The following is a 125,337-nucleotide window of genomic DNA, read 5'->3' as shown; positions in this document are numbered from 1 at the left end:
CTTAAAAGTTATGATTATAAGAAAAAATTTTGTAACTGCATGATGACCAATGTTAACTAGACATTGTGATCATTTTGCAATGTGTACAAACATGGAATCATTATGTTGTACACCTGAGACTAACAAATTACATGTCAGTTATGCCTCAATTTAAAAGAGTGCCACATTTCTTCTTTTTAAAAAAAGCCATTTTAAACTATTATGTATGTAGTTTTTTCTGTAACAAAGTTTAAGTAGTGCTGTGTCTAAGTCCATGTTAAAAAAAAAAATCGAACAGCCTCTGTGTTCACAGGGTATCTTCATTGCTGCTACTGCTAAGTCGCTTCGGTCGTGTCCGATTCTGTGCGACCCCAGACGGCAGCCCACCAGGCTCCCCCATCGCCATTTCCTTCTCCAGTGCATGACAGTGAAGAGTGAAAGTGAAGCCGCTCAGTTGTGTCCGACTCTCAGCAACCCCATGGACTGCAGCCTACCAGGCTCCTCCGTCCATGGGATTTTCCAGGCAAGAGTACTGGAGTAGGGTGCCACTGCCTTCTCCGTGAGGTGACACCATGGTGCTTAATCCTGACACCTGCCCAGGGGGCTGTGATGTCAAGGAGGCCCTTTAAGGTTCCATGGCAATTTAATGGAGAAGGGGTAGCGCTGGAGCAATCGGACATCCAGATGCACAAAAATGGCTCCTGACATAAGCCTTCCACTTACTGAAAAGATGAACTCAAAGTCATATATCTAAATATAAAGTGTGAGACAAAAGAAAACCTTTGTGACTAGGGGTCATGAGTTCTTACGCCACAGCAAAAGCATGATTCAGAAAACAAAAGAAATGACAAGTTGCAATTTATCAAAATCAAAAACTGTCTCCTTAGTGGAAGATGCTGGTGAGTTATAATGAAATAACAAACTACAGACTGGGAGGAAATGTTCCCCAATCGTATGTTTGAAAGAACTTGCAGTCAGAATACCTAAAGTCCTCTCAAAACTCAGCAGTCGATGAAACAGTGAGACAACAGTCAATGAAAATTCAATAATCAATGTAAGAAGAACAAAAGAAATTTTATTTGAGCCAAACTGAGGATTGTAATCTGGGAAGCCGATTCTCAGAAGCCCTGAGAACTGTCCTACCTGTTAGATGTCGATTCAGTTCAGTTCAGTCACTCAGTCGTGTCCGACTCTGCGACCCCATGGACACCAGGCCTCCCTGTCCACCAACTCCCAGAGTTTACTCAAACTCATATCCATTCAGTCGGTGATGCCATCCAACCATCTCATTCTCTGTTGTCCTCTTCTCCCTGCTTCAATCTTTTCCCAGCATCAGGATCTTTTCAAATGAGTCAGCTCTTGGCATCAGGTGGCCAAAGTATTGGAGTTTCAACATCAGTCCTTCCAATGAATATTCAGGACTGATTTCCTTTAGGATGGACTGGTTGGAACTCTTTGCAGTCCAACGGACTCTCAAGAGTCTTCTCCAACACCACAGTTCAAAAGCATTGATTCTTCGGCACTCAGCTTTCCTTATAGTCCAACTCACACCCATACATGACTACTGGAAAAACCATAGCCTAGACTAGACGGACCTTTGTTGGCAAAGTAACATCTCTGCTTTTGAATATGCTGTCTAGGTTAGTCATAACTTTTCTTCCAAGTAGTAATTGTCTTAATTTCATGGCTGCAGTCAACTGCAGTGATTTTGTAGCCCAAGAAAATAAAGTCTGTCACTGTTTGCCTATCTATTTGCCATGAAGTGATGGAACCAGATGCCATGATCTTCGTTTTCTGAATGTTGAGCTTTAAGCCAAATTTTCACTCTCCTCTTTGACTTCCACCAAGGGCTCCTTAGTTCTTCACTTTCTGCCATAAGGGTGGTGTCATCTGCATATCTGAGGTTATTGATATTTCTCCCAGCAATCTTGATTCCAGCTTGTGCTTCTTCCAGACCAGGGTTTCTCATGATGTACTCTGCATATAAGTTAAATAAGCAGGGTGACAATATACGGCCTTGATGTACTCCTTTTCCTATTTGGAACCAGTCTGTTTTTCCATGTCCAGTTCTAACCGTTGCTTCCTGACCTGCATACAGATTTCTCAAGAGGCAGGTCAGGTAGTCTGGTATTCCCATCTCTTGAAGAATTATCCAGTTTGTTGTGATCTGCATAGTCAATAAAGCAGAAATAAATGTTTTTCTGGAACTCTTGTTTTTTCCATGATCCAGCAGATGTTGGCAATTTGACCTCTGGTTCCTCTGCCTTTTCTAAAACCAGCTTGAACATCTGGTAGTTCATGGTTCATGTACTGTTGAAGCCTGGCTCGGAGAATTTTGAGCATTACTTTACTAGCGTGTGAGATGAGTGCAATTGTACGGTAGTTTGAGCATTCTTTGGCATTGCCTTTCTTTGGGATTGGAATGAAAACTGACCTTTCCCAGTCCTGTGGCCACTGCTGAGTTTTCCAAACTTGCCGGCATATTGAGTGCAGCACTTTCACAGCATCATCTTTCAGGATTTGAAGTAGCTCTACTGGAATTCCATCACCTCCACTAGCTTTGTTCGTAGTGATGCTTTCTAAGGCCCACTTGGCTTCACATTCCAGGATGTCTGGCTCTAGGTGGGTGATCACCCCATTGTGATTATCTGGGTTGTGAAGATCTTTTTTGTACAGTTCTGTATACTCTTGCCACCGCTTCTTAATATCTTCTGCTTCTGTTAGGCCCATACCATTTCTGTCCTTTATTGAGCCCATCTCTGCATGAAATGTTCCCTTGGTATCTCTAATTTTCTTCAAGAGATCTCTAGTCTTTCCCATTCTATTGTTTTCCTCTATTTCTTTGCACTGATCACTGAGGAAGGCTTTGGAACTCTGCATTCAAATGGGTATATCTTTCCTTTTCTCCTTTGCTTTTTGGCTTCTCTTCTTTTCACAGGTATTTGTAAGGCCTCCTCAGACAGCCATTTTGCTTTTTTGCATTTCTTTTTCTTGGGGATGGTCTTGATCCCTGTCTCCTGTACAATGTCACGAACCTCCATCCATAGTTCACCAGGCACTCGGTCTATCAGATCTAGTCCCTTAAATCTATTTCTCACTTCCACTGTATAATCATAAGGGATTTGATTTAGGTCATACCTGAATGGTCTAGTGGTTTTTCCCTCTTTCTTCTATTTAAGTCTGAATTTGGCAATAAGGAGTTCATGATCTGAGCCACAGTCAGCTCCCAGTCTTGTTTTTGCTGACTGTATAGAGCTGCTCCCAATCTTGTTTCTGCTGACTGTTTAAAGCTTCTCCATCTTTGGCTGCAAAGTTTATAATCAGTCTGATTTCAGTGTTGACCATCTGTTGATGTCCATCTGTAATCTCTTGTGTTGCTGAAAAAGTGTGTTTGCTATGACTAGTGCATTCTCTTGGCAAAACTATTAGCCTTTGCCCTGCTTCATTTTGTACTCCAAGGTCAAATTTGCCTGTTACTCCAAGTATCTCGACTTTCTACTTTTGCGTTCCACATTTTCAAGACAAAGGATCATCAATCAAAATAACTTACTGACATTTTGCATAAAGTTAATAGAGGAAACTCAGCCCAGGTGAGCAGGTCACCGCAACCCCCTGCAGAGGTGGGAAGGAGCACTATTCTTTTAAGAAGTTATGTTGCTAGCGCACAAGAAAGTTAAAAGAAAACCCCTCTACTTTGGAGCAGGCACTCCCATCTTTGAGGGGGTCCAGTTAATGTGTAATGCAAACTGCTCATTAGGGAGGGAGAGAGAAAGCCAAGAGTGACACATAGAACTCTATGTTTAAAGTTTCTCATCCTGGCTTATGACTTTTTTATCAGCCAGTTTTACCTGATTAATCTTGAGTCCTCAACTTCTGAATTAATTGAACTGACAGGCACCTAGCATAGAGCAAAGGCATCCATTGCTGATCAAAATCAAGAGTTTCTTCATCTCAAGTCCCTCTGTGCTCTTCCTCTTTCACTTACTCCTTTTCAGTATATTCAACTAAAACAGATTAAGGTAGTAATTTTATGTGCTTGCCAAGGTATGCTTGGCAAGGTTGCTTTACTGTTCACACCCTCCGTTTCCTATCTGTCCACCTGAGCATAAGAACAAATAACAGTACTTTCATTAAGTTGTTGGGAGAATAAGTCAGTACATGTGATGTTGAGCTGCAGGCCACAGGCCTTGCCCAGGTTCAAGACTAAAAGCCCAGAGTAAGCAACAGGAAGAAGCACAAGCTGGAATCAAGATTGCCGGGAGAAATGTCAACCTCAGATATGCAGATGACACCACCCTTATGGCAGAGAGTGAAGAGGAACTAAAAAGCCTCTGATGAAAGTGAAAGAGAGTGAAAAAGTTGGCTTAAAGCTCAACATTCAGGAATCGAAGATCATGGCATCCAGTCCCATCACTTCATGGCAAATAGATGGGGAAACAGTGGAAACAGTGTCAGACTTTATTTTGGGGGGCTCCAAAATCACTGCAGACGGTGATTGCAGCCATGAAATTAAGACACTCCTTGGAAGGAAAGTTAAGACCAACCTGGATAGCATATTCAAAAGCAGAGACATTACTTCGCCAACAAAGGTCCATCTAGTCAAGGCTATGGTTTTTCCAGTGGTCACGTATGGATGTGAGAGTTGGACTGTGAAGAAAGTTGAGCACCGAAGAATTGATGCTTTTGAACTGTGGTGTTGGAGAAGACTCTTGAGAGTCCCTTGGACTGCAAGGAGATCAGCCCTGGGTGTTCTTTGGAAGGAATGATGCTAAAGCTGAAACTCCAGTACTTTGGCCACCTCATGCGAAGAGTTGACTCACTGGAAAAAAACTCTGATGCTGGGAGAGATTGGGGGCAGGAGGAAAAGGGGATGACAGAGGATGAGATGGCTGGATGGCATCACCGACTCGATGGACTTGAGTTTTAGTGAACTGCGGTAGATGGTGATGGACAGGGAGGCCTGGTGTGCTGCGATTCATGGGGTCGCAAAGAGTCGGATATGACTGAGTGACTGAACTGAACTGAAGCGACGGGAACTTACCCACCTGAAGTGAGGTCTTGGAGCAACATCCCCAGGTGTGTAGCAGGACATAGGGGCAGGCTCACTCCCTTGGGGAAAGGGATACTACCAATTAGAGAGGACTTGACCTCCTGTTAGAGAAGGCAATGGCACCCCACTCCAGTACTCTTGCCTGGAAAATCCCATGGACGGAGGAGCCTGGTGGGCCACAGTCCATGGGGTCGCTAAGAATCGGACATGACAGAGGGACTTCACTTTCACTTTTCACTTTCATGCATTTGAGAAGGAAATGGCAACCCACTCCAGTGTTCTTGCCTGGAGAATCCCAGGGACGGGGGAGCCTGGTGAGCTGCTGTCTACGGGGTCGCACAGAGTCGGAAAGGACTGAAGCGACTTAGCAGCTGCAGCAGACCTCCTGTTGACTCATTATTTACCAAGGAAACCAGCAGAGGGACTCGCTCCTCACCATACCTTAGATTAGTTAACATTAGCTGGGGTCTGGACCAAGTACCCTCCCAGACCAGCCACCCTTATTCACATCCAACAAACCTGAAACAAAACACACCATGATGGTTTCCCTCTTTATAAAGAAAATAATTGCTCACTGTAGAAAATTTGGAAAAATGGAAAAATCAAAAAGGATAGCCTGTAAGAGGCCAGATTAGCTCTAAGTGTTGAATAAAACTATTTTAAAAGGATAAAAAGTATTCATAACCATAAATCCTGAACTCCCTGTATACACAGGATGTGATCTTTTCACTACTGAAAACATTTTCTACAACTTGTCTTAAAACTACGTCCGAAAAATTCAAATTCCAAAAGAGCGCTTAGATATAGCCGACTGGCGCCGCGGCGTGACGTCAGCACCGGGAACAGCGCGTCCGGCTCGAGAGCCTGCGGGAGAGATATTTCCGGACGCAGCTGCTACCGGCCGGTGTCATCTTTAAGCACTTTCAACCGCCTCACACACCCCACGAGCTTCGCGTTCCTGCGCTGCGCAAGCGCGTTCACCTCTGCGCGCCGGCGTCCGCGGGTCTGCGCGGCGCACAGGATTGACGCAGCTCTCACGCATGCACGCACCCACGCAGGCGCGTCGCCCTCTCTCCGGCGACGGCGCTGCGTCACGGACCTTCGGGCGGCGCGCTCCCGAGACGACGGCGGCCGCTGCGGCCTCGGCGCTGGCGTTCGTTATCCAGAGCCCAGTCGGCGGCAAGATGAGGCGCAGCAAGGCCGACGTGGAGCGATACATCGCTTCGGTGCAGGGCTCTGCCCCGTCACCCCGGGAGGTGAGCGGGCCGGGGCCATGGCCTCCGGGCGGGCCCACGGCGGCGGCGCCATGTCCCCCGCTGAGGCGCGGCCGGGCGGCCGGCGGCGGGCGGGAGACGGGGAGGCGGCGGGCGGGCGTTGGCGCTCTCTGTTTCTCTTCTTCCTCTTTCGTTTCCTGCTCTTCGTTCCCGGCGCTCGGGCGTCCTGGGCTCCAGGCCGAGGCGCAGCCGCCCCGCCGCCTCTCACTCACCGCTTTGGAAGCTGCTTTCCGGGCATTTTGTTTTTTAACGGAGTTCCGGGGGTTCTGAGTTTCCGTCCGGGCCTTGTTTCTGGAGTAGACTCTGTGGCCTTCCGACGACGTCTCTCGGGGTACTCTGCCATCTCCGGCGTAGTTTGGGAGCTGGGTGCCCAGCGGATCCCGCGGACCTTGATGCCGGAGGGTGGGCGGAGGGGGCGCCGGACCCGGAGTCGCTGCCCAGGGCCGAGTCGCAGCTCCGCCAAGCACGCGCTGTGGGATTCGAGACAACTGCCGCTTATTTCGTTAATAGGTTGGGAGTTAGGGTATCGATAGGAGTTTTTAGGATGGGCTATGATAAACATTTAGGGCAGTGCTTGGCACGTGGTAAGCTCTCAGTAGATGTGGCTGTTACAGGGACAGTCATTCTAGGTGTTCTGGGCCGGAGTCTATGCGAATAAAGATGTATGAGGAAATTAAAACCAGCGAACAGTCAGGATTGTAACGGCACCGTAATAGTGTCTTGGTTACCACATACTAGGCATATATTATTTTACTTTGTGCTCCCGACAACCCTACGGCTGTTAGGACCTGGGGAATTCAAGATACTTTTCCGGGGGCACATGGTAACCCAGCAGGATTTTGGCAGTGGGTGTGATTTCTTTCTTTCAGGAGTGTGGAGTGGGTTACAGCCTATGGCTCTGGAGGAGGGGAATAGGTGCCAACCTTCAGATTGTAACTTCCAGCTGCTGGCATAGCTGTGAATACAAATGTACCTACCAGAGTCAAAAACAGGAGCTCATTAAACATTCTCTGTCCCTGAAACTGATGTGGCCGTTTTTTTTCTTCTAAAGCAAGTTAAGCGCTTTTAAGAAATTTTTAGTAGGCACCCTGGCTCTCCAAAGCCTTAAAAACCACTGTCTAGACAGGAATTAGAATGTTCTTTGAACTAGGGAACTTTTCCATCAATAAAGAAGAGTGGGCACAAAACTTTAAGGATTGGTTATTATTGTCACCTCTTTTACATTTATAAAGAGTATCATAATCAGATGTTTTTCTTCAGACAAGGAGAAATCATTGACTTTTGAACCTGGGGACTTCAGTGGGATATTGATTAGCAAGTGCAGTAGATAACTTTGGGTCCCAGATAAAGACCTAAAAGAGGTGCTTTAATCATAATAGAAATGTTTAAAATAATAATTCAAGGAGTTAACATCCTTTAACTAGCTATAGTTGGACTTTACCTGATATTTAGCAGCCTGATACCTGGATCTCAAGGACATAGACCAGGAAGAAAGGCTTCAGGTGGCAGGAGGAGAGGGTTAGGGGACAGCCACTGGGGGACCGATTCCACTTCCTGCAGGAGAAGCGCTTCTGCTATGATTGGAGTCACAGTTGTTGCACAAGCTGAAGGATTGCTAATGAACATCAGGAGAAAACTTTGATAGTCAGTGTCCTGGAGAGACACTGCAGGACAAGGTCCTAGGTGGACCTCTAGAGAAGCAGAGAGTAAAGAGAATCCCTAGATTCAGCTGTTTAAAATCTGGTGCTAAAATAGCAAAGTTTTTATTTGGTTTCAGTTGATTCATGGGGCTTCCCTTGTAACTTAGTAGAATCTGCCTGCAGTGCGGGAGACGGGTTTGATTCCTTTGTCGAGAGGATCCCCTGGAGAAGGAAATGGCAACCCCCTCGGGTATTCTTGCCTGGAGAATCCCATGGACAGAGGAGCCTGGCAGGCTACAGTCTCTGGGTTCACAAGTGTTGGACACGACTGAAAGATTAAGCACACAGACTAAAATAGGACACTGAGGGAGGCCTCAGGTGCAGAGTTGATAAAGGCTTGCTTCTCAGGAGGTCCTGGGGTGGATCTCCAGGAATCGGGGATGGGTGTTCAGAGTAGGAAGGTCCCTTGCCCTCAGGATCCTGATTAACCTCAAGAAATGAACTGTGAAACTTTTAAATTAGACTTTGGTAAGAGTATATTAGGTCTTCCTGGCTTCCCAGGTAGGTCAGTGGTAAAGAATCCACCTGCCAGTACAGGAGACTCCGGCTTGATCCCTGTGTTGGGAAGATCCCATGAAGAAGGAAATGACTACCCATTCCAGTATTTCCTGGGAAACCCCATGGACAGAGAAGCCTGGTGGGCTACAGCCCATGGGGTCCAAAGAGTCGGACATAACTTAGCAACTGAAACAAAATAAACAAAAACTTCGGAACACATGACAATAATGCTATAATCGTGGGTGTAAGTGAACATGGTGCTTTGGACAGGTTGGGAGGGAGATGGTAGAGGGAGCAGAGACAGTGGCTGTGAAGAGTATAAAAAGATTAGGGTGTCTGTACTTGGTACCCAGTTGGGCAGACACTGGCAATGTTGGACTAAGTGCTGTGATGGGTCCATAGTCATATATCTTCCCAGGCTTCCACTCATTTCTTTACTTCTTTTGTTTTGCCATTTTCTACTCCTTTACACCTGCTTTTGATTTTGTTAGGACTTTGCAGGTGGTGCAGTTGGTAAAGAATCTGCCTGCCAATGCAGGAGGTGCAGGTTCCGTCCCTGAGTCTGGAAGATCCTCTGGAAGAGGAAATGGCAGCCCACTCCAGTATTACTGCCTGGAAAGTTCCATGGACAGAGGAACCTGGCGGGCTACGGTCCATGGGGTCTCAAAGAGTTGAACGAGACTGAGCACACAAAACCAACACCTGCTTTTGCTTTTACTGAAAATATGATTTCCTTTTTCTTTCCCCTGATGGCTTCTATTTAGTTTTCTTAGTTTTATATCTAGTTTTATATCTTAGTTTCTTAGTTTTATATCTAGGTTTTTACTCCACGCCCCTGATTTCCTGCTTCTCAGAGGCAGCTTCACAGCTCTTAGTTATTTGTTCTACCTTAAACATCTGTATGTCATACTTCTGAGTAATGTACATATTACAGTTGCTCGTCGAACAGCACAGATCCACTTACATGAAGGGCTTTTTTGTGTTTTTTTCAGTGAATACATAGAGCAGTGCTATGGGATCCACAGTTGGCTGAATATGAAGATGTGGAAGCTTGGATATATATGGATTACCCAGGGTTCTGGAGGGAGAGTGTGTGTGTGTACAGGGGGACGACTGTTAAGTATCCATAGATTTTCAACTGTGCAGAGGGTCAATGCCCCTAATCCTTGCTTTGTTGATCTACTTTTCTCCATTTTAAACCCTTTCTACTGACAAAAAATGTCTTTACCTAATCTTTCGTTGGGTTGTCAAATCTTGGTTTGAAATAATTTTTTCTTAATTTTGAGAGCATTGCTGCATATTTGCAGTGTGCTGTTGGAGGTTATATGTGGTTCTTATTCTTGATAGCCTGTAGGTTTTCTGGAAGTTTTCTTTCAGTTGACAAACTTACTTCCTTCACTTCTGGAACATCTTGTATTTCATTGAGCATTTTTTTCTTTCCTCTCTCCCTCTTTTTTTCCTGTTATCTTTCTGGTGTTCTTATTGACTGAAAAGTTGGTTCGGGTTTGGCCATCCACATTTTCCTGTCTTCTTTGTTTCTTCTGTTGTATTTTTTGATAGATTTCCTTTAACCTAACCTTCCAAGAGAACAGGATTAGGAACTCACTGTTGGGTACCTCAACTTTACTTGTCCTCTCTATAACCCTTACCCCTCACCCTTGTCAGGAATCCACAGATTTGGAGCCCATCAGTTTATAACAAACCCATTCGTTTCACCTTTTGCAGAGAGTGTATATGAGAGGGGGAGTCTGTTGGCTGTGTAAGGTGAAGGGCAGTATGGTGTCTCTCAAGTCTGAATGTTCCTGTTTTCAGCCCCACATCAGTTGATGCTTAGCAGCTTAAGTGAATTCAGGCATTTGCTTCTAGTGGTGTGAAGTGTCATGGAAAGCAGCACTGAGGGAACCAGATTGTCGTGCTGTGTAGCCTTGGCTGTGCTCCTTCCTGGCTGTGTATACTTCCACAAGACACTTAACCTACTGGACTTCAATTTCCTGTAAAATGAGACTGGAGGCAGAAATGATCAGGTTTCCCCCAAATTTCATGATTCTGTGTGTTAGTCTTTAATAATTGTTGCTTAATTATCTAAAGATAATCCTCTTTTAGTGAGATGTGCTGTGCTTAGTCGCTCAGTCATGTCTGATTCTTTGCAACCCCATGGACTGCACCTCGTGAGGCTCCTCTGTCCATGGGGTTTCTCCAGGGAAGAATACTGGAGGAGGTTGCCATGCCTCCTCCAGGGAATTTTCCCAACCCAGGGATTGAACTCAGGTCTCCTGCACTGTAGGCAGATTCTTTACCGTCTGAGCCTCCACCACGTCATCCTATGTCACCCCTTCTCCTCCTGCCCTCAATCTTTCCCAGTATCAGGGTCTTTTCCAGTGAGTTGGCTCTTCACACCCAGTAGTCAAAGTATTGGAGCTTCAGCTTCAGCATCAGTACTTCCAATGAATATTCAGGGTTGATTTCCTTCAGGATTGACTTGTTTGAGCTCCTTGCTGTCCAAGGGACTCTCAAGAGTCTTCTCTAAAGTGACAGCTCAAAAGCATCAATTCTTTGGCCCTCAGCCTTCTTTATGGTCCAGTTTCCCTGATAGTTCAGTTGGTAAAGAATCCAGCTGCAATTCAGGAGACCCTGGTTCAATTCCTGCGTGGGGAAGATCCGCTGGCGAAGGGATGAGCTACCCACTCCCAGTATTCTTGGGCTTCCCTTGTGGCTTAGCTGGTAAAGAATCTGCCTGCAATGAGGGAGACCTGAGTTCGATCCCTGGGTTGGGAAGATCCCCTGGAGAAGGGAAAGGCTGCCTATTCCAGTATTCTGGCCTGGATAATTCCACGGACTGTATAGTTCATGGGGTTGCAAAGAGTCGGACATGACTGAGTGATTTTCACTTTCACTTTTCTCACATATGTACATGACTACTGTAAAAAAGCCATAGCTTTGACTATACTGACCTTTGTCAGCAAAGTGACGGCCCTGCTTTCTAATATGATGTCTAGATTTGTCATAATTTTTCTTCCAAGGAGTAAGTGTCTTAATTTCATGGCTACAGTCACCATCTGTAGTAATTTTGGAGCCCAAGAAGATAAAGTCTGTCACTGTTTCCATTTTTTTCCCCCATCTATTTGCCATGAAGTGATGGAACCAGATGCCATGATCTTAGTTTTCTGAATGTTGAGCTTTAAGCCAACTTTTTCACTCTCCTCTTTCACTGTCATCAAGAGGCTCTTTAGTTCCTCTTCACTTTCTGCCATAAGGGTGGTGTCATCTGCATATCTGAGGTTGTTGATATTTCTCCCAGCAGTCTTGATCCCAGCTTGTGATTCATCCAACTGAGCATTCCACTTGATGTCCTCTGCATATAAGTTAAATAAGCAGGGTGACAGTGTACAACCTTGAGGTACTTCTTTCTCAGTTTTGAACCAGTCAGCTGTTTGATGTCCGATTCTAAGTGTTGTTTCTTGATGTGCATACAGGTTTCTCAGGAGGCAGGTAAGGTGGTCTGGTATTCCCACTCTTTAAGAATTTTTCACAGTTTGTTGTGATCAACACAGTCAAAAATTTAAGCATAGTCAATGAAGCAGATGTTTTTCTGGAATTCTCTTACTTTTTCTGTGATCCATTGGACTTTGGCAATTTGACCTCTGGTTCCTCTGCCTTTTCTAAATCCAGCTTGTACATCTGGAAGTTCTCAGTTCACATACTGGTGGAACCTAGCTTGAAGGATTTTGAGCACCACCTTGCTAGCATGTGAGAAGAGCGCAATTGTGCGGTAGTTTGAGCATTATTTGGCATTGCCTTTCTTTGGGATTGGAATGCAAACTGATCTTTTCCAGTCCTGTGGCCACCGCTCTGAGTTTTCCAAATTTGCTGGCATATTGAGTGCAGCACTTTAACAGCATCATCTTTTAGGATTTGAAATAGCTCAGCTGTATTTCCGTCACCTGCAGTAGCTTTGTTCATTGTAATACTTCTTAAGGCCCACTTGACTTCACATTCCAGGATGTCTGACTCTAGGTTAGTGATCACACCATTGTGGTTATCTAGGTCATTAAGATCTTTTTTTTCTATCATTTCAGTTCAGTTGCTCAGTCATGTCCGACTCTTTGCGATCCCATAAACGGCAGCATGCCAAGTCTCCCTGTCCATCACCAACTGCTGGAGTCTGCCCAAACCCATGTCCGTTGAGTTGGTGATGCCATCCAGCCATCTCATACTCTGTTGTCCCATTCTCCTGCCCTCAATCTTTCCCAGCATCAGAGAAAGGTTTTTTTGTATAGTTCTGTGTATTCTTGCCAGCTCTTCTTAATATCTTCTGCTTCTGTTAGATCCATACCGTGTCTGTCCTTTATTGTGCTCTACTTTGCATGAAATGTTCCCTTGGTGTCTCTAATTTTCTTGAAGAGATCTGTAGTCTTTCCCATTCTGTTGTTTTCCTCTATTTCTTTGCATTGATCCCTGAGGGAGGCTTTCTTATCTCTCCTTGCTTTTCTTTGGAACTCTGCATTCAGATGGGTATATCTTTCCTTTTCTCCTTTGCTTTTCACTTCTCTTCTTTTCTCAGCTATTTGTAAGGCCTCCTCAAAACAGCGGTTTTGCCTTGTTGCATTCTTTTTCTTGGGGATGGTTTTGATCACTGTCTTGTTCAGTGGTACAAACCTCCATCCATAGTTCTTCAGACACACTATCAGAACTAATCTCTTGAATCTGTCACTTTTTTTTTTAACTCTGTCGCTTCTACTGTATAATCGTAAGGGATTTGATTTTGGTCCTACCTGAAAGGCCTAGTGGTTTTTCCTACACTCTTCAATTTAAGTCTGAATTTTACAAGTACAAGCGCATGATCTGAGCCACTTACATTAATCTACTGTCTGTATAGACCACATTTTGTTTATCCCTTTATCTGTTGAAGGACACTTGTTTCTGCCTTTTGGCTATTGTGGGTAATGCTGCTGTGAACATGAGTGTGCAGATATCTATTTGAGATTTTGTTTTTAACTCTTGAATTTGTATCCATGAGTAGAATTGCTGGGTTGTAATCTGCGTTTAGCTTTAGATAAATTGCAAACTGTTTTCCATAGTGGCTGCACCATTTTATATCTCCATCAGCAGTGTAAGAGGATTTCAGTTTCTCTACATTCTTTTTTCTTCTTCTTCTTCTTTTTAAAATTATAGCCATCCTGGTAGGGGTTTTTTATTGTGGCTTTGATGTGCATTTTCCTGATTACCAATAATGTTGAGCATCTTTTCATGGCTTATTGGTTATTTGCATATCTTCTTTAGTGCGGTAGCTACCTAAGCCCTTTGCTTTGGGCTACTTAATTGAATATTTGTCTGTTATTGAGTTGTAGAAATACTTTATATCTTTTGGATATAATTTCCAAATGTTTTTTCTCATTCTATAAGTTGTCCTTTCACTTTTTTTTGGATTGTCAGTTGATGCAAAACATTTTTAATTTCAGTGAATCTCATTTTATCTGTTGTGTCTTATGTTTTTTGGTGTTATATCTAAGAGTACATTGCCAAATTTGAGCTAACGGAGATTTAACCCTATGTTTTCTTCTGAGAGTTTCATGGATTTTAGTTCTTAATGTTGGCCCATTTTGAGTTAGTTTGTATACATGGTGTGAGGAAGAGGGTGCGATTTCATTCTTTTGCATGTGGAAAATCAATTGTATCATCACTGTCTATTGAGGAGACTGTTTTCTTTCCATTGAATAGACGTGGCATGCTTGTCAGACATTAGTTGTCCATAGCTTTATGGGTTTGTTTCTGAACTCTCAGTTCTGTTTAGTTGGTCTGTATGTCTCTCCTTAGATCAGTGGCATGTTGTTTTGATTGCTGTAGTCTTGTAGTAAGTTTTGCATTGGGGAAGTGGTATGTCTTTCAGCTTTGTTCTATTTCAAGAGTGTGTTTGGGGCCTCTTATAATACCATATGAATTTGAGAATTGACCTTTCTGTTTCTTCAGAAAAGGCTGTTGGAATTCTCAAGAGATTGCGTTGAATCTGTAGATTCCTTGGGGTGGTATTCACCCATTGGTAATATTAGGTCATCCTGTTCATGAACACACCTTTCCATTTATTTAGGTCTTTTAATTCCTTTCAGCAGTGTTTTAAATTTATCAGCATACAGGTTTTTTGCCTCTTTGGGTAACTTTACTCCCAGGTATTTGATTCTTTCATAAGCTTTTGTGACTGGAATTGCTTTATCAGTTCACTCTTCTGCTTGTTCAGCAAAGCTGACTGTTGTGTGCTAATCTTGTGTCCTGCAGTGTTGCTGGATTAGCTTTTTAGCTAATAGTTTTCTTGTGAATTTTTGGGGACTTTATATAGGATTGCATCATCTATGGATATTGATAGTTTTGCTACTTCCTTTCAATTCAGTTTTATTTTGGTTTTGTTTTTGTAATTTCTTTCCTGTCTGAAATTGTTCTGATGAAAACTTCCAACTCAGTGTTGAATAGAAGCACTGAAAGCCATTCCTGACCTTAAAGGGAAAGCCTTTAATCTTTCATCCTTGAGTGTGGTGTTGCTATTCGTGTTGTTTAGTCGCTAAGTCTTGTCTGCCTCTTTTGTGACCCTATGGACTGTAGCCTGCCAGAAATCTCCTACAGAAATCCCTCTGTCCATGGGATTTCCCAGGCAAGGATACTGTAGTGGGTTGCCATTTCTTTCTTCAGTGGATCTTCCCGACCCAGATATTGAACCTGCATCTCCTGCTTGGCAGGCAGATTCTTTACCACTGGCACCACCTGGAAAGCCCTGAGCATGATGTTAGCTGTGAGCTTTTCATTAATGACCTTTATCATGTTGAGGATATTCTTTGCTTTCTGAGAGAATCAGTTTTCTGAGAATTTTTATCATGAATGAATGTTGGATTTTGTCACATACTGTTTTTCCTTTGATGGCACTTGACATGGTCTTGCAGTTTATTTCCTTTGTTTTTTAATGTGATGTATTAGTTAACTCACTGTCTTGTATGAAATCAACCTTGCATTCCTGGGACAAAAATCCCTGTTGATTATGGTGTATAATAGTTTTGATGTGTTCTTGGTTCATTTTGCTGAGGAAAATTTGTGGAAAATTAGAGTTAAATTTTTTTTTAGTAGACTTAGAACAGTTTTAGGTTCAGAGCAAAATTGTAATGAAGGTAGTTTTCCCACATTCGTCCTGCTTACCCCAGTGTCAGCATTTCCCACAAAATAGAACACTTGTTACAGTTGATGAACTTAAAATATTTTCATCCGAAGTCCACGGTTTACCTTAGGGTTCACTCTTGGTGGTGTACAGTCCTGGGTTTTGACAAATGTATAAGGACATGTATTCATTGTTATTGTGTCATACATAGTAGCTTCGCTGCCCTAAAGATCCTCTGTGTTTTGCTGTTTATACCTTCTTCCCTGCAGGCCCAGGCTACCACTAATGTTTTTACTGTCTATGTAGTTTTGCCTTTTCCAAAACGTAATACAGTTGGAATCCTAAGAATGTAGCCTTTTCAGATTGGTTTAAGTTTCCTTGGTGGTTTAAGTTTCCTTCGTGTCTCTTTATAGCTTCATTGCCATCTGAAACATCACCTGTTGTGGCTCTGTTGTCCTGCCTAGGTGGGATTCTTAGAAGCATTCAGTCAGAACCCAACTGATGTTCTGTTTGACTAGGTTGCTCTTCAGGCAAACTCATGCCCCCGTTGTGTGAACCATGGTTCCTCTTGTTCTGAGGAGGCTTGTTAAGGAAACAACCATTATCATTAGAGTAAAACCAACCTGTCTCATGAACCCAGTTTTAGATTGAGTGCATATGTAAACGCAGTTGTGTTACTGAGTGAATGATTCAATGGTAGGTGAATTCTCTACAAGGATATCAAGACATGACATCAGCAAGACATGACCAAAGGTGAGTTCTTTCAATGTTTGACTGCCTAAAGGCAGTATGGTAACTTTTCTGATAACCTTAAAACTAAAAAGATCAAAAGGATTGGGAGAACCCTCTTTCAGAGTCTTTAATCCTAGTAAAAATCTAGATAAAATGAGTTTTTCCTGTTTGCTTCACTGGAATTTCACTCTCTACTCAGCTTGGTTTAATATATACTTGTGTGAAGCTCTGATAGGTGTACTGGACCTAGCTGCCCATGGTGAGAGGCACCAGGGGCCCTCCACTCGCTCTGCTTTTCATATCTGTTCCTGTACCAGACATGAGTCACACATGCCCTACTGGGTGCTCTTCCTCAGTTGATCTCAGACTCACTTCCCCTGGTTCTCCTTTGACTAGGTTAGTGAGAATCTTGGTCATGAATTCATACATGTCTCTGATTAGATGACAAAGCGTTGGCTACCTTAAGAGAGTCATAGTTACTGTGCCATTTATTTAACGTCATTGAATTTCTTCACTCTGACATTGAATGTACTGGGCAAAAACCATATCATATCAGTACCTACTGTTGCCTTTGTTTAAATTAAATAGACTCCTCAGGGCTGCCTCAGTTGGAGAGTTGCATTCTGGTTTTAGTCACTGGTTTTAGACCATAGCGTGCATGGGGCAGACAAAGTAAAGTTGGAGAGCTAGGCAGATGCTGTGTCATGCTAGTGAGAAATAGGTATATTTTCAAAGTGTAATGGAAGATGAAAAAGGAGTTACAGTTTTAAATACACAGTGTCGTTTGTGTTATGTTTTGACAAATTAACTTTGAGAGGGAGACAGGAATAGCCATGTCAGTCATCCCAGAGAGGTGACAGCAGGCTTGGACTTTGACAGTAGCAGTAGAGATGAGAAAAACGTGGATTGAGGTAACCCAGAAGGTAGAGCTGGCACATCCTGATCATTTGCACATAAGTTCAGAGCTCAGGAGAATCACAGACATATCTGAGAGTCAGGGTAGTCCTCGGTGAGATGGATCATATGTCCCAGATGAGACACTCGTGAGAGAGAAGAGGAGTTGGAGAGGGAATGACCACCATGGTAGAAGTGAAGTGAGGAGAACCTGTGTTCGTTGAAGACATGAGAAGAGTGTTTCAGGAAGATTGGTGCCATTCAGGAGTGTCTTGTGTAGAGTTCATAAAAAGAAAATGGAAATACTTCATAGTAAACAGTGGAGCAGTGGTAAGTTTTTGCAGTTCACCTGCCCCAGGTAACCACCTCTGCACATTAATCAGGTTTCTAGTCAAATATCCCCCTTCCCGAGACCTTCCCTGACAAGTTTGTCTCTTTCCCATTGTATAAATTATGTGATGCCTTGTCTGAGCGCCTCCACCCTCACCAGCTAAGGGAGGAGAAACTCCCAGCTAGATAGGCACTATTAGGGTGCCTGTGCTTTGTGGGATAAGTACTGATCGTGGATTTGTCAAAATGAGGTGTTCTGTAGAGAACTGATGAGGTGCTGTAAGAGCATTCTGTCCTGCCTCCATGGAGATTAACTGTCTGCTTGTCATCCTTCTTGAAGTGCAAGCTTCCTGCTTGAAGACAGACTTTGTTTACTGCCAATTCCCCAGCATTCAGAATGGTGCCTAGAGACTAGTAGGCACAGCAACATCTAATTTCCATGTTTTTTAGAAATAAAATCAGTAAATGAAAACTTTGCTTTTTTTACATAATACATTGATTTTTATTTTTCTGTGTCCTTCTATCATTTTCAAAATAAGGTGTTTGATGCTCTATACTTTTATCATGTATAAAATCATCTGGTGTGCTCCAGCATTATAGACTTTGGAGCCTGTAGACATAAAAGAACCAGGGTGTGGACTTGGATTATTATCAGGAAAATTAATACCAGGAAAGGCAGGTTTTATTTCTGCCTCTCCAGCTCCTTGAGTATAAGATAATGGTCTGTGGAGAGGTCAGTAACGGGACCCAGAAGCCCCAGTGCCTCAGTGGCTCTGCAGTACTTTGTTACTCTTCCTCCATAAAGGTGTGCGCATGGCAGGAGCAGTGAGGTCTCTCTGGTGTAACTTCTTCTCTGCCAGGAAAGCGGGCTCTGTCTGTTTACTTGTCTGTAAAGTGAGAGGAACACCACACAGTTCCTGAGGTTTCTTGCTGATATATAAATTCTTAATTTCTGATGTCATCTTGTCTTGTTTTTCTTAAATTTGTTTGTTGTTTCATGAGAATTAGACGTAGTTTCGTGATTTTAGAACATGTATGCATTTCTACAGGCAGTTTTTACCTTTTAAGTGCTAGGTTGCTTGTGTGCTCAATCTTGTCCAACTCTTTGTGACCCCATGAACTGTAGCCCACCAGGTTCTTCTTTTTCAGTCAAGAATACTGAGTGGGTGTTAACATTGTTAGAACAGATTTTAGTTCTTGTGAAAAACATGCAAAATTTGAAATATGAAGAATGAAATAATTCTTAATTTTTTTTTTAGAAGTCAATGAAAGGATTCTATTTTGCAAAGCTGTATTATGAAGCTAAAGAATATGATCTTGCTAAAAAGTAAGTACCAAACTGTCAACTTGGCTTAAGTCTAAAACCAAGGCATTTTCTTATGTTCTTCTTTGAAATGGATAAAAATGGGTGTTTTAGCAGTTCTTCCTAAGTATGTCCTGGAAATGAGGGATTCGTCTGTCAGATTGATGGTGAGGACAAGATTGGATTATGTGAAGATTGAGTCTAGAATGATGCTTTCTACATGCTTGCTGCTTGTCCCTACCTCGGGCGAGAAATCGTCTGGCATTAAACTTTCTCTAGAGATTATTCTGGGTTAGAATAAAAGAGAACCATGTTTATATCTTGATTTCTTTCTGGTTAGCTATCTGCTACTTTCATCAATTCCTGGGTGGGAGAATAGCTTGTGTCATAAATAACTTTAGTTGACTACTAGTGAGTGATCCTCCAAGGCCAAGAAGGTTGGTGATCTGATCTACTGATTTTCAGTAGCTTAAAGCTGGAAATTAAGAGGGAGGTAGGCTATTGAAGGCATTCCTGGGAAGATGAAAATTTTGTTAAAATGTTAGTACCTTTATTGACCTAGCAGCTGTAGTTCCTTACTTTATAAAATGACACTTTTTCCTTCAGTGTTGATCTTTGGTCTGATTCTTCCTGTGATAACATTCACTGGGCCTAGAAGACACGTATCAATCATCTGCATTTGGTGGTGTACTGAGTGACTCCTGTGCAGTCCCCTTAGATGTTACTGTTGAAAAGATAAACAGATTATCTTAGTGGTTGTTTGGGAATTAGTGCTCTTTAGCATTTTGCATTATGATAACTTAAAGATTTACTGTAGTCACTTTGTAATTTCTCTGCAAAACTTTTTAGTGCTTTACCAAAGTGTAATAGAAAAAAAGGTAACTTAGTGTTCATTTCTTATGAGTGGGTAGCACTGAGGAAAACTTTTGGTGAATGTAGCATTTAATGACAAAGTGAGTGTGTCCTTGATTTTGTATTTGTGTCTGTCTAGATGCTGTTTATGAGTGTGTATAGGTGCTCTTTACTGTGTGTGTGTGTGTGTGTGTGTCTAGGTGCTTTCAACTCTGTATGTGTGTGTCTAGGTGCTGTCAACTGTGTGTAGGGCTGGTGCTATTGACTTTGTGTGTGTGTCTAGATGCTGTCAACTTTGTGTATGTGTAGGTGCTATTGACTTTGTGTCTAGGTGCTATCGAGTGTGTGTGTGGGTGGGTGGGTGGGTGGGTGTGTGTAGGTGGGTGGGTGCTGTCTGTTTCTCCCTGTGGATGCTTCTGAATTGTCTGCATACTCTAAATAAATCGTGATGTTCAGCAGAAAACAGTAGAAATTAGTTCAGTGGTTGCTTAGTGTAAGATATTCTCTATGCATTTAAACACAGTTCTAAATGTGGTATTTTAAAGATTGTTTTTATATTATTATTTCTGAACAGATATATATCTACATATATTAATGTGCAAGAAAGGGATCCCAAAGCTCACAGATTTCTCGGTCTTCTTTACGAAGTAGAGGAAAACATAGAGAAAGCTGTTGAATGTTACAAGGTAAACTGTGTAAGGTTAGAACATAACCACACTCATAATGTCCAGGTTAATTTATGTAGTAAATAATTCAAGTATGTTTTATGGATGTCTTGAAAACAAGCACTCATATCATCATACTATTAAGCAAAACAGCTTGAAAAAGATTTTGAAATATTTGGCCCAAAGAGTGCTGTATTTTGTCGTGGAGAGGTTAGCACTTGGAAAAGAATATTAACACTTATAAATTTTAAGTTTACCATGGTGAGAAATGCATGGTTCCTTTCCTCCCCTCCTTCCTTTTCTTTTTTGCATTTACCAAATAAAAAAATTTTTATTCATTTTCAAAAAACTTGCAGACAGTTTAATTTTAACAACTTTGAAATAACGTGTTGTCATTTAGAAATAGAGTTTGTAATGGAGTACTTGTTAAGTTTTTTAATTTTGTGTATGAGTGTATAGACTTTCGGAATCCTACTAATTTCTTGTTTTTGGTATCAGCGTTCAGTGGAATTAAACCCAACACAGAAAGATCTTGTGTTGAAGATTGCAGAATTGCTCTGTAAAAATGATGTTACTGATGGAAGAGCTAAATACTGGGTTGAACGAGCAGCTAAACTTTTTCCAGGAAGTCCTGCAATTTATAAACTAAAGGTAAAAAACTAAAGAAAACAAAGCATATAATAAAAGCAGTCGGAGAAAACTTACAGACACAGCTATTGCTAGTACTAGGAATTTAAATGACTTAAGTAGTAATATGTAAACTGGTGTGTGGGGCGGGGCGGGGGGATCCTAGGGGTATAGACCTTTAGTTGTATATAAGTCTGGGGGTGTGACATAAGAGCTGTGACCATCGGCAGTAGTACTGCAGTGTACATGAGGCAGAGTAATTGTCGCTGTGGAGGTGATGGCCATTCCACAGTGTATGAGGTGTCACAGTGTGTTGTTTCACTAGGAACCAGTTTGCTTTCCAAGTGGCATCTCATCTACCTTTGCAGTGATTACTGTTTTAGGGATTTTACTGTTCCTTATCTATTAGTAGATGGTGGAGCTGAGAATTATTATAAATTGATCTCTGTCTGGTATAAAAGTTTCACTTCATTGGGTGAGAATTACCCAGAAGGTGACAGTTTCAAAGAACCATTATATAAATGTGGGAAGGACTGTGTTATAGGATAGTGAGGTTTTCAAGCAGAAGTGAAAAGTTTCTCTAGTGTGTTATAGATGACTACTAAAAGTGATAGAAATTTGTTGCTAATGTATTAACTGGCTCTGCATGTTATTCTTTACTGATTGAAATATAGTTTACTAGGAGACTTTTTGGAGAAAGACTTTCCAAAATGTGCTAGACAAACAGAATTTTAACTGTAATTTTAATTGTCTGTTGGTTCCCCCTGCTGTGCAACTTATTCGATCTTGGTTCCCCAACCAGAGATTGAAACCAGGGCCCCTGCAGGAAGAGCGCTGAGTCCTAACCACTGCACTTTCGGGGAATTCTCATATATATTGTTTTTAAAAGTACCCCCACCCCTCATTTATACGTATTTCCAATAGAATTTTTAAGTGTTTTTTATTGAAATAATTATAGATTTTTCTCAGAAAGTTGCAGAGGTTGTACAGAAAGGTCCTGAGCGTGTTCCATCCAGTCAGAAACACGAATGGCTCAATGGTGGTTCCATCTTGGTGTCATTGTTGAACAGTCACCACAGGGGTTGGCATGGGTGCAGTACACATGTAGTCCTTGTTCCACCCGTCACGTGTAGACAGACATGCATATCCAGCATCACCATGGGGGTGTCTTTCATGCCTCCGTTTCTGTGGTCACATCCACCTCTCCTTCCCATCATCCTTAGCTTCTGCCAACTGGTAATTTGTTCTCTGTCTTTATAATTTGTAACTAAAAAATGTCATATGAATAGAAGCAGGCATCATGTGACCTTTTGCAGTTGGCTCTTCATTCTGCGTGGTACCGTTGAGACCTTTCAAGTTGTGTGTGTCAGGATAGATTCCTTCCTTTTTGCTGAGTAGTATGTACTCATACGGTGTGTTCCACCATTGAACCATTTACTTTGGGGGGAAATTCTGTGTTTCCAATTTTTAGCTATTACACATCAGGTATAAACAATTGTATACACATTTTTAAATCAAAAGTGTCTTTAAAAGCCATGGAGAGGGACTTCCCTCGTGGTCCAGTAGTTAAGACTTCACCTTCCAAAGCAAGAGGTGCAGGTTCTAACCCTGGTTGAGAAGGTAAGATCCCACATGCCTCATGGCCAAAAAGTAAAGTGTAAAACAGAAGCAATATTGTAACAAATTTAATAAAGACTTTGAGAATGGTCCACATTTGAAAAAATAAAAAAATTAAAAAAAAAATAAAAGCCATGGAGATAAATACTAGTAACATTATCTTTTTTCTCTCCTTGTGGTAAGCGCCTGGGTTTTAAGTATTAATCAAAAATGTTTCATAGTGCAGATTTCTTTCCCTTATTAGTATCTTTGTTTTATGCCTCAAACATAATTTTTCATTGGTCATGACTGTCTTTATTGGCTACAAGAGTCCATTTCGTCTGGTGACAGTAATGTTATGGACTATGTGTCTAATGGGGAGGGTATTGTTTTCTTGCAGTGTGACGAAAGTTTAATTGTGAAGCATCCTGATTTTCTTTAATGACTTTAAAAATACTGTTGTCTAAAACTAGTAAATCTTATGTCAGATTTTTTTCCTGGAAATTTTGGACTAGAAATCCATGAAATTTGTAACTATTAAGCAGAGTAATTCTGTTTCTCCTAGAAGTTGAGGCTTACTTAAAATAGTTTTTTGGCACTTCTTTAATGAACAAAAATATCAATGATAGGAAGGCTTTCTTTGGGGTTTGAGAGTAGAGTTTTTGAAAAACATCTGTAATGGTGCTGATCTTTTACCTAATTTTAAACATGTAATTGATGTCTAGGGCTTCTTCGCAGTTATAGACCAGGTGTAAGTTTATGGAACTGGTCCAGGAGGAGACTGATGATGAGTGAGGTCCACTGGGCGGTGGGTGGGAGGTAAATGCAGGAAGGGGAAGTGGAGCTTACAGGCCATGGCTTCTATTTTCTCCGTGGAGGATGAGTGGAGATCCTAAAGAGAGGGTCAGAGAAAAGAGTACGAAGTGAACTCTTCAGGGAGTGGAGACAATGAGTTTTTAGAAGTAAACTAGGACTTTTTTCTAGGCGTTGCCAGTCTGATGGTTTGAGATTATGAAGGTGAATCAGTTGCCCTGGTTGTAATTCCCCATGCTCCCAGATGCCCTACACATGCTCATCTGTTAGTGCACAGGGGTGGAGACTGCAGGGATTGGGGCTTCCAGGAGGGGCAGAGAGAGCTAGCTGAGGGCTCTGTCTGTAAGTTCGGAGTGACTGGATGCGAGACTCTGGTGTTTTAGCTTGACAGGGAAGGAAAGTGTATGTGTGTGTGTTATGGAAAATTAAAAGGACCTTTTCATGCGGTGGAGGCAGGAGATGTGGCAGTGAGGCTGTGCTAGCCTCAGGGAGGTGAGAAAATGAGAGCGTGTTGTGGTCTGAGTGATTTGTTCAGAGTATGTATTTCGCCACGTGGGTGGCTGAGGCTGGTGTGGAGTGGTGAAGGTGAAGCTGTTAAACAGCAGGGTGGCCAGGCTGTCCTGTGTCTTGTGCTGCTGGTAGTGATATATCTTAGGGATGAACGAAGGTAGTTCTGTTCCAGGTGCTGATAAGGAGGAGTGGGAGGTGTGGCCAGATAGCACATCCTTTAGTAAAATGTTATAAACATGTTTGGGGGAGGAGGGGCATGATCAGGTGATGACACTGGGAGTGAGTCGGTCACCACCTCCTCCACCTGTACATAGACTAGCGGATAAGTGATGGCAGCCATCTTGGAAGGGGACTCTCGTTCAGTAAGGGGGAAGGTGAAGACCAAGAAGATGGTGGCACAGTAGGAGCTCCACAGTGGGAGAAGTGGGAGCGGGGACTAAGCAGCCTTAGGGAGATCCAGAGCACGTGGAGGGTGAGGACACGTGGGGGCAAGGGTCCATTCTCGTCGTTGACGGGTATGCAGGGATGTTCTGAGCTGAGTCCAGGCCCTCCTGCAGCTGTGTAATCCCAGATGTTTCTCTCCATGTATTTTCTGGAGGTTGAGCTTCTGGAAGTGACTAAGGGTGCTAATGAGGTATGTAGGGTGGGAATTGACTAAAGCCAAACACTGTGGGATGGTGCTCATAGGAGCCATGATGTTTCTAAAATTGCACAGATATTTCTCTAATTAATGGTTCTTTATAAATAGGAACAGCTTTTAGATTGTAAAGGTGAAGATGGATGGAATAAACTTTTCGACTTGATTCAATCAGAACTTTATGCAAGGCCTGATGATGTACACGTGAACATCCGACTGGTGGAGCTATATCGCTCCAACAGCAGGCTGAGGGATGCTGTGGCCCACTGCCACCAGGCAGAGAGGAACACAGCTCTGCGCTCAAGTTTAGAGTGGAATTCCTGTGTAGTACAGACCCTCAAGGTAGGTAAGGGCTGTTGGGTCTCAAAATTACCATATTTCCCTTTGTATTTAACCACTGCCCTCCATGACCTAAGTCTCTTTCGTTTATGTGTAGCAGCTGTGAAATGAGCTGATTTTACCAGGATGATTTCAATTTACAATGAGTGGATTCAAAAGATAGATACGAGAAATATGTTTGTGTATTTTTTGGTGTTTTTGTAGGCTAATCTAAAACCAACGTGGTTTTTCAGCCTGTGAATGGGCAAAGGGGTTTGTAGTGGTAAAACACTCAGTTTTGTAACACATGATACAGTTTTGTAACTTAGAGTTCTTTTTGCACAACAGGAATACCTGGAATCTTCACAGTGTTTGGAGTCTGATAAAAGTAACTGGAGAGCAACCAGTCAGGACTTACTTATAGCCTATGCTAACCTGATGCTTCTCACGCTGTCCATAAGAGATGCTCAGGAGAGCAGAGAATTACTGGAGAGGTAGGCCGACCTAGAGAGAGCACTTCAGTGTAAATTACAGGTGTCTGTTTGTGTTCGTTCATCTAAACAACTTAATGTCATTATTTTTTCTGTAATGTCCAGAGGCAATACTTAATAACATGGTGAACTGCTTAGAAGGAATCTTCTTTTGGGGCAGTATTATATTATAATTGGTTTTGTGAGACTGATTCTTAGAGAACTCTATTACTGTTCTTGGTTAAGTAATTATTCTTGTAATTAAACGTCTAGCTTTGGCATGCTTAGTAGAGTTGAGCCTGAAAATGCATGTCCTCATTGCTCTTCCATAATTCTAAGGACCAGTGTCTGCATTTGATTAAAATAAATTCCACTGAACAGACACGTCACTTGGATTTGTAGGTCAATATAGAGCTTGTGGGCTAAACCAGGCTCACAGCCTGCTTGTGAGTGGGCCTCCCCTGACAGAACGTCCTCCTGCTGTGTCAGCTGTGTGCTCGCTCACTGCAGCGGTAGAGGCGAGCCTTGTGGCAGAGCTGCTGTGCCCGCAGAGCCATATCAGTATGGGGTCCTTAATGGACAAGGTTGCTGCTCCTTGGTGTACACTCTTATTCTGAAAAGTAATGGTTCGTCCCCCATTTCACATGGCAGGGAGTTCTTTTCACTGGGGTGTAGGAGAGTAAGTCGTTTTCTTGAGGAAGTACTTGGTGTCTTCATATGGGTAGTATGAGGGAGTAGCCAAAAAGACTCAGTCAAACTTTCTGATGATTTTAGAAAGTATTTATGATTGGGGGGAAGTGGGCATGGTTATATACTTAAAAATTTTGGTCCCATGAGAAAATGGTGAGAAAGATGATTTCTTAGTGCTATGATACTACTACTACACATACCCCTAGGAGGAGTCTTGACACCCTCTGCAAGTTCCAGAAATTCACAGGCTAGAAGAAATAATCTATTGCTCAGATTTTCTTATTATAATCTACTTCAAAATCATTCTTCACATTTCTATTGTTTGCTTTTGATTTTCTTAGAAAATGAAGATTCTGAGGACCATTATGATTAAAAAGTACTGATTAGTACATAGATTATAAATAATAGAATTATAATTAACTCTAGTTAAATGTATAGTAAAAGCAGCTTTCATATTGATAATGCATGTGTCTTAGTTGTTTACTTATAATGTGAAATGGCATGTTTATTTTGAGAAATTTCAACTTTGAATTGAATAATGAAACCATATGATCAAGAAGATGTTTTGGAATAAGACATTCTGGAGGTTAAGCTTGAAATATAGGAAGTATGTCAAATAACACGAAGCACTCGATGATTCATAATTCATAAAACAGCATGGATTGTTGGGAGTTAGATGTGGAAGGTGATGCTTGAAGTAAATTCCTTTTTCAGTTTTATTTAGGATTAAATAATGACATGGATTATTCATAGTGTAGTAGTTTAACACCTGTTTAATACTTTAATATTCCAGTTTTGATAGCACTCTTCAGTCTGTGAAGTCTTGTGCAGGTGGAAATGAGGAGCTCTCAGCCACGTTCCTGGAAGTGAGAGGACATTTCTACATGCACGCCGGTTCGCTGCTGCTAAAGATGGGCCAGCACAGTGACATGCAGTGGCGCGCGCTCTCGGAGCTGGCTGCGCTTTGCTATCTCATAGCCTTCCAGGTAAGCGCTCCCTGTCTGGCGTGCCATTAACCTTTCAGTGAGACTTGATTGTACTTCACATGGGGTGTGTCCTGGTATGTGATGAAAATGGGGGAAAATATGTACAAAGTTAAAATGAAACACTTTGATGGGGGAAAGACTAACAAGATTTATTAATATACAGTACTAGTGAGGCGGGTGAAGCAGGTACACTGATGCATTGCCAGTGGCAGTTGGCATTGCTTTGATTGTTTGGAAGATAGTTTTGAAGAATTTGATCTTTTACTGTACCATTTCTGGGAATCTGTAAGGAAATAGTCTCAAGTATGAATAAAACATGATTCAAAAAGATACATATAACTTGGATGAAAATTTAATCAGTAAGTCAATTTGGGGGCATGGTTGCATAAGCTATGATAGAAAACTGTTTACCATAGCTTTTAACATGTTAATTGGAAACTTAATTTTTAATATATATACAACCTTAACAGTATATTTACTACACAGCAGTATACTTACTCATCCTCAGAAACATGAAACAACTTTATGCATAGAAAGTGACATGAAGAGAATATGCCAGAATGTGAGCCTTTGTTTTTAGATGATGAGATGTTGACTCTTGCCCTCCCCTAATCCATTTTTGCAGTTTTAATGTTTTCTTCAGTGATCTTGCATCATTTCTGAACTGAAAAGAAATGAGCAGTCTTCCACAAAGTGAATTATTCCTAGCTTGTAGAAATTGTTACCTTTAGAGAATAATTGTTTGCTTAAAAGGGTTTCACTGTAAAATGACTGTTGGAGGATGTTGCTCTTTCTAGTTCACATACTTGGGCCTTTTAAAACCTGTTGAGGTGCAGTCCACAGTGCTGCTGTTAGCTCAGCAGAGCCATTTTGTTCATAAGGAAATTATTAGTGAAAACCCACTCCAGTATTCTCACCTGGCAAATCCCATGGATGGAGGAGCCTGGTGGGCTGCAGTCCATGGGGTCACTAGGAGTTGGACACGACTGAGCGACTGCCCTTTCACTTTTCACTTTCATGCATTGGAGAAGGAAACGGCAACCCACTCCAGTTCTTGCCTGGAGAATTCCAGGGACGGGGGAGCCTGGTGGGCTGCCGTCTCTGGGGTCACACAGAGTCGGACACAACTGAAGTGACTTAGCAGCAGCAGCAGTGAAGTTAATGAAGTTTGCTAATCTGTATAAGCACTAAACTGTTATGATTAATATTTTTATAGAATTATCAAGTAGCTAACAGCTCTCTTTAATGGACATTGAAATGTAGTAAATTTTTTAAATGGGTATTTTTATGTTGACACAGTCAACTGCTCTAAACATTGGCCTTTTTAAAATTGAATTGTTGTTGATGTACATGTTGTATAGGTTACAGGTATGTAGTACAATGATTCGCGATTTTTAAAGATTATACTGTTCATAGTTATAAAATATTGGCTGCATTCCCTGTGTTGTATATTATACCCTTGTAGCTTATTTTATACACAGTAGTTTTCACCTCTTCACTCTGATACCTTCCCCCTCCTCCCCTCAGTAACCACTAGTCTCTGGTCTCTATATCTGTGAGTCAGTTTCTTTTTTGTTGTATTTATTAGTTTGTTGTATTGAACTTTGACCTTTTTATATAGTAAAAACTACATCTCCCTCCTGATTGATTCTGCAGGCTGTTTGAATGGTAGGGTCTTCAGCCCCTTGATCAGGGACTGCGGTAGTTCTAGTGAGTTCAGTTGGGTCTCTGACTTATTATTGTCTGACTTACAACAGTTGCTTGACAGTGGTGTGACAGTGATACCCATTCAGTAAAAACTCCACTTTGAGTTTTGAATTCCATTATTTCCGTATCAGCACAGAAAACATAGACTGAGTACAGCACTGTTATTTATTCTGATGCTTGGATGTTATTTCATTCTGTAGATGTACCATAGTTTGGGTTTCATTAAACCGATTCCCTAAAACTGAGATATTGCTGTGCTACTGCAAAATAATTCTGCAATGACTAGCTTGTGCCATTTCCCATGTGAAAATTTGGGGGTGGCATGAGTTTGAGTGATGGATGGCAGGATCAATGTGTATCTGTGCATTTATAATATTTTGAGCTATTGCCAAATTTCCAGTCTCACAGAGGTTGTACCAAATTATACTGCCATTCCCAGTGTAAGAAAATTACTAGAGGTTTAATGGCATTGCACCCACCGTCTGTGTGGTTACTTTCAGGATGATAAGTGTTCATTGGCTGGGACTCAGCATGTTCAGTGATGGACACTTGCAGCTTTTCAAGGTAGCCTGTTTTATTTTTAGATAATTTGGTTCTTTGTGCTTCCTTATATGGAGTAAAAATATTTCTCAAGCCACTACCCATTGGTGGTGTTTTGTTTCTTTTGGTGTTCCCTTCTTTTACAAGATAATTTTCTTAATACTCGACGGCAGCTGTCATCTTCTCACCATTCTGTTTACTTGTAGTTCTTCTGCCTCTTCTTCATAGGACAGGACTTGGAGCCCTTTTCTTATCTAGGTTGTTCCCGTTACCCTGCTGGTCTCAGGTGGTCTGTGCTCTGGAAGGGTGTGGTGTTTCCATGTGGGGGTGTCCAGTACCAGGAGGTGTAGAGCTGTCGTCTCCCGGTCTGTCTGTGCAGGGCAGAAAAGGTCTCCAGCCAGATGCTCTTGTTTCCCCAGCTGTAACTCCAACATGTACTTAATAGAAAGTAATTTCTCAGACATGCTCTTTATAGGCATCTTTTCTAGATTATCTAAATTCCCCAGTTCCCAGTGTTTCTCAGTTGGATTCCCAACTCTCTTTAACCATTGGCTGTTTATTCGTTATTGAAGAAAAGTACAGTGTAATAGAAAGGAACATTTTACTATTAGAAATGTATCACTAAATTAAGATTTTTGATTCTAAAATGATTAGGTTCCAAGACCAAAGACTAAATTAATAAAAGGAGAAGCTGGACAAAGTCTACTGGAAATGATGGCCTGTGATCGTCTGAGCCAATCAGGTACTGGTAACATTTAACTGATTTTATTTTAAAAAGAAAAAAGAACTTTTTCCTTTTTGAACACATCTTAGATAGTGTCTTCTCTCTGCCCAGCAGATAATTTGTTAGATTTTTTTCTCCTTGCCATATTGAATTAGGGAGAGAGAAGAGAGAACAAATGATAAAAAATGGTATATTCTTTAAAAGGAACAAACGTTGTTTGCTCTTGGGTGGAGAAACTCCTTAACCCATCCTTAATCTAGCTGCTAGAATCTCCATCCAGAACATTTTAGAGCATTTCTTGAACTAAGAATAAGTTACTGGTTTGCTAGCCATTGGGGATAAAAGGTGAAAAAGTTAGGGATCTCTCTCTTCAGGAGCTGACAACTTAGAAACAAAGACAGAAGGTATATATTCACATTCTGTTAGGCTGTTGGAATTTGTAGATTTATTCCCAGTTCTTAGTATTTGGGTTGGATCCTAAAGGTCTGTTACACTCTCTGGCTTTCCTAAGGCACAGACTTGAAAGTGTTCACGTAGCCAGTGAGTCAAACAGTGAACTGAAGGCTCTGTAGGGAAGTGTTTCTGTAAGAGGCAGTTTTGATGTAAAGTTGAAGGGCCTTCATTAAGAGTTAGGAAATGATCTTAAATCCAAGTACCTGTAAGCTGGGGTCTGTAGGTAGACTATTGGTCAAGGCTCCTCTGTCCCACAGCTTACTTCTTTGTAGGAGATAAAACTTTGAGTCCTTAAAGCGATCTTTTAGTTTTTTTTTCTCAGATCTCCCTTCTACCTTTGCAGAGGGTCACAGTTTGTAAAATGAGCTGTGTTGTACTGTCTTTGATGGGCCTGCTGAGCTTGTCTCTGCAAATTTTTAAAGAGATAATTGTCTGGTAGTAACGAAACCTGACTGACCAACAGAATTACAGGAGAAAAGTTGTTTTGTTTTGTTTCAAACAGCCTGATTGTATAAAATTCACTTAATGATATTATTCACTTATTTTAAGTGTGCAGTTTAGTGGTATTTATTTAGTATGTTCACAGAATTATATGATCATCACCATGATTTTAGGATATTTTCATTACCTCATGAAGAAACCTGGTACCCATTGGCAGTCACTCCCCATTTCCCTGCAAACCACTAGTCCTGGGCAGCCACGAGTTTTCTCTTTATCTTTTTCTGTTCTGGACGTTTCATATATTGAATCATACATGCTGTGGTCTTTGGATCACTGTCTTCATTTACTTAGCATAGTGCTTTCAAGGCGCATCCATGTGTACTAGAACTAGAATGTGAACTAGAACCTCATCCAAGGAGTGTTTTTAAAATAGGTTCAAATCTGTGGAATCATAGTCTCTGGGAGTGGAAGTCTAGAACTGAAACAGAAAAATTTTAAACTCTTTAAAGGATGATTTTGACTAGCCAGATTTAGAAATTTGGTGTATCAAGGACAGAAAATTGAGCTTGATCCTGTTCTCCTTTGGCCACTTGAATCCCACGCTTTTCCAAAAGGAAATCCTTCTGGGATTTTTCACACACATTTTTTTCCTTTCCTTTTACCCTAGCACATAGACACAGATGCTTTGACACCTGTAGTCTATTCATTTTTCACATCAGCACCCTTTTGGGTCCAGCTGAGGTTTTTGGGCTGGAGGGTTCATTCTGAGAATGTCATGTTATTTCCCCTTAGGGTAAGTGAATGAAACTGTTGAGAGATGTAACTTTAATCTTTGTCTTTTAAATGATGGAAATAATTTGTTTTTCAGGGCATATGCTGGTAAACTTAAGTCGTGACAAGCAAGACTTTTTAAAAGAGGTTGTAGAATCCTTTGCCAACAGGAGTGGGCAGTCAGCCTTGTACGATGCTCTGTTTTCTCGTCAGTTACCTAAGGACAGCTCTTTCCTTGGTAGTGATGATATTGGAAGCATTGATGTACAAGAACCAGATCCTGATGAATTGGCTAGATATGATGTTGGTAAGTGGTATCTTTCTAAGGAAACACTTTACATTTTAATCCTTTTACACCAGGAGATATATAATAGCAACAGGGGGATTATCCAGAAATAATGACTTAATATTTTTCTGAATTACTTTCAAGGTTTATTGGGGGAAGGTAATATGAGGTATTGGTAGTGGTTATGGTAGCATGTGCTTTTCTTCTGAATAGTTCTATACACATGATTGGTGTCATGCATTCTCTCCTAAGTATCATTTTGATGCTAATACAATCTTTTTAATGAAATAGCTATAATGTACTTGCCAGTTTCCATCTGGAAGCTGTTTCCAGTTTTTTCACTTACATTAAAAATACTGATGACAATTTTTAGGTGTCTCCATTTCTTTTTTTGTTTTTTTCTATACAGATTCCTAAAAATATAATTACTGGGATGAAGTTGATGGACATGTTTGTCTCACAGATGGCTGTATTACCAGAAAGCTTGTTCCTCTTTTATGCTTTCAGAAGCCAATAAACTTTCTAGTATTGAATTTCTTAATCTAGTAATGTAGTGGTATCCCACTGTTTTCACATTTATTTACCAAAAGGAAGATCTGTTGTTTGAAGCTTTATTACCGGATGGCTGTTCTTTATTTCACCTCTGTCAGTAGATTGTTTTATTGAGTTCTAGTGAGGCTCTTTTTTTCCTTCAAAAGAACTTTTTCCATCAAAACTCTTTTTATGAAGAACGCTAGACTTTGCTTATATGTTTTCCCTATACTCTGATACTGAAAAGCAGTTATAACATTAAGTTACATTTAGTATTACTATGAGTGAGTTTATGTTGGCAAAACTGATGGCACACAAAAATTTCCAAAACCTCAAGCTGTTTTTTTTGTTTTTTTTGCTTTATTTCAGGTGCCATTCGGGCACATAATGGCAGTCTTCAACACCTCACCTGGCTTGGCTTACAGTGGGATTCATTACCTACCTTACCTGCAATTCGAAAATGGCTAAAACAGCTTTTTCATCATTTGCCCCAGGAAACCTCAAGACTTGAAACAAATGCACCTGAATCAATATGTATTTTAGATCTTGAAGTAAGCATAGATTTTAATAACTTAAATACCATGAACACTCTTTTGTGTTTTTTTTTTCCCTAAATTGATTTTTTTTTTTTTAATCAGGTATTTCTTCTTGGAGTAATATATACCAGCCACTTACAGTTAAAGGAAAAGTCTAATTCTCACTGCAGCTTCTATCAGCCTCTGTGCTTGCCACTGCCTGTGTGTAAACAGCTTTGCACAGAAAGGCAGAAAGCATGGTGGGATGCAGTTTGTAATCTAATTCATAGAAAAGCAGTGTAAGTAGCAAAAACAAAGAAAAATTCCTTTAACTTAACCATAGGGACTTAATTTAATTCTCATGTAAAGTTTTAATTATCATGTGATGATTAATAAACATCAATTTCATTAAATAAAACATTTTTTTTTTTTAGACCTGGGACTTCAGCAAAATTGCGACTTCTAGTCCAGCGTGACATAAACACTCTACGAGGCCAGGAAAAAACTGGCCTTCAGCCTGCTCTGCTCGTGCACTGGGCAAAGTGCCTTCAGAAAACGGTGAGTTCACTGAAGAGGAGCAGTTTGTAAGAACATTACCTTAATTTTTTTTAATGACATACTTGACCTTGGAAGTTTTTTGGTTTAAAAACAGTAGCAGCGTGTTCATATTGTGTCAGGTGAAATGTATTTTCACAATCTTGCCACAAAGTAGATAGTATAGTTTGTATGTAAGTGCTTAGAACAATGCCTAGCACAGTAAATGTTACCAGGGTATTAGCTGTTACTATTCGGAGAAGGCAATGGCACCCCACTCCAGTACTCTTGCATGGAAAATCCCATGGATGGAGGAGCCCGGTAGGCTGCAGTCCATGGGGTCACTAAGAGTTGGACACAACTGAGCAACTTCACTTCACTTTCACTTTTCACTTTCATGCATTGGAGAAGGAAATGGCAACCCACTCCAGTATTCTTGCCTGGAGAATCCCAGGGACGGGGGACCCTGGTGGGCTGCCATCTATGGGGTCGCACAGAGTCGGATACGACTGAAGTGACTTAGCAGCAGCAGTTGTTACCATTACAGTTAACAGCCTGAAGATTTTTTTACCTGTTTGGTGGCGCAAGGCTCTATAGGTAAGGGTATTATAGACCTTGCTTAATATTTGAGGTCTGTTCTGTGGGCACCTATATAGCAACTTCAGGAAAAAAGAGTAGGCTGCCCGATTGGGTAGTATCGTTGGAGGTGTGTCAAAGTTGGGTGTAGAATGAGTGCTGGTGGTTAAGTGCTTAGTTATTCTAGAATTTGGAAAGGTGAGCATATGACTTTTGAGATTCTATTTTGCCTAGGATTTGAAATTTTAGCCAGTTGGTCAGAGCATCTGCAAGTGAGTTTTTGAATCTGTTCATTTGTGTCTCTCTGTGTGCTTCTAACTTTGTATTTTAGGGCAGTGGTCTTAACTCTTTTTATGATCAACGAGAATACATAGGCAGAAGTGTTCACTACTGGAAAAAGGTTTTGCCATTGTTGAAGATGATCAAGAAGAAGAGCAGCATCCCTGAACCTGCTGATCCTCTGTTCAGGCATTTCCATAGTGCAGACATTCAGGTAACGGAGAGTCCCATCGTGAACTAGCTGGAGGTCTGGGCTTCTAGTTTATATATAAGAAAATGGAAGTAGAAACTGCTTATATTAATTGCCCAACTATTTAATGGTAGTCTTGTTTTCTAAGTCCACTGGCTGTCACAGATGCAACATGGCAGAGAAGAACACTGAGATGCTGATCTCATTAGATCGTATAAAATCCTTGGGCATATTTGGGTTTGATATTCTGGGTAGAGGCAGCTTGACTGAAAGTTACCCAATGTATTTAGGCATGTGAAGTTGGTGAATACGAAGATGAAGCACACATCACATTCGCTATATTGGATGTAGTTAATGGAAATATAGATGATGCTATGGCTACGTTTGAATCTATTAATAACGTCACTTCTTATTGGAATCTTGCACTGGTAAGTAGTGTGGTACTTGAATTAAAGGGTTTTTCTTTTAAAACATAATTGTTTCATAAAGCACTCTTGTGTATAGCTTTTTCACAGAAAAGCAGAAGACATTGATAATGATGTGCTTTCTTCTGAAGAACAAGAAGAATGCAAAAATTACCTGAGAAAGACCAGGGACTACCTGATAAAGATTTTAGATGACTGTGATTCAAATCTGTTGGTAGTTAAGAAAGTAAGTTGCCGATTGTACTTTCTTATTATTGATAACTAAGTAATAAGGAATTTTGCCTTGATTTTTGTATTTTGGTAATTCAAAAAATGCTTAGCGATACCACATTAATGCACAGAAGTGGGGTGTTTAAATATTTAATTAGGATTACTTTGCCTTAGGTTTTTGTGTGTGTGTTTAAATGTGGACATTTAGGTTTATACCATTACAGAAATGCTTATTGGAGAATTAGAAAAGGCTGGCATTTATTTTTGTTACCTGGCGATGAATTCAGCAAATGTTGCCACTAAGTCTAGTTCTGTGTGGACTTGGCAGTTAAACATGTTAATGAAATCAGGTGGTTGCTCATGACTTCGGGACGTTTCTCCCCCATCACTGTCTCCTGTGACCACCTTTCCCCGGCTGTCAGCAGTTTGAGGCTATTGTGATGGGATTAACCTCAGTGACATTCAACCTTTCACCTGTTTGATTGATGAGTTTGTGTTGCTGCTCTTGGATTAGAGTTATGTTTGGTGCATGCCAGCATCTGTGTTTCTCTCCTCTCATTCAGAATCAGTGAGTGAGTGGCAGTGACTTACTGTGCTCACATGGAAAAACTCCCCAGTTAACATTTCTCTGCCCTTGCTGCTGCCATCAGGAGGGCTAGACACAGCATGGACTTGAGGGTTAGGAGACTTTAGATTGCCCAGCATTTTCTGTGTATTGTTACATAAAGTACAATGTGCTTGTCACACAGAAGTATGAAAATATAAATTAGTAAGATAAAAAAATCCTTATTTGAGAGTTCTTCTGTTGGTGATTTTGCAAACTAAAGATGTTGATTCTTGCCTTTTATTTTTAGTTGCCTGTGCCCCTGGAATCTGTGAAAGAGATGCTTAATTTAGTCATGCAGGAGCTCGATGAGTTCAGTGAAGGAGCACCTCTTCATAAAAATGGGTCTTTACGAAATGCAGATTCAGAAATAAAGCACTCAACTTCATCTCCCACCAAATACTCTCCATCACCAAATAGAAGTTGTAAGGTAAGTGAAAAAGAGAAGAGTCACTTTACTGCAGAATGTATGTTCTAGATGTTCTAAATACTGTTTCATCATTATTTTTTCAGTATTCTCCCAGAACACCACCTCAGTGGGCAGAAGATCAAAATTGCTTATTGAAAATGATCTGCCAACAAGTGGAGGCCATTAAGGTAAATGCCTTGATTTTTCTAAACTGTGCCTATCTTATTCCGAGACTCCTTCCTTGACCACTTTCTCACTCATTTCTAACACTGTTCCAGATGTTCCTCTGCTGCATGACTGTAGAGTCATACTGTGATTTACATGCTTCCGTCTTGACATTAGCTTATTTTTGAAATTGCTTATGTGTCTTTATCCTCGACAAGATGTGAATCTTTCAAAAATGGCGACTCATATCCAAACCATAGCCCTGTTCCCAGCATAGAGGAGGTCCCCAGTGATTGAGTGAACTAGCAAGATCTAGTCTTCATACCTTGATTTATGAGATTATAGCTCAGACTCACTAGTGTATATGTCACATTTATAGCTAAGACTTCACAAGTGGTCTAAACTTTAAAAGGTCTCTTTATCTTTTTATTACTTCATATGAATTTGACTTAATTATGTAAAGATGCAGGTGTCTGTACATGATTGTGCTTTAACTTTATGAAAGTGACCTCAACTGTAGCACTCAAAGGAACTTCTTTGGAATTGGAGGTACAAGTAAGTTGTTTCATGCTCATTGACAAGAACTAATGCTTTCTAAAATCATGCCAAGGAAAGTTGAAACCTGTATTTTTTGTACTTTTGAATTTCCATAAAGATTTTGTGTGCTAATTTTGTATAACTGTGACCTGCATGATATTACATGCTAACCATGTAGATTTCTGGCACCTACATGGTGTTCTTGTGTGCCTGGAAAGCTAGGGTCTAATACTAACTGCCACTGATGCACTTCTTTGGGTCAGGCACTTCCTTAGCTTTCTCTGTCTCTTTGTCTTCTCATCCATAAAGTGAGACTTGTCAAAACTAGTTTTATATCACGTGTTCTAGTTGTTCAAGTTTTAACATTATGCTTTCAGGTTTAATTGGATGTTTAAGTCTATGGTCCAGATACTGGTGGTGACCAGTTAAAATTTCCAGCTGATTCCATTCGTTTCTTATTTTTAGATAGATACCGTCTCGACTAGACATAGTATAGATGGATGAATGGGGAAAATTTTATTTAGTTTGAAAATTTAAGATATATTTTTGACCTTAATAGTTATGGGGTTTTTTTTTTTTTCCCCCAGAAAATTTTTATTCCTAAAATGCTTCTTTTTTTGTTCTCCACACCACCTGGCTTGCAGGCATCTTGGTTGCCATCCCCTTCCACCCACCCACCCAGGGATTAGACCCAGGGCTGCAGCAGTGAAAGCACTGAGCCTAAACCACTAGACTGCCAAGGAATTTCATCTGAAACACTTGTAGAAGAAAAGGGTAGCCATGCTGGATCTGTCTCTGACCTCACTTATTATAACTTATTCCTGAAAAATACCTGCCTTGTAGGTTCTGGGGTTGAGAAGGTGTTGCCTTTTTCTTGTCTGATCCCTAACCACTGGCTGTAGTAGTTGGTGCTCGAGGGCTTACTTGCTCTGAAGCATGTAGAATCTTCCTGGAGCAAAAGGATATAAACCGTGTCCCCTGCATTGGCAGGCAAATCACTATCCATTGCATCATTAGGGCAGTCCTGAACAGAACTTTAGAAAGATGAAGTAAATGTAGAATGGAAAGGGAGATGAATCCGTTTTTTAGGTTAGAGCTGACTCTAGATTTGAGTGGATTTGGTAATGATACTAAGGAGGGAAAAGAATGGGAGCAAAAAACAAGCTTTAAGAAATTAAGAATCATGTTTTACATCAGCACCTGGTGCTCAGATCTGACTGGAGTATGGACTCTCTAAAACGCATCATCAGATATTAAATTTGCTCTAGCACTGTTTACACCATGATATAATTGCTTAAAATTGTTTTTCTTCTTCCAACAGAAAGAAATGCAGGAGTTGAAACTAAATAGCAGTAGCTCAGGGTCCCCTCACCGTTGGCCTCCAGAGAATTATGGACCAGATCCAGTGCCTGATAGTTATCAGGGGTCACAGAATTTTCACGGGGCCCCACTGACAGGTAAGTTGGCAACTGAATAATCCCAGGTGTTAGTGACGACACTGTACTGCTGCCTCCTTTAGTTAGGTAATTTGTGAAACCACCTTGTCTCTATGCCTTAATTTATTACATGTTTGTGTCTGCCTATACTCCAGAAACAAAACAAGCTTTATCTGATCCTGTTTATGTAAAGGCTTAAAGAACCCTTTACTGCACATCTCAGAGGAGCTGAGACTGAGCTGGAACTATGCCTTATATTGGAAAAATGTTAACTAATGGTATAATTCATTAAGAGCTGCCTAATTACGAAATTAAACTTTGGGGAATTATTTTGATGACATTCTGAGAGGTCTGACAGTCTTGAGAAATCTTTTGTATATGGAAGGAGAGAGTTTAAGCTAGGCTAGAGTGGATTTTTAGGTTGTATTCTTACTTAGCTCTCTGAGCCAGTTTGTCTGTTTGAAACAGAAATAACACTTGCATCACATGGTTATGTATTTATGTGTATGGGAGGTGTGTGTGTGCACATTAGGCATTTACTTAGAGTATGCAGTAAACATTCAGTGAACCACAGGGCACAGGCAGTTGCCCTCTGGGTTGTCCGTGTGCCAGGGCGCGTTGTGTATGTGATTTCATTCAATTACAGTAACCCCGAGCGGGAGATATCATTATGAATTCCCATGTTTAGATGAAATGGGCTTAGAAGATTAGGTGACACCCATTATTGTACATGTCACTATTGGTAGAGGCTTCAGACTCTGGTGCTTTGACGTCAGGCCACGTGCCCCCAGGCAGCCAGAGTGATGATGAAGGCAGGTGTTTTTCACGTGAGACAGATTCCTGAAATGGAGGTAATTAGATTAATTGGTTTTAGTTCAAAAGAAAGATTGGAAATGGTGTGGCCTAGTTTAGTACCTTAGTGATGGTCCCTAGGGTCCTCCTTAGAGCAGCTTGCTGTCTTCTCATGACAGTGTCCTTCAAGTGCAACAGGTGACAGAGAAGATCTTTGTGAAGTCAGAGTCACTAATGCTGTCAATCATAGGTGTGGATGTGAGGGGCCTGCCAGATTTAAACATTGCCTGTCTAAGGTGCCATACACCATGTGGAACCTGACTGGCGCCGACAGGCTCATGGCTGGCTTCCTCTGGGGCTTTCTGGATGCTGTGTGGTTATCATCGGGCACCTTGTGGGTCACAAGTTCTGTTTCTTCTTTGTCTGTGCATAGCAGGTCTTCTGGTTGTTAAACACACATCTGAACATAACATTCACATTGTCTTATTTTATTCTTACAAGTACCCTGTGGACTGTGTAGACGCAGCACACCCTCACTTGACAGGCGAGAGGAATGGAGACCCCAGTGGGCTGCTTGACAGTCGCAGTTGCAGGCAGCTCTGGCTCTAGCCAAGAGTCCCAGCTCCTGACCACCCTCCTGAACTCACAGATGGTTTCCTTAGTGAAGGTCCAGATGTGCCAGGGTGGCCCTTGTCTACTGATAGTAGATGACTAAAAACCATCAGTAAGCTCGAATAAGGAAATGCTCAAAAGTACTGACGAGTGTAAAGAAAACTGGAAACTAATCATGTCACAGAGAGTTCTGCTCCCAGTTTAGAGCATTTTTTTCTGGTCCTTTCTCTTTGTATTCATAAGGAATTTTTAATGAGATTTTCACCATATTAGCATTTTGTTCAGAGATGAGTAAGCATGTGTTTTAAATACAACTTTTAAGTTCTGAGCATTTTTCTACTCAGTATTCTTTGATGGTACCATTAATGAACATGAGGATCCTATCACATGGAAGCTCTGCAAGTTTTACTCCCTGGTTATTATTTCCCGTTGTAATTATTATAATGAACACAATCCTAGGATTTGTGTAATGGTGTTGTAATTATTGTCATGAACACAATCCTAGGATTTCAGGGTTTTGTAAGATTTCTTGCATTGGGGAATTGCTTTCCTGAAAAACTGTGCTAATTTTACACTTTTACCTCCAGGATCTGGTAGTGCCTGTCTGTTTGCACTCTTGCCAGTTATTAACTATTACCTGACCACCCTCCTGAACTCACAGATGGTTTCCTTAGTGAAGGTCCAGATGTGCCAGGGTGGCCCTTGTCTACTGATAGTAGATGACTAAAAACCATCAGTAAGCTCGAATAAGGAAATGCTCAAAAGTACTGACGAGTGTAAAGAAAACTGGAAACTAATCATGTCAGCTTATTAAAACCTTGCCAGGTTTTAAAAGCAAAAATAATACCAGCTTTTAAATTTTTTTTTTTTTTTTTTTTATACTAGGAATGTTCAGCACACTTTGATTTCATGAGTTACCTATTTATTTGGGGCTTTTTTTCTATAGGATTTTTTTGGGTAGGTTTATAAGACATCTGAGGAGAAGGCAATGGCACCCCACTCCAGTACTCTTCCCTGGAAAATGCCATGGATGGAGGAGCCTGGTGGGCTACAGTCCATGGGGTCGCTAAGAGTCGGACACGACTGAGCGACTTCCCTTTCACTTTTCACTTTCATGCATTGGAGAAGGAAATGGCAACCCACTCCAGTGTTCTTGCCTGGAGAATCCCAGGGACGGGGGTAACCCCAGTGGGCTGCCGTCTATGGGGTCGCACAGAGTCGGACATGACTGAAGTGACTTAGCAGCATAAGACATCTGAACTGTTTCTTTCACTCTCAGTGATGAAGTCACTGAGAGTGAAAATTAAAATTTCAGATGTTACAATTCTTGGCCCATATATATCCATCCACTTGTTCTGTGTTCTTTGCCTATTTTCTCCCGGGAATGTTTCAGAGGAGCCCCTGCAGGCAGCATACTAGTTTCCTTGCTCAGCTGTGGGCTTCTCCAGTGGTGCTGCCTCTGTGTTACTGTTCAGGGAGCACAGTACCCTGTGGTACCCTGTGGACTGTGTAGACACAGTTCACCCTCACTGGGCCTCATTTACCCTCACTGGGCCTTTGCAGGACTTTCCAGAGTCAGCTGCTCAGCACCTCTTGGGTCGCAGTTTCCACTCCTTCTTGTGTAAAGATATAAATGATCTTTAAGTTGTTTTGTTTTCTGGTAAAACTTTCATAGAACAGATCGAGCAAATGGCTATTGGTTGTTTTTACCATCAACAGGACTATCTTCTAGTTGTTGGTTTCCTGGTAACATACACGCACACAAAGCAGGTGGGGCAAATAGTTTGGGCGCCAGTTCAAGTGTTAGTCATGTTGTATCCTATTTATTAAGCCAAGAAGCACATTTTGTGTTACTTTTGAGATCCTTTATGTGAATTTGCCAGGTGATTTTTTGACCTGAATGTTGTTGCTAGCTTGAGTATAAAATGCAGCCTTGTCATTCTGCAGATTTTCAAGCCTCTGCAGATTTTCAAGCTCTGAGGCCATCACATATGTTTTGGTTCCTTAAGTCCTTCCTGTGGCCAGTGTCTCCCCTATATTCCTGATGTGGCAGGATTGTGTCTTCACATCGAGCCCCTCTTTCTCAGGAAGGGGGCCCACCACTCCTCTTAGCTCCTTCTGGTGCTCACTGTGGGGCCTCTCTTGGTGCCCACCCGCTGCTGCCCTCACTGCTCCTGTGTTACACTTGGCAGTTGTTCTAGTTTGTCATTTGATAATCATCTTTATGGTATATTTTGATCTATAGAAAAATTTTTTAAGTCTGTGTAGTTAAATCTTTGATTTCTACTGCTTTTGTATTTATAGCTCTTGCCTAGATAGTACTACCTGCAGCATAGACTTTTTTTAACAGTGTTTTCTTTCTTTTCTTTTTTTTTTTTCTTTTTTTTTTTAGTTGCAACTACTGGCCATTCAGTATGTTATAGTCAGTCACCAGCATATAATACTCAGTATCTACTCAGACCAGCAGCTAATGTTACTCCCACAAAGGTAACAAAGGACTAATTTATACATTTATAAATATCTCCTTTTTAATTGTCCAGGCTTCCTACAAATTAATTCAAGAAGTAATTCAACATTAAAACTTAAATGTCCCATGAGGTATAGATATTTTAAATTTCTCTCTGGATAGAGAAGGTATGTTTCTTAGTTATCTAATTTTAATACAATATATGTGAACATCTAGAATATTTTTGAACAGGAGTGGTGGTGGTGGGAGCTTCATCATCCGGTTGTGACAGAGGCAGGACTGTGATGCACTCCTTGGAGCACTGTGGGTGGCACTCGCAGGCCTAGGCACTGTGACTAAGTGTCCATGGAGACCAGCCCCAGCAGAGCTGGGAAGAGACTGGGGTTTGGGTGCATCCAGGCCCTGGCTCTTAACTTCTCTGTGCCTTATGTATAGAATGATACTAGTGCCTTAGTTTGTAGGGTTTTGAGAATATTTAAATGAGATCCTATGTGTACAGAACTTGAAATTATGCCCAGGTGGCACATTAACAAATGTCAGTGCTCATCATCATCATCATCATCAACATCATTGGACACCGTGTTTAGGAATGAGGAAGGCATAATTAGATGTATAAGATGCTGTCTTTGGTTAAGGCAATTCTGGGGACATGCTAAGAACTAGAGCTGTAAGTGTCCTTGTAGCAATGTCTTCTCTCAAGAACGCACTGTATGCTCTACTGGTATATTTATATGCATGTTTGAGGTTCATGAGAATTGGTTTGTATCGAGGTAAGCTATAGTTTTATAGACAGCCTACAAAAGCGTTCACTTTGTCTTTTTCCAGGGGCCAGTTTATGGCATGAACAGGCTTCCACCTCAGCAGCACGTCTACGGCTACCCCCAGCAGATGCACACGCCGCCCGTGCAGAGCTCATCAGCGTGCATGTTCTCTCAAGATATCTATGGTCCCCCATTGCGTTTTGAGTCTCCTGCGACAGGAATTCTATCACCCAGGGGCGATGATTACTTTAATTACAATGTTCAACAGACAAGCACAAATCCACCTTTGCCAGAACCAGGTTATTTTACAAAACCTCCACTTGCAGCACATGCTTCAAGATCTGCAGAACCTAAGGTTTTAGAATTTGGAAAAACCAGTTTTGTTCAGCCAATGCCTGGTGAAGGAATGAGGCCATCTCTGGCAGCACCTGCACATACAACACAGCCGACTCCTTTCAAATTTAATTCAAATTTCAAGTCAAATGATGGTGACTTCACGTTTTCCTCACCACAGGTTGTGGCGCAGCCCCCTGCTGCAACTTACAACAATAATGAAAGCCTGTTAGGTCTGCTGACTTCAGATAAACCTTTGCAGGGAGATGGGTACAGTGGACCAAAAGCTGTTCAAAACATGGGACCTCGAAATACGTTTAATTTTGGAAGCAAAAATGTGCCTGGAATTTCATTTACTGAGAACATGAGTACAAATCAGCCAAAGAATTCTGGTTTTCGACGTAATGATGATATGTTTACTTTCTACAGCCCAGGGAAATCAGTGTTCGGAGTGCCTGCTACAGAGTCGGCCAGCAAGGGTCACGATGCTGATGGGGGAAGTGCACAGGGGGACGAGGAGGACGACGGCCCTCACTTTGAGCCCGTGGTGCCTCTTCCTGACAAGATCGAAGTGAGGACTGGCGAGGAGGATGAGGAGGAGTTCTTCTGCAATCGTGCCAAGTTGTATCGCTTCGATGCAGCATCCCGAGAATGGAAGGAGCGTGGAATCGGCAATGTTAAGATCCTCAGGCACAAAACCTCCGGTAAAATCCGCCTGCTCATGAGACGTGAGCAGGTGCTAAAGATCTGTGCAAATCACTACATCAGCCCAGACATGGCCCTTGCCCCTAACGCCGGTTCAGACAGATCCTTCGTGTGGTATGCTGTGGACTACGCCGACGAGTCGCCCAAACCAGAGCAGCTGGCCATTAGGTTCAAGACGCCTGAGGAGGCAGCCCTTTTCAAGTGCAAGTTTGAAGAGGCCCAGAGCCTGTTGAAAGCCTCAGGAGGAAATATAGCCACAACCACCCATCAGGCCACAAAAACTGTAAAAGAACCCACAGGTCATGACAGTAAGGATATTGACAAATCTGATGGTGTAACTATGAATTTTGAGTTTCAGGTTGCAAAGAAAGAAGGGTCTTGGTGGCATTGTAACGTCTGCTCACTGAAGAACATGGCAACTGCCAAGAAGTGTGTATCCTGCCAGAATCTAAACCCAGGCAGTAAGGAGCTCCTCGGCCCACCATTAGTTGATACTATCTCCGCTCCTAAACCTGGCTCGGAACATACTCCCAGTAGATCTGCACTGGTGACTCTAAAGAAGGAAGGTCACTGGAACTGTGGTGTTTGTTTAGTAAGAAATGAACCCACTGTGTCTCGATGCATTGCATGTCAGAATAAAAAGCCTGCTAGCAAAAGTGAATCTCCACTTATTAAGCAACCTTCCTTTAAATTTGGCCAGGGAGATCTTCCTAAGGCTGCCAGCAGTGATTTCAAATCTGTTTTTTCAGTAAAGGAGGGACAGTGGGATTGCAGTGTTTGCTTGATAGGAAATGAAGGAAGTTCTGTGAAATGTGAGGCTTGTCAGACTCCACGGAAACAGAGTTCACCTGCCTTTACTGCCCCAGCACCTGCCTCGTTAAAATTTGGTACTTCAGAGACAAGCAGGGCTCCAAAGAGTGGATTTGAAGGTGTTTTCTCCAAGAAGGAAGGACAGTGGGATTGCTCAGTGCAAAATGAGGCCAGTATGGCCGAGTGTGTGGCCTGTCAGAACTCAGGTCAAAATCCACCAGCTTCTGCTGCGTCGGCATCTGCTTCTTCGGAGACAGGCAAGGCTCCAAAGAGTGGACTTGAGGGGCTCTTCACCAAGAAGGAGGGACAGTGGGATTGTGATGTCTGCTTGATACGAAATGAAGGAAGTTCTCCAAAATGTGTGGCTTGTGGTGCCTCTAACCCAACCCAGAACCCTGCTGCTGAAGCTCCTCTCGCTTTCCCTGTGGGCTCTGCAGCTGAGGCAAGTAACTCATGTGCAAGTCAGACAGGAACAGGATTTAAGAGTAACTTTTCAGAAAAAGCCTTTAAGTTTGGCAATGCAGAACAGGGATTTAAATTCGGGCACGTGGATCAGGAAAATGCACCTTCGTTTAAATTTCAGAGTTCTTCTAATACAGACTCTAAATCAGCAAAGGAAGGATTTAGTTTTTCTTTCCCTGCATCTGCTGGTGGGTTTAAGTTTGGCATTCAGGAGACAGAAAATCAGGAAAAGACTGCTGAAAAGTCCTTTGGAGAGGAGGACACTGGTGATCAGGCTCAGGACACTGGTGGTCAGGACACTGGTGGTCAGAAAGACGGGAGTACTGTGGTCTTTGGTCAGACTGGCAGCACTTTCACCTTTGCAGATCTTGCCAAGTCAAATTCAGGAGAAGGGTTTCAGTTTGGCAAAAAAGACCCCAATTTCAAGGGATTTTCAGGTGCTGGAGAGAAGTTATTCTCATCACAAAGTAGTAAACTAGTTGATAAAGCAGATGCTTGTGCTGACCTTGAGAAAGATGATGATGCCTATAAGACTGAGGACAGTGACGACATCCATTTTGAACCAGTCGTCCAAATGCCTGAGAAAGTGGAGCTGGTCACAGGAGAGGAAGATGAGAAAGTTCTTTACTCACAGCGGGTGAAATTATTTAGGTTTGATGCTGAGATAAGTCAGTGGAAAGAAAGGGGCTTGGGGAACTTAAAAATCCTCAAAAATGAAGTCAACGGCAAACTGAGGATGCTGATGCGGAGAGAACAGGTGCTAAAGGTGTGTGCCAACCACTGGATCACCACCACCATGCACCTGAAGCCCCTCTCAGGCTCAGACAGGGCTTGGATGTGGTTAGCCAGTGACTTTTCTGATGGCGATGCCAAACTCGAGCAGCTGGCGGCAAAATTCAAGACACCTGAACTGGCTGAAGAATTCAAGCAGAAATTTGAGGAATGCCAGCGACTTCTGTTAGACATTCCCCTGCAGACTCCCCATAAGCTTGTGGATACTGGCAGGGCTGCCAAGTTAATACAGAGGGCGGAAGAAATGAAGAGTGGGCTAAAAGATTTCAAGACATTTCTGACGAATGATCAGACAAAAGTCAGTGATGAAGAGAGTAAAGATTCCAGAGCAGGAGCTGCCACTGCTGCAGATATGAGTGGCGCACCAAACACTGAGACCACTGGGCCCACCCTGGAGTGGGACAACTATGACCTCAGGGAGGATGCCCTGGATGACAGCGTAAGCAGCAGCTCTGTGCACGCCTCCCCGCTGGCCAGCAGCCCCGTAAGGAAAAACCTCTTCCGCTTCGGCGAGTCGACCACCGGCTTTAACTTCAGTTTCAAGTCTGCTCTGAGCCCGTCCAAGTCCCCTGGCAAATTGAATCAGAGTGGGGCCTCAGTGGGCACAGATGAAGACTCCGATGTCACTCAGGAAGAGGAGAGAGACGGACAGCACTTCGAGCCTGTTGTCCCTTTGCCTGATCTAGTCGAGGTGTCCAGTGGGGAGGAAAATGAACAAGTCGTTTTTAGTCACAGAGCCAAACTCTACAGGTATGATAAAGATGCTGGTCAGTGGAAAGAAAGAGGCATTGGCGATATAAAGATTTTACAGAATTATGAAAACAAGCAAGTTCGTATAGTGATGAGAAGGGACCAGGTATTAAAACTTTGTGCCAACCACAGAATAACTCCAGACATGACTTTGCAAAATATGAAAGGTACCGAAAGAGTGTGGGTGTGGACTGCATGTGATTTTGCAGATGGAGAAAGAAAAATAGAACATTTAGCTGTTCGTTTTAAACTACAGGATGTTGCAGACTCATTTAAAAAAATATTTGATGAAGCAAAAGTGGCCCAAGAAAAAGATTTTTTGGTAACACCTCACGTCGCTCGTTCAGCCACTCCCAGGGAGTCACCTTGTGGAAAAATGGCTGTCGCTGTGCTGGAAGAAACCACCAGAGAACGAACTGATTTGCCTCAGGGTGGTGATGCAGCAGACACAACCTCGGAAGTTGGCGGGGTGTCTGGCACCCCTGAAACAACAAAAGCCGTGGTTTCACCCCCAAAGTTTGTATTTGGTTCTGAGTCTGTTAAAAGCATTTTTAGCAGTGAAAAGTCAAAACCATTTGCATTTGGCAACAGTTCAGCTACTGGATCTTTGTTTGGATTTAGTTTTAACACACCTCTGAAAAATAACAGTAGTGAAGCCAGTTCAGCAGCCCAGAGTGGATCTGAGAGAAAAGTGGAACCTGGTGGTCGCCAGGAGTCACAGAACTCTGATCCCAAATCAGCTTCCGATGGCAAAGTCAAAAACACCTCTCCTGCTTTTCTGAAGGAGCAGTTCTCAACCAGCCAGACGTTTAAAACTCCAGAAAAGGGTAAGCACTCGGTCTTCAGATGAGGCAGACTTTGTCTTCCTCTCCCCCACTCTCTCTCCCCACTTTCCTTCCCAAAATATGTTTGTGTGGGTTGTTTTCTTCCCTAAACCAATTTAGTGGTGAGTGTTCAGCAGCAGCAGAGAGCTTGTGTGCACATTGTTGAGGAGATGCCAGCTTCAGAGAGACATGTCTGTCAGCAGGGCACAGGAACTCAGCTCAGCACTGGGTCCAGCTTAAGGCTGCTAGCACTCAGTCGTGAGGGATCACTCGAAGCTGGTGGTTTCGGTAGGTTTGTCCTGCAGTTACTGTTCTGATGTTCTTGGATGGTACTGCATGCTCACATTTCAGCTAAGGCAATCTGGCCACTGAGCAGTCTGGCAATGAGCAAAGGATGAAAGCCTTGGGATAGGCTAGGTGGATGCGTGGGACAGCCACATTGATGTAAATGGATGGAATCTGGCTTTTATATTTTAAAATTGCATTCATTTTAATTCTCAAAATGTTCAAAAATGAAATACTCTTTATTTTCTAGGATTTAATTTTAGCCTTTTTAAATCTAATCCAATGGCTTTTTGGACCAGCACCCCTTCCTCACAGCCTGAGAACGGAGGTACAGAGCTGGCACTGGCAGTATGCTAGGGTGTCCGCTTGTCAGCAGCTGCTGGTGCTCAGCAGTGTAACTGGCTGTGTGAGATCAAGTGCCTGATGCTGCAGCGTGCATGTGACAAGGCTATCATGACCCCATAATGCTGCTCTCCATACTTGGATGTCATGTTTTCTCACACGTTATACTCCGTTGTTTCGAAGTGGATCTGTGTGGTCTTTACCGTGTCTGTTTTGTACCTCATCATTTTCTTCCGTGATTAGTGAAGACCTGTGTGTCACCTAACCATCACTGTCTGTCTGTGTCCAGACACAGTGGCAGCAGCATGTGGACCACAGGGAACCTAGGCTCCCTGGTGACAAAGATGCTGTGTGTGGTAGTCGGCCCTGTTGGAAGAGCTCCCCCATATCTCGCTATTCCCAGTTAGAGCAGGCCCCTTGTGGAGTTATGCTGGAGTGGAGTGGGGTAGAGGACTCAGCAGTGGGCTCTGTGAGAGACCCTCAGGAGCAGGCTGTGGAGGCCAAGACTCACCCCCAGAAGCACAGCTGTGTCTTGGGTGCCAGACAGCTACAGTGATCAAATGACCACCTGTGATTTTAGGAGCTCAGTTGTAAAGTACACAGGTTGTGCTCCTAACTGCAGCAGTTCTTATGTTTATGATTAAGTATGTAGTCTTTGAAAAGCTGTGTGGCCTCTGTGTGTGTTTGTGTGTGAATGGTACATATTCATGCACAGACTCTGTGGACTCTAGGCGAAGAGCCCTGGTCTGGGAGCAAATGCACTCACGTACTGCTGCGGGACAAAGAGCCCGGTTCTCAGGTGCGAGAACGTCCTGGTTTCAGAGGACCTTAAGAGATGGAGACTGAGGCCCAAGGAGGCCATCTCATTAACAGGAGTCTGTCTCAGTGTCCTCTCATGGCGCCTGGCCAGGAACTGATGCTGAGTTTTTATAACAAAGGAGGGTGAGTGAAGGGCTCGTTCAGCATTGAGAAGAGCTGTTTTCTGGATCAGCATCATCCAGTAGAAATAAAGTATGACCTGTATATGTAATTTTAAAATTTCTAGTATCACTGTTTGAAAATAAAAGGAAACAGGTGAAATAAGGGAAACAGATGAAGTTAAATTTAATAATCTATTCAGCTTAGCCCATTACATCCAGAGTACCATTTCAACTTCTGATCAGTATGAAAAATGAGATTATCCCCCTTTCTTTTTTCCACATGTTCAAAACCCTGTGTATGTTTTCCCACTTGAAGTCCATCTCACTTTGGACTGGTTGCATTTGCAGTGTTTCACAGCCACACTCCATGACTTTGCTCTGTTAGAAGTCCTTTTTTATAGACCACGACCTGTTGTGTGAAGAGTTCCTTTTCTCCCCATCTTTTGCCTTTTTGGTGGTGGTGGTGGTGGTGGTGGTCGTGGTTCTTCAGCGAACAGGCATTGTCTTAGATTCTTACAGTATGATTTACCCAGAGGGTAACAGGTTTAATTTAATATTATCATGCTTGGGAATACAGGAAAGTGGGTGTAATTCTAATCACACACCAGCCTTGGCAGTTGTTAGCTTTCTTTGTAGGGTCTCATTGGGATTGGCTTTGAGTTAGTCTTGTATTTATACTAATATTTGCTCATGATTTCTTTAATTTTTTTCAGTTGTTGCAAATGCATGGATGTTTTGCTAAACCATTTAGTATGCCAAGTTTGGTTATGACAACACTCTTAAAATACCTTTTAAATTTATAGCCATCAGTAGTATTTTCTTCAGTGATTAGTTACTGAAAGTAGGATTTCTTTCCTGGTTATTAAGGCAATTCTGTGTCCACTGAGGGTTCTAATAGAACATTTCCTCAGGCTTCTAACTCTCACGGTTGTGAGCTTTGTCCACATCAGAGTGTGTGTTTTCATCAGCATGCTGTTTTAACCTAAAAATGAAGTTCCAGGATTTTTATTTTAGTTATTAGTATTAATTACCTACTACCTTGTCTTTATCAGTCTTTCTGATTTGTCTTGTAGTGGAAGAGAGGAAAAAACCTGAGGATCTTCCCTCTGATGATGATGTTCTCATTGTATATGAGCTAACCCCAACCCCTGAGCAAAGAGCTCTTGCAAGCAGACTTCAACTTCCCCCTACATTTTTCTGCTATAAGAACAGGCCAGACTACATCAGTGAAGAGGAGGAGGACGGTGAGTCTTTCGTTGCTTTAGAGCATTCTGTTCATGCTCGTCATAGTGAACGGGGCTCACGAAGTTACTCTAAGCCTCCTAGAGCCCCCACCACTGCTGTTCGTGCAGGTCCATGTTGATTCTAAATGTGTGTGAACTGTCAGTGGATGTCATGGTTAGAAGAGCTGCCTTCCTGTGTTCGCAGTCCCCCCATGTCTGCTGTGAACAGGGCAGGTGTTCTGAGGGGACTCAAAGCAGTTCTGATTTCCCAGAGTCTCAGAGGGTAGCTGAGCCATGCGGAGGAATGGGGTCTGAGTAGGAGAGCTCTGTGGGCCCTATCTGAGTTCTCAGGCAGGGGCTTACGGGCTCAAAATAAATTCGGTAGGACATTTGGGCAGTGATTTAGAGGACTGGATTGTAGGAACTGGAGAGAGGCACGCAGAGCCCCGAAATGCCAGAGCAGCTCAGACTAGGCGTTTGGGTATAGAATCAGGAAATTGGTTGCTATTTGGATGTAGAGAGTAAGGGAGAGTGGATGGGAAGTTGCAGATGATTTTCTTAGATTCCTGGCTGGGAAATCTCCTGAAATTTACTGCAAATTCTTTTATTTAATAAAATAAATTGTACTTTAAGATGAAGATTTCAACACAGCTGTCAAGAAACTCAATGGGAAACTGTATCTGGATGACTCAGGAACATGTAGACTGTCAGAAGAAAATCTAACAGGTATGTAACATTAAAACAAGTAATTTAAAGTGTTTTTAAAAAATCTTCTGTTTAAAGGAATCTCCCAGTCTGGTCATATTGGTGATGAGCAATTTTGCCATGGTGATTTAAAATATTTAAAAGTAATGTGCAGGGAAAGCATCTTTCCTGGTGGTGCTAGTTCTCCATTAGCATCCAGGGTCTTTCTGTTTGGGTCTCTAATCTGTAGGTGACATTGTGGGCCAGTATTGTGGAGTTGGTTGGGCTTCATCTACTTTTATCTTACCTTTCCTTTGTTTGCGTTGCCTGGATTTTCAGATAATGAGAAAGAATGTGTTATTGTTTGGGAAAAGAAGCCAACAGTTGAAGAGAAGGCAAAAGCAGACACACTCAAGCTTCCACCTACGTTTTTTTGTGGCGTCTGCAGTGACACTGATGAGGACAATGGAAATGCAGAAGACTTTCAGTCGGAGCTTCAGAAAGTGCAGGAGGCGCAAGTAAGACTGTCTCTGGCATTCCTTCTGGCTCAGTTGCCTTTGTTGATGGCAGTAAACTAGAGTGTTCTTAGTAGGTAACAGTAGGGTGCATCTGGCAAGTGGGTGGGCGCCTCTGTCAGCTCTGGCTAGGGGATAAGAAACTGTTTTCTGGGCAGAGCACCAGAAGGCCCACCCGTCACTGCTGCATGTGTGCTGGGTTTGAGAAGTTGGGGTGGTAGCATGGACAATGCTGATGTCCCTGACATGTCTGCTGCCGTACCAAGAATGGAATTAAGTGCTTCAGTTTTTGTGCCGGTTACATGATTCTGGAGTGGGCAGGGTGGATAGGAAATAGATTTGAAACCTAGTTCCCATGGTCTGTATACTTTGCTTTTGGTAAGCTCATAATTTGACTGCTTTCTTAGTTCAAGTATAGTCATTTTAATAGTTGTCAGCACCTTGGTGTATGTATTTGTGTTCCACAGAAACTAGAAAACTAGTCATTGTTTATAATTGTTTACAATATTGACATAATCAGAATGGTTCCTTGCTTCTCAAGAAATACTTTTTTAAAAATTGTTGGAAATATGGTAAAAATAAAGTAGGTCCTGGAGTTGGGAATGCAGCGTTTTCTTTAAGGATACATGAGAAGAGAATGAGATGACCCAGCATGCGGCCTGCTCTGTGGAAGACTTGCTGCCCTTCACTGTCCGTTTGACCCTGAGGAGTAGCTGGCCTGCTTTCGCAGCTGTCAGCCGAGGCTGTGCCGGCGCTTCCATAGGCGTAAACTTGTTTGTCAGTGCACAAGAGCTAACGTAGACACAGCCCTCCCTCATTTATAACCAAATAGGTTTATTTGTGGAAGTGCTATTTGAAGTTTCTGCATTCAGCTGTGCTGAATCCGAAGTGTATTTCCATCACTCGGCCGTTTCCCTGTCTCAGTGCCAGTACACAGTGTGTGCTTTCCGTCAGTCACCTCTAATCACTGCTGCTGGAGGCATTAGCGTGCAGTCATTCACTTGGCAGATACAGTCCAGTCATACTAAGTGAACAGTGCAGGTAAATATGGTTTCACTTTTCTGTGTGCAAAACTGAAAAATAAACTTTTTTTTTTAACGTATTTCAAGCCTTAAAAATAGAACTGAGAAGTTATCTCAGTGGTGATGCACATGCTGAGTTGTACAGAGTTTATTTTTTTCCTACTCGTAGTGTACACAGGACTTGGTGTCTTTTGTCAGTGTACTGTGCTGTTTATAGCTATTAAAATATCTTACTTGAGTGACTGTTGTGTTATTATTGTTATAAGTTAAAATCTTTTTGTAAAATATCCTGTAACACTTAAAATGTTCTTTAAATAAAAATCCTAGGGGCTCCTTTTGCCACAGAAATTAAATGTGGTAAGTCATTATCAGGGTGGGAAAAAAATTGTTCCAGTGAACTGCAATTTTGGAGGAGAGTGCCCTTTGATAGACAGAGGTGAAACAGAACTAACAGCCATTAAACTAAAATGTTCTGTGGGTGGATGTAAACGATGTCCTCTTCAGTTCAGTTCAGTCGCTCAGTCGTGTCCGACTCTTTGCGACCCCATGAATCGCAGCACGCCAGGCCTCCCTGTCCATCACCAACTCCCGGAGTTCACTCAGACTCGCATCCATCGAGTCAGTGATGCCATCCAGCCATCTCATCCTCTGTCATCCCCTTCTTCTGCCCCCAGTCCCTCCCAGCATCAAAGTCTTTTCCAATGAGTCAACTCTTCGCATGAGGTGGCCAAAGTACTGGAGTTTCAGCTTTAGCATCATTCCTGCCAAAGAAATCCCAGGGTTGATCTCCTTCAGAATGGACTGGTTGGATCTCCTTGCAGTCCAAGGGACTCTCAAGAGTCTTCTCCAGCACCACAGTTCAAAAACATCAATTCTTCGGTGCTCAGCCTTCTTCACAGTCCAACTCTCACATCCATACATGACTACTGGAAAAACTATAGCCTTGACTAGACGGACCTTAGTCGGCAAAGTAATGTCTCTGCTTTTGAATATGCTATCTAGGTTGGTCATAACTTTTCTTCCAAGGAGTAAGTGTCTTTTAATTTCATGGCTGCAGTTGCCATCTGCAGTGATTTTGGAGCCCCAAAAAATAAAGTCTGACACTGTTTCCACTGTTTCCCCATGTATTTGCCATGAAGTGATGGGACCAGATGCCGTCATCTTCATTTTCTGAATGTTGTTCACTCTCCTCTTTCACTTTCATCAAGAGGCTTTTTAGTTCCTCTTCACTTTCTGCCATAAGGGTGGTGTCATCTGCATATCTGAGGTGATTGATATTTCTCCCGGCAATCTTGATTCCAGCTTGTGTTTCTTCCAGTCCAGCGTTTCTCATGATGTACTCTGCATATAAGTTAAATTAGCAGGGTGACAATATACAGTCTTGACGTACTCCTTTTCCTATTTGGAACCAGTCTGTTGTTCCATGTCCAGTTCTAACTGTTGCTTCCTGACCTGCATACAGATTTCTCAAGAGGCAGGTCAGGAGGTCTGGTATTCCCATCGCTTTCAGAATGTTCCACAGTTTCTTGTGATCCACACAGTCAAAGGCTTTGGCATAGTCAGTAAAGCAGGAATAGATGTTTTTCTGGAACTCTCTTGCTTTTTCCATGATCCAGCAGATGCTGGCAATTTGATCTCTGGTTCCTCTGCGTTTTCTAAAACCAGCTTGAACATCAGGAAGTTCACGGTTCACGTATTGCTGAAGCCTGGTTTGGAGAATTTTGAGCATTACTTTGCTAGCGTGTGAGATGAGTGTTAGGACACATCTTTCCTGCTTTACACTGATTCATCCCCAACTGCATGAACTCTTGGCAAACGCACTCCTGGCTTAAAGTGCTTGAGCATGCTGTGGTTAGGTGCTTACTGTGTGCCGGGACTGCCGAGGGTCAGGGTGCAGTTCTGAACGAGGGAGCACCCTTTGGATTTGTGTACAGGAATTTCTTGTTCATGGCCTCTTAAGTGGAGGATGTGTTAGGAGCTGAGTTCTGACATTCCCTTCCCAAGTAATCTAGTGTGCATTTGAGGGGTGACATTTATTGTTGTTTAATTCACCCATTTTCATCATCCCCAAAAGAAGCCCTGTTAACCTGTAACAGTCATCACCCTTCCCATTTCTGCCTGTCTCCCCTAGGCCTGGATAACCACTGATGTACCATTTCTGTCTCTGATTGGCCTTTCTGACATTTCATATAAACATCATAATATGTGGTCCTTTGTGTCTGGCTTCTTTTACTGAGGAAGTTTTTGTGATATATCCACATTGTAGCATTTATCTGTACTTGGTCCTTTTATGGCTGAATAACATTCCAGTGTATGAATTTACCACATTTTATTTATCCATTCATGTGTTTAATGCCCATTTGGGTGGTTTCTTCTTTTTGGCTATAATAAATAATACTACTGTGATGGCCTAAATCATTTGACACAAACAGAGTGGACTGTCGTTTCCTTGTGATTCAGTCATTAAGAAATAATGACTTTTTTCATTTGTATTAATTTTTCAAGTTTATCATAAGTAAAATTCACTTCTTGTTGTGTGTATGTTTTCTCTGAGTTCTTACACATGGCTGAATTCTTGTAATCCCCACTGAAGGCAGTGTACAGAATAGTTCCACACCCCAAAGAATTCCTTCCTACTGTCTCTTTCAGTTTAGAACCATCCCCACCCAGAACCTGTGTAGCCACTGATCTGCTTATGTTTCTACCTTTTCCAGACTGGGATGAATGGAATCATACAGTATGTAAGCTCTGATGCAAACTTTTTTCACTCAGCACAGTGCCTCTGAGAGGCGGCCCAGGCACTGTGTGTAGTGATAGTGCATTCCTTTCTGTCACCAGCTGGTATTCCGGACATTATACATTCCCTGTCATTAATCCTTGAAGAATGTTGTTTTATTTTGCTCTTTCTAGTTTCAAGTCGTAGCTTAAATTAACTGATTTAAGACAGTTCATTTCTAATAAACATTTTAAGTTCCTTCAAGAGCTGTTTAGCTCTATCTTACAAGTCTTAATATGTGATATTTTCACTTTCATTCAGTTCAAACTATTAATTTTCTTTGAGACGTTCTTTTTGACAAACACACTGGATAGAAGTATATTTCCGAATATTCCATTTTCCAGATGTCATTGTTACTGATTTATAGTTTAATTCCATTCTTGTCTATAAACGTATTTTGAATAATTTCAAGTCATAGAATTTGTGACAACTGTCTCAGTGGGTGCTCACTGCACACTTGAGAAGAATGTAATTTTTTTTTTTTTTTGCTTTGCATGGAAACAGGTTTTTAAATAGATAAATCAGTTGATGCTCTATTGTCCAAGTCCAGTGTATCTTTGCTAATTTCTCATCTGCTTGTTACATTGATTATTGACAGGAGTGTTGCCCAGCATGTCTGCTTCTCCTGTCCGTTTTTGTTGCATGTACTTTTGTTAGGGAATGTTCCATCTGCTTCTGTTTTCTGGAACACACTGTAGGAATTAGTGATATTTCTTTCTTAAATATTTGATAGAACTTAACCACTGAAACCACCAGGCCTGGTACTTTTTTTTTTTTTTTTGGCAAGGATATATTAATTGATAATACATTTTCTTTAATAAATATAGGACAATTCATTTTATCTGTTTCTTCTATCAGTTTACTTTTTTTGAGGAATTGGTTGGTCCATTTCATCTGCATTATCACATTTGTGGGCATAATAGTGTTCCTGAAGTTGAGGTCATTAAAATGTATTGCCTGTTTACTGTCCATGGATCGGTGTTGATGGACTCTGTTAAATTTGTCCACAGGCTTCAGCATGTGTATTAAAAGTGTAATGCTTAATCTCAAGATATTTGGAGATTTTTTTCCCAGCTATATTTCTGTAGTGATTGTTAGTTTAATTCCATTATGGACTGAGCGTATACTTTGTATGATTTCCGTTCTCTTGAATTTGCTGAGGTTTGTTCTCTAGCCTAGAACATGGTCTTTCTTAAGTGTTCCATATGCACTTGAGAGCAGTGTATGCTGCTGCAGTTCAATGGAGCATTCTGTAATTTTTAAATTTCTGTTGTATTTTTCAATTCTAAATTCCTTTTTGGATTTTCTTTTATGGTTTATATTTGTTTGTCTGACAACTCTCTTTTCATTTGTCCTAAGAGTATTTGTCTTTACCTCTTGGAACACTGTTAGAATCTTTTCAGAGTTTGTCTGATCTTTCAACACACAGATCATTTCATGACATTCCCCATCCCTGGCCAAAGAAAGCTGACTCTGCTTGGATGCTTTTCCATCTGTGCTTTTGGCAGCCCCAGTTTCTTGGACAGCTCTGTACCCCTGCAGGAATGTGGGTTGATGTATGTGACAGTGAAGTTGCTCAGTCATGTCCAACTCTTTGCGACCCCATGGACTGTAGCCTATCAGGCTCCTCCGTCCATGGGATTTTCCAGGCAAGAGTGCTGGAGTGGATTGCCATTTCCTTCTCCAGATGTATTGGGGCAGGAGAAAACCCACCAGGTTCTTACTACCAGACTGTCCCTCAGGGCTTGAGAGGCTTTTTTATCCTTAGCTAAACACAGAAGTTTACCATAAATACGTCCTCTTCAGAGGACATATTTTACGGTCTTGATTAAAAGTGGATTTGGTAAGGCCAGGATTTCTGATGTCACTTTGCCTGTCTCCAGTCGTTTTTATACCTGGGGACTACATGCCATAACGAGGGGACAGTCAGAGAAAAAATCTCGTCTCTTGATGCTGTCCAGCAGCTCTGGCTAGAAACCCTTTTCACTCAGGTTCAGTGCTCTTTTGTTGGGACGACCCTGTAAGCAATAGGAAGCAGGTCAGTGAGGGGGCCCAGTCATAACCTCCCTTTTCTTCTCTGCCTAGCCATCCTCCTGCTCAGCATTGTCCATTTCCGGAAGCCATCTTTGCCCTGGGGTGGAGTTTCAGAGGAGGTTGTGTGCTCTCAGTCCTTGCAGAGATGGCTCCTGAGGCAGGGACTGGCCATGTTGGCTGGGGGTGGGCCGCTTGAACAACGGGCCCCAGGGCCCAGGGCCTGCATCCTTGGTGGCAGCACCCCATCAGTATATGCCAGGGCTTGTGGCTCAGCACCAGCAGGAGCAACCAAGGGGGGCAGTTGGCTCAGGCCAGCATCTTTTCATGTTCCTGCTGTGGCTTGTGGACCCGGATAGGCTGGCCCCTGGAAGCTGAAGTATTCATGATCTCATCACCAGACCTGGTGCTCCTCGCTGGTAGACTTGACATTGGTTCATGTCTCAGGATTCCTGGTCCTCCTGCTCTGATCCACTTCCCAGTGGCTTCTGCTTGCTTTGTCCTTTTCAGTCTAGTTCAGTTGCAGGTGCTGGAGAGACTGGAGGTAACATGGTGGACAGAACAGTATGCTTACTCCATTTTGTCCAAAACTCTGTATCATCCGTTTATTGTAAAATTGAGTATATGATCCTTTTTGTCACTCAGTATTTAATGGCATAGTTATTTGTTACTTTTCTGTTTGCAGAAATCCCAGGACGAGAACATAGCTAGCTCAGCTGATGGCATGTGTACCGATGACACTAAAGTGACTGCGCCATTTTTGTGTAAATCTGAAGAGCCAGAGTTTACTACCAAATCTGTTAGTTCACCATCAATTTCTTCTGGAACTGTTGACAAACCTGTGGATTTATCTACTAGAAAGGAAAATGATGCAGATTCTACAAGCCAAGGTAAAATTTGATGTATGTTTATAGCAACCTTGTAGGCATGAATTTCTGCATAAGGTACAGTGGTTCTGAGACGATACTTTCAAATGTACATCCAGGAATTCCCTTTCTTAAACTGAGATGTACAAAGGGGCATGAGGTAATTCAATTTTCTTAGTGAACACAGAATCTTTACATAGCTATTTCCTGAAATCCTTCTTGGAATGAATGTTTGTTTAGATGATACTAGACCATGTGAAGCAGAAGCTGTGTAGCTCTCTGTCTGACTTAGTATAGATCTACATCTCATTTTTTTAAATGATCTTAAGCATGCTGCTTCTGGTGTATTGTTCATTGAGAATAATTAGTACCTGTAAACTTGTAAGTTTTCTTCAGAGAAATAACTAGATTATAAATACTCCTTACCCCCACCCCACCGCATCAGTAGTATAGCAGGTCCTACCCTTCCCAGCATACACACACACATACGCCTTCCCTTTGGGTCCTGGGTAAATCTTTGATGTTCGACATATGTTAAATGAAATACTAAATTGCTCTTTTCCTTTGCCAGTGGAAAGCAAAACAGTTACGTTTGGATTTGGAAGTGGCACAGGGCTGTCATTTGCGGACTTGGCTTCCAGTAACTCTGGGGATTTTGCTTTTGGATCCAAAGGTAAGATTAGGAGGAGAGGCTTCAGTGACTGTGTTACAGAAGTGGGCACCCCTGGAGGGTGAGTCCTTCGTTGCAGGGTTGTTGCTCACCAAGAATTTTCTCTTAAGTCATTGTAACTTGTGCTAGTCTTGCCCATCCTGAAATGCAGAACCCTCCTTCCAGTTTTGGAGTAACTTTGGGATTGTTCTGATTTGCTAATATTTCAAGATGTGCATCTGTAATTGTTTAGGAGATGACTTTGAAGTTTTCTATTTTTGCATTATCCTTGATTGTATTTTTCATATAAGGGTTGTGCTTATTTATAACTGGTGAGCTTTCCCATCTTTTCCAGTGGTTTTTCTAGTTTTGGTCTGTTTTGGTATCATTTGTAGAAAATAATCCTTTTCCTTGTTTATGGTATACTGTATTTTCCTATTCTTACATATCTATCATATAACAAATTACAGCACCACCACCTAAATTGAATTGATGATTTGCAGAATAAATGTTATTGAAGATATATAATTACATGATTAATTCAAAATAGTGTGATTCCATCTCACATATTTTACTTGTGTCACAGTTCCATCATTTATAGAAACATATATAAAACTTTAAGAAATTACCTTCAGATGTTGTGTTACTTTGGAATTCATAGCCTCATTGATGTCACATTGCTTTATTTTTAATTTATTTAGTAGTTTGAAGTCACAGGATAATAGGTCAGCAAATACAGCAATAGAATGGGTACAATTACCCACCAATGAAAAGCCAGATACAAGCTGATGTGTTAGGTTGCTTGATACTCCGTCAGTGTTGTGCAGTAAAGTTGACATCGAACAGCTCCAGATCTGTGTGGGAGGCTTGCCCTGAGTTACCTGCTGATTCAGTGAGATTATCCACCAAGCTCTTTTTTTTTCCAAGCTACACCTTTTAGTTTGTGTCCTTAAATCTGACAGGAATTTGTACTTTATCTTTTCAAAGAAGTAGCTTTTGGTTTTATCAGTTCTCCTTTTGTTTTTTTATCTCCAGATTTGTCATTACTTTCCTTTAAATTATGATTAGTTTTCTTGTGTATTGAATGTCTACTTTATTTAATATTGTGCTAATATTATAAGCACAGAATAGTATTTTGTAACTGTAAATCCCCTGGAATCCATTTCATGTATTTTCATGGAGAGTTTTCACATTTGTAAATTTTTAATACTTTAGCCTTTGACTAAGAGCTTGTAGGATTTAAATTTTTTTTTTTAATGAAGGTCAGTTTCATCAGAATGATTTTTTGCTTCTCAAACATTTCTGGCCTTGTGTGGACCTTTTTGACCTTAAACTTTTTGTTTTGGTTGGTTTTAAGTCCGGAGGAGTCTTTTCTTTCTCCTCTTCTATTATGTGTTATTTCTGTGGTGATTGCTTTTTCTTCATCTGTTCATTTTATTTTTGTCTCACTTTCTTTTCTTTTGTTCCTTTTTTCTCTGTTTCTCCTGAAGGTCGTCTTCACACAGGTCGACCAGTCACTCTGAGTCTTTTGTGTAATATTTCATACGGAAACTAAGAAAATAAGAAACAGCTGTTTATCTGCTGCTTCCCTGTGCCTGACATTTTATCATATTTCCTTGAGATTTTGTAATGTTTCCATTAAACCCAGAGTGGAAGCTTCCTAGGTATTGCTACCTAGAATACAGTTGTTGATATTGATTATTGCCAGACTTATCTTTATACTTTTACTGAATAAATTCTTTTTCCTGCCCCTTTAGAGCAGTGGTTTTCAGTTCTCTGCTTCATATTAGAATTCCTCGGAGCTTTTTAAAGGGATGGGTGGAACACTTGATAGTTAAGTCATGTTGGGCTCTGGGTGTGGGACCCAGACACTGGTATTTCATAGGAGCTGTTGGTGTGATTTTAATATGCACCCAATGTTACGAACCATTGCTTTAGAGGAATTTTGCGATTTTCTGCCGTATGTCTCAGGGTATTGGGGTAATTGAAAATTTTTTTCTGCTTGGGAGTTCCTAACAAGTGCTTTTCGAGCTTTACACCTATGAATCAACTAGGTCTATGCTTATTATTCTCAGGAAGCCCCCACACAATCTGAGATGGTACTTTTGTTTGAGCATTCATTTGCTATTTATTCGTACGACTTTTTTTTTTTTCCTGTTTTTTTTCTCCCAGTTAAACCTGTCTTAGAAGAATTTACTGTTTCATTAGACACTCATTTTGTTCTTTCTTCAAGGTGCTGAGTTTTTAACTGATCCGTGACAATTTTTGCCTTCTCCTGAGTTTTTGTATCAGATGTAGGATTAGAGAGCAGTGGTTTGTCAGTCAGCAAAGTGATGAAGAGTTGAGAGGTTTCTTTCCGCTAAGATAGTGGGGAATGTATTAATATTAGCAGGCTGGGTTGTCAGAGTTGAGATGTGGAAAAAACAGCATTTAGTGTTCACCTTCTCCAGGGTGTGAGGGAGGGAAAAGTTTTTGTTCCCCTGCGTAGGAGTGGGGAGCCTTTTTACCCATTAAGCCTGGTGTTGCTTGAGAGAGGGTGGGGTGGGGGTGGGGTCAGTGAGCTGCTCCTGGGGCCACCAGTGCCACCTGGGCAAGAAGTTGAAGCTCTCATTCCATTTACCTTAGAAGAGAGCTAAGGTGGAGAAGTTACCAACTTGTAATCAGTCTGCTTTGAAAGTAGCAGATTTGGCCTCTTGGAGAACATTCTTAGGCTCTAAAGTTACTTTTTTCATGTAATAGAATGTTTTATGAAATAAACTACCCTTGGAGCTGAGCTGTGTTTTCAGGTTTCAAAGGATGCACTTTGAATGAAGAACCTGCTTCATTACTAAAAGTTCAGTGTCACTAAGACCTAAGGCTCACACAACCCTGTCTGTATACCCAGGCATAAATGTTACTACATTCCTTTGTGCTCACCACTTGAGCTTAACTTGCCAGGAGAATGCAGTTTTAAGCATTTTTATTAGAAGTATGTCACATCATTGGAAATTAGATTCATTCATAAAGTACTGTAATGGGGATTAAAAGCTTATTAAAATAGATATCACTGTTTAAATATCCAAATTTATTCATCAGATAAAAATTTCCAGTGGGCAAATACTGGAGCAGCAGTGTTTGGAGCACAGTCAACCGGTAAAGTTGGCGAAGATGAAGATGGTAGTGATGAAGAGGTAGTTCATAATGAAGATATCCATTTTGAACCAATAGTGTCACTACCAGAGGTAAATATTAAAGTGTAAAAACCTTATACTAACTTCACATTTTAAGTTTAAAACTTGACATGGGCTTGATTTGTAGGGCTGACCTTGTTTGCATTTCTTTCAGAACATTGGCCATTACAAATGGAAGCTCTTTATTACAAGTTCAATCTTAAAATGTAAATCATCCTTGTAAAAAAATTTACATACAAATGTTATTTGGAAAATTCTTTGTGAAATTGTTGGAAGAACTTAATTTTTTCCTGTTTGTTTTCAATAACATAATTGAAGGAGCAAAATATTAAAAACCCATCTAAGCTCATGTTTGCCACAGTCCTTTCAATAAAAAGTATATTGTACTTTTTCTAGACAGGAATGTTATTTTAGGCAAATTACTTTCATCAGTTTGAACCTCAATCAGTAGATAGTATTTTTCTTGAAGAACAAGATTTTTTTTTAACCTCTTCTCTCCTGTAAAAGATTGTATTTGATTTCCAAAAAGAGGAAGGATGTTAATAAGTACAAAGAAAACATTTAATGACAAATCTTTCCTGCCTCATCCAAATCTGCTGTATAGTAACCCTAGGATGTTAACTCTTTTCAAATTCTGTTCATGTCAGTGTGTTAAGGAATTTGGATCTTTGGAATTTGTTATGAGTATTTTATAAGCAGCAGCTTATAGGTAATTTCATCTCCTGTCACAGGTAGAAGTAAAATCTGGAGAAGAAGATGAAGAAATTTTATTTAAAGAGAGAGCCAAACTTTACAGGTGGGATCGAGAGGCCAGTCAGTGGAAGGAGCGTGGCGTTGGAGACATGAAGATCCTCTGGCACACGGTGAAGAATTACTTTCGGATTCTGATGAGGAGAGACCAGGTATTCAAAGTGTGTGCAAACCATGTCATCACCAAGACGATGGAACTGAAACCCTTGAATGTTTCCAACAATGCTTTAGTTTGGACTGCCTCAGATTATGCTGGTGAGCTCTGCACTCAATGCTACTTTCCAGTTTTTTTACTTTTCTAAATTGACAACAAATATATAAAACAATTTTTAAAGTTAACATCTGTGTTGTTTAACAGATGGAGAAGCCAAAGTGGAACAGCTTGCAGTGAGATTTAAAACTAAAGAAATGGCTGATTGTTTCAAGAAAAAATTTGAAGAATGTCAACAGAATTTATTGAAACCCCAGAAATCACTGACAGCAGAGTTCTCAAATGAGACAAATCCTGTGGTGTTTTTTGACATTTGTGCAGATGATGAGCCCCTGGGACGCATAACCATGGAATTATTTTCAAACATTGTTCCTAAAACTGCTGAGAACTTCAGAGCACTGTGCACTGGAGAGAAGGGCTTTGGTTTCAAGAGCTCCATATTCCACAGAGTGATTCCAGATTTTGTTTGCCAAGTAAGTCTTAAGTGTGCATCACACCAGTGTGGGAAATCTGAGTGTTTCTCCTTACCTGTAATTGTAGACTATAGCTTTTCCACACCCCCAGCTTCTATCCCCACAAGAACTTGCAGCCTAAAAGCATTCATATTTCTAATGCCTTGAACCTGATAGAAATTAAGGGTGGGAAAAGATCTTTTCATTTTTGTTTCCTTTCGCAAATTTCTTAGTTTTTCAAACTGCATTCTCAGAGAAGCTGGGTATTTAGGACCTACCCTTCAGTGGTTAGTTCTGTATGTGTTTTAATGTTTTATTTGGGATTCCTGTTAATTGAAATCTTTTTTTCAGGGGGGAGATATCACAAAACATGATGGAACAGGAGGACGGTCCATTTATGGAGATAAATTTGAAGATGAAAATTTTAATGTGAAACATACAGGTCCTGGTTTACTATCAATGGCCAATCGAGGCCAGGACACCAATAATTCTCAGTTTTTCATAACACTGAAAAAAGCAGAATGTTTGGACTTTAAGCATGTAGTATTTGGGTTTGTTAAAGATGGTATGGATACTGTGAAAAAGATTGAGTCATTCGGTTCTCCTAAAGGGTCTGTTAGTCGAAGAATTATTATCACAGAATGTGGACAGATATAAAATCATTGTTTTCCATAGTAAATTTTACCTGTATAAAAGTTGAATTGAGGCCTAGCTGTTTTGACAACATGGTAATTAATTATGTTCAGCTTTTGAAAATGGACTCCAATGTACAAATGTAAAATTGCAGCTTATAGCTGTTGTCACTTTCTAATGTGTTATAATTGACCTTGCATGGTGTGAAATAAAAGTTGAAACACTGGTGTATTTTCAGGTGTACTTGTGTTTATGTACTCCTGACATATTTGTATTAAAATGGAATACTAATCTTGTTAAAAGCAATAGACCTTCTCAAACTATTGAAAGTATATGATATATGCAATTTAATTTTAGTTCCTTTTAAGATATTAGACTTCCTGCATGGATATACTTACTGTTTGAATAAAGGGACCATGACTTGGATAATTTTTATTTCAGATTTGGACTATATTTGGTAATTTTAACTATTGGTGTGTTCAGTTATGAACAGATTCACTTGTAAATGGGTAGAGCCACAGAGGGCAGAGGCTTAACCAAAGTGCTCTTCTATAAATTCTTGCACCTCCTGTATAGTTAAATTATCTTTTAAGCAGAGTACCTTCTTTCCTTAAAATATGTAGCTTCCTGCGCCCTTTCAAAGGTATTAAATTAATTTTTAATTTTAAGTTGAGTAATTAGATTTTTTAAAAAACCTTTCTGTCATCTGTTTCTACTACCTCAAACTGCATTGGTTCTGATAGAACTTGAATTTTTCCTTGCAGTTATTGTGATAAAGTATGAGTATTTTAAACAGGTCTATACCATGTTCTTTGGTTAAAGATTTGCTTTATACTAGATTGTTGCAGTACCTTTTTCTGGTGAATTTTGTAGCAAAAATAAAGTGACAATTGTTAACAGCCATGATATTTAAAAAATTCATTACTTGTGCATCTTAATTGTTTGTTCATTCTGGAACCAAAGTAAGAATAATTAAATATCTGTAAACTCAGACTGCCACCTAATTTCCAGAGCTCCCAAGGAAAGGACTGTTTTCAAGTCGGGTATATACTGAACACCTACTTGGAAATGGCTAATGGAAAAAGCTGGACAACACGGGGGACATTCTGGTCAGCCTGCTCAGTGCAGGACCTCGGAGTCCCCCGAGCACTTTGTGCACGTCGCAGCCCCCGTAGGCGGTGTGCTCAGACTGCGGGGCTGTCGCGCTGTTTGGGGTCTGGAAACAGGCTGTCCTGGGGCAGCACCTGCTTACCGCCCGAGGTGGGGTCCGAGTGCGGGGTGCAGTGGACGCCCTGACCCCCGATTCTGTGTGTGTGTGTGTTGGGGGGAGGGGTGGTGTGCATACGCGCCGGTCCCGAGGGCTCCGCTTCTCCGTGGTTTCGGGGCGCGTCCCGGGTGTAAGAAGGCGCCGGGGGGCTTGTGGGCTGCGGGGGACTCCGAGGCGCCCTGAACCATTATAGCTGTGGATCCAGGTTTGGAAACGAACGCTCTAGCCGAAACCAACTTCTCCAGCCAGGACAAGTCTGAGCTGCGTACGAGAAAGATGCACCCGGATGGCGCTTCGACCCGACTCCAGCGGAACGCGCGCAACCCTCGGGAAGGAAGGAAACGATGACCCCGAGCGCCGGCTCACATCTCGCCCCCACAGGCCGCGAACACGTACAGGCCCAAAAGTGTTCGCGCCGATGGCAAGCGGGAGCCGGGGTGTACGCGCGTCGTAACACGCATCCGCAAGGCCCGCCCCTCCACGAGTCCGAGGGCTGTTCCCCAAGAAACAGGAGTCAGCGTCCCTGCCGGGGGCGGGGCGTGTCGTGCGTCACGGCGCATATTCTCCACGCAGCTCCGCCCCGCCGCGCGCTGTTGCCAGGGAGACGACGTCGGTCGCGGCCATGGAGCCGAGAGTCGTGAAGCCGCCGGGGCAAGATCTGGTGGTGGAGCGCCTCAAAAGCCGCTACGGCCTGGTGGGCGGCTGCCTTAGCGAGGTGAGGCTCGGCCCTGCCAAGTTCGCGGGTAGCCGGATCTGCAGGTTGGAGAGGGCGCGAGGCGGAACCTCTGGCGGCGGCGTGCGGGGAGCGGGCTCCCGGCGGGCACGCGCTTCGGAGGATCGATGCGCGTCACCGCGGGAACGCGCGCAGGCATACCCCGCGAAGACTTGGGTGAGGGTCGGAGCTGCGTCAGTCCGGGCGTTGGGCGGTGAGTCCGAGCCGGTTTCACGCCGCAAGATGCGCCCCACGGTGCCCGGTGGGTCCGCGGGGGCCGCCTGTGTGCGGGGGCCCGGCGTGCGTGTTGGGCGGCGGGAGGGGGCGCCGCGCGGGGCCGGGGTTCCAGGAGTCGAAGGAGACAGGGGCCGGGGGACGGATCCGCCCCGGTCACCTCTCCATCCTCTCTTCCAGCCGGGGCGCCGGCGACAGGACGTGGCGGAGCGGCGGCGGCGGCGGCCTCCCCGCACCCCAGGTAGGGCGGCGGCTGGGTTGTTTGTTCCCCGCAGGCCGCAGATGTAGGTAGTTTATCGTGTGAGTTCAGTGCTTAGAGCGCGTCAGAGGAAACAGCACTGTGTTGAGCCATCGGGGACTTGGCCTGGCCCCTGGGTCCTTCTGTTCCGACGCGGAACAGGGTCATCGGTACCGGGTCCCTGCCGCGAACGCGTGCGGGGTGGGGGCGGGGGAGGCGATGAACTACGCGCTGTTTGACCATCCGCCCGGAGGCCAGTCTGCTGGAAGCCGGTGTGGCGGAGACGCAGACGGAAGACCTGCGGAGCCGAGAACTAGGTGGTAGGTGCCGGACCTTACTGAGCCGCCTCGGCTGCCTTCCCTCCTGTTCACAGAGGATTTGGACATCTTCTCCTGCGGAGATAAAGTCGGTCCGTCGTTGAGATGTTTCTCTGACGAGAGGAGGCGGCACCCCGCGTCCCCCCGCGGTGTCCTCACGGTGAACTGGCAAGGTACCCCGAGTCCTGCTGGGGGTCCCCCCTCCGTCCCTGGGTATTGCGAAAGCAAGGTGAGGTGCGGAGGCTGCCTGGTGTGCGCCTTTCTGTGGAAGAAGGCATCGGCGGTGGGGAGCCCGCTGGGCGGTGGAGGAGACTGGGCGCTGGTTCCTGAGCATTTGATGGAACCACACGCCTAGCGTCCTGTTTGCAGACATAATGCAGGGTTACTCACACTGCAGGACAGATGGCTCTTCATCCAGGACCCAAAAGAAGGCCTTGCTCTCTTATTTATTTTTTAATAAGGAACTAAGATAAAAATGACTACAAGTTTGTTCAGAAGCAGTCGGTATGGTGTATCTCCTGCTGTGGTAAGTACTGTGCTATACTTAGGTAGCAGAGAGAGATGGGAGAGATCAGCCCTGGGATTGGGGCCTACAGAATATTACACCATGTGCTGCTGGTCTGTGAGGGGTCAGCAGTTTTGTAGAGTTTACTCTGGGTAAAACCAGTGGAAGGTAAGGTGAAATAATGTTCTAAGCTGAATATTATTAATGCCAAAAATATGTGGCAGAAAGAAATGCTAAGGTATCGAAAGCGAACAAGCATTTTGAGATGATGTTAAACTGTAAAGTTGTGGACATATACAAAGACAAGCATTGAGGTAATTGTGGAGAGGGAAAAAAACATTGTGCCTGAAATATCTGTTGTTACTGTGATTGATATCTTGGGGCTTGCATTGTTTCATTTTCTGATTATTAGTCCATGTGAAGCACTTGGAATGCTGTTCAGTACATAGAAGGGCACTCAGGTGCACCACTGTCATCACCGTCGCTGTGGTCTCCTTTGGCACTCAAAGAGTCATCTGGTTGATCTGGAGTCAAGGTGTGGACATGAACATGAGGGGACTTCCCTGGTGATCCAGTGATTAAGAATCCACCTTGCAATGCAGGGAATGTGGGTTGGATCTCTGGTTGGGGAACTGAGATCCCACATGCTGCGGAGCAACTGATTTCGTATGCCACAACTAAGATCCAACACAGCCAAATAAAATATTTTTTAAAGAAAGATGTAAACATGGGTAGTTTGATTATTGTTGTGCTTGTTGTTCAGTGGCTAAGTCATGTTCGACTCTTTGCGACCCCATGGACCGCGGCACACCAGGCTTCTCCGTCCATCATCTCCCTGAGTTTGCTCAGACTTAGTGCGTTGAGTCAGTGATACCATCCAACCATCTCATCCTCTGTTGCCCCGTTCTCCTCCTGCCCTCAGTTTTTCCTAGCATCAGAGTCTTTTCCAATGAATCAGCTTTTCACATCAGGTGGCCAGAGTATTGGAGCTTCAGCATCAGTGCTTCCAATGAATATTCAGGATAATTTCCTTTAGAATTGACTGGTTTGATCTCCCTGCTGTCCCAAGTTTGATTATAGAGAAAGAAAACTGCTGAAAATTATAAGTTCATGGAAGTTATTTTCTTATATTGAACTGATAGTTTTATCTTCTTTAAATGGTCTGGGTATGGTGTCAAGTTGAAGCTTTAGGACTGCGAAAGGTTTTAACTTTGGACAGTTTTCCCACCAGTCCCTGTGGAATTACAGGGCTGCCCAGCACCTTTGTCTATCGAGTGCTTGAAAAGGGGCTGGTCTGAACTAAGTTGTGCTGTAAGTGAAAAACACTGCATTTTCAAGATAGATAAAAGAATGTAAAGTATCTTATTTTTAATATTGATTGTATGCTAAAATGATTATCTTTTAGATATATTGGATTAAATATAATACACTGTTAAAATTTCATGTCTTTTTATGTTTTTAAAGTAGCTGCTAGAATTTATTTTTCTTTCTTTATGGCAGTGCTGCAAAGCTTCTGAGATCTTAGTCCTCAGACCAGGGATTAAATTTGTGCCCTGGGCAGTGAAAGCACAGAGTCCTAACCACTGAACTGCCAAAGAATTCCTGAAAAATTTAAGTTATCTTTTGTCACTTATAGCGTATTCCCTTTGAACAGCTGGCTCTGGAAATGCCAACGTTCAGATGATCTTTTTGGAGAGAACATCTGGGATTCTAGTTCTGCTTCACCTTTTGCTAGTTATGTCACCTGTCAGTTACCCTGTCGGTTATTTAACTTAAGATTCAGTTTCCCAACCTTCAACACTCGTTCTCGTAGTTGTTAATGGAATTAGAGACACAGAGCCTGTTCGATCCACCTCACAGCAATATGGGGTCAGGAGGAAGGGTGTACTTTGCAGTTGCGCATGTCTGAATGTGAGGAAAGTTCACACGTGAGTTTTTAGCATCATGACTGGCAGTTTATAGTTTTTCCTTTTGCATTTTAAAAAATGTTTACTTGTTACGTTTTTTTCAGTTGTTATGCTGCTAATATTTGAAGCAGTCTCTCCTCCTTTAAATGGCTGTAGAAATCTTCCAGAATGCTGTGATTGATTTTTTCTTTAAAGCCTAGATGATGAACTGGATTCTTTTCAAGATTTGAAAGAACCAGAAACAGAAGAAGAGTTCACTGGCAGTGACTCTCGAGTTAGTACCTCCAAAATAAACAGGCAGTCCTTTAAAGAGACAGGCAAAGGTAAGAGAAATGCTCATTTCAGAACAGTCATTTAAACAGCAGCTCTGTCAAGTAGGGCACTAAAGCTTACCCTGCAGTGGTAACCCTAGTTCTCAAGGTGTGCATTTCTTTGTCCTGGGTCTTTGTAAGCCATGAACTGGTTGCTGTGCTTGTCATTAAGTTAAAGGAGAAGAGAATAATAAACTTAATGATTTTCCAGTAGAATTTCCACACCGTCGAAGTTTATCAAAAATCACTTAATAATCCATGAATATTATAATCTTTTCAGTTCTTTTTCTTGTCGGTATTTCTTAGGAAGTAGGATTGTGGTTGTTGTTTAGTTGCTAAGTCATGTTTGACTCTTTTGTGATCCCACAGACTGCAGGCTTCTTTGTCCAAGAAATTTCCCAGGCAAGAATACTGAAGTGGGTTGCTATTTCCTCCTCCAGAGGATCCCAACCCAGGGACTGAACCCATGTCTCCTGCATTGGGAGGTGGATTCTTTACCACTGAGCCACCTGGCATGCCCTAAGATTGTGGTAGTAGGTGACTAACCCTTATACCTTTTAGGAAAACAGGCCAGGTCACTTGAGGCCTGGCCTCCTTCACCCTGAGTCAGCAGTTGCTCTCTATGTACCTGACTGCATGTGTGTGGTGGATTTTCCCACTGGAAACAACTGAAAATACAAGATAAAATATACAAAATGTTAAGTGTGTTTAAAAGTTGATAGAACTAAGGAATATTCCGGCCCGGGGCTGGTGGGCTGGGAGCCTGGGGAAACAGTCAGAGCACGGAGTGTTTCTCTTGAAGGGTGCTTGTGGAGCTGGGGAACAGGAAACACTTTCTTTTTAAAAAAATTCTATTTTTTATCTTGGCTCCCCCAGTCTGTCCAAGATGGGGGGTACCATGGAGACCCCCTCCTTAAAGCCGGGGGCTCCTCCTCAGCTGCGGGCCAGTGCAGGTGAAAGTCCCTGCTCATTGTGAGCAGAGCATGAGTGCGACAGCCCAGTGCCGGGGAGGAGCAGTGCGGGAGGGGCTCACCTCCACTGCTAGGGTTGCGGGGGCAGGGGGTACTTGGGTAACTGATTTGGCATCACAGGTGGCGCTAGAGGTAAAGAACCCACCTGCCAATGCAGGAGACTTAAGAGACAAGGGTTGGATGCCTGGGTTGGGAAGATGCCCTAGAGGAGGGCATGGCAACCCACTCCATTATTCTTGCCTGAGAATCCCATGGACAGAGGAGCCTGGTGGGCTACAGTCCATGGGGTCTCAGAGTCAGACACACAGTTGAATGTGCACAGTAACGGCAGGAGCTCTCACCATGGCTGCCAGGAGCAAGGCTCCCCAGCCTCTGTGTAAACAGTGCAGCTTGGTGGTCACAAGGTATTGTCAAAGGCTAAAGCCATGGAGGGTCATGAACCTGCTGCCATCATTAACACAGGAGTACGGTGTTTAACAGAGGAGGTTATAGAGATTATGTAATTATATGATTAATTAGAGACATCACATAAAGTTTTAAAACAAGCAAAACGAATAATTTCTTAAATGCCAAAGAAGTGGAGCAGTGATGAACACTGTTTGGATTGGTGGTTAGTTTGGTGTAAGGGAGCAAAGGGCACGTGTCAGGGCTCCTGAGGTAACTCTCCATCTCTTTGTCAAGGCAATTAACCCACTCATTTTTTAAATAGTCTTAGATTTACAGAGAAGTTGCACAAAGGCCACAGAGAATTTCTGGATGGCTTTCACCCAAATTTTCTAAATGTAAACCGTTGGCTGAATCCTCCTTTTTTTCATCATATAGTACTTGAAACATTTTAACAATACAATGAGGATATTTAAAACTGTAAACTAAGTTTTTAATTTAAATTTTGTTCTCTTAGCCAATGCCTGGCAAGCTAATGTGGCCTCACGTTCAAGGAGCTGGGCTGACTGTTGTAGTGATGGCAGCGACTCCCCTTCCAAGCATGTTAGCTCCCCTGCGTCCAGGGCCCCACGGAAGCAAGGCCTGCAGCCCCGTCAGGTCAGCCAGATCTACGACGAGCTGCTCCAGATTCACCAGAAGCTGCAGGTGTGGACTCAGTGCTGCCCGGATGGCAGCCAGGGAGGAGGGGACCGAAGGGAGGGACGGGTGCAGCCAGGGCTGAAGCGGACCTGAGGGTCAGTGATGTGGAAGCTGGTTCAGGGGGGATGGGAGTTGAGGCCAGACTGAAGTGCAGCCAACCAGGACAATGTTTTAGAGAAGTTTGTCCAGGTGGGAGGTCAGAAGGCCAAGGCATTGGAAGCCCAGCCTCCCTTTGTAACGCCATGGCCTCACCCTCTGTTTTGCTCAGAGGCTGTGGGAGCTGATGGGCTCTGGGGGAGGCTCGCATGGCTGTGGGAATGTAGGGGACGTGAGAGGATTTCTGGGCTCCACTGGAGCCTTTTCTGCTGATTGGAGGGAGAATGTTGGAGGGGCTCTTCCAAGGGGCGATGGGGAGCCGGGAGGGAAAGTGGGGGGTCTCCCCATGGTGCTCCCCTTGTCTGCACCCTGGATTCTCTCAGGTCCTCGCGCTGGAGTCTCCTGGCCGATCCCGGCATCAGTGGCCTGCAGGGTTCCCGCGTGCTGTGTGGTCGTTGCTCTGCGCTCCCCTGGCTCATGCTCAGTGGAGTGAGCTTCCTGGAGCGCTAATTCTATCCTTCCCCACAGTGTGAGACCGCAGCCCAGCAGGAATTCGCTGAGGAGCTTCAGAAGCGAGAACGTTTTCTGGTCGAGAGGGAAGAGCTGCTCTTCAGACATGAAGGTGCCTTGAGTGAAGTGAAAGACGTCAGAGAAGAGGTCCTCATGCGGTTCCAGATCATGAAGGAGGTGAGCGTGGCACTGACTGCAGAGGCCGGTTGCAACATCCCTCTGGACGTGGCTCATCTTCTGTAGACCTGGGATCCTAGCGTAGCCTCTGGAAGCCTGATAGTGAAGCCTGATAGTACTGTGCCCAGCTGGGCTCAGGCTGTGTCTTGTCATGTTCACTCATTTCCCAGAGCCTTTGCCGTTGTTCTGGAGCCTGTGTGGTGCAGGCACCACTGGGAGCCTGAGGCTGGGCTTCTCAGCCTTTGCTGTGATGCTCTTGGTCCCTAACATGCCTGTGGGGTGTTGGGCGGGGGTCGGGGTGGGCTTGTTGTCAACTGAGCTCCTGTCTCTGCCCCTTGGTTTCACCAGCTCAGGGCTGAGCTGGATTTGAGCACGTCCATGGATCACGGGTCCCCTCTTCTGTTTCCAGCCCTAGAAAGCAAATCCATTTCTCCGCAATTAGCAGGGCCAGGGCCTGCCGTGGGGCAAGGCCGTTGGAGAAATGGGGAAACAGAGCCCCTCGAGGGTTGTTTGCCCAGGTTTTTCCTCCTTTCTGCAACTCCCTGCTTGTTTTCCTTTGACTCCTTAGTAGTTGCTTTCTGTGTTTTTTTGTGTGGCTTTAATTGTGATCAGTAAGAGAAGCGGAGCGCAATGGGCTTATCCTTCTGGAAAAGGAACCCATGTCAAATGGTCTTAATATCTTCTGGAGGTGGAAAATGTATGCAGCTGAGAATGTTAATATTACTTTTAAAATAAGTGTTGTCCTTGTGGCCATGTCTGAGTTATTTAAGGAGTCGTTTAATGTAATCGTAAAATTTCACACAGCTGATTTTTTTTTAACGAGCTTGGATTTTCCTTGCACTCCATCTTCATTTCAGCCTTGGTTCTTTCTCTCTGGATTTGTCTCTTTGCTGCTCATAGGAAGTATAAAGCTAACTGCTTTATTTTAGTGGGACCTGGATGATTACTTGGAAGAAGGAAATCAGTTTCTTGATTTCTTGGGAAATTTACTTGTTTTAATAGAGTATGAATAAATCTGAGAGTAAAAAGTGAAAGAAACTATGCAAGTATTTGCAAATCTAAACGTGCTCTTATTTGAATATAATTATAGGGGAAATTTATTTTAATATTTATGAAACTGGTTAAGGAAAGTCAAATCATTTGGGGCTTAGGAAATTTTATTATGTATTTAAGTTTTCTGAGATGTACAACAATTTTAGCTAATTTATGAGAACAGTTCTATGTGTGGAATATTTCTTCTCCAGAGGGCTAATTTAAACCTTAAATTTTAATTCACAAAGCTATGAATAATTAACTAGTCTCCTAAAAGGATCAGAACTCCTTTATCATTCCATGATGTCAGAAATTATTTCAGTGAGTTTCTGTTGGAGATTTTTCTGAGCAGGACCAGAAAATAGCCTTAATGCTACTTAATTTGTATAATATGTTTTAATAGGTATTTAACATTTTTAATGCTTTGTTATTAAGTTGGTTGATTATCCAGTTTTTATAAATTACTTGCAGTGTCAGCCATTATGCTTAAATATACTGATTAAAATCCTTGTGATTCAAGGAATTGTAAATTTTTTTTAAAGCCTAGTTTTTATTTTTTATTTATTTCTTGTAATTTTATATATTTGTTTTTGGCTGCACTGGGTCTTGGTTGCTGCGCCAGCTTTTCTCTAGTTGCGGTGAGCGGGGCTACTCTCTAGTTGCAGTGTGCAGGCGGCTTCTCATTGCAGTGACTTCTCGCTGTGGAGCACAGACTTAGAGCACAGGCTCAGTAGTTGTGGTGAAAGGGCTTCAGTTGCTCTGAGGCATGTAGGATCTTCCCAGATCTGAGACTGAACCCTTGTCTCCTGCATTGGCAGACGGATTCTTTACTGAGCCACCAGGGAAGCCGCAGGGAGTTATAATTTATATGTAACTTGTGTTCAGTAGCATTAGTGATGTTGAATCTCTATTTTTCCCTCCTAGCAACATGATGCGGAAGTTGAGCACTTAACTGAAGTTCTTAAAGAGAGAAATAAGGAAAGCAAAAGGCTGAGGTCTTCCTTTGATGCATTGAAAGGATTGAATGATAGCTTAAAGAAACAGGTAAGACCTAGTTTATCTGTGTTAGATTATGAGACATTCTCAGAACTGTATAGATTAACCAGTTCAAGTCAGAATCTTAGAGCATATTCTGTGTAGAGAAAACCTTGATTATCATCTTTATTTGTTAGCTTTATTATAAAATACTTCTGAATATAAAATAGTTAAGCTAGCTCTTGGTTTCTCATCATCTGTTCTGACAACAAGCTGAGCTATTTGACAACTTGGAATTTTTCAAACTGTTAAGAGCAGTGGCTAGATTAAAAACAAGCAAAAGGAAACCTGCTAACCTGGGGACTTCAGGTGCTGAGTTGTAGCTGTGTGCTGTTCTTGACCTGGCTGTTACAAACCACCGTGTACTTTTGGAGGGTCTGTTGTGTGCGGATCCTGTGCCGGGAGCACAAGCTCCCGCCCACCGCGCCACACTGCACTGCACTATGTGTAGAGAGCTGTGGTGAGCTCACAGCCACCGTGTCACACTGCACTGTACTATGTATGCAGAGCTGTGGGTCAGCTCAGTGCTCCGTCAGACTCAGGTTGCACTAGGTTCTTGCTAATTGGTTTTTTTTTTTTTTTGCTCCCTTTTGCCAGTTTTGAAGTGCAGGGCTTTGTGAAGAGGGAGAGGAGAGTGATGGTGTGTTTGTGGGGAAGGAAGCATGAAAGAAAGTGAAAGTGAATTTGCTCAGTCACATCCGACTCTTTGCAACCCCGTGGACTGTAGCCTACCAGGCTCCTCCCTCCATGGGATTCTCCAGGCAAGAGTACTGGAGTGGGTTGCCATTTCCTTCTCCAGGGGATCTTCCCGACCCAGGGATCAAACCCGGGTCACCCTCATTCCAGGCAGACGCTTTCACCTCTGAGCCACCAGGGAAGCCCCAGGGAGGCATGGATGAGCACAAACGGGTGAACCTCGGCATTTTAGCAGCTGAGTCCCTGGGTGGGGAACTTTATGGATTCCAGCAGGGGGCTGAATGTGGACTCTGGAGCGTTTGCACCTCGAACTCCTTGGCCAGCTGTGTGTTCTTTTCTGTCTCCCTGATTTCTGTAGTCCCCGCTTGTTGTAACCTGTCTCCATGGCGGTGATAACCAGGTCCCCAGTTCTCACTGGATCTGATTCTTTGTCTTTTCCAAACTGTCTGCCCTCCTGCAGTGAGTGTGCCCTTGACCCACTTTGTCTGGAGCCCTCTTATCCTTGGAGAGACTGTGTTCTCCCACTGCAGTCTTACCTCGCTCTCTTGAGAAGAGTTTCTGATTGCTAGCATAGGTGCATTGTCGCCCGCACCTGGCTCTCAGGTGACTGTGATCCTGATCGTCTGGCATGCGTTTGGTGAGTGTGTAGTGACTGGGGTGGATGTGTGCGTTGCTAAGGGGTGGAGCCTGTTGATAGGCATAGTGAAAGGTTGGACACTTCACCTGAGAGGCGCAGGGAGCATAGTGAAGAAGTTAACATGGGAGTTCCCAAAGTACTTGGTGAGATAGAGAGGCAGAATGTGAAAGGATAATATCCACAAGTTGGTGAAACCTACCAGCCCACAGATTTAAGAAATTCTATTAACCCTCAGGAGGATAAATGTTGAGGAACACCATACTGGTATGCTGTTTTAAGATGTGAAAACTTTAGGTAAAGATAAAATCAGAGACAAAAAAGGCACCTTACCTTCAAAGAAGGAGCAGTATTCCTGGAGGAAATATCACAGACGTGATTAACATAAAAGAGAAAGGCTCTCTTTCCTGTCATAGGAGGCCGGGCAGAACCTTGAGTCTAAACCTGTCAGCGCAACAAGAAAAATGCAGCCAGTCTCCAATGAGTATAGATGCAAAAATTTTAATATCAGCAAGTTGAATCTAAAGCTACCTAAAAAGTATAATGTCATTCAGTGGATTTATCTGAGGAATACAGGGGTCATTTATCATTTGAAAATTAACACATCGTCTGATAAAAAGAGAAGAATCATAATTCTTTGATTTAAAATTCAGCGCCAACTCAAGATAATAACTAGGGGTAGAAGAGAACTTAATTCTCATAGAGTATCCACAAAAAGAAAATCCTGACAACACTCACACTTAACATAAGTTACTGAAATCTTTTCCCTGTGAGATCACAACAAGGAAGGTGTTCACTGTTCCTGATTCTGGGGATCTTTGTACTAACGTCCTGGTCCATGTAGCAAGGAGAAGTCAGGATTGGGAAGGAAGAAATAAGAATTATCCTCTGATGACGTGATTATGCACAGATGTAGTCAGTGTCCAGATGAGCATACAGATAAGTTACTAGAATTAAACAAATTCAGGAGACTTTCCAGATATGGGTTCAGTAAAAGTCGGGACGTATGTATACGTATGGCTGATTCATGTTGATGTTTGGCAGAAGCCAACACAATTCTGTAAAAGCATTTATCCTTCAATTAAAAAGACAAATTTTTTTAAAAAGCAAGTGTATTTCTGCATATCAGTAATAACCAGATACTGTTTATTGAAAGATGCTATAGGTAGCAGCATCAAGAAGCATTGGCTGTGCAGGAATAAACCTAAGAGATTATACATACACAGAACACACAAAGCATGCAAAACGCTATTTAAAAAGCAATTGAAGAGGATGGAAAGAGGTTGAAGGCTGTGTTGCGTGTGGGGTGGGAAAACCCCCTACGGTGAAGAAGGCACTTTTCCTGAGTTATGCAGACATTAACTCCAGTCCCAATAATTGACTACATTGTTACATGGTTTGTGCATTTTCTCGTATGTATATTATGGTTCAGTAGAAAATTCAGAAAAAGGACGTTCCCTGTTAAAATGTCTTTTCATTTAAGATGTTAGGAGACTTGCACGTTTTTCGTAGAATGAAGTAACCTTTCTAGACACTCTACATGTTTTAGGCCCAGTGGTGGTTTTTGCTGTGATCTTGAATCGCGGGTGCTGCCTCTGTGTGTTGTGTTGCCTGGTGATAGACCAGATAAGATAGTATCCTGGGAAAACTTGACTAGGAAATCAGCTTGATGTTTCTATTGAAATGTCTGTTGTTTTCCTGCTTTAGTTGAATGAAGTGAGTGAAGAAAACAGGAAGTTGGAAGTTCAGGCCAAAAGAGTTCAAGCCCGCTTAGACAATCTACAGGTAAGGAATCTGCTCTGCTCTTGGGACACAAGTGAAATCTGAAATGGCTGCCTTGGTCTCACTTCTGATACCATTTTTCTTTAATTCGTGGATACGTACTGTCGCAGAGGAAGTATGAGTTCATGACAATACAGAGACTGAAGGGCAATCCCCAGGCCACTCATGAAGCAAAAAGTTTAAAGCAGGAAAAAGTACCAGCTTCAAAACCTTGTAAGGTATGGTTGAAATTTTCTCTACTGCAAAGCCAGGACATTTTTCTCTTTGTTCTTTCCTTTTTTTTTCCAATTTATCATACATTCTTTTTGTTCTGGAAGTATTCACCGTAATAATTTCTTTGTAGAAAAGTATCATAATATTTCAAATTTGCTTTTGTTTTAAAAACAGAGCAAAATATTCAGCTGCTAAGAATATCAGTGTACAGGGTTCTTTGTGGACATATGTTTCCATCCCTCTTGGAAATAAAGACAAGACTGAAATTTCATGTAGGTACACATAGGTTTAACTTCTGGGGCGGCAGCCAGTTTTCCAAAGTGGTCATGTTATTTGTACCGTTGCTGGCAGTCTGTTCTATTGTGCCATAGCTTTGCCCATATTTGATGTTTCCAATCCTTCTTATTTTCATCTTTCCAGTGGGTGGTAGTAATATCTCACTGCAGACTTGCCCGGACCCCACATTCCACTCCCAAAAGGGCTGCTCCAGCCTGTTGCTGCCTCCCCGCACCCAAACCCTCTGTCTGCCATACACAGGCTGTGTGCAGAGGGCTTAGTGATTGGAAGAGGTCCTATTTAACTCTCCCACCCTTTTCCCTACTACATAATTTCCATGTTTTATTAAAGAGGATGCTAGTTGTGGAAAAAATTTTTAATTAAAAAAAATTAAAAGTAGAGAAAGTGGAGATTTGCCGGGGTCCAGCCCCGGTGGATCCAGGGTGATTCGAAGGTGGGGACGGCGTCGGCATCCTTGGAAAAATACTTATTTAATCACAGATATATAGAGAGATTAGAAATGGATAGTGTAGTAGGAAAATTAGTGGAGAAAAAGAGGCTGAATAACTTGGAATTCAGCCAGAGAAACGGGGAGCAAGAAAGAAGCAACATGGGGGTATCAGTCTTTCCGGAAACTGATCCGATTTCTTTATTTTTGGGTTTGCTTATATACCTTTTGTTACACATAGGGATGAATACAGAGTCACGCGGGGGTCAGCAGTCCTGACCTTTATCAAAATCAGGTGCTTCACATAAATGTATAAAAAAAGGTCTTAGGGATATTACATCATCTTCTGGCCATGAGAACTGCTGACATTTTATGATCCTTTCTTTCTGATAACCAAAAAACTTGTTTCTTCCAAGGGTGTTTTTTCTTAAACCAGGCACCACCCTCCAAATAAAATTACATTCCTATAGGGTGAGGGTGTCAGTGAGTTACAATCAAGAAAGGAATTTATTTAACCCAAGGTTAACATGATTAATCTTAAAGGTTAATGCTTATTTCTCCTATATGCTTAAAGGTTAATACTTATTTCTCCTATATGCTAGTTATATTCATTATAAGGGCAGGGAACATGGAGATTTAGCAGCAAACATCAACCCAACAAATGAAAATCCTTTCACCAATGTTCCCCTTAAGATCTATTTAGTCTTAAGATAGTGATAAAGTTACATTTTTACATAGCAAGGACACAGTGATTTATAACAAAGTACAGTGATCTATTACAAAAGAGAAAATTCATTAACTCAAAAAGTCTAGTATTGCTAACCTTAAAAACTACTATATTTCCTTTTCTATATTCCAAATACATTGATTAATATATTCCCAGGTGCCTAAGGATATGGAGGCCTGGCGGCAATCATTGACTCAACAATGAGAAAAGCCCTATGCTAATTAAGACTCTCAAAATACTCCAAAACTCTGTGCTGTTTATGGTTAAGAGGTAGAAAACAATCATGTGAGTAGTGGCAGGAGTATGGATAATCTTGTTACACAAGCTAGTCTGTCAGCAGAGAGGTTGGACTTGAGACATCCTTGTCCCACCCAGAGCAGGGAATTAGCAGCAATTATTGACACAACAAATGAAAAACCCTTCACGAATATAATTCCTAACCAAAAGAATTTGCCTTTAGTAAGTCTAAAACATCTCATGCCTCTCAGATTGGGAGGCTGTAAACAATCACATGTGGCCATACAGGCGGGCTAGATAACCTTAAGAGGAATCCGTAAGCTGAAACACTCTTGTCACGCCCAGGAATTTTTATTGCCTTGGAGCTGCACGTTTACTCCTTCTCCGAGAAAAACGGTTATGGGAGAGAGCCCCCCGTCAAGTCAGAGGTGTAGGTGAGAGCATAAAACAGAATCTGGTTTTGGGGTAGATGCTCAGGAACAGGGGGTTTCCTGTGGCTTGATCACGCCTTTGCGTATGCCAAGCCTCCTTCCTCATGACCTTTGCCATGGGCGGAGTTCTTCACGCTAGCCCCCGGCAGAGATTCATACTCAGGTACTCAAGATGATGGTAGTTTTCATCAAAAGTTCCTATTTGAAGAAAATTGAAAAAGTTAAAGATTACTCTTGTTCAGAATAATGTAACTTTGTTTTCCTTCATCTGTTTTTGTTTTTGTGGATTGCTGTCTGCTGAACTGTGCCTTTTTTATTACTTTGCTCTTGTACTTCTCTGTCTAAAGTTAAATCTGGCATAGTTCCCTAAGGCACATGTGTGATAAACATAGACTTAAAATGATTAAAAGTGGTTTGAAGTCAGTTGAGTTGAATTTATACTGGTTTTTTATGGCATTTGGTTCTTGTTTTCTTCCCATTTGTGTAGACTCTCAAAGAACAGTGTTTCCAGGAAAAAATTTCATATCCGTTTTATAGAATGGTACAATGTAAAGAAAAACAGCTTTTGGGGGAGGAAGATAAGTTCCATGGTGGAAATTACTTAGCTTTTAAAACCTTTAAATTTGTTAAAACCTTAGTTATGGTGGTTCATGCCCTTGAATTAATGCCAATTTTGCTTTTCTTCATTATCAAACTTGGATAAAGAATTTTAATGAAAATTCTCTCTTGGTAATAAGGTACAGTTCTTTCAACGTCCTTATTGTGGTGGGTTTCCCCTCTTCTGTCAGCCAGCATTTAACATGTGTCTGATGTTAACTAGAGAGATTTGATTTGGAATTTCTTCCATTTGGAGAAGCTTTGCAATCCAGTGCATGTTTTACAGGAGGAGTTTAGATAAATTATTTCATAATCACATAACAAATGTAAAACTTGCCTTTGAAGTTTTAGCAAGCCGTGAATTGAAATAAATGCTTGCTTTAATTTTTTGCTTATAGGTATCACTTAATGGACAAGTTTATGAACTTTTAACTATCTTCATGGACTGGATTTCAGATCATCACCTTAGCAAATTGAAAAATGAGGAATCTGGAATGGATGGTGAAAAGCCACTACCCACATTTGCTTCTCAGAGAAGTGATATTCAGGAGAAGTGTGTGAAGGTTTGTTTTTAAAATAATATAAGGTTTGTTTGAAATAATGTAACTCAGTAGAGACGTGAAGAGTGAAAAAAAGAAGCTTGTGGTATATTTTGCAGAAGAAAAAGTATTGAAAGTATTTTTGATAGAAAGTTGATCATACCAATAGTCTGCTGTAAAAAGACTCATTTTAGATTTAATCCACATGAATTCCTGTGTGTATTTTTATAACATGATGGGAATTTCCTTTTAAAGGAAGACCAGAAACTAAAAACCTACTCCAAAAAATGGCAAAATAATTATATTTTAGAGTTAGGCAGGTAATCAGTGATATGGACAATTCCTGATAATGCATCTTTTTAGGATTCACATCTCACTAAAATAATTTTATTTTGCCTTTTGTCATGAAAGAACAAACAGTATTTTCAAAATTGTCAAAAGGCTTCTCATTATCAAAGACAAATGACCATTTTCTTATATTACAAACATGAATTTGGATATTGATATTCATGATTTACAGTCAGTATAAATTGTCACTAGAGGTTGACTGTTGCATTCTACAAGAAATACATTAAAAACTCCGAAGAGTGGATATCTGAGGTTGTTTGTTTGACTTAAAGAATTATTACATACAGGACATGGTTTCATTTTAGGAAATTATTTCCAGTTTTCATCCTTACCTAAAAAGTTTCTTCTGAATGCCTTTTGTGCTGGGCAGGATAATGGCCCTGGAGATACTCGTAACCTAAGCCCTAGAGCCCGTGGGTGTTACATCACTTTGCCAAAGTGAATTAAAGTTACTCATCCACTGAACCCCCAAGTGGAGATTGTTGTTCAGTCACTCAGTTGTGTCCACCTCTTTGCAACCCCATGGACTGCAGCACACCAGGCTTCCCTGTTCATCACCATCTCCCAGCGCTTGCTTAAACTCATGTCCATTGAGTTGATGGTGTCATCCAACCATCTCGTTTTCTGTCGTCCCCTTCTCCTCCTGCCTTCCATCTTTCCCAGCATCATGGTCTTTTCTAATGAGTCGGCTCTTTGCATCCGGTGGCCCAAGTGTTGGAGCCTTGGTTAAAGTGGTGATTAACGCAGGGTGATCCAAGTGGGTCCAGTAACCACAGAGCACTTCAGACCAGACACAAGAGGCTACTGTAGAGTCGATCAGAGGCTCACTCACCCTCACCAGCCGTGAAGGCAGAGAAGGAGGGAGGAGGGTCATAACCAGGCTGGGGTGACCTTCTGCTAACAGCCAGCTGACCAGGGAACTACACCTCCAGCCATAGCCCGCGGGAGCACCAGGTTCTTGTCGTCATCCTCGAATAAGGATTATTATTTATTAACTTGTTCTGGATGTACACCTTTGAACTGAAATATTAATCATTCAGTCGTGTCAGACTCTTTGCCACCCTTTGGACTGTAGCCCACTAGGCTCCTCCATCCAAGGGATTTTCCAGGCAGGAATCCTGGAGTAGGTTGCCATTTCCTCCTCCAGAGGACCTTCCCAACCCAGGAATTGAACCCTGGTCTCCTGTGTCTCCTGCATTGCAGGCAGATTCTTTACTCGGTAAGCCACTGGGGAAGCCAGTACGAAAGTATGCTGCTTTGCGTACTTGGGACTTGGTGGGACTTGGTGCTGGACCCTGTACTTCTGAGGGGCCTCAAGGTGGGCTCCTAGCTGTTGATTTTGCACTGGAATACATGTTGGCAGCATTCACTCCAGGTAGGAAACCACAAGATCTGGGTTTGTATCTCTGGCTGGATAGTTTTAGGCAACTGAGCTGGAGACTAGCATGCTTGTGTCTGGTGGGCGTTGCCTTGGGGATAGAGCTCTGCAGAGATGCCTGAACTGCGTGTGGATGTGGGAGGCGTGAGTCCTAATTGGCTGATCCTAGTTGAGGAGCTCCAGTGACCATGTGACTGAGAACCAGCCAGTAGGAGGCCCTGAAAGTGAGCAGAGAGGTGGGGGGAGCTAGGTCTCAGAAGTCAAAGAGAGTGTATCAGGGGTTGGGGTCGCGGAATAGAGGCGGGTGGTGCGTGGAGAGGGTGTCCCAGAGCTGCTGTCAGAGGTCTGGTGTGTCTTTATTATCATGTCTGTGGTCCAGTTACATAAGATTTTACATCCTTGCTTTTATTACTTTTACTTAATTTTTATCATTAATATTTTCTGTTCATCATCTCTAGTCCACTGAGTAGAGCTATTCACTTGACCTAGCTATTTCCCTTTATTAGGCCGTTAAATCACTTCCATTTTTTTCGAATCAGTGTAACACTATTTTTGTATGCAAGCTTTTAGAAGGTTTTATTGTAGGTAATTTTCTTAGGCTGTTATAGCAGAAGTGGGATTATTTCCTCAAAGCCTTAGACTGTATCTCTGTGGTCTTACACTTGCAACAAAATAACATACTGTTGAGTCAGTGTTCATATTTAAATTTTTTTAATGTGTATTATTTTTACAAATTAACATTAAAATGTTTATGAAAGACATGTAAAGAGGAAAGTGAACATCTTTCCAGTTATTAAAATCTCACTGTTAATACTTTTTAAAAACATCTTTTCTTCTCTCTCTCAATATAAATTCAATAGACATATTTTATATAAAGGGGATCTTATTACACTTTTGAAACCTGCTTTTATCACCTTAGACTATGCCATGGCAATAAAGATGGCATTATCAGCTAATGGTTATAGATGTACCAGAAGTTTATGCTGTAATCCATGGGATCGCAAAGAGTCAGACACAACTTAGCACCTGAACAACAACAAAAGATTCAGATGTGTGTTTATATAGGTTAATCTTAAAATCCTAGGTGAGCTATCGGTGGGTCAAGGAAATATATATGTAATGTCTCAAATGTGTGTTTCCTTATTGTATTGCATTTAATTTTAAAGTAGAGATTCTTTCGTTAGAGAACTCTTATTTTCTTTTGGAAAAATAATTTTTGGAAAACCGATAATTTCATATGTCTGAAAACTGTGTTTATGTTTTCCATCGTTTCATGTTTAGCTTTTGCCTCTGATGACAGAGCAGCTGCAGTGGTTGCCCTTTGTGAATGCCAGGCTTCACGAGCCTTTTGTGAAGTTTATCTACTGGTCTCTAAGGCAGCTCGATGCCGGGACTCAGGTAACTGAATCAGAGTCGATCTGCAGGGAAAGCTGTGTTCAGTACTGCGTGGCTCCCGATCTTGCTCTGTCTCAGGCTTCCCTGTGCATTCTCTTCACGTCGCAGGACTTTTCCTGCCTCCGTTGCTTCGTTCACCACTTGCTCTTCTTTCTCCCTCTCTGTCCTCTTTCTCAGTGCAGTGGGTCATTGTGAGCTTCAGAATTGTGTAATAAGGAGTTTCACTGTGTTAGGTTATTGTTGAAACTAACTGCTTCCCCCTGCCCCGTTATTTAATTTATGGTTTCTTATATTCTTGAAGGTAATAGAAATTGATTTTTTGTGCTTATGTCAATAAACACACACTAGCTAAATGGGACTGTGATTGTTAGGATAAGCTAATCAAAGAGGGAGAGTTACTCCAGCGTCATGAAAATGAAGGGTGTGTGTTACCAGCTCACCTAGGGTTGTTTAATCCCAATGTGAGGTGCGTGTGTACCGTGTGCTGTGAATTATAGTAGGTTTGTAAAATTTTATTTCCCCAGTTAGTATTGATGCATCCTGATACAGGTTTCATTCAGTTAAAGATGGGGAAGAAACAAAGGATTGCTGGGGTAGTTTCCTCTTGGCCCCATGGCCCTTAGGATGAGGGGGCTAAGCTGCTCCATGCATGACTGATGGTTATGTAGCCAGATGGCTGAGGTTTAGGGAAATACCTTTCCTGAGGAAATCCTAAATATTTTGCCATCATGGTAAACAAGTGAGTGCATGAGCACGTGTGTGGGGGAGCATATGCCCATGTGCATCCACACACATAACATCATCTGAGTGTATTAGTCGTAAGTTTGTCTCATAAAAGAAAGTTACATAAAATGTTGGAGTCTGTTCAAAGTCACTGTGACTTTGCTGTTTGTGTGATGGGTTCTGAGAAAGGTTGGCTGAATTCTTGCTTTCAGCCATCAAAGGCTAGACTCAGCATTGAGTGAGACTTTGTCTTCCTTCCGGAATAGTCTTCTCATTCTTGCTGAGACAGTTTGTGCTGCCCTGCCTCCTGTGTGGACTCTGCAGCTCCATGTGCTCCGGCGGGGCTGCCAGCTGCACGGCTCTCTGCTGAGAAGTATGGTTCTCACCTGCGCGTTGCTAAACACATACTGATGGGTTTTTAGTAATTTAGTTTCAACGGTTGTCAAAGTGCAGGTACGTAAGTTAAGCTTTTTATTTTGAGGTGATTAGAGATTCTCTGTGGTCATAAGAAATAATAGACACATCGTGTCCGTCTCCCGAAGGCGGCGCAGTGGCACCGCCAGGGCCGCGGTCAGGGGACAGTCCCGCCTCCTTCCAGAGTCTCACGTTGCTCTTCTCGTATGTAGACGTCACGTTTTAGAGCAGCACTGAGCAGGGAGATTTCCCAGGTACCCTGCCCTGCACCTGCACCACCCCCCACCCACCCAGCCACCCACCCATCAGCATCCCTGCCGGACGGAATCTTCTTCACAGTCCTGCGTTTCATCCCCCAGCATCTTGGTGGTGTGCGTTCTGTGGGTTTTGACAAATGTGTTGGAGCCTGTAACCATTGTTACACTATCACACAGTATAGTTTAATAGAAAATCAATGCAAAAAATTAAAATTTGATAGCAAAAAATTTTGTCCTAAAAATCCTCTGTCGTGTGCCTGTTCTGCCCCACCGCACCTGGTCCATTTACTACCCAGGTGGTCCTGCCTTTTCTAGAATATCATGGAGCTGGGTGACACAGTGCATGCCCTTTTAACACGGGCTTCTTCCACATAGTCATATGTATTAAGGCTCCTCCATGCCTTTCCATGGCCTAATAGCTCTTTTCAGCTGTGACTACTATTCCACTGTCTGGATGGACCACTGTAAACATCACCTACTGACAGACATGTTTGTTGCTACCAAGATTTTGCAACTCTGAGCAGAGTTGTTGTCACATCCACAGGCAGGTTTTTGTGTGGATATAAGTTTTCAGCTCCTTCAGGAGCTGAAATATCAGGGAGCATGGTTATTGGCTAAGAGGATGCTTTGTTGTTTAAGAAGCTGAAGCCTGTTTTTCGAGCAGCAGCACCCTCTGGTGCCCCAGCAGTGCTGAGGGTACCTGTTGCCCCACAGGCTGACCAGCATCTGGTGTTATCGGGGTTTGGGGCTTCAGCCCTCCCCGTAGTGTGGGGTGTTACCCACAGGGGTTTCACCCTGATGACGTGTGCGGTACTGCTGCTTGTGTCTGCCTGGCGTCTGTGTGTCGTCTTGGCTGCGGTGTCCGGGTCGTCTGTGCGTTTTTAATCGGGCTGTGTTCTCTTACTGCTGAGTCTCTAGGACTCTATCAGTATTTGGATAACAGTCTTTGAAGTGTGTCTTTTACACGTTTTCTCCCCCGTCTCTGGCTTGTCCTCTTACTCTCTTGACAGTGCTTTCACAGAGCAGGAGGTTTTCCTTTTAATGAAGTCCAGCTTATCGGTTATTCTTGACAGACCGTGGGGTGGGTGTTGTGTCTGCAGGTGATCACACATCCGAGGTGTCGTCGTGTCTTCCTGGAGCCCTCGCCCTCCGTCACTGCGTGCTGCCCCTCCTTCCCTGGTAACTGCCTGCTCTGAAGCCTGTTTGAGGTTGAGAGCTGCCCCAGCCTCTCGGTCGCTGTCAGCGTGCTCTGTGTTCTTTGTGCATGCCCTTTTCACCTGTGTGCGTCTGCAAAGTGGGTTTCCTGTATTCCGCTTTTCAATCCTGTGTATTTTCAGCTCCATTGAATTTTTTTTAGTTGGCTTATTTTTAGTTCATATATTTGATTGTGGTATTTAAAATATCTATTTCCTGACCATGGATAAGTGTACCAAGAGAGTTCATATTTTTAACAGCACTCTACCATGACAACCACACTGAGGAGGTTGGGTGAAGACATATTCAGAGGAGTGGTAACGAAGGGTATTCAGGACGTGGCCTTAGAGCACTCAGTGGAGAGTCGACCAAGGACAGCTGCCTTCTTCAAGAGCACCAGCTTGCCCCTGAGATTCGTGTCCACTTTAATCGTCCTCAAAACAGTCACTCAAGGTAAGCCTTCAGATTGTCCACACTGAAGCAGTTTTTACATAGTTACACATTTTACTTTTTAAGAATGGAGTAGTGTGCTCTTTCATGCTGGGGGCCCAATATCTCCTAGAACGACTGTAGTTGCTGAAGTTGAGAAGGTCAGTGGTGGGCTGGCTTGTTGCCCTCCAGGGCCTTTACTGATGCACCTGGATCCTGTGTCCATGGCAGCCTTTGCTGCTACCCGCCTCACAGAGCCCACACACCACGGATAGTGCACCTTTACGGATCCACTGGGACAATGCTTGGTGGGCCGGAGCCCGGGAGGCCCAGCACTTATTTCTGTGAATAAAGTTTAGTTGAACACGTGTATGTTAATCTGCCTCCTGTAGCCTCTGACTGCTTTTCCTCATAATAGCAGAGCTCAGTAGCTAGTGACAGAGAGAGCTTGCCTACCAGACAGTGCTTCTGTCTTTTTTCTCTTCTTCCTTGTGGTTATGGTCCCCAGAGTTGTATCAGAAGGGGTAGTGGCTGTCTGAGATGTGTGTGAGAAGCCCAGACCAGAGTCCACCATGTATCAACGTACTTGGTCCCGTCATCAGAGACACAGTGATGTTCGTTGCTGGTAACACAAATGGGAAGAAGAGATAAACAGGAAGGATTCGGTGCACCCTCCCCAACTCTGAGCAGTCTAGTATTGGACACACCGTCCGCAGCACTGGCCTTAAACACGTGGGGATGGACACAGAAGCAGATAGTGAAAACTGGTGACTTGGGGATGGTCCATGCAGGTCAGACAGGGCCACTGGCAGAGAGAGGTGCTGGCTGCCATGTGCTGTGGGCTGAATGTTTGTCCCTCTCACAGTTCACATGGGGACCCTACTCCCAGGGAGATGGTGTCAGGAGATTGGCCTTTGGGGGGTGCTCGGGTCATGGGGGTAGTGCCCTGATGAACGAGACCCCACAGAGCTCGTGACTAGAGTGTTAACTATTCTGATCATCAGTAATAAGGAACAATAATGAATGAAGAAAGAAATATTTTTCATGTAAGCAAAGCACATTCTGTGAAATGTGGACCTTGCTCTAACACGGTGTTGGTAAAACCTCATCCACTGCGAAATAACAGGACGTAAGTACAGAGTTCGTGAGTAATGGTGAGTGCCCAGGTCAGGGAAGGGTTATTGCTGGAGTGTCAGGGCAGAAATCAAGGACTCTGTTCTTCACGAGCATCTGCATAGACATGATCCTGTTGTGGGTTTGACACTTTGTGTCAACTCTTCATGCACTACCTGCATATTATCTGACCTCAGGTCCATCCTGCAGTCAGGATGGTCTGACCTCCTGGCAGAGACGTCACAGGCAACCCAAGAAGGTCGGTCTCCTGAGCTCTGGGAGTGGCTCCCATTTGGTCTTGATCTGGAGGCAGAAACCCTCATTTTTATAAAGTTACATTTTGAAACAGGTCGATGGGAGCAGCAGTAGCAAGAAAGCTTGTCTCAGAAGCAGCTGTCGAGGTGGCGGTGGTGACGCTGCTCACAGGTGTCGGCAGGCAGTAGTCATGATCAGACTGCTGAATAGTGACTGTTTGCCTTGATATAAAGAAGAAGGAGTGGTGCTCATTGTAAATTCAGTGTTGAACAGGGGATTTCTGAGTGAAGTTTACCCTGTCATACCGTCTTCTCCATTTCAGTCCTGACAGCTGAGTGAGGGGCAGTGTCTGAATTCAGCCCATCTTGTCTGGTCCTTCAGTTTCTTCTTTTCTCTCGTGTTTGCGGCCGCATCGGGGTCCCCTTCCTGCTATGTCTGTGACCTGCTGGACTAACGATGCGTTCATTGTCTGGTGCCCTATCTTCCAGCTGACTTCCTGGCACAGGCATTCGACTCGCTGTGTCTGGACCTGCAGGCGGACGAGGGGAAGAGCCTGTTCCTGCAGCTGCAGGCGTTGCCAGTGGTGCTGAGCCACCTGAAGCTCTCCAGCCGGGGGCTGCTGCCCAGCGTCATGGACAGCCTGCTGCAGATGACCGTGGAATCCAGTGAGTGTCATGTCCAATAATGGGAGGGAGAGGGGAAGTCCAAAGAGTGTCGTGCCCAGTGAGGGCGGTGGTTTGAGTCTATTCTGAACATGCGACTGTGTTGTGTACGGTACAGCTGGGTCACAGGGTCAGCAGTGCCGTTCAGAGTCCTAGAGCCTCACCCTTTGTCCACATGTCCACCAGCTTTCCCAGGGGCCTCAGTGTGAAGACTCGCTCATCTTCCAGCCCCTTCTCTGTTGCTCATGTCTGTTGTGCAGCAGAGCAGCCATGTCCTGGTGGCTGGGGGGAAGCGACCCCACCTGCAGGGCACATGGGGACCCAGCCACCTCTCCGCCCGGAGACTCCCGCAGCCTCCCTGCATCTGTGGTCAGTGGGGTTTTCCTCTCGGCGATGGCCCTGGTGAGTGAGACAGGCTCTTATTCGCTGGTGGGGGCTCCTCCCCAGCCCAGCCAGGACTCTGATGGGCTTTGCCTGCCTTGTTCTTCAGACCCCAGGGAAACCCCTCAACTTGTGGGAAGCTGCCATTTTGCTTCAGTGATTCTTTCCACTCTTGAGTTTCTCATCTTCCGTGCACAGCACTTCTCATTATGCCTTGAGAACGTGGAACCACAGCCAGGAAGCCCACGCTCTGTGGGAGCCAGCAAGCAAGGGCAGGTCCCTGGTGGCCAGTTGTCCCTCCAACCTCCCTGGATGTGGTCTGTGTGCCTGTTTCCCCACACAGTCCTGCGAGGAGGCCCTGGGGAGAGCCAGGGCCTGGAGGGTCAGCTGGCTTGTCCTGGACCCACGGCTGGGCCGAGGCGGAGCTCGGACTTGAACCCAGAGCTGTGGGTTGGGGAGGGGCTCTGCCACACACTCCCCCACCCTGGACTGCTTCCTCCTGCCCCAGGGGGACAGCCTCCGCTGGCCGAGTTTATTCGTGTTCATCTCTTGACTGTCACTATCAAACGATCAGACTGCCCGCTGGAGTCTCACTCCTCCCTGAGGGGTGATGGTGACGTGGCAGCTTTTGATTGACTGATGTCAGGTCTCCAGCAGCAGTGCAAAATTAGTAACTGAGACACAGAGACTCAAGGTTACTTTTTGAAGTAGGTGAATTTCCAACGAGTTTCACAGAATTTTTTTCAATAAGGAAAACAAAACTCCTATCAGGTGTAAATGTTTGTTCATCAGAGACAAAGCCATCTGAGTGTCTGACAGACGAAGCCACCGTGTAGCCAGAGGACAATGTGATACAACCTCAGAAGCATTGGGGCGCCCACAGCACCCATGCGGAAGACCATGTCCGGTTCCTCATGCATGGCCCGGCGCCTCTGTCCCAGCCGCCCTCACCCTGTCTCGCTCTTCCTATCCAATGGGGTAAACAACTGCTCCTGAGGCTGCTCTTTGGGAGCTGTGCTGGCAGAGAGATGGGACCCAGGAGGCCAGAAGTGATGTAACTTTGAGGGTTGCTGACCGAGGTATGTGTGTTTGTTGGGTGCATTTTCCATTTTTAGCATAAACCCAATGCCTGGTATTAGCCAACAAAGTTTGTTGAAGGGATAAATGAATCATAGATCAAAACACAGCAAATACTTTTCTACTGTTGGTTTTGTTTTGTTCTTTTTAGGTTTGAGGTGGGAAACTCATTTCACCATATTGTTGAGTTGCTCAGTCATGTCTGACTCTTTGTAAACCTATGGATTGTATCCTGCCAGACTCCTCTGTCCATGGGATTCTCCAGGCAAGAATACTGGAGTGGGTTGCCATTCCCTTCTCCAGGGGATCTTCTCAACCCAGAGATTGAACCCACATCTCCTGCATTGCAGGCAGATTCTTTACTTCTGAGCCGCTGGGGAAGCCCTCTTTTACCATGTAACTGTTTCGGAAGAATTGTTGGAAAAGAAATCCTGATAGCGCTGGTCTGCAGCTCCTGGGCCTTGGTGGCCCGTGTATGCAGTGCCGTGGTTTGGGCCTCAGGTCTGCCACTTTGCTGAGCGGGGCCTCCTCAGTGCCTGTGTGGGGCTCTGGACCCAAGGGCCCGAGAGGAGCTGCCAGTGGCTAAGCTGTGCCTGGTGGTGTCCACCTGGGGCTCAGTGTAGAAACGGCCTGAGACTCGGAGGTGACTCCACAGTCATTTCACATCTGTTAAATCCCAGAGTAATTTAAAACATGGGGCATGTATTCTGTATGTTTGTTTTACTTCATCTTCTAGTGCTTTAGCAGCATTGTAAACTGATAAACTGAGACACACTGTAACTTGAAAAGTTTATTTGTGCAAACACCATTCCCAGTGGGGCTTGGTGGGGCCTCGGGCAGAGGTTTTTGTGGGCCAGACTCAGAAGTAGAGAAACTTTGTGATTGTCTGTCTACACTGCAGTGCTCGCCTTAGCTGGCTGTTAGGTTCGTCATTCTGGAGTCTCGTGTCTCAGATTCAAGTGGAGTTCTAGTTTGTCTAGTGGGCTGTGACTGGGGGACCTGAGCCACCCAATCTGGTGGCCACCTTGTTTCATGACTGTTGTCACATATTGGTGGGTTCCCGGTGCCGTGTTGGAAGTTTAAGAAGACGTGGCGAAGCGGTAGGAGCTCTGTGTGTCTGTCCAGGGCCCCCTGTCCATCCACCACAGGTCACCTTTGCCATCCCCACCCGACCTTCCCCAAGCATGAGAAGTAGCAGGAACTTTGTAGGTAGAGTTCTCTGAAAGCTGCTGGACTACACTTCATGAGTTTGAACGGAGGTCTGTGCGTTGCTCTACCTGAGTGTGTTTTGTGAGCACAGTGTTATTTTTGGATTGAGGGCTTCTGATTATACGTTTTGCACATGAATACAAATCAGACTATAACTGAGCAGTGTGCTTTTAGGAAATTACTCTAGTTTCTTTCTCTTCCTGTTAGTGGTGAAAGCTGTCACTCACCTACCTGGGCTTAGCTGTGTTAAGAGCATGAGTTTCACTTTCCTGAAGAGCTTTCCTTTTCTTGTCAGACGTAGTTTAAATAAAGTTATTTAAGTTTGTATTTGTATTATTAGTTTATTCTCTTTTGTGCTCTAGAAACCATCTTGTGTTGCCATTTAACACCTGAATGGAACAATGTATTTGAGTATGTTTCTCAGACCTTGTTTTTCAAGTAAAGTTTATTTTTATTATAAAAGTAATAGAAGTTGGGAAACTGGCCAAAAACCCCAAAGTCCTACTATCCAAAAATATGTCCATTCACAAGCCTATTGTGAATTGTGCTTTTGCAAGTACTTCTTTTTTCTTTAAACATACTGAAGGTGTGTGGAGACCTTGCCTTGAATAGATCTTCTGGCACCATTTTTCCAGCAGCATTTGCTCCCTTCACATCTCTCTGTCACATTTTTGTCATTCTCATGGTGTTTCAAACCTTTTCATTATTACTGTGTTTGTTACAGTGATCTGTGACCAGTGGTCTTGATGTTGTCATGGTTTGGGGCAGGAGGTGGGGGGGCGGGCCGTGAACTTAATAATGTTGTGTGTGTTCTGCCTGCATCACTGACTGCAGTTCCCCCATCTCTTTCCTCAAGCCTCCCTGCTCCCTGACACACAATATTGAAATTAGGCTAATGAATATACTCTTGCCTGGAAAATCCCATGGATGGAGGAGCCTGGTGGGCTGCCGTCCATGGGGTCGCTAAGAGTCAGACACGACTGAGCAACTTCACTTTCCCTTTTCACTTTCATGCATTGGAGAAAGAAATGGCAACCCACTCCAGTGTTCTTGCCTGGAGAATCCCAGGGATGTGGGAGCCTGATGGGCTGCCGTCTATGGGGTCGCACAGAGTCGGATACGACTGAAGCGACTTAGCAGCAGCAGCAGCGTACCCCTCCAGTGGCCTCAGAAAGTTCATGGGAGAGAAAGAGTACTCCTCTCTCACTTAAAATAGAAAGACGTGATTGAAGTCAATGAGAAAGGTGGGTCAAAAGCGAAGACAGGCCTACAGCTGGGGTTCTTCCACTAAGCTGTTAGCCAAGCTGTGAACGCAAAGGAAAAGTTCTTGAAGGAAATTAAAAGTGCTGCTTAGTGAACACACGGAAGATGAGAGAGCGCCGTGCTTCATTGTTGACGTGAAGGAAGTCTTAGCGTCTGGACAGAAGGTCAGCCTAGCCTCAGCACTCGCTGAAGACAACACCTAATCCAGGGCAGCGCTAGATTCACCGTGCTCCATGAAGCTGCAGGTGCTTGTCCGGAGATGTGGCTGAGAGAATTCATGAAGATGATTTAAAGAAATATGGCTGAAAACTTACCACATTTGAGGAAAGACTTGCTTTTGCAAATCTAAGAATTTCACCAAATTCCACAGCTCAGTGAAGTTCAGGATAAACCCGGAGAGACCCCACCTTAGAGACACATGATATTAAAGTGTCAGACTGTCAAAAAGAAAGCAGGAAGAGAAAGTGTGGTCTGTGCACTGTGGAATATCATTCAGCCTTTAAAAAGGTGGAAGCTGACACCTGCTACACCACAGACAGGCTTCAAGGACGTTATGCTGAGTGTAATAAGACAGACACAGAAGGGCAGATCCTCTGTGACTTCACACATGTGAGGGCCCTCGTGTTGTCATATGTAGAGACAGGAGGTCGGAACGGGGCACAGAAGCTGGGGGTTAGTGACTCATGGGACAGAGCCAGCTGGGGAAGATGAGCAGCTCTGGGGTGCATGGGGTGGTGTTTACACAATGGCACGTGTGCACATAACACTAGCAAACACTACACTTTTCCAAGTGGTTACAGTGGTACATGTTACCTTATGCATATTTAACCACAGTTTGAAAATTAAATATAAATGAACTTTTATTGCTCAAAAAAATTCAAGCAAGGAATACTGTAGAAAGCATAAGTCTTTTCAAAAAAATTTTTATTAAAATCTTCAATCTTTTCTTTTATGAATCTTTCTCACTTTTGCTTTTATGCTAAAAAGTTCTTCCTTATTCAGTTGTCATTATGCAAGTTGTCATTAAATGTAAATGAAATTCATAAATTTAAGATGCTTTAAAAAATTACCACCCCAACAGAATTTCTTCTTCTTATTAAATACTGCTAAAGCACTATTTAAACAGCCTACTCTTATGGACTTTATTCTCAATTCTGCTTAATGGAAGAATCTGAAGAATGGAACTCTGACCTCATTACCTTAAGTTTGCTTGTTGAACAAGAGCCAGTAGATATTTTAATTCTTCCAATGACGGTATTTTCCCCACAGTGTAAGAATGGAAAGAATGGAAGCCCTACCCAGCAGGGTTGGTACCTGCGCCCCCCAGGTACTGGTCCCCCGCCCCCTGCCCCTGCCCCCTCCTGTCTTGCAGGTGCCCTGCAGCCCTTCCTGGAGGCCTGCAGCTGCTCGCTCTTCTTCCGGACCTGCTCCGTGCTGCTCCGGGCGCCAAAGCTCGACCTCCATGTCCTAGAGAAGCTCAGTATCATCCTGCAGAAGCTTTCCAAAATCAAGTAAGGATTTCTGATTTCTGACCTTTCTCGTCAGAAACTAGCTCACTGTGATCATTTACATTTCTGCTCCTGCACTGGCTCCGCTGGGATTATTAAATCAGAGTTTCCAGCGAGCATGTGTGGTGTTAATGCTGGTCTCGGGCCACACACTTAGTGACAGAGTGAACCCTGGACCAGCTTCCTGCAGGCTGGCGCACTGTGATCACAGGTGAAGACAAGGGGCAGATGAACGTGTATCCTGCTGGTGCTTACTGCGGATGCACTGGGTCGGGGATGAGAAGGAAGCAGGCAGAAAAGACTGACCGGTGCTGGCCACAAGCAGGCATGGACGCACTGCTGCACTGGTTTGATTTCATTGCTATAAGTGAGGGCTTTCTTTTTGTATTTCTTCTTTCCCTGATGCAAGCATTGGTATTTAAATTATTTCTTTTTAAAAAAGGACATAGACTTTAAGCTATATTTTCCCTCAATCTTGTATCCTCTAGTGTTTCTTTTGAGGGAAATCTGGACGTCTCCTGTGTGTTGTGTTTTTATGCCGTGACCTCTTGGTTTGGTTCAGCAAACACAGTGCACCCTGAAGTTACTTGTGGTTGTGTGACTGCAGGTCGGCCTGTCCTGCCTGGTGTCACACACAATGCCACACTGTAGGAAATTGTTTGTTGTCATGTTGTGACCTCATCCTTAGTCCAGTAAGTTACTAGTTTAGCTCTGGTATCATTCAGGCTTGTCAGTTCATTGTCTTCCTTTTCTCTCAGGCTGACTGGCCGTGACTGTCTTGATTTGTAATCAGTGAATTCTCCAGGGGGCCTGTGGTCCTTCACCCTCTGTGGTGCCCTGAGGCTGCAGGGGTGTTTCATTCCTCTGAGTTCCTGCTCCTGGAATTGGTGGAGGTGTAGTTCCCGTGTGGCTGTGTCCTGGGCCAGAGCTTTGTAGTTTGTATTCATTTCAGGCGTAGATATAGAATTGGAACAAAGCTTGAATGAGGGGCTGGGAATATTGATGCCCAAGCCAGCCTTAGAATAAAACTGTAAATCCACAGAGATGGAGACCCTGGATGAGATGGATGGTTATAAAGGTTACCATAGAGGGAAATAGATGTGGACAAGGAAGTAAGAAATACGTTACCAGATACGAGTCTAACTTACTGAAAGTGAGGTTGCTGACTGGTTGCTCTCCAGAGGACAGTGGCCAGGAGCTAGGTCAAGAGGTCAGCTAATGGTCTGCTCCATGAAGAAGCTGACATACCTGAGACATGGTGGTCGGGTACTTGACTCTGGCTGGCTGAGGGCAAGCCTGCTCTGGTAGTGACTGTGGTGCAGGCTCCAGGGTGAATTGTCCTCTTTTCACCTTGAATATTTTTCCACATTAGACCTGTTTCACAGATCGTGTCTTGTCTGTCTCAGCATGTGAATCCTCTAGTTACCTATTTCCTCTGCTATTATGAAACAGGATGCCATTCACACGTAAGGCTGTCTCACTGTTCTTGAGTGTGAGATGTCGTTAAGGTGCTCCCTCTCTTGCAGGAGTAATAAGAAGCTCTTTGAACTCTTCACAATCCACCTGATGCTTCAGGAGATACAGAGGACGACACACCCAGAGCATGCCTTTCTCTGCATCAACCTCAACTCTACTCTGTTCAATTTGGGTCTAACGAAATGCAACTCCCTGGCTGCCAGCACAAACCCTTAGACTGGTTGTTACTATTTACAGATACTGCCTGCGTGCTGCTGCTTGTCAGACTGTAAAAATCAGCAAAGTAACTAAAAGTCTACCGAGTAAAGTTACATATGAGTAGCATCATTTATCATGAAAAATAGAAAAAAAAAAAGCTTAAGTTTTTTAAAACTTTTAAAATGAAACCCATGGAAGCTGCAGCAAGTTTGGACTTTTTCCATTTGGCTCCGGTGGTACTCATGTACACAGTGGAATTTTCAGGGCAAATGACACCGGGGCTACTCTTTGTAAAAATGTTTTGGGAAAATTCTTAAAATTATGTGATTATCTGGAATAAAATTGGTGTTTGTGTGGGAACACAGATCATATTGTTCCGTTTTCTTAACACATGAAGAGCCTCGCCTTCCATAAACAGAAGCACGTACATCTGAGCTGCCATGGGCCCAGCACCAGGGACCTCGCTGCCGTCGGGGTGGGTGTGGCCGGGGTCCAGGTGAGCTGGTGCTCAGGCTGCGGGACAGAGGGTGGACGCACAGAGGAAATCAGAAATTATACTCCTCAGCATACATCTCATCCTGGGATCTGGAGACCGGGGCCTTTTCAAGAGAATATAAGCTGTGCTGTTTGTGAAGCAGAAATCCATATAGAGAGCAGGCTAAGGTGATGTGGAGGCTTTATAGGAACTTGAAAATGCAGAAGCAAAAGTGAGCATTCTTTGTCAATGCTACAGGAGGTGGAGTCGGTGTTGGGGGCAGGCAGACAGCGTGGGGCTGGCGCTTCTGAAGGGGCCAAGTTCTGGGCCGCGGCTGAGTGGAGATGGAAGGCATCTGTCCCCACCAGGGGGACCATGAGGAGGGGCTATGTGCATACAGTGTTGATGGAGTGAGGAAGGCAGGCAGAAACCCCTGCCTGCAGGAGAGGAGAATTGCCAGAGGTTGATAGGGAGCCACCCCTCTGGCTCGGGGGGGCAGGATCTCTGATCTGAGGATTTACGCCTGGTGGACATGCCTGTTATCAGTGAAGACAGTGGAAAAATGTTTTCAGATTTGTAGGTGTTCAGAAGTTATACCACTTACGCACTGTTCCTGAGAAGAGAAACTGCACAGATTATTCGAACCAATTTAGAATTGAGTTTACTGAGTCAACAAACATCATACCAAAAGACTGCAGTGAACACTGAAACCACTTAAATATAGGTTTAAATGATTGTAGTTCACGTATAAAATGGAGTGAAATGTTAAATTTCTTGGAAGGGTAGACAACCAGGAGAGCAGTAGTTGAGAGTGTGTGCATGAGATGTGACTAGCCAGCATCGGGAGCAGCAGCTGTGGGGCCTGGGGTCAAGGTGAGGAGGGCGAGGTGAGGGAGGGGCCCTTCACTGAGTCTTCATCCGAGATGGAGTTGAACATTCAATTTCAGTGGTAACTGTGACAAAAGAGGGCTTCCTTGATAGCTCAGTTGGTAAAGAATCCGCCTGCAATGCAGGAGACCCTGGTTTGATTCCTGGGTCGGGAAGACCCACTCGAGAAGGGTTAGGCTACCCACTCCAGTATTCTTGAGCTTCCCTTGTAGCTCAGCTGGTAAAGAATCTGCCTGCAATACTGGAGACCTAGGTTCAATCCTTGGGTTGGGAAGATATCCTGGAGGAGGGAAAGGCTACCCTCTCCAGAATTCTAGCCTGGAGAATTCCATGGACTGTATAGTCCACAGGGTCGCAGAGTTGGACATGACTGAGTGCAACTTTCACCTTGACAAGAATGAAGAAGGCTACAAGAATGCTTTTGGAAAATGTCAAGAGTAAGTGTTAAAAGCAGAAGAGATTGCTTTTAACTGAAAACTAAAATGCATATATAGACATGATAAAACAGAAAGCCAGGAACATGAAAACAACAAAAATATTTAGGATAAAAAAGGTTTTTAAAATTATAAATTCTCTACTGCTCTATGCTGATAAATTTGAAAATCTGGATGAAATGGACTATTTTCTAGAAAAAGGCAAACTCTCAGAATTGTCTCAAGAAATATTCAATAGAAAATCATTTAAGTCTTTTGTAAGTGTGAGAATTACTTTTTTTAATAACATTAATTTCAGGTGTTTTGCAGGCGAATTGTTTAACCATTTCAAAGAGGAAGTATTTAAAACTAATTAAGCTGGCCAGAAGGTAGAAAAAAACATTCTAATTCATTTCATACAGCATGAGCCCAGCACCAAAAATTGTTCAAAAGAGTATGTTTCAAAAATTTCAAAGAAATAGGAAGAAACCAACACCAACTGTATATTACAGGAACATTAACCTATCACCAGCTGGGGAAACATGCATTCTAGAAATATCAGATTGGCTTTGTGGTAAAAAACACATATTATATTTGCCAAGCAAAGATAGAAAACCATACACTCAATAAATGCCTAAAATATAATTCAACTTACATTCCTGATAAAGCTATAATATGCTTAAAGGGCTATGCAGTCAGTGAGTACTATGAGACACTGGATACATGCCTATAAAGCTGGGACTGAAACAGCCCACCCACCCATCCTGTGACACACGGCTGGTGCTCCAGGAAGCATGACTTTGGGGAGGGAGGTGCAGGTGATGGGCCCACCTGGGGGCTGGGGGCTTCTTTTAGAAGCTCAGCAGGGTGCCCAGTTGTGAGATAATCATTCACATTTGGAGCTTCTACATAATCCCACAGTCACTAACCAGAAATTAATGTTTCACTTCAGTGTTAGTAATAAGTTAATGGTTTACCTGGCAAACTTTTATGGAACAGGAGTCATATGCCAAGGAATGTTGAGATCCTGATGTGCAACCGTCCAGGCTGGGCCGGGGAGACATGGAGGAAGACCTGATGAAACAGACCCTGAGTTCCTGGTGGGGCTCCGCTGTGTCGGGGCCTCGTCTCCCCAAGTACTTCACATGCTTCAGCCAAGACTAATCCCAATCTGAATTCCCTTTAGAACGTGGGGAAGTCATCTTAACTCATCTGGACTAATAAACAGGCAGGATCAGAGAAGGAAGCTTCTGCTGTTTGTCAGCACTGAGCCGAGTTCTTATCTGTTGTTTGATCCTCATCAGACCCTTGTGCTGGGTCTTGTCCTTGTTGAAAGAGACACGGCCCAGCTGAAAGACACGGCCCAGCACCCGGCCACAGCTGCTCACACAGTGACCCTCCAAGAGGGGAGGGTGAGCTTGCAATGCTGGAGGTCAACCCGGATCTGGCTGGGGCTCACATCTGCTCCTCCAGCCTCTTCACACTTGCTGGAATAAGGGGTAAGTAGAGAGCTTGATTCCAGTGGGAGGGACTGACTCCATCCTGCAGGTTGCCATGCGGCTAAGAATGTCAGGACACCCCCAGCTGGTGGCCATGTGCAAGACCCCCTGGAGCCAGAACTGACAGGTGGGTCACGAAGGCCTGGGGCCCAGGGCCCTGAACTGGAGGCCAGAGAAGGGCCGTCAGGGTGGTGGGTTAACCACGATCTTTGCAGAGCTGTGACCTCTGAAGGCAACACAGGTAGTGAGACCCTGTCTGCAGGGTGCTTCCCAGGTGGCTCCGTGGTATAGAATCAACTGCCAGTGCGAGAACGCAGTTTGATCCCTGGCTAGGGAAGATCTCCTGGAGGAGGAGAAGCAACCTACTCCAGTGTTCTTGCCTCCTCTATCCTCCCGTGGACAGAGGAGCCTGCCAGGCCACAGTCCGTGGGGTCGCAAAGAGTCGGACATGACTTAGTGACTAAACACCAAGTCTTCAGAGGCCGTGTGGGACCCTGCCTCAGTGACACTGGACAGGGTCCACTGCTGAAGAGAACAGCGGAGATACCAAAGTGGAATATAAGCCGTGTTAGCTAGGGTCAAAGAAGCAAGACGGCTAGAGGCGCTATGAAGAGACAAGAGACTAACAAAATGGACCGTAAAGTTTTCAAAAAAGTAGCTTACAGAAATGAAAGTGCGACTGTCGAAATCAGACCATAGGTGAGATTGAAAGGAGAATTGGTCATATACTCATGCAGAATGAAAACCTAGAAGACTCGCTTCCGTGGAGGATGAAGCATGAAAGGACCTAACACGTGTGTAAACGTGCTCCAGCAGGAGAAAACGCAGCAGAGAGATCCGAGAAAGCCGTGGCTGGGGATAAAACGAGAAGGATGGAAAACACAACTCTCCATTCAAGAAGCCAAATGAACTAGAAGCAAGACGGGTGCAAAGAGATCGCTCCTCAGAAACATCAAACTGGAAGAAACGGAAGGACACCAAAGACCAGCAGACGCTTACATGCAGCCAAGAGAGAGGACAGGTCAGCTGAAAGGGCAGCACAGGTGGGTGACTCCCCACAGCCATCTGCCCAGGCGTCCTTATCATCACCCTTCCCAGGACCTTTCAGACAAACCAAACACTTACCAACACCAAGCTCCACCTAAACCTCTAAAGCAGGAACCCCAGGAGGAAGCAGAACGGTTTCAGAAAGTCTAAAAGGCGAGATGAAATAAAGAAAATGATAAACAAGTGAGACTCAACTCTGAAGAGTCGTATTCAGTGTGCTGAGGGAGCACGTATGTCTAAGGGTGTCGGGGTGTGGGGAACACAAGGTGATACAGAAAGAAAGCAGAACCCCTGTTTCTATTTTGAATGTTCTGCTGCTGTTTGAAAGTATTTTTGTTCACGTTTAAAATTTTACACATATGTAAATGCACAGGGAGCGTGTGTTGGAAGACAGGTGTGCCCCCACCATGGTCTCACCTTCAGTGACTCCACAACTGAGCCAAGGGTGGGTGACCCTTTGTGTCCCATTTCCCAGTCCCTCTTCTAAAGCAGTGAGCTTTCGGTCTGGGCTGCACATCGCAGTCACCAGGGTGGGCTTTAAAGAGTCCTTTCCCTCACCCTGACCACCGAGTCTGAATTAACTGCCCTGGCGTGCCCTGGAGGGTGTGGAAGTGCCTCTAGTCCTTCTAAGTGTGACTGCTTCCCCGCCAGGATGCTGGTGAGGCTAGTGTGTGTGGGCAACCCACCAGGATGCTGGTGAAGCTGGTGTGTCTGGATGGCCCCGCCAGCCTCTTGGCTGTGGACGCAGCAGGTGGGCTAGAAATTGCTATGACCCTGAACACAGCCCTTCTGAGTCACAGTTTATTCATCTAGAAGATGAGCCTGTGCTGACAGCTTCTGGGTTGCCATGTTCAGGTTCAGGACACAGGGTGTGCGTGTGTTGTGATCACACAAAAGGTTGTGTTTGAATATGGGGGCGAGCGTCATGGTGACCCTGCACAGGACTCTTGAGGGGATTCCAGGTGGGAGGACCCTAGGCAGAGAAAGGACGGCAGGCATGTGGCCGCCCCCGGCATCTGCTGGCCATGCTCAGGCCCTGCGATCTCAGGACACCAGGGAGCCTTTCAGGGCGGGCTGTCTTCTTGCTGGTGGCACCAAGGCACAGGTCCTGTCTTGTAGGAATTCTCAAAGCTCTATTTGTCCCTTTGGTCCTTACCTGTTGTCACTGTCGCCCCGCCGTGGGCCCTCTGCTGTGTCATCACAAAACTCCCTGAGCCCCTTCAGTCCTCGTGTGGTCCCCTGCCCTTGCGGTGTCCACAGGTGCCTCCTCTGTCCCCTTCTCAGGCCCCGTCCTCCAGTCCCGCTGTCTCTTTAGAGCTGGTCTTCCCTGAGTTAGGCCTTCCCTGATGGCTCAGACAGTAAAGAATTCAATCCCTGGGTCATGAAGAACCCCTAGAGAAGGGAACTAGAGAATACTCCAGTATTCTTGCCTGGAGAATTCATGGACAGAGAAGCCTGGCAGGCTACAGTCCATGGGGTTGCAAACAGACACGACTGAGCGACTTTCACTTCCCCAAGTTAGGGAAGCGCTGGGTAGCCTGGCTAGACGGTGATCCCTGGAGCAGCAGTGCCCATCTGGGCTCCTGCTCCAACCCCTTGGCTCCCACTGACAGGGAGGCAGCCCTTGGGGGGGGGTCAAAGCCAGCTGGGACCCCCGCTGGCCTCAGATGGGACTCCCATAGCACATCACACACAGGTGACAGCCAGGAGCAGAGCCACTGACCTGCCTACCCACACCGCCCCCAACCCCCGCCCCGCCACGTCCCCGAGCCAATCCTTGGAAGCCAGGGGTCTTCTTGTTATTAGTTTATTGAAACTGTAAAACATAATAAGTTATATAAACAGATCTAGACACAAACGTTGACAGTGAAGATTCCACTGGCCAGGGCCCACAGCTCTGGCCGGGGTGTTTTCTGAGTGTGCTTATTTCAGCAGGAGCAGTGGCTGTGGCCATACCGGACAGCAGGGGGAGCCCAGCTTTGCTCGCTGAGAGTCCTTGTAGACTCAGTGATCTGAACCCATCATGCAGGCTCAAGCCCACCAGAGTGATCCCTGCCTGGGTTTGTCTCCAGGTGAGCAGATGACGAAGGATTGAGTCACTGTCAGGGCACACTCCCTGCACATGGCGGGCTGAGCCCCCAAGACAGGCCTGGCACCGCCGGCCCTGTGGCCGCCCACTCCGCCTCCTCTGACGTCAGCAGCCTCAGAGAAGGTGGCTTCAGCAGCAGCCGCGTCACAGAGCCGGGATTGTGCCAGGGGCCACGGGGACTGAGGGTAACCAGGCTGTGTGTGTGTGCCCTGCGGGGCCCAGCAGGCCGACGCCACAAGCAACAACGGTGTTAAATGGCCACATGTTCTGCGTTCAGGGCCAGGAGGTTACGTGTTGCCCTTCCGCAAACACCTGGTTTGCTCCCCAGAAGCATTTGTCAGTCGTGGGACTTGTCATTTCACAAAAGTACAAGCCAGAGACTGGTTTCAGTTTAGGAACAACAGGGTCGGGTCTGTCCCTGGGGGCTGAGCAGAGAATTAAGTTAAACACCCTCAACCTGCCTGATCACTCCTGGTTCCTGGCTCTGGCCACAGCAGATGTCCTCAGAGAATTTGCCAGAACAAGGCTGTTAAGCCCCTCTCTCAGTGTCTGCCGGACACTTAAAGTTACTGTGAGAACTCAGTTCTGTTTTCATTCCCGTTCCCCGGACAGCTCACAGTGCACTCACACCCGTAGAAGGCCTGGCATGGTCTCCAGACCCCCTTCGAGTCTGCTCGCCCCAACTTTACTTTCTCTGACTTAGAATCACAGAATAACCTATTTGCAGAAGAGAAACAAACTGAGCCCTGGGAGGGGAAGAAATCGGGCCCTGTTGGCACGAGCAGACCAGGTCCCCATGGCTACAGACCCCACGTTCCCTGAGGGGCTCAGAAGGCCCACAAGGCACATCCCTGTCCAAGACCCTCTGGAGCTTGAGGGTTCCGTGGCTGTTTCCCTTTCCAAGCAGAGCCAACCCCTCATTTCTGTTTGAAGCAAACAACTTGTGTCCCTGAGCACTACTGCTTCAGAGGGTCCAGTCCACTCGAGAAAGAAAGCAGAGGCGGTTCAGGGGCCCTGGGTCCTGAGGCTGGACTTGTGCAGCACTGAGTGAAGCCAGGAGGCTGCCCTTGATCGGACATCCGTGGGGGGCAGGCATCCTGCAGGGAGAAGGGCCTCAGGGACAGTGAGCCCAGGGTCCCGCAGGCGGTGCAGACCCTCACTGAGCCTGGAGTGGGAGGACGTGGTGCCTCTGCAGCCTTTTCCCAACCTCAGAGCTGCGTTCTTCATGGGGCGCCCCCACCCACCCCCCAGGAAAGCGGCTCCCCCAAGCTGTGCCCCGATTCCCACACCCCCTTGGGCTGTGGGCCGTCTTCCAGAAAAGTATGTCTCCTGGGGCGGTGAACTCCCCACAGGACAGACAGGCTTCACTGTGTCCTCCAGGCACCACTGGTGTTTGCTGGGTGGTGCCGACCACATCCGTGGAGGAACAAGTTGGGGCGGGCCAGATAGATGCGCACAGACCCACTGTGCCTGGTGAGGCCAGTGCAACCTCACGTCCACACAGATCTTCTATCTGGTTAGACTGGGAGACAGGCCTGTGTCCTCCTGTTCCTCGGACCAGCAAGGTGCCCCTGGTGTGCAGAGGAGACAGCCTGGCCTTGGGGACTGCGGCCCTGCTCAGGATGCGGGGGGTGGCGGGGCAGCGGGCGGCGGGACCCCCGCCCACTCCAGGATGTCCGCACATAGGGACTCTACGGCGTCCAGCCGCTCAATCTGCACCAGCTTGGTGAGAAGCTCGGGGATGCTGTAGCCGGCCGTACTGATGCGGTCGAACAGCTGCAGCCCATCTGTCATGCCACCGATCTCGTCCCGCTTAAGCCCAAAGCTCTCAGCCAGGTGGCGCCACGTCTTCACCACCGCCTTCTCCGAGTTGTACGTGGCACTGAGCATCCGGCTGGTCTTCTCCAAGCAGTCGAAGGGCAGCTCCGTGGGGCTGAGGCCTGAGGGACAATGGGCCACATCAGACATCAGCAGAAGTGTGACACCCTCGAACAGGATTTCTAGAACCTTTTTTAAAATCGTGAAATATAACACAAATGCAGAAAACTACACAGGATGCATGCTTCAGGTGAACAACTCCTGGGACACTGCCAGCCACACTCGAAGCCTGTCCATTCCCCTGACCCCAGCAGCTCCATCAGATGCAGCCAACTTAGTCAGGTGATCCTCCCAGTATCAGGTCCCTTTAGGGGACCACAGTCATTCTTAAAAGGTGCTCCGAGGACAGTCCTGCATGGGTCACCTGAGCCACCTCAGTGCCCTAGCCGTCCTTGGACCCCGATATATGTTAGACTCAACCAGGAAGTGTTCCTCCACGCTCTCCCCTCTTCCTCCTGGAAAGTACAGCTGACAACCCACCAACCAGCACAGGTGGAATGCTCTCTTCACAAGAAGAAAACAGACAGTATCTGCCTTCGTACAGCGAAACGCCATAGGACAACCCTGGTGCCACCCCCTCCAATGCCAGCAAAGTGGGACAGGAGCCTAGGCGTCCACCCCCGGAGGCCAGGCAGGGACCCTGGCTTCCTCCTCATCCGGCAGCTGGTCACATGCCTCCCCGCCACCACACCATTGGTAGAGACCACTTGGAGCAGCAGCTGTCCACCCACACCCCTGCACAGGTTGGGCTCAAAGATCCACAGCCACTTAGGGGTGACGGGGGCACCCCTCCTCAGCCAGGTATGTCAGAGGAAACCAGCCTCACAGAGGGTTCAGATGAGACCCCGAGACTCAGAGTGTCATGTGAAACCGTTCCGGTTTCAACAGAGAGCCACTCATCACACCAAGAACCAGGAAGACCTCAAATGCATGAAAAAAGACCACCAGTAAATGCCGACAAGGATAACAGAGATGTTAGGTTATCTGGCGAGGACTGTAAAGAAGTCGTGATCAAAGTGCTTCAATGTGTAATTACAAACATACTTGAAACAAATGAAAAAAAAAATAGAAAACCTTAACAAAAGATAGAAAATGTAAAGGAGAACCAAATGGAAATGTTGGAACTGAGAAAGGTAACAATCAAGATTAAAGCTCAGTGGTTGAGCTCCATGGCAGAGTGAAGAGGGACGAGTTAGTGAGCTGGACAGCAGAACAGACATCACCCACCTGAACAGCAGAGAGGAAAGAAACTGAAACACACGTCCCTCCACACCTCCATTGGCCTGCCCCCGCCCCGCCCCCGTCACTGCCCAAGCTGATGAGCAACTTGGGAGGGGGGTCTTCTCAGCCTCTCCTGGGGCACCCAGAGTGCTGGAGGGTCCCTGGGGAGTCAGGGCCCCACACCTCCCCTTACCTTCCACAACACCACACACACTGGCATACACGTCCAGTATCTTCTTCCTTCGACTCTGAATCTGTGAAAAAAGTTAGTGAAAGTCGCTCAGTCATGTTCAACTCTTTGCAGCCCCATGGACTGTAGCCTGCCAGGCTCTTCTGTCCATGGGATTCTCCAAGCTGGAATACTGGAGTGGGTTGCCATGCCTTCCTCTAGGGGATCTTCCCCACCCAGGAATCAAACCCAGGTCTCCTGCTGTGCAGGCGGATTCTTTACCCTCTGAGCCACCAGGGAAGCCCAAGAATACTGGAGTGGGTAGCCTATCCCTCCTCCAGCAGATCTTTCCAACCCAGGAATTGAACCGGGGTCTCCTGTTATAGCAGGCAGATTCTTTACTAACTGAGCTACTAGGGAATCCCAGAAAAAGTTAAGAGAGGATGAATTTTCAGAAAGGAGATGTCAGCAGCACAGGCCCACATCTTCCATCTCCATGCCAGCAGGGCCCCCTTCTGATTCCGGGTCAGGAATCCTGAGCCACAGCCTCGCCAGAACGTCTGTCACATTCACAGAAGGAAGCCCTCCCTGGGGTCACCCAGCTCAGCGCCCTCAGTGTCCACGGGGCTTCTCTGCTCCACTGGACGTTCAGACTCACAGACAACCAGAGGCCAGATCCGGCTTCACTGGCTTCAGTCTCTCCAGAAGGATGGACCCTCCAGCCCAGCACACTAGTGGGTAGGGGTGGAGATTCCACAGCCACAGAGCTATGCAGCCCTCTCCCTGCAGGCGGGCAGCTGCGGGCCTGGCAGGGGGGTGGCGGGGGTGGGTGCACAAGGCCGCTTGGAGCCACTCTCTTTGGACAACTCCACAGCCCCCACCCCCAGAGGTCAGTGAACTGGGCACCAGGGCATATTCCTGTCAAGACCCAACCACAGCAACTCTAACTGGGCACCTTCACTATGAGCAGTGATGCCAGGAGCAGAGCTAACAGGCGCAGGTGGGGACAGTGACCCTCCCCCGGTGCACCTTGGCCCCCAAGCAGGGCACACCCAGCCTCTGGGCAGCAGGCTTGTGTGTGTGTGTGTGTGTGTGTGTGTGTGTGTGCCCACATGTGCATCTTGTCTGGTTGGACCTGTTCCAGTACATTTACAAGGGACTCTGTTGTTCCCAGCAATGTAACCTTTTTTCTCTTGGCTCACTATTTCTTCATTTCTTCTCTCAAGCTGTATGACAAGAGAACTGACTTCCCTGTCTTCAGTCTCAGATTCTGATCCTGTCTTCTGCTGGGGCCCAAGGGAGAAACCCCCAGAGCTGGCGGAGCATGTTCAGCAGAAGGCGGCGTTTGTGGGGGAGTCGGGAGCAGGCCTTACCCCGGCGGCCCGGGTGGCAGTGGCCGACTTGTCCCTGGCCAGGTGGACCAGCGACAGCAGGCACAGCTCCGGGGGGCCCTGCCCATCCGGGGCCGGCTCCTCGTCACTGTCCAGGCTCCGGTTCAGCAGCTGCTCCTTCTCTGATGAGGCATCGTTCTCACTGTGGGGACAGGACCATGGGTAAGGGTGCCGTGCCAGCCGGCCTGGCCCGCTGCCCCGGGGTGGGGACCGTGGGCGCCGAGACCTGTCCCTGCTTCCCCTAGAGGCTCGGGCACAGACTGCGAGGTGGAGAGATGCCGCTCTGCGGGCCCAAGTCTGCATCAAGCAGACGGGCTCCCAGCAGCACCAGGTCTGGCAGACGCCCAGGGTGAGAGGGAGCCCCTTTGAGGAGGAGAGGGGCTCAGGATACCCCACAGGAGGTGGGCTCCAGTCACACCCTGTCCCTCGCCCAGGGCCATGGCCCTAGTCATGCCCCCAGAATCATCCCACACGGATGGAAAACAACCTTATAGGCACTCTGCTTGCGTCCTGTGGTTTGGCTGAAGACTTATTTAAGAACAAAGGACCATATGTGCTGGTGACTCGGTGACAGAGACCGAGCCCCACCCCGTGCCTGCTGGAGGTCGAGACATGGAGCCAACAGCCAGCTGTTCCCGGCCCCAGGGGAGAGCAGGCAGGGGCGTAGGCACTGAGGACCCTGGGCCACCGCCCCACCCTGTGGCCCCCACAGGCCCAGCTGCCCTTCCTGCTCGCACCCCAAAGACCCCCCGCCCAGTTCAGCCGGGCTGCCTCCCTGACTCACCTCTTAGCCGATTTGGCTGGAGCCGCCGTCAGCTTCTCGAATTCGTCCTTCTCGGAGAAGATCACCACGTTGTCTGTGGGGGTGGGGGTGGGAGGGGGCATCAGGGGCCGGCCTCCTTAGGGGCTGGGGGGACGTGCTCCGGCCCCCCACCTCCTACTGCGGGTTCCAGGGGCTGCTGCCTACCTTGGGCCTCTTTCTTCTCCTCTTCCTCGCTCACGGGGGCTTCTGGGCTCTTCACGGGGGCGCTAGGGCAGCAGGCTGAGGGGACAGGGGGCGTGAGTGGCCAGACGGCATCAGGGAGAGGGGGCTGGTGAGGGGTGTGGGGGGCGGGGTGGTACCGGGGGCAGACGGCCTGGCCTTCAGGATGTAGAACATGATGATGAGGACGATGGCGACGGCCAAGGTGAAGATGGTGGACATGGCAATGACCAGGGCGGTGGCCAGGTGTCCTTGGCCTGAGAGCTCTGCTGCAGTCGGGAGAGAAGGCCAGTACTCAGGGTTCAGGCCCCTACCCTGCGAGGCTGTGGCCCGGCGAGCAGCGGTCCTGCCACCAAGCCCTCCAGCGGACCACTGGAATTCCAAACGCTGGCTTCGCCCGAGCACCGAGCCCTATACACCTGCTCTGGCCATCACAGTGGGACCACTAGTCCGGCCCCACGCTGGTCAGCAGCGGCAGACCCCGCAAGTGGACTGGAGGGAGGGGGGCCCACAAGCTAAACTGTCCTGAAGACAGTTTAGCCCAAGACTTTTCCCCGCAAAGGCCGGGTAGAAGCATCGCCTCCAAGGGCAGGCTCTCGGGCTGGTCCCAGCACCTCATGCAGCCTTGGGCTCTGTGCGGCCAGGGCCCACCAGCTGAGGCAGCACGGGGACCACCCCTTGCTTCCCCTGCTGAGCGCCCTGCCCACATCTCCCCAGGAAGGGAGACCTGTCCTGATTCTCTGAGGGAACCGAGCAGGATCCAGCCCCTTACCTGGGCGGAAGGGACCCCATCCAGGTGTCTGGACCTCAAGGAAGTCTCCCCGCTTTGAGTGGGCAGTGGGCACGCATCCCCCCCACCCAGGTGGGGTGTGTCTGGAAGCAGGTCTGAGTGGGCCTGGTGCCCGTCTGTGGGGTGACACCTCTGTCCTGGAGGAAGTGAGTCTAGAACCTCAGTGGAGGCCCTGCCCTGATGCGCCCCATGGATGTGGGCAGGGGTCCAGCTGGCAGGCTGTGCCCTGGGACTCTGAAGGTGCCTGAGCCTGAGATCTCGGCCCGAAGGTGCTTTCAAGCCAGGCAGAGTGGGAGCACTGTGAGGGAGGGCCCAGCACCCAGTTTTGCTCCAAGAGAAAGTGAGGCCAGGGCCCTGCAGCCCCACCCCTGAGGACTTAGAGGTGAGTAAAATGTGAGGTCAGCAAGTTTACTTAAAGCCACCAAGGCTCATCTGAGTCAGGCCTAAAGCCCAGGGGGCTGACCTCCCTCCAGCCCCTACCTCATGTGCCCGGATCACCAACGTGCCCCCCATGACCCCAACATCCATGGAGGGACTGGTCCCCTCTTACAGAGAAATCACTAACTCCCAGTGTGGCTGTCACGTGAGGGAAGTGAGGGAGGTGGGAGGTCCCGTCCTGCTAGTTGCCTGTCTCCCCTCACCCTCATCTCCCGCTGGGGCTGGCACCTGTGCCCCTCTTACCTTTGTGGGCGAGCTGCGGCGGGGACAGGGTGCTGCTGCCGGGTGTGCGGGGGAAGTTGGCAGAAACTCCCGAGGCGGCTCCCACACCTGCAGGGACAGCAGTGACCGATCGTGGGTCGCTCAAGAGACCCCCATTGCCCCAGCCTTGGAGATGGAGCACAGCCTGCAGGGGGAGCCCGGCCCCAGGGGTCCAGAGTCCTCGTGAGGAAGATCCTCATGAGGAAAGGGCTGGGCCAGCGGTACCTTCATCCCCGAGAGCCTCTGACCTCACCAGGCCCTTGCTCCTTACACTGGACACGCGGAGTCATACCTGCTCCGTCCAAGATTCAGACTTGGTCCCCATGAGCAGGTGAGGGGCAGGTGTGCATGTGAGTTTGGGGGAACACCAGAGTGGTTCCTTCCATTAATTAAACAGGGATGGACTGTTAATACTTTTAATACACACTCATGACTGAGCGACTGAACTGAACTGAACATGATCAAACATTGGGAAAACATCAGAACATGAGAGAAGCAAAAAGTTCACCCACAGTCTTGAGGTCTAGAGTTGACATTTTGATGGATTTTTCTCCAGGATTTTCCTTTGACAAGTTTCCAAAATAGTTGTGACCAAATGGTGTTAGAACAGAAATGAGGTTTTAACCTTCCCTTAACTGTGATTCATAAACTCCGCTCCAACGTAAGAGGGGTCTCCCAGCAAGGGTGATTCGGAATCTGGTTCTGTGGTTAGCTGAGCCACAGGCAGGCTGTCCTATCAAGTTGCCCGATGGTGGGCCTTTCTTAGGCAGGACTTGAGGTTTGGGGTTAGCAGGGAGGATCTCGTTTTGTTTACCATCCATGGGGTTGTGAAGAGTCCGGCATGACCGAAGCAACCTGGCACATGAGGTCTTGTTCTCATGTTTCCTCCTGTCTTGCTTTTCTCTCTGGGTCTGGGGACATTGGTGCCACAGGTTTGCCTGAAAGGGGACAGTGAGCCCCACGTCCAAGGCCGGCCCTCCCTGCCTTGTGGGACCTGGACCTGGGCAGTGCCCCGTGGGGCCTCTGGGGAGAGCAAATTTCCACATCACAGCTCCAGGGGTGGTGGTGGGGAGACTCCAGGCTGAATCTTCCACACATCTGTCTATGTCCAGGCAGGAACTGATCTTCTCGCCTTTTAAAGCCAGCAGGAAACTACATATACCAGAGGGCGGAGGTCAGGAAGGATGGCAGGCTGGGGACTGCCCCCAAGTGACCATGCTTCTGTTAGTTAGAAAATGAACTGTGCCTGGAGAGCATTGAGGGGGCAGGACAGGGCACGGGCCAGCAGATGCTCCCCCACACCAGGATGGCCTTGCTGGGGTGGAGACACACAGTCCCCCCAGCCATGCTCCCCAACCAGCGTGGCCTTGCTCATCCTTGGAATGCTGCCAGCTGGTCTGATGATCGGACCAGAGGCGTCTTGGCTGGAGATTTTGGCTCCTGTAGCCCAGCTCCTTCACCCTCTGAGCTCCTGGCATTTGCCCTTTGCCCTTTGCCCTCCGTCACTGTCCACTGTCGGGGCTGCCCCCAGCTCTCCACACACAGCAGGGAGGCCCATTCCTCACGCTGCCTGCGGAGGGCAGGCCTTTGGGTGAGTCTTAGCGCTCCTGACAAGAGGGCGGGGCTGAGGGCGTGGGGGCCATGGTGGGCCCTTCACATCCCCGGAGCCTGGGGTGCTGAGCTGCCAGGACCGCCCGGAGCCCGTGTAGGGTCTGCAGTGAGGGGACAGCAGGTGGTGGGGCAGTGTGGGGAGGGACCCCGGGCAGGTCTCTCCTCCTCTCCTGGGCTCCCGCGTGTGTCCAGAGCCTTTCCCCCGCCCCACTCCCCAGTTCACGACGCATCTCATAACTGAAATGAGATTTAAGCAGGACCGAATTGATTCTGCCTTCTCTCGCAGGGCTGCCTCAAGCACCAGCCAGTTTCCTCTCCAAAGCAGACTGCCTCAAGCACCAGCCAGTTTCCTCTCCAAAGCAGACTGCTTCCTGGGAACCAGGCCGACCTGTGTGCTCGAGGGACTTGAGGCAGCTGAAGCCGCATCTCAGGAAGACAAACGCCCGTGGGCTCTGTGTGTGGGTGTCTCTCGTCTCTGTCTGTTCCTGTCCCTCTCGGCTGGGCTTGCCCATGGGGCGGTGACAGGCTTGGGGACACAGACGCGCCCAGGCCTGTGGTCTAGAGACAGCCAGAGCTGCCAGCGGCCAGGCTTACGAAATGCCTTTGCCCACGACGGGCAGGGCTGGCACACAGTGACACATCCCTGCACCCTCGGGCGCCTGCGCCCCATCAGGTGGCAGCTGGGCCTCTGCCCTGATTTGTGGTTCCCCAGGGGCCTCCAGCTGGCTTTGCCTGCACAGCTCTGAGCTCCTCATGGACCCAGGGGATCAGACACAAGGCCCGCGCTGAGCACATCTGACAGTGGAGGGTGCTGTGTGGTGGGGGGGCGGGGGGTCACCTCTGTGGGCTGAGCCCCAGGACAGCCCCGCTAGACCCTGCACGGCCCTGTGAGGGCTCACTGGGCACCAGCATGGGTCTTCGGTGTCAGGGGGTTTCGGTCCATCCAGCACATGTCTCCTGGGCTGGATGCTGAGGTGAGAATGTCCCTAGGTGTTGAGTGGTCGCCAGGTCTGTCGCCGTCCACAAGGCTTCCTCTTGGAGCCCAGCTCTGAAGGAGCAAAGAGAGGCGTATTGTAACAGGGGTGGGCGAGGCCAGAGAGCCCAGACAAGGTCTGTCTGCAAACAGAGCAAGTTCTACTAGGCAGCGATGAGTCAGGAGCTGGCTGGGGGGTGGAGGGGGGGGGTGGGGGTAGGGGGGGGTGGGGGGCAGTGAGTTGTCATCCGCTGTCCTCTGGGGTCTTTGAGCACCAGGCACAGGGCTGGATGTAGGAGTCACTAGGGCCCCTGGTCTGTTAACCCTCACGAGCTGTGGGCAATGGTTTGTATTAGAGTCCAGCCTGGGATCCTCCATGTAGGTAACAGTTTGGACTTTTAAGGACAATTTATGGATTCGTACAGGGTAGCCCTGGTGCAGAGGCTGAGGCAATAGCAGAGCCGTCAGGGCCTGGCTGCTCACAGGGGATGCATCTCGGGCCCCGGGATCTGCTGCTATGCCCGTGACAGGAGCAAGCGGTAGATGTGCACACCTGGCAGAGAAACTCAGGCTCAGAAACAGCGGGAATTCAGCCGGCCGTGGGAACCCAGGCGTCGTCTCCTCATGGTACCACTAGGGGGCGGGAGGACGGGCTCCTGGTGCTCCTGGACTTGGCTCCAGGCCTCCTTCCCTGGAACGGCCCCTCCTTGACCCCGGCCCGAGAGGAAGGTGCCTGCTGCCCTGTCCATGCTGCCCACAGGCCGTCAGGCGGTGAACTTGCCCTGAACCGGGCTCCTCGGGCACCTTCTTGCCCACAGCACTGGACGGGCAGGTGGATGAGGAAGCTGTGTCCAGTCAAGGATCTCCCCAGGAGTGGACGCTGTCACGAGGCCCCACCCTGCACTTCTCCGGGAAGGTGGAGCAGCCCAGGGCTCCGGCCTCAGGACGGCTTCTCGGGGCCTGGCTGCTCCGGCCCTGAGATGTGGGGTCCATGCCATGCTCTCTGGTGTGATCTGTAGGGTCCACTGTCAGCAACCTGGGGTGTTGCGGGGCTGAATTCTCAGGGGGCCAGCCTAGGTGATCACATCCAACCAGAGGCAGCATCCAGGCGGGAGGCAGAGGGGCTCGGGACCCCTGACATTGGGCCCAGAAGGGCAGCCCCGGGGCCCAGAGACCTGACTGACCCTTGGTTTTCCTAGAGTGGGCCTCCCGGCAGCTGGTCAGTTGGTCACAGTCAGCCTTTCAGGCCTGTCTGATGACCCTTGAGCAGGAGCCCAGGATGGAAGGTGAGTGCAGAGGGAGGGGCAGAGCCCATCCTGGAGACCACGACCCAAGCAGGCTCCACTCCCCACATCAGCCTGTGAAGCTTTGCTGAATGCATCGCCCCATTTCCCAGATGGACAAACAGAGGTCAGGTGACTTCCAAGGTTGCCCAGTGGGACTCCAGGTTCCTGGAATCGGCCTCACTTCCTTGCTGACCTCCTTCAGGACTGGATCCTGTGAGCTCACTCCCGGGGCCCTGGCTGGGGCTGTTCTTTAGATAAGCCGTAAATTATGGGCTGGGGGCCAGGGACTCCAACAATGGGCCTCATGTTGGAGGAGAGAAGGGGCTTCTCCCAGGCTGACAGCTCTCTGGCTGCGGGTGTCTAGCACGGTCTGGCCTGAATAAGAACACAGGCCCTGTGATCTTTTAGATGAAGGCCCGTGGGGAGGAGCTGCATGAACCCCACATTCCATCCTTAGTGGGTAGGGGTGTTTAGCGTCTTCCAGGACAGGATTGCATCCCAGAGCTCTCTGCGACAGGATCGAAGCCGGCCGCATCACGTCCTGTGGGCAGCCCCAGACCTCTGTGTGTTCAGTTGCTTAGCCTATCTGACTCTTTGCGACCCCATGGATGGCAGCCCGCCAGGCTCCTCTATCCGTGGGATTTCCCAGGCAAAAATACTGTAGTGGGTTGCCATACCCTCCTCCAGGGGATCTTCCTGACCCAGGGACCGAACCCGCATCTTTTGTGTCTCCTGCATTGGCAGGTGGGTTCTACACCACTAGCCACCAGGGAAGCCTGCTGCTGCTGCTGCTGCTGCTAAGTCGCTTCAGTCGTGTACGACTCTGTGCGACCCCATAGACGGCAGCCCATCAGGCTCCCCCGTCCCTGGGATTCTCCAGGCAAGAACATTGGAGTGGGTTGCCATTTCCTTCTCCAATGCATGAAACTGAAAAGTGAAAGTGAAGTCGCTCAGTCGTGTCCGACTCTTAGCGACCCCATGGACTGCAGCCTACCAGGCTCCTCCATCCATGGGGTTTTCTAGGCAAGAGTACTGGAATGGGGTGCCATTGCCTTCTCCAGGGAAGCCTGGGCCTCCTCTAATTTATGAATTAATTAGCATCTGGCTGGGTGGGAATGTTCAGCTTTAAAGACGCACAAACTGTCCTTGTCAGGTTCATCTGCTTAAGGACTTTGGGAGGAAGAGAATGCCTTCCATGCAGGCGTCGGTCCTGCCCCACCGCCCCCGCTGCCCATGGCCCTGCCATCCGGAGCATCTCTCCCAGAGGATCTCAAAGCAGGAAAGGCACCACTGTCTCTACTCGCCCTCCTCCCTTCCTCCTGGTGCTTCTAGGAAGCCGGACCTCCTAAGAGTCTTGTCTCCTTGACAAGATATCGTGAGACGATGGGGAGGGCAGGGTCTCATGGAGAACCAGGAGGGCAGGGCCCCAGTGTGGACCCTGGAACTCCCACGAGTGGGAGGGGGGCCCCAGTGCTGGACCGGACTCCCCCTTCCCTCCCAGTCGTCTTGTCTTCCATCTGTCCACCTGTCCCACCTCGTCTGTGTCTCCCGACCACAGACACAGGAGGCCATCCGTCACCTTCTCTGAAGCAGGGGGCCCCAGCCCTTCCTCCTAAATAGGCACCCACGAGCATCACACCAGAGTTAGGGTAGGAAGGAGGCAGCCAGAGGTGAGGCCAAACTGAGGGCCTCAGTGTTTACGTCACGTGCCCTGTGGTCACTCCGCAGGCTTCCCTTCAACACGCGTTGAAACATTGCGTGTGAGAACTTACCACTGCTGAGTGCTTTGCAGTTCTCAGCAAAACACCTTGGCGCTGCGGGTGTTTGCCAGGATCGCGAGAGATGGATGGCCCAGATTTTAGCGCCCCCAGAAAACTCAGGCTCACAGAGGTCCCTCAACTGGTGTCAGTCTCCGTCTGATGTGTGGTTTTACCACCCAACCCTCCCTCGCTCCCAGGGACCTGTTGCCCGCCCGCTTGCCCTCAGGAGCATCTCTGTGTCCCCACTATCCGGAGCCGGCTCGCGGCTCCCAAGTCAGGAGAGCTGTCAGGGTTGAGTCAGGACCTTGGACGGGGCAGACACTCACATTCCTTGGTGTTGGGGGGTGCCAGCAGGCAGGAGTAGCATACCAGGCCGTAGATGTTCCTCGGTCTGTTTTCCAGCATGTAGTAGCTGTGCAGGCGGGGTGGGGGGATGGCGGGGGGAGACAGAGCAGACAGGTGAGCGGGGATGACCACGGCTTGTTCTCTAACCATCATAGCCAGGCATGGGGCGGGGGGCATGCCCCAAGGAGGAGGTGTGCCCCCCCACAAGGGCATAGCCTGCAGCCGGGCAGAGTTATGGGCAGGGGTGTCTAGGAGCCCCGGGACCTCCTGGAAGAGCTGGACGCTTGCTGACTGGGATGGAGTGGGGCTGGCTGGAGGGCGTGGCTGCAGCAGAGACCTTGGCCCTGTCTAGGGTGGTCAGGGCAGAGGGCCTGAGACGCAGCCAGGTCACAACCAGAGTCACCTGCCTCCTCCTCCGGTGAGGGCACCTGGTGAGCTCACGATGGGGCTGTTTCTCTCTACCGGAAGGTCAAAGCCTTCAGGTATGGCTTGTCCCCAAGACTTCACACCCAGGAAGCTCCCTCCTACCATGCCAGCCTGCCACCGGTGACCCTGCCACCCCTGGGGCCCTCCCAGAGGTCTGTGCCTGCTTCCACTCAGGTCCCCCAGTCCCCAGACGGCTCCGCCTCTCTGGGCCCGCCTCCTGTAAACACCCGAGGTGTTCACATCAGGAGACGTCGGTGGGTAAAGAGCTGCTGGCAGTGCTGTCCCTTCATACGACTCAAGATGAAAACTCCCGGCCCTCTACTGGGTCTCTCTGTGGTTGTTTTCTAATCTCTTGTTTATTAGCCATGTGCGCCTGGCCCCGTGACAGGGGGGTGAGGCTGGGGGGACTCTAGCCTCGAGGGCTGGACCGTCGGCAACCCTGCCCTTCCTCAAGAGCCTTTTATCCTCAGACCCTGTGCATCTTGTAAACAGGAATTAGCCGATCTCAGAACACCCCGCAGAGGAGCCACACCAGGCAGGCTTACACACAGGCGCTCACATGCATGCTCTGCTGCTCCGGGAGCCACCTGCAGGAACACCTGCTCAGGGTGCCGGGCCAGCCCCTCGCAGCTTCCAAGCGATGGTGGTCGCTCCTGACCCCTCCCCCCAGCCTGGTGGGGGAGGGGCCCACAGGGCCAAGGCTCCCGCACAGACGCTCCCAGGTGAGGCTACTCCCCACCCTGCAGCTCCACTCTGTCTTTCTGATACGGCAGTGCCCAGCTCCAGCGGTATGATGAGCTGAACAACCGCAAGACCAAGTTTGCAAGGTTCCGGCATGCTCCTCCGGGAGCCCTCTGGGCGTCCTCTAACCGGGCCTGAATTCGACCCTTCACTGGTTTCTGGGGCCTGTGGTGCACAGAACCGCCCAATTGTTGGGTTTTTCTTTTCAAGGCTCACTTGGCCTGTCCTCGGCGGACGGCGGTGTGAATGCTTGTTCAGCAACTTCAGCAGGTTTCCCTCGATCCAACGCCGGGGGCTCACATAGAGCTCTGGGGCCGTCTGTCTTTCTGTAAAGCCCAGATTTCTCACACTCTGGTCTATACTGTGACTTTCCCTAGTTCTTTCTTCCTTCTTCTCCTGTTCCTCAAAGGTTGATTAAGATGAGGAGCCCAAGACAAGACTAAAGCTCAGATGGGGCCTCTAGAATCTTCCTCCACATCCACAGGGACATAGCTTCTCCCCAAAGACCTGCTTCCCTGGGGGGCTCCTAGGCTCACTTTCCCCTCCCTTGAGCAGGCGGATAGAAGCTATCACGGACCTCACCCCATCCTAGGGGTCCAGCAGGGAGTGGCCGCAGTCAGTGAGAGCTTGTCATGGGGGAGGCGATACCCGAGGAGGCCTCCTAGAGCTCTGTCCCTGAGCCTCCTCTATGGCCTTTCTCCACACGAAAGCACGTGGACAGCTCACTGTTAAGAAGGGGATTTTTCCTTTTCTTTTTTCCACCCATTTGACAAATATGGGTCCTCTGTGTCAGAGCTTGTCAGACAGATACCTGGACACAGAAGTCAGCAGCTCAAGAAGTGGGTCTGAACGAAAGACCAGAACCTGGAGAGACTGGGGGTGGGGTCAGTCAACAGCAGAGATGGTGGTGGAATTGGAGGCTCCCTAGCAACATATCTGAACTGAGGTTATTTTCTGCAAGCTTGAGATAGCTCCTTGTGTTAAAGGGTCTTTCACTTTCAGTTTGTTTCTCCCTTGGAGGGTCTTTCTGCATTTCCTTTTTCTTATAGACTAATGCCCGGTGCTCTTGTTTGGATATATTCTTATTTTCTATCTCCTCTTAACTTAATACAGTGGTTCGGAGGGGGTGAATAACAGGTGACAAGCCGGCTACAAGATATGGTGCAGTGTTCAAAATGCTGCTGCTGCCATGACCACCACCATCATCACCTCCACCACCAGCTCTGTCATCACCATGACCACCTTCATCATCACCTCCATCATCACCATGACCACCTCCATCATCACCTCCACCACCACCTCCATCATCACCATGACCACCTCCATCATCACCTCCACCACCACCTCCATCATCACCATGACTACCTCCATCATCACCATGACCACTGCCATCACCACCTCCATCATCACCATGACCACCTCCATCATCACCTCCATCATCACCATGACCACCTCCATCATCACCTCCATCATCACCATGACCACCCCATCATCACCTCCACCACCACCTCCATCATCACCATGACCACCTCCATCATCACCATGACCACCTCCATCATCACCATGACCACCTCCATCATCACCTCCACCACCACCTCCATCATCACCATGACCACTGCCATCATCACCTTCATCATCACCACTTCCATCACCTCTACCATTATCACCACCAGGAAGCCTACACCACCGCTCTGGGCAGCCCTTGGTAGCATAGGTTGTGTGGCCACCAGAGGGAGGCAGTCACCAGGTTGCAGGGCTATACTTTCCACCTCCCAAGGGAAATCTGCTGTCTTGAAGGAAGAGTCTGTCTTTCAGGCTACTTTTACTTAGGTTTTTATGGGAAGACTGACACATAACAGAATTGTGGGGGAATTATAGGAACCATATGGCTCAAATATTTCTATTGTTGTTCAGTGGTCACTAAGTTATGTCTGACTCTGCAACTCATGCGACGCCCTGGACTGCAGCACACCATGATTCCCTGTCCATCATCATCTCCCTGAGTTTGCTCAAACTCATGTCCATTGAGTCAGTGACACCAACCATCTCATCCTCTGTCACCCCCTTCTCCTCCTGCCTTCAATCTTTCCCAGCATCAGGGTCTTTTCCAATGAGTCGGTTCTTCCTATTAGGTGGCCAAAATATTGGAGCTTCAGCATCAGTCCTTCCAGTGAATATTCAGGGCTGATTTCCTTTAGGATGGACTGGTTTGATCCTCCTTGAAGCCCAAAGGACTCTCAAGAGTCTTCTCTAACACCACAGTTCAAAAGCATCAGTTCTTTGCTGCTCAGCCTTCTTTATGGTCCACCTCTCATATCCATACATGACTACTGGAAACACCATAGCTTTGATTACAAATATTTCTATTAGTAGCTTTTCACCCTCAGTTTTTTTCCAGAATACTAAAAATATAAAAAATACCTTGTTTTTCCTTTCCTCACTCCACATGTGTTGTCTCCTTTGAAGTATTCAACACATCTGCTTGATTTGGGTGGTCAGAGATGCTATTATGATGAGGTCCACTTAGGGACACAGACATGGAGCCCAGGTGGGCTGCCCTGCGGGTGGAAGGTGGTGGGACCCCCACCAGGAGACCTGTGCCCCCCTTCCCTCCTCTCCCGGAGCTGGAGATGTGTGACTCTCCTCCCGGCAGGACCCATGCCCGGGAGGGGGACGTGGGCAGGGCGGCACGGAGCTCACCCAGGCAAGCAGGGCCCACACTCGGCGTCGCGCTCTGTGTCCCCCGGGGTCAGCACCGTGGCGCGGAAGAAGCCCTCGCAGTCCTTGTGGCGCCGGCAGATCTGGTAGCCGCCCTTGGAGAACTTCTCCGCGGGGCAGGGAACGCAGCCGTAGTCCTCGTCCCTGGTGCCATAACCGCAGGACTGGCCAGGGAAGGATGGGACACAGGTGGGTCAGCGGCTGCATCACCACGACGACCACCACGCGACCCTGAGGTTCCTAAGCGCCGGGTGCACGGGCTGCTCCCAGGATCTCCTCTCTCGGGGCGTGGACTGTCCTAGCCGCAGCCCTCCCCCATCTGCTCTGAGCCCGGGGTCCCCGCTGCCCCACCGTCCGATGCTGCCCCTCCTGCTGGCTCCAGGATAAACTCATCCGGCCAGGCTGACGGCCCTGGGAGTGCACACTCGGCGCCAGGACCCCAAACACCACAGCCACATTCAGGTTCCCGGCACTTAGCAGGTGGTCTGTGCAGAGATCCCAGAGGAGGGCGGTCCATTCCAGCCAGCCATGCGGGCGGGACATCCGCCCTCCGCTGCTCCCTACTCCCCGGGGGCCGCCTCCGGGGCGGGGCTTACCAGGTAGGGCTCCTCCCCTGGCGCGCACTGCGGGCACTCACGGCACAGCCCCGTGGTCTGGTTGTAGAACTCGTTCTCGCCACAGCTGGCCTCCTCCGCACTGGCCCGGCACACCAGGGACGCCTGCCTCGAGGAAGGGGCTCCTTTGGCCTCCACTCGCCCTTGGAGACCCCCGCTGACTCTGGTCAGCACCTGGAGGTTGTGGTGGAGGAGCCCTGGGGGGGACCCCTTCAGCTAATGCCCTGGCGGTCAGTCAGAGGCTCTATCCCAAACGCTTGGCACCGGCAGCTCCCCGGACTGCCCTCAAAGCCGGGGAGGCCCCTTCCCGCAGCCCCCTGTCACAGGTGCCTCAGCTCACCGGGAGCTCCGGCTTGACTTAGGGTGTGGAGCTTGGCACAGGTGCGCTGGGCTGGGCACCACCACACAGACCACAGAGCCAGCTGAGGGGAGCTCTGAGTACAGTGACCGCCTCTGGCTGGGGGCTGGTCAGGGCTTTGCCCTGGAGAGCCTGGTGAAGGTGGGGACAGCAGCATGTGATCACCGCACGGCTGCTGCACAGACAGGATGAGAGGGACATGGCTAGTGAAGGACATGGCCAAATGGCAGCTCCCACTAGGAATACCCTGGGGCACGGGCATCCCGGCCACTTACCAGCAGGACAGGCAGCCAGGCCATCCCTGTGCAGCTTCCCCTGTGGGCCATCCTGTCCCGAGGGCTCACCTGAAAGACACACTTCATCAGCAGGGGGCTGCTCGGGACCCCAGGCCCTGCCCGGCCTCATGTTCAGTCTGAGGGGCCTCCCGGAAGGTTTTAAGTTGAGCCCAGGCCCCTTGCTCCCCGGTGGCCACACTTGGGCCTCTGCTGCCCACCTGGACTCGGGGTTTGAATTCCTGACAAAAGCACACCCTGCTCTGATGCTGGGGTAGAGGAGAAGCTTCCAGAATCAACCAATGACTCAGACTTGAGGTCAGCTGGCCTAGCTAAGTCCCCAAGGTCCCCCCAACCCGAATCCCCCGTGACCATCGTTGGTCACGGAAACCCACAATCCCTACCCGCACAGAGCAGATGGCTTGAGCCACAGCCCTGATGCTCTGGGCCTGCTCCCGTTCTGGGGACCTCATGTCTACAGTGCAGGGTCCCCTCGGCCCCAGGAGAAAAGTGGGCCACAAGTCACTGAAGGGGAAAGCTGGGGGTCAGGGCAGAGTGGGGCAGCCGGACCTTCTGTCTAAACCCGCAGGACTATGCTCAGGAAGGCATTTGGGAGAAGGACCTAGTGGGATGCTGGTCCCCGGGGGAGGGGTCTGAATCCACCAGCCTCTCAGCCTGGGGCCTCCCCTTGCTAATGGGCTCCACAGGTGGGACGGTGAGAGCTGGTGCTTGTTCGTTATTCTGACAATCGCGATCCCAGGCCCTCAGCCCAGCGGGTCCCGCTTTGTCTGTAAAATTCCTGACACACACAGCAGGTCTGTAGGGACAGCCACTGGCTTTTCAACAATAACTTTTTGTTGTGGCAGGGGGAAGCAGGAGTGACCCCAGATTGAGGGAGGCGGTGGGAAGCTATCCCTTCCAGGAAGTAGGGGTGTACATGTGAACTCTGACCAGCAGGGAAGGCTGCAGGTTTGGGGAGGATCCCCGCCATGGCCTGGGATGCCAGGGAAAGAGGGGGGATGGAGACAGGGCCCTGCATCCCAAGATCTTTCCGGATGGCACCCCTGTTGGCCTGTTTCTCACCCCAGTAGCGTCTGGCGGCTTTGGGGAGGGGCTAGTTTTCCGGAATCTCTTGACACAAATCCTGCCTTCTTCACTCCCCCGCACACACAGTCCTGCATTCAGAACTGTGTTTACGGTTGAAAACCCCAAGTGGACGGGGCCAGATGAAAGTGCCAGCCACCCGGCGGTGAACTCCTGGGTGTTTTCCTTCTAGCAAGGAGCAAGCTGGGGCAGGCGGGGAGTGGGGGGGCGGGCCTGCGCCTGCCAGGTGGGCAGGGAAGGTGTACACAAAGGCCGGAACTTAGGATCAGCCCCGGGGCAGCCGGCCAGGTCAGGAGAGTGGATTTCCTAAATTAACAGACCTGGAACCCCGCCAAGGACCAGGCTGGGGTTTCTGCCTCAGTTGATTTCCAATTATAGCTGCACCTGGGAGGGCTTCCCTATAAACCCAGAGGGCCGGTGTAGCTCAGGGCTGTCCAGGCTCCTGGAAGAGCAACACGTGGATGAGAAACAAAATCGAGCCTGTGGTTTTGCTGCATTTCTGTTATCCACAGTGACTCCCCAGGAAGCAGGGCATGTGCGGGGCCAGGATTGCAGCCATGTGGCCTGAGCATCCCCGGGTGCCTTGGAGGGGCTGTGGGTACCCTGGTGACTGGCCTGAGCCCTGACCTCTCCTCCCGGGTTCAGGAGGGCTTTCTCGGGAGCAGCACCATCTTCCCAGGTCCAGGATCTGCTGACGCAGCAGGCTCGCACTCCAGTTGTGGATGTGGAGGCCAACCAGGACCAAGGCTCGAGCCACACTTGGGCCCTGTGGGTGAAGCTGGGCCTCCTGGGAACCTCCTGGGCCTCACATGGAGGTCAAGGGTGTTGGGGGCAGCTCAGGCGAGGGGGTGCTGGGCGCGAAGCAATCAAGCTCTCCTCTTCAGAGCAGTGCTGGGCTCCGAGGGTGCAGCAGACCAGGAGCAGGGCCTGGGGTGGAGGTGTTCCTGGAGGCCAGAGATGGCACGCTTCCTCTCACCCTGGTCCAGGGGCTGAGTCGGGGTCAGGGGGCAGCACTGGCAGGGGGCAGCCGCTCAGGAAGTGTCCTGGCTCTTCAGCCACCAGGGCTGGCTGCTGCTTGGGCTGTGAATCCTGTTGGCAGGACCCACCTCCAGGGGCATCCCAGGGGTCCCGTCCCGCCTGGTGGAGGGCTCTCCGGAAACTCCAAGAGGTTTCTGGCTCACTGATGCTGACAGGTGGGCAGTGCCAAGATGTGAGCATCACAGGCACTGCCAGCCTCAGGGGTTGGACAGCTGGGGACATAAGTGAGATCGTAGGAGCCACTTTCCTGTGACCCCCACAACAAGACTGGGAGGGACTGGTGGTCAGGGAGAGGCCGAGGCTGGAGACTCTTGAGAGGGACCCCAGAGAGATGGAGGGTGAGGGGCTGAACGGGATGCAGGCAGGAGGGGACCACTGGGGGCATTCACATCACATCTTGGTGAGACCTGAGGACTCTGACAGGTAAGCGGCCTCCAGTAGGTCGCCAGGTGGCAGGCAGTGTCCAAGTTGTCTCGTGACATAGGAATTACATTTGTGGAAACACCTGTGTGTAATCGTCTTGAGGTCCAAGGCCTCCCCTTCTCTGCTGGAGGCTGTTCCCTCAGGGGCCTCCTGACTGCACCTCCAGACTTGCCTCTCAGGACAGACATAGGGCCCCAGCTTCTGCTTCTCATTCAGCCTGTGGGCCATGGATGCATCAGGTGGCCACTGGGTGCTCGTCAGAGGATGTGGGTGCAATACCTGCCATTGTCTCTTCCGAGGCTAACAGAGGTCAAGGTTGATGGTCTCTCACAGGCAAGCAGGAGTTTCAGGGGCAGGTCGGGGTTGAGTGGACAACACAGGAGGCAGCAGGGGAGGGCCACCGAGTGGGCAGGGGCTGGAGAAACCCACACGGAGGACCAAGAGGCCACAGAAGGTCCAGCCCATCACGCCTCCCCAGGGGAAGTTGACAAAGAAGCTGGTTATTAAAAATTAAAATAAGTACCCTAGCTTCATTTGTCCATTTTAATTGAAATAATACTCAGTAAATAGATATTCTTGCACACATGGAATAAATGTAATGCCTGAAGTGTGTGTTAACTTTTGGCCCCTTGTGGCTTTGGTACGAAAGGACCCTTGCTAACACAGACAAGCACATCACACAGTCTCAGTTCCTGCTGGGCCTTAGCTCTTCAGCACTCAGGGAGACAGGAAGAGCAACGAAACCGTATTCTGGTTCTGTTCACGTTTCTCTCTTTCTATGTTGCTCAGCTTTTCCTGTTTGCTTTTATTTTCCTACGTATAGACCAGCGACCAAGGTAATTGTCTCCGAGGTGCTGTGCACAGCCATAGCCTCAGAAGGTCCCTAAGTTCACACCAGCATTGCCACTGATTGTCAACCCCGGTTTGGGCTTCTTAGAAGGAGCCTGTGTGTGTGCACAGTGATGGAAGTGGGGCTGGACCTGGAGGAGGAAGCTCATGAGTTGAATGTGGCCAGAATTTATCCAGCCAGAAAGTTCAGCAGGAGGGCAGTTATGCTGTGCAAACCTCCTGCTGTAAGACCTGTGCTCACAGAGTTCTATTCATTTGTTTCACTTAATGCCTCACAGCTGAAAGGATCTTATAACAACTGATGAGCCTGGTGAAGCTTTTAAAAAAGTCTCTACTTTACTGCCTTACCACAATCAAGGGAAAGCATTTCCAGGGTAAAATCAGGAAGGTTGCTTTAACTAAAATACATTGCTTTAGACTACAAAGAGAAGGAAATGGCAACCCACTCCAGTGTTCTTGCCTGGAGAATCCCCGGGCCGGGGGAGCCTGGTGGGCTGCCGTCTATGGGGTCACACAGAGTCGGACACGACTGAAGTGACTTAGCAGCAGCAGCAGCAGCAGACTACAAAAGGCAAGTTTTTCTAGGATGCTTGGGCGTACATGTGTGCTAAGTCGCGTCAGTCATGTCCGATTCTTTGTGATCCCATGGACTATAGTCAACCAGGTTTCTCTGTCCATGGGATTCTTCAGACAAGAGTACTGGAGTCGGTTGCTGTTTCCTTCCCCAAGAGTGCTCATATAAACACGAAATTTCGTTGAAACGTAATAGCAACTGCTCTCTAGCACTTAAACAT

At 46.1% G+C, this 125,337-nt stretch overlaps 3 protein-coding genes across 10 annotated transcripts; 2 read left to right on the top strand and 1 right to left on the bottom strand.

Moving 5' to 3' along the window:
- Positions 1–6,213: 6,213 nt before the first annotated feature.
- Positions 6,214–64,460, top strand: LOC128056237 (E3 SUMO-protein ligase RanBP2-like). Of its 2 annotated transcripts, XM_052648937.1 has the most exons (30): positions 6,214–6,285; positions 18,852–18,919; positions 20,322–20,433; positions 20,911–21,063; positions 24,707–24,937; positions 25,262–25,407; positions 26,867–27,059; positions 29,961–30,048; positions 31,793–32,002; positions 32,882–33,063; positions 33,151–33,326; positions 33,462–33,585; positions 34,469–34,630; positions 34,897–35,034; positions 35,111–35,257; positions 36,096–36,275; positions 36,359–36,442; positions 38,278–38,413; positions 42,189–42,283; positions 43,089–47,703; positions 48,236–48,313; positions 50,321–50,491; positions 51,104–51,196; positions 51,494–51,672; positions 58,184–58,388; positions 58,936–59,037; positions 62,089–62,234; positions 62,915–63,188; positions 63,292–63,617; positions 63,948–64,460. In XM_052648937.1, exons 1-30 carry the CDS (start codon positions 6,214–6,216, stop codon positions 64,251–64,253), a joined length of 9,192 nt encoding a protein of 3,063 aa, XP_052504897.1. In that variant the 3' UTR covers positions 64,254–64,460. The 2 variants fall into 2 exon arrangements, with proteins under 2 accessions (XP_052504897.1, XP_052504898.1); XM_052648938.1 differs by lacking the exon at positions 48,236–48,313.
- A 1,637-nt stretch (positions 64,461–66,097) lies between these two features.
- On the top strand, positions 66,098–96,843 carry CCDC138 (coiled-coil domain containing 138). 7 transcript variants are annotated; one of them, XM_052648946.1, is made up of 15 exons: positions 66,098–66,211; positions 66,623–66,683; positions 67,054–67,170; positions 69,610–69,732; positions 71,593–71,780; positions 72,399–72,557; positions 74,514–74,633; positions 77,662–77,739; positions 77,847–77,954; positions 81,064–81,228; positions 84,212–84,328; positions 87,174–87,366; positions 89,199–89,375; positions 94,675–94,813; positions 96,337–96,843. In XM_052648946.1, the coding sequence occupies exons 1-15, from the start codon at positions 66,119–66,121 to the stop codon at positions 96,500–96,502; spliced, it is 2,004 nt and encodes a 667-aa protein (XP_052504906.1). In that variant the 5' UTR covers positions 66,098–66,118; the 3' UTR covers positions 96,503–96,843. The 7 variants fall into 7 exon arrangements, with proteins under 7 accessions (XP_052504906.1, XP_052504901.1, XP_052504905.1 ...); XM_052648941.1 differs by having other exon boundaries at positions 66,119–66,385; XM_052648945.1 differs by lacking the exons at positions 94,675–94,813; positions 96,337–96,843 and adding exons at positions 89,633–89,774; positions 90,546–90,567 and having other exon boundaries at positions 66,119–66,385.
- A 7,669-nt stretch (positions 96,844–104,512) lies between these two features.
- On the bottom strand, positions 104,513–121,183 carry EDAR (ectodysplasin A receptor). Its single transcript, XM_052648958.1, has 11 exons — positions 121,133–121,183; positions 120,482–120,604; positions 119,868–120,049; positions 115,982–116,067; positions 110,008–110,094; positions 108,677–108,805; positions 108,522–108,596; positions 108,339–108,411; positions 107,537–107,696; positions 106,188–106,248; positions 104,513–104,835 (listed from the first exon to the last, which is right to left on the bottom strand). The coding sequence occupies exons 1-11, from the start codon at positions 121,181–121,183 to the stop codon at positions 104,513–104,515; spliced, it is 1,350 nt and encodes a 449-aa protein (XP_052504918.1).
- Between the last annotated feature and the right edge of the window lie 4,154 nt (positions 121,184–125,337).

The sequence above is a fragment of the Budorcas taxicolor genome, chromosome 11 (genome assembly GCF_023091745.1).
Source record: "Budorcas taxicolor isolate Tak-1 chromosome 11, Takin1.1, whole genome shotgun sequence".
Taxonomy (NCBI): Eukaryota; Metazoa; Chordata; class Mammalia; order Artiodactyla; family Bovidae; genus Budorcas; species Budorcas taxicolor.
This window is presented reverse-complemented; position numbering and strand designations above follow the sequence as displayed.

What these genes read in the sequence shown, in the direction of transcription:
- LOC128056237 (XM_052648937.1), top strand. Translation starts at nt 6,214, where the DNA reads ATGAGGCGCAGCAAGGCCGACGTGGAGCGATACATCGCTTCGGTGCAG. An exon ending in GAATATGATCTTGCTAAAAA is followed by an intron (nt 18,920 to 20,321) that starts GTAAGTACCAAA and finishes ATTTCTGAACAG; the next exon opens with ATATATATCTACATATATTA. An exon ending in TTCCAGATTTTGTTTGCCAA is followed by an intron (nt 63,618 to 63,947) that starts GTAAGTCTTAAG and finishes TCTTTTTTTCAG; the next exon opens with GGGGGAGATATCACAAAACA.
- EDAR (XM_052648958.1), bottom strand. Translation starts at nt 121,183, where the DNA reads ATGGCCCACAGGGGAAGCTGCACAGGGATGGCCTGGCTGCCTGTCCTG. An exon ending in CAGGGGAGGAGCCCTACCTG is followed by an intron (nt 120,050 to 120,481) that starts GTAAGCCCCGCC and finishes TTCCCTGGCCAG; the next exon opens with TCCTGCGGTTATGGCACCAG. An exon ending in TGTGTGTGGTGTTGTGGAAG is followed by an intron (nt 104,836 to 106,187) that starts GTAAGGGGAGGT and finishes ATTGTCCCTCAG; the next exon opens with GCCTCAGCCCCACGGAGCTG.
- CCDC138 (XM_052648941.1), top strand. Translation starts at nt 66,119, where the DNA reads ATGGAGCCGAGAGTCGTGAAGCCGCCGGGGCAAGATCTGGTGGTGGAG. An exon ending in ATGATAGCTTAAAGAAACAG is followed by an intron (nt 74,634 to 77,661) that starts GTAAGACCTAGT and finishes TTCCTGCTTTAG; the next exon opens with TTGAATGAAGTGAGTGAAGA. An exon ending in CAGAAGCTTTCCAAAATCAA is followed by an intron (nt 94,814 to 96,336) that starts GTAAGGATTTCT and finishes CCTCTCTTGCAG; the next exon opens with GAGTAATAAGAAGCTCTTTG.